The sequence below is a fragment of the Homarus americanus genome, unplaced genomic scaffold (assembly GCF_018991925.1).
Source record: "Homarus americanus isolate GMGI-L3 unplaced genomic scaffold, GMGI_Hamer_2.0 scaffold37032, whole genome shotgun sequence".
In the NCBI taxonomy this organism is placed as follows: domain Eukaryota; kingdom Metazoa; phylum Arthropoda; class Malacostraca; order Decapoda; family Nephropidae; genus Homarus; species Homarus americanus.
In genome coordinates this window covers 6,350,099-6,471,994 of record NW_024731852.1, presented here as the reverse complement: position 1 = coordinate 6,471,994, position 121,896 = coordinate 6,350,099, and the positions used below count along the sequence as shown (strand labels likewise).

Below are 121,896 nucleotides of genomic sequence, written 5' to 3'. Positions count from 1 at the left end.
ATAGGAAGGAATTATGTAAAGATTGGTTTGGAAATACTGCAGGTGCAGAGGAGTGAAAATTACCAATTATCATTAGCTCGAACTAGTTGGGATATTTCAATACAGTAGGTTGAACAGATATAGGAGTGATTAGTGATAAGGGTTGGGTGGGAACAGGGCTGCCTAATATATTCCATTTCTTTTCTTTTTTAACAAACTAACTAATCCCATTTTCATCATTGCTTTTGCACCATCAGTCATGATACAGAAACACTTCTGAAACCCTCTGTACTTATTAACAACAGACTCAGGTGCTGCATAAAGTAAAATCCTTTTGTGCTGTTATCTGAAGGTTTTACAGTACTTTATCTTAACCCCTTTAGAGGACATTGGCTCACTTGGGCATATTTTATTCAGTTTGAGAGAAATCCCCACCCTACATAGGGTTCAGAGTTCTTCACATACAGTATAGTACAGGTATTGAGAACTCTTTATCAGAAGTGCAAATGAAAGTCAGCATCTGGCATATGACGGATACCTATTGTAAACGCCTTGGTTAAAGACATTCAGGTGACGGGCAAGTCGAAGGGAAGGATTGAAACCCGCCTTTTGACGCATTCAATATTTATTGATGTGGTCAAAACCTGCAGAGATGATGTTCATAATATTACATGGTGATTCATCTGATACATAATTAGTTACTCACACAATTTTATCTTAATTACAATTTATTAAACAGTGACATAACACAAAGTTCATAACTCTATTAATCTTAGCTTCGCTTCATGCTGCATTGTCTTTTTACTCCAGGTTAGGCAGAAACGAGTAGGAGTAATTAGTCAACAATATTTCAGTACCGAGGGGTATGTCATCACTTAGGCTGTATTTACAAGTGCGGGTTAATGCAGATCAGTATGGTGTTCCAAGAGACAACAGTACAGTACTGCGTAAATTGTCTCCGCACAAATTCTCGGACAGGATTGCGAGTCGGTGTTCACCAGTGCGAGCAGAAGGCTGGTCTTCAAAGCATTACTAGAGGGCGATCTGTCTCATGGCAGGGCTGGCAGCACCGCCACCAGTCGAAGACAGTCCACTCAGCAGAACCAGGACTTGTCTGTAAACACTTCTACATCTGGCGAGGTCACAGGTCAAAAGATTTAATGGCATCACACGCCAGCACTGTAGCTGAAGCCAGTGGCAATAACACCTATGCTTTTGTCCAGTGCCATACAGTATTTACATGCCTGGGTTATAAATTTCAGTTTGTTAACATATTTATATTTTCATTCTGATGACAGTTAATATACTAGACCAGTACAGTACTTTCAGAATTTGACCATTTTATTATCTTCAAACACAAGTGCCATCTTCACAGTAGTGCTTGCAGTGTTTTTCATAATTTGCCTTGCATAGTAGTGTCAATATTAGCTTTTTATATTCCTTGAAGTACACAAGACAGCAGTTTTCAATGAAGATTCATTGCAATTGAAGTCCAATGCTTTGTTTCTCAAGGACCTTTCGTATTTTGTTAATTTTGAGGCTCCAATTTAAGTCACCAAGTAAGGTACATACATTTTTATCTGACCGAGATGCACATAAGTGCTATAACACCAGAATCATATGGCACCTCACCAGAGTTTAATGCAGTTTATTGTCAGTATACCGAGATACTCATACACGTTAAAGGTGTGAAGAAACCAAGTCACTGATCCTGAGAGCCTTGTTGCCCTCGGTGGCTACATGAACCAGTGTTATTACACAATAGATGGTTGATATAATCTTACTTTGCTTCTAAAGTGGTAGTGCACAAAGCTATGTTGCAAAGATGTTAGCCAAAATGACATCAAAATAACAATCTACCAAAGTTTGATGCAGCCTCTCAATACCAAGACTAGGGAGAAAATTTAATGTCTCAGATTCCAAACCCTTGTAACCTAAAGAAAGGGAATTGTTAACACTGTTGGCTTGAGAGTAGGATCTAAAACTTATGTAACTGTCAAAGGAAAAGGAAACAAGTCTGAAGTTATCACAAATTTTATATTTCCATATTTTTACAATTTTCTACTATGGCAAATGAAAAATAATCCTATAATACAAAGAATTTTACCAGCTAACTGACAAGAAAAAAAAACACTGCAGTACTTTAGCAACAAAACTGACTTAAAATGTGAAACTCCTCATGCCTTTTGAATGATCTTCATAAGCCTTTACAAAATAGCACAAGGAAGCATATTCAATATATAAGAAAACTTATAATTTCTAAATAAAACGACTTTACTCTTACAATCACGTGTTAAATATGGTTATTGATCCTTACCAAATGTTTCTCACTTGGGATGAAATAGACTATTTCCATAAGTTTTCAATTTATAATACTTCCACAAATTAGACACAAAATACCGGTACATAAAAATTTTGAACTTCTATATAATAATAATGAACATACTCCAATGTTTAATAATCACAATTGTACTGCGACAAATATCCCAGTTATAACATAAATTCCCATCAACAAGTATGGCATGAAGATCATTTTTATAAATATGGTGTTTCATGAAGTACTGTTGCCAACATACTCGAGTTAATAGTGATTCTGCGCCACCTGGTTAATAAAGCTGGACTTCTGAAGGACTAATAAGCATGTGGACTTTACCAATTTATATTAAACCTTTATACATTATTGTGTAGATACTGTTTCATGAGTGTATTTCACTTGCTAGTCAGTTCTGAATTGTGCTAACTTAATAGTCTGTTGCATCAAATTAAGTCATGCCTGGTAAGCATTCTGCCTCTAGTCTTCCCGAAAAAATAAAAATAAAAATAATACAATAAATAATAAAAAAAAAGAATTGAAATACTGAAAATATAAATATTTAAACAAGTATTATCCATTATCTATATTGATTTAAAAACATCAAATAATACAAATATTATAAATCTAAAAAAGTTAACATAACACTAACATTTATCCTGATTTGTTTTCACTGGTGAATGTGTTCGAGGTCAAAAGTTTTCACCATTCATTAAAGCTGCTATTCCTTACTCCCTCAATCTTGATATGAACTTACTCGCCTCAACAGCCCAAGTTCAAAGTAATTGCTAGACTTAATAGAATGATAGTTATTAGGAAGAAACTTACATGGGGAGATAATGATACTTAAAGGCAAGGACATATATATATATACAGTACATAACTTCATCATGAATAAGCTTTGGCATTTAGGTTAAACTGATGGACTAAAACTGGGATGTACCAGCAACCTGAAGTAACAGCATCCCTACATATCCAGCTTCAAGAAGCTTCTTCACATTATTTGGGTCTTACACAGTTGCACTGGGATATCACCCATGACGCTAAAAATAATTAGTTTCATTAGGTAGTTAATAACACTGCCAATAAATATATCAAGATCTGCTCTTCAATGCTGACAATCAAAGCTGGGCTGTATAATACAGTTTACCTAATGCTACATGACCACCAAACAACAGTTCTTATACTTTTTGCCTTTGGGTCTTCTTGGCCTTATAAGTCGGATAAATGACCTGCCAGAAATCAATGCTACAAGAGCAGAATTATGCAACATCTGAGAAGCTCCCTATCAGTATTGATCACAGATAAATACAGCTTAAACACCAGTCACATTTCCTAATAAAACAAATTAATAATGTTAATCATATGCACATTACTGAATTATGAAATTTAGTGACTTTAAACCCTAAATCAATTTCATCTACGTACTGTATACTTTGTATACATTCAATTCCTATTCAGTGAACAATAATGATAAGGAATCTCTCACCTGAAGCCTCTAACTTCTTAAATAGTGAACCCAAACATAGAATTTTTATATGAGACTGAACTCTTGTCCTTTGTTGATCTCATAACAAGTAATAAAAATAAAAAGTAATGAAAAATTAATATTCATATATCATAAAACAGTAATGAATAAAGAAAAGAATCACCGAGGCAAAAAGATGCATTGCCATAATGAAAGCATCTGGGCTGCCACTGTCAGAAATAATCTCATAAATACTCCTGAGTAGCAAATTTTAATGTGACTAATTCTTCTTGTATTTAATATACAATACATGGATCTTTTTCACTGGTGTTGCATTTACAGAGCATTAAGATGGTAACCCTGTGAGTGATCAGGTTCTGAGATATACACATAAGGGTCACAAGCATCATAGCCCAAGAATAACAGCATGGAAGCAAGTGTTTATAAAATTAACAAATAAATAAGAAAATATGATACAGGACACAACGCACACCCCACCAGTTTCCCCTACCCCACCCCCCTTCAAGGGTCACCACATTTCTTGCAAGTGGTTCCTAAACCCTCCCTGCACAGCCTGGGTGATGCAGTACCAGAAGGATCTGGCTCACAGATGCTATGCTAGGTTCACATACACACCACAATTTGACCACTACTGATAAACGGACGCTAAACTCCTGTGGATGTGACAAGCTCCGAGGCACACTGCTTCATTAAAGGTCACGTTATTACTAAGCAGAAATTGCTTTAGAAGTCTCTGAAAAGTTTTTATACAACACTTTAGCTGCTAATTAGTTGTATACTTTCAGGATGGTACCTTTGAAAGGCAAGAATAAAAGTATTTTATCATACAGGAATGAAAAGCTACCCATATTAAACCCCGAATATGAGGACTCGCATCCTAGTCCAGGACAAATCTGGTAGGTAACAACCAGACAGGCATCCAACTGCCTCATGCCTTGGATGCCTCATGCTGCGCTGCTTTTTGGCCACTACAGTGCACCTCATACAGTCAGGCTAGGGCACCAAAACATCATTCCTTAGCACAGCCAATAATGATACTAGATGAGAGTCAACATTCTGAGGAGTTGTTTGTTTCTGTAGAATTAGATGTTGGTTTCTTTGATCGTGTCAACCGGTCCAACTCTGCAGCAGCATCAGACCGCATAGCAGCTTTATCTGTAAAATGATATATTTAAAATTTTAAAGTACCAATAACTCCACCAGTACATTATAATATTCATTTTGTGGATAATACTTCAGATGTCTCTCATAAATGGGACATATCACTAGCCATACAAGCTAACTAAGCATATGGAATAAGACAACAGATACTGAAGCCCAAGCATGCCATGACATATTTCATTTTTGTTTATCATTATTCTGATTTTATGCTGAGGGTAACACAAAAATCCTCCTTTTTCCATAAATAATAATAATAAAAATGTCTCTGGTATCCTTTCCATCATTAAATATATTTAAGTTATGCTGTATTAGTCTCCCCTAAATGTCTGGTTTTAAACTAAACCTAAGGATGTATAGTATTCCCATATATGATGAGGTTTTCCATCAGTGTGATTAACTTTAAATTTTTCTTAACTTCCTTTGTTTCCCTAAACTTAGTTTGCCCCTATGTACACTCGCACCAAAAAGTATCAGTGCAGGGTGAGATCGACGACTTCTGAAACTATACGTATACACTGTGATATGTCGGGAAGGTTGGTAAGTGTATCCTCATAACACCCCCACCCTCCACTAGGTGTTGCCATATGGCTGACAATCAGTGTGTTTGTTTCCTATTTTCAGATTGTTGCTTTATGTCGACTGAATGATGAGCGAGGGTTCGGTCTCGGTGAACGTGGGTATAAAACAGAGGCAATATGAAGCAGTAGAGATCTACACATGCCAGACGACATGGAAACCTCAGAGGGAACACGAGGAGCTATTATTGCCCTTCATAATGAAGGGTTTGGAGTCACAGATATTAGCCGGCGGGTTGGTGTCCACAGGAGCACCGCTGCACGATGGATTCGGCGATACCTCGAAACTGGTGCTACAGACGACAGGTCTCGGAGCGGCCGTCCACGCTGCATCACCCCTCAGGATGACCAGGTTGAGTGGTTTATTTGGTAGCATAAATTAATGTGGCAATATTCACAAGTATCACAAATAATTTTGTTAACAGGGAGCTCCTCATATTTCATACTGTCTATTTATCACTTCCCGACCTTATTTATAATGGTTTGTTTCACTTGACCAAGGCTGCCAACATACGGCTGGAACAACTCGCCTTTCCCAATACCTATCATCACTGGTCTCAAATTGTTCACACTACAGTATGCACCGATACTTTTTGTTGCGAGTGTACAACAATCAAATATTTTGCCAATGAATGCCTTTCTTTTCTTTTCTTTTTCTTAACATTAAGTGTGGTGCTTTCTTAAGCAGACTTATCAAGACTGCAACTATGAGGTAACCTGAGATATTTGGGAGCGACACTTCTCACACTACCTTACTTGGAAAACACAAACAGCACATGTTATAAAATGAACCACATGATTAAATGCAGCTAAAAGTATTATAAAACAAATACATAATACTGTACACCTGTTGCCACAATTGATCTTTGCCCTCAAACCATAACCTTGACAATGGAAGCTAATTTAAAACAATATCAATAAATAAGTAATGCTTCTAACTTTTGTCCATATTGTCTGCATCCAAGTATAAATTTGAACCACATACTATTATGGTACATGAACGTTAAACCTGTCTTGTTAAAACTTAATACCATTAGCAAGGATCGAGACCAACAATTGTCCACTACTACCTTAACTAAATGGTGGTCAGAAGGATTAGCCAAGTTTGGGGGACACAATGATAATGAGTACCTCTATGGTGTTTCCCATACTGTGTGTCCCTAAGGTTTGAGCATAAAAGAAAGTTGTTAACATCACAATAATCACCGAATCAAATACTTGAACCAGCATAATACATAGAACTGAATACAACACAACTGGAAGCAATTGCTATCCCTTCCATCCATGTAGATACTGTATACAGTTTACTGCTAGTACCAAGGAGTATAGCTGTGCCCATGCCCATATTCCCAGATGACTAAAATTAATTGATTCATGCAATTTCTAGAATCAGATCTTAAGGAAATCTGGCACACTTTTATTGATATCACATCACATTAATAAAATTTGTGCAACGTGCATCAAGCACTGAGAAAAATATGAAAGAGTACAAATAACACTAGAAAGATAATGCAAGTATAATGTGAATGGAAAGGAAATATTCTAATTTATTTTGTAACAAACTTCAAGGGGATATTCTGTGCCAATTCTGTGAAAAACTAAGTAACAAAGATATGAATGCAAGTACAAAACATACATGAGTTACAAGGCTTATAAACTGGACTACCATACACACACACACACAGTAAAATAACAGAAATTAGTTAGTTTTGTAATAAGTGTATTTTGCTAAGGCCAGCATATGACCATAAAATAATCTGAAATCTAGGAGCTGTGAGAACTTTGTTCCGTGGACTCTCAAGACATTGCCCATAACCCAGCATGGGCCTCAGGTGGGGTATACCCATGGTACCACACCTAGGGTGTGGGGATACCCATGGTACCATAACTAGGTGCTACACTTTGTGTAAGGGGGACACTCGTGGTGCCACACCCAATGTATGGGGGATACTTCTGGTGCTACACCTGTGAAATGACACACATTTGATTTTCAAACATGTGTATTGTCTCAAGGTTACAATTCTCATACAGTATGTTGGCAAGTACAGGTATGAAATTTACTGGAGAGACACTGAGGGAAGGGGAGTAAACATGGTGCATAGATGCTTATTACATTGTGTGTGGATCATCACTGAAGGAAGAGGTTGAGCATCAAGGGGGACTAAACAGTTCTCTATGCATATTTAATAAATGATTTCCCACCTTTAAAGTAGGGTGGCCCATGCAGGATCTTCTCCCAACACTTCTGTCACATGCAAATGCAGGTAAGAGTTAAACAGACGCATAGTGAAACATTACATTGTGGACAAAAGGTGTGAAGAGAATTAAGTTTCAAATACTAAGTCAACACTAAGACTGATGATCTGACAGTCTGTACATAATAGAAAGTGTGTAAGGAATTAATGTAACATTCCTAAATGATATCAAGTTAAATGTAAAAGGTGAATGGAATAACTGATCCTTTGTGCTTGAGTGGGTAATTCATGTTAACATGTACATGTGTAGTAATTCCTGATATATTAATATAACATACTGTGTCCTGTTGATAAAAAGAGAAGCACATAGAGCCCAACATATATGCCCTTACAGGATGAATCAGAATCTGAGTAATCTACCATAACTATTATTTTCAACATTTACTAATTGCAATAATGAAATAGGGGAAAAAGAAAAAAGATGGGATTAACATTAATAAAACGATTACAATAAAAAAGATGACAAATTACAGCCACTCCTCGACTTACGACGGGGTTAGGGACCCAAATCCAGGTCGTAAGTCAAATTGGTCTAAGTCAAAAATGCGAAGATAATACATAGAAAATCTAAAATGGGTGTCTTTTTTTTTCTCAGCACCACAAAACTCTCACTTTTAAGCATGCCAGCCATTTTAAATGTAATTAAAAAAAAAAAATTTGTCAGTACACAGAGCAATCACTAATGTCGGGACTCGAAGATATGTAATTTGAAAAAAATTTGGTACGACTGGGGCGGTCGTATATCCGGGTGGTCGTAAGTCAAGGAGTAGCTACGTTAAAGGTTGCAAAATGAATCCCCTTTTTCTCTATCTACCTATCTATTAATTTATATCCATCTCTCTATCTATATATTTCTCAATCTGCACATCCTGCCATATGATACACAAGAAAACACCTACAAATACACTAAAATATTATAACAAGGAAATTATAACATTAATTTGTAAACAGATATTCAAACTTAAAGGACTGTATACAATAGTTAATTCCACAAGTGACAAAATATCTATTATATTGTTGGTATCCTATATTACACTTAACTTTCCTCTGATTTTTGTGGACATCCAATACTGTACCTCAGTAAGTTATCCTTAAATAATACACTATTTTCGGTCAAACATACAGCACGACAGTCAAAAATACGAATAAATCATCTACAGTACAACAAAACATTCCCACCCTCTCCTCTCTTTCTAAGAAGGAAAAAGAGAGGAGAGGAAGGTCTACAGTCTTTTCTCTTTACCACTTCACTGGGGGAATGATGTCATGGTGCTGTATCTTATGCTTCACCTCCCATTTTATTTTATTTTTCATCTTCCTGGAGGAAGAAAAATAAAATAAAAACAAAAAAAAATTTCTCTTGGGGGTGGGAAGTGCAGTGAAATGTTGTGCGAGTCACATAAAAGTAAACAACTTGGCAACTTAGCTAATCCTCCCAATAAGGTGTAGGTAAAAAAAAAATCTTGTCAGTATACTGTATTTGTGCGTGAATATTTTACAAGTTTACTCAACATATCCCCAAATTATAATTAATTTTAGGGATATAAATGAATACAGTAATTTGAAACTCAGAAAAATGCCTATTTTCCATAAGCACCATTAATTAAAAATTTTCTGTACATTCTCTATAATTCACTGTCAATCAGAACCTAGACCTATGGATTAGGCACAATTTACTGTGAATACGAACTACCTACTTTATTCCCATAGTGGATATACCCTGTAGTACAGTATTAAGAATTTAACTTGCAGGTAGCTCTTGCAGTCTTTCCTTGAGCATTTTTCTTTGTATAATTCGAAACAAGAACCCTTTTCACACTCGCTCTCTATCTTGTTCCCAGTCCTCCTTTTATCTTTCACCTTTTCATTTCTTCAGTAGGTGCTCCTCTACTTATGAACGAGTTACATTCCTGAGGCTTGTTTGTAAGTCCAACTTTACTCTTGTAGATACCAAACATATTGTAAAAAATTAAAAGATTGTGGATATTTAGTACAGCTATACCCTTTAATACAGCTTTAAAACCTGGCTCACTCTTCTCCTCTTAGGTAATGTTTGTTCTATCTGGAATTTTCTTCAAAATAATCCAGTCTCATCCACATTAAACACCTGTTCTGGCAGGTAATCCCCCTCAGTGATGATCTTTGTATCTCTGAAAGTTTGTAAGTTGAACATTCTTAAGTAGAGGGGCACCTGTACTGTACTTTCATTTTGCAAAACTCATTTCATACAATCATTCCAAATGTATATTATACAGCAAAAACAAAAAGAACAGAAAAAAGGGTCAAGAGAAACAATAAGAGACAGGTATAATGAAGATCTGAGATTGAAACCTAATACAGTACTGTACTGTATGCATGTAGAGAAGGGCTGTGATGGATTATACAAATAACTAAGAAAATGAGACCTGGTAATAAATTTATATAATAAGCATGAAGAAATGAACTTGAATCAATTTCTTATATCCAGTGTGACCCATAAAGTCTCGAGCAACTAAGTTATATAACGTAAAAAGTTGTACTTTATAGACGTATTGTACATAAATTGCTCTTTCGATATACTATACCCATCTCCTTCATCCTTCTTATAACTTAAGATAATATCTCCATTTGTTCAAGTCATATAAAAAACTTAATTCTTTATAAGCAAACATTTATTTCACTGCCCTCTCTTTATTCCAGTCACAAATCTCTAGTGCTTGTAATCTACTGGTAATTCTGTTAATGAACCATGTCTCACTCCAAATTATTTAAGTGCTGAGAATCACACCTAACAGTTTTTGTCAACCTGAAAAATTTTGATTCTGTAAAGGTGACAAATATTAGTTATCCATTAATTCCTTTCTTTCTCTCTCTCTCTCTTAGAGGTAGAAGCATTAAAAATAGAGTTGAAGAGTAGTTGAGACTACCCGAGGTTTCTTTTTCTTTTTAATGTCACACAGCTTGTACATCATGGTCATAAACATTGTTACTGTCGATGAAGATCTGTCCCAACTCGCTCAAATACTGATCTTGAAAACGAAAAAATTTCTACGGAATGCTGAACTCAGTACGGTGATTTATTTTCTTTTAATAGTAGGTACTAATTTTACTTACATGCTGTTTGTTGACAGTGCAAAGTGTATTCTGTGCTTACCCAACAATGAAAGCAATGTTTCCCACCACTTATTAATTAGTTACGAAAATGCACTTACCACGGATTTCCATTTTTCGGTTATCCGCAATATATGGGTATACGTACATTAGTTTCTAGTCGTGGGAGGGTGTTAGGATGGTTCAGTGTGCCAGAGACCAAGGTGTTTTAGAGGAGGTTATGCATGGCCAACCCACCCAGCTGTACACCAAGAAACATCATCATATAAGATATTGACAGAGTAGGAGAAAGAGAAACAAGACAGAATATGACAAGGTCAAGGTAATGTTCAAGAAGCTAGAAAGTATGAGGTTAGAAATCCTTCAAGCAGAAAGGAAGTTTGATAATAGGACAGATTGTTTCAAATGTGGCAGAAGATTGAGGGGCTGGCTTAGTACTGTCTGATCATGAACTCTAAAAAGATGGAAAAAGAGACTATTACTGTAATAAATAAAAGTGTATAAAACTATAATAAGAGTATAAGGAAGAATAGTCTGAGGCTACCGAATGCATGTTGAATAATAGACGGAATAACCTTTGTAAACAAGATGACAAATTAAAATTCACAAAACGTTTTAAATCATGGCCAAACGCCCGTAGTTTTAAAGTAAAATGGCATCCATTTATTCTCCTTTTACACTGTAACTTTTGTATTTGTGATTTTTTTATGGAAGAAAAGTTAATTGCTAACTTTCAATTAGTACAAATCTATTAGATAAATTTGAAAAATGGATACAGTATTTCATAATATAAAGAATTTAATTGAAGTCAAAGAATGATTCTTGACCATTGCCAGTGTTTTGTTCCAGCACTGTACAAATGTAATGCTTATTAGGTATTATGCCTTGTTGAAAAATTTAATGTACCACTTCTTTTAAAACTATGAAAACTAACCAACCAAAACAAACCTGAGGTTACTTTACTTTACTTGATTAATTATTAAATGCATTCACAGATCATTAGGTTTCTGTCGGAAAATTAGGTTAGGCTTGGGTGGTTCGTGCCTTAACTAATAAATTATAACATCTCAGTAGCTCAAACAAAACATAACAGATGGTTATTACCAGTTACTATCTGTTAAAAGTAAAATACAAAATATTGTCATTAATTTAGAAAGGTTGTAATAAATAGCAACTACAGTATATAAAAATTAATAAAATCCATTATTGTAGCATAAAACTAATAGTAAAGAAAAAAGATCTTACACCCAAAGGAAAAGATGTCAAACCTCTATCATCATACTTCTCTTAAATTACAATAACAAAACAAGGGCAAACTTTACTGACAGTTCCTCAACTTTATTTCAAATTTAGCATAATGTACCATTATTGTAAAATATACTTTTTGTAGTACTTTTACTGTACTCAACAACTGATTCTTACTTATTTTGTAATATACAATATTTTTATGTAATAAAAATTCACACAGTAGTCACAGTACAAGGGAAAATAATTTTACCAGTAATTTACAATTATAGTACTGTAATGTACTGTAATAGCACTGTTGACATGTGCTGCTGCTGGGTGATGCTGGGTTGTATGACGCAACTCAAGTAAACGAGTTGGAAAATTTTTAGGTTATGTTGTAGATGGGGATCATCAAGGAAAACACCTAAGTTAGGGCAGTTAGAATGAAAGGCAGCAAATGATGAGATTTTGTGTTGATAGAATAGAAAAGGCTCGCAAGAGCAAAGAAAAACTAAAAACCTTAAAAATCTTCAGCTGTATAGGAAATTGTGGAAAACAAACACAATGAAAATAAGCTTGAACTTTTAAAACTGCATTCACCCTTACTGGATGTCTAGTCCAAGGCACGAATTGCCTATGGTACCACTACAGTATTGTAGAATGGTCATACTTAAAATCACTTCCTGGTGTACAATATTGTTATAACTACTGCAGGTATTTTCAATTGTTACAACTCATAGGCTGTTCTTCATATTTTTCTGCTATTTGTATCTTAAAGTTTTATTGCAGCTTCCTCCTTTCTTATTTTGTCGAATGTGATTTTTGGAACGTTTATTTCTTCTACACTATTTTGTATTTTGGTGTACGCAAGTGATCCACTCATCAATTGCAAGATGTCATATAAATACTAAGTAAAATCCTTCAATTTTATGTCTTAATAGTCCAGTAATCTTTTCACACCCCAAAGGATGATGGATATGGTTAGTGGATCAGAGTTTGAGATAGGTTTTACAAGTGGCCACCACCTCCTAAAGGGAGGCAAGTTCCCTAAAGGATATAGGAAATCCTGTTCATGGAGTATCGCTTCTAAACATAAGCTAAAAACACACTGGATAAAGTTGGATAATCTATCTGAATATCTATCTGTATTGTACAAAAGAGGAAGCGAAAGTATGCTCCTAACTCAAGCACAATTCTACAAATTTCTCCAGAGACAACACTCTTAACCCACTAACTACGTCACTGTTGAACCACTTTACCTTTTGTCCCCCTTTATATTTACCATCTTTTCTTGTATAAGAGCAAAGCTCTAATTTAAAGTTTTATCAACCACCTTTTCAATTCTGAATGTTTTCCAACTCATATGTCAAGTACTACTGTACTGTACTGATAAATCTCTTCCTGGATTAAAGACACCATTTACAATATTCTGCATTAACTACTATTGTATGTGATGCAAATACAAGTTTATCTAAGAGAGCTAAACATGTGACAATTATTGTACCACAAAATCAATTACATACCATTTGTTTTTATTGCCCCAGGGGAAGGAGCATTTGTTCCTGTTTTCTTGCTAAGGAGAGAATTGAAGAAGTTTGCAAGAACACCTTCACTGGCTTGTGTAACTCCAGGCTTCGTCGACTCAATCTGCTAAAAATTTTAAACTAAGTTTTCCTCATCATAAGTTCTCATTAAGCTATGATAATTAGAATAAACGAACATTAAAACTGTTGAATAATTTATCTTTACTCCCTAAAACTAAAAAATATGTCATGATTTTATTTATATTTGTGTGGATCCCCTACAACAACAAAGCATGGAAAAGAAATTCTCTGGTGAATCTATTGAAAGAAAAAATAGTATTCTCTATTAGCTAATTTTATAAAGAGGCTTACACTTCAAGTATTTAGACTATACAGTATTCTAATACCAAATACACTATATTAACTTGCTTATCTCTCACAAAAGACCACAGACTAGGCTTAACTACTGTATTTGGTATCCGTTTCAGGCAATCTATTAATTACACAGTGCAAATCTATCTTAACCATAAATTTAGAGCAGTAAAAATTTGACAATAAAAATTAAATAAGTAAATAAATAAATAAACATTTGAAAGAGGTATACAAATGAAAAGCTTCTAACTCTCATTCACCAAGAAGACAGTTTATGCAGTACAGGTATTGCTAATATCTAGCCAAAATCGTGGTCAAATTTTTCCTCATGCAACCATGATGCTTTAAAAGACTGAATAAGGTGAGTGGAGAGGCTGGTCTGAAGGTACAAGCTCCACTCACTAAAGTCAAACACACAAACATGGAGTACTGTACTTTAATTTTTTTAAAGAGTTTGGATTAACTTGAATAATATATATATATATATATATATATATATATATATATATATATATATATATATATATATATATATATATATATATATATATATATATATATATATATATATATATATATATATATATATACATATATATACAGTATATATATATATATATCTGTATATATATATTTTTTTAAAGGGTTATAAGGGTAGTGCTTAGTTGAAGGGGATTACCAGATGACACTACAGAGTATGGGGTCATCTGGGTACAGTATTGTGATAGTAAGCTATGTAGCTTATACTTAGTGAAGAACAAGAATGGTATTAAATTAATCCAGTTGAGAGGGACATCAAGTGTATTCATAATGACAATCAAATGTATTAAGAGAATCCTGCAGTGAATCATCAGCACACTGTGTAAACTGCAAATAAAGAAAATAAATCAAAGTATTTCTATGAAAAAAAAATATGCTAATTAGCTTGTGAATATTACTTCTAGCATGATGGTCAGTAAGAAGCAGATGTTGGAATGAAAACCTTAGAAAAATATATAGAAAAAGCAATACTGTACTATATAACAAAAATGAGTACCCATTAGTTTTATTATATGAATTAAATTCAGTCAAGTGAGACAAATATTTTCATCTCTCAGATTAATACCATAATGTACCCGATATATTTCTCATAAACAAAAACATTCTCTCAATAATGTCCTCCTCCTCACTATTCAACAAAACTGCACAATTTGTATTTCACTTCACTTTTTTGTAACTCCACTCAATACTGTAGTAGTCCTGCTTTAATGCAACAATAGCATTTTCCTTTTTTGTACCAATTTATTCAACTAAACCCCAATACCCAGTAAATCTAAATTACAAATAACATTCTACCCTCATCTTAATAACAATAATACCCTAACAAAAATGTTAATTAAATCACCCAACTCAGTTACACTACCATTCACTCCATTACAAAAGCTCTTTTAACATCTTTCTCCATAATCTTTCAACTGAAAAGTCTTTAATGACACACACACGCAACTGGATACCACTTTCCAAACCTATAAAGGATTAAGTAATTAGCGTATCTTTCCAATATATATTTCACTCCAATAATAACAGGCTGCTTTAGGTTCTGTGAATACACCAACCCCATTAGTTTCAGGAATATTAACCCCAATTAGTTTAAAGCCCCAGGAGGGGTCTTTATGTAATTCATCAAGCACAGGCTCCAGCAACCCAATCACTTTAGTTAGCAGGTCAGTTTGTTTACAACACTAATTAGAGGAGAAATCACTTGACTTTAACTGTACTATATACCCTTGATTACACGATGACACCTAACCATAAACAGTCTGCTAGGTGGTGGTAAATTGAAGAAACCGTGTAAGATAATGACATTAGCCGAGCAAGAAGTGTTTTTAGACAAGCTACACGAGTCAAACTCCAGCATCCCTCAGTCACCATTAGCATAAGATAAATGATTCAACTACATGCACTATTCCTGTTTGTGAGAAAAGATTAGTACAGTACTGTACTAGTTTAAAGGCTTCCTAGTACTAAAAAGATGGAGAAGTTATTAAGTGTGTGGATCAGTGATCAAATGAAAATGAAAGGCTCTGTTGTTTATGGTGTAGCCATGCAGGAAAATATTAAATTTATAGGATCACATAATCGCCTGGGTTAAGATTTCATTGGTGAATGCAAGTTTCAGGACAGTTGTAATTTTATTTCAGTATATGCATACAAGTACACATTATAACTGCTTATATAGTTTATATTTATGAATATTACATGTACAGTAGTATATAGATGCAGTACAATACATTCACATTTGAGGTTAGGTTAGTGCTCTTTTTATAACCTTCCTCTAACCCTATTTTTCCTGTTAAAAGTATGGTATTAAGTTTGCCCAACATGGATTTGCCAAACATGATATTTTTCAAGAACATAACCTCCACATTGGACTGTATATATCATGCTAAACATGACTATCATGAATATTATCGTAATTGAACGGCATCACTACAAACCTAACACACACACACACACACCAGCCTTCTCAACTCTAATCAACACTGTGATACCATCGGTCAACTTGGAACTAGCTCCCGTATTATTAAACAACACCTTCCCTTAAAGAAGGTCGTCGTGTTTCAACCCTAGCTTTAAACTAAATGAGTCCTGAGACACCGCAGTACAGTACTTAACGGGGTGGTGTGGCAGTAAAATTAACTAATTCCAATAACAAATTCATTTTATTGGAATTAGTTAATTTTATCGCCACACCACCCCGTTAAGTACAGTACTGCGGTGTCCCTCAGGACTCATTTAGTTTAAAGCTCGGGTTGAAATACGACGACCCTCTTCCAGGGAAGATATTGTTTAATAATACGGGCATAAGCCACCACTGCCACATCTACATCAGCCCATACAACCTTGTACCGATTGCTACAGGTACAGCCCCATTCCAATTTCCAATCATTGTAAAAGTCATCAACAACTCCTTGATAACTTGTGTGTTCACTCATTGCTAATCATCATTTTGTGTTATAGCTACACTAAAGTTCTTTGTTAAATGACCTTCTCCCCCCCATGCTATTGCTATACTGTACAGTATATGTACCACCAATATCTTTTGTATATTTTCAGCTAACAGCTGTTGTATTGTTTTCTATAAACTGTTATCATTAAACACACAAGCACACAAAGACACAGACTCGCACACATTACTGCCGTACGATTGTTAGGACACATTCTGCAGACAAAGCCTTTATTTCAGATTTAAAATAATACAACCCATTAATTTTCAACATCACCCCATTCACTTCATTAACTACTGAACCCCTAAAAGTTTCAGAAAAAGTTAACCCAACTTATTTCAAGCAATAGTCTTTCTTTAACTTGTAAACTGCATTCAATTTAACCCAAATTCAATAAAAATTCTGATAATTTTTTCACAAAGCAAAGCTCTTCCTTAAACTTCTTTACCCTCTGGCAGCATAGACAATATTCCACATGAAATCTTAAACTGCACGCTTTTCAAAATATTTTACTAACTTGCTATTTTTATTCAACATTCACCAACCTTTTCACGTTTTTCCCTTTTGAAAGAAACATCATATATTTTGTACTCTGCTGTTCCTCAGATAGCTTAAAATTTGTAATAAAAATTTTCACACCAATGAATTTTTTACATCTCTATTCCATAACACTCCAGTCTTAAATTCCCACGTGTTGCCTTGAAGGCCATCTACATAAATGCAATAGTATTCACTTGTCTCAACACTGTTACAACCTCAGTGTGTCATTACATATGAGTCAGTATTACTAAATTTTACATAACCTTGTGTCACAACGTCCTTAACACTTAAGAGCAAAATGATGACCACAATCTCAGTATATTTAATGATCTTTCCCCGAGCCATCACGTTCTCTTCCAGTTACCTATCACCTCATATCTTCCAACCCTTCAAATGTCTCTCAAGTGTTTACTTCTGTAACAAACACCTAACTCTTAAGACTTTGTTCCCACCTTTCTCCTCACTATAGTTATATGATCAAGGTGCTGTGAAATTTATTAACTTCAATTCAGTATTACCAGTCCCAACTCTCAATCACACCCTCAAACCAATAAATCTTCCCTAACTTCAAATTTATTTTTAACTTCTTTCAAGTACAAAAAAGCTTTATTATTTGTATAATTTCTTACAAGCAACTGTAGATATACAGCATATCTAATGTAAGCTGCACCTTAATACTCAAATTCATGTGTACACTATATACTGTATGCATTTGCTAAAAAATGATGCATGCAACCCACCCACATAAGAGCACTTGTAAAGGATGAAAAAAAAAAGCATTTTTATGTGTCCGCTCAAGCAAAGGCGTAGGTTTCAGTTATAGAATAAGCTAAACAATAAAAATGTAGATTTTTGCAAAAAACAAAAACTAGCCACACAATAACTCAAGACAGTACATGTCTATGGCACACTTACAGAAGGCGGCCTCCACATCTAAAAGCATGAGTGGGAGATAAATTATATCTACAATAGATTTTTCAGAAATAAAATAAAACATATATGGAAGTACTGCAAGGTGCTTTGTTAATTGCAATGAGTTCCATGAGTTCCATAAATATTTCTGCACATATAATTTCCACAAAACAAGCTCAGGATATATATATATATATATATCTCGATAAAATCACACGAGGAAAAGGGAAACAACGGAGGCAACTCAGTTGCCTCTGAAGATGTCTTGAATAAAGACGAAAGCTAAGGTGCTCCGTTGTTTCCCTTTTCCCGTGTGATTTTATCAAGATTTATCTTATCCACGTTTTCATTGAGGAACTACATGGTATATATATATATATATATATATATATATATATATATATATATATATATATATATATATATATATATATATATATATATATATATATATATATATATATATATATATATATATACATATATATATATATATATATATATATATATATATATATATATATATATATATATATATATATATATATATATATATATATATATATATATATATATATATATATATACACACACACATACACACACAGTAAACCCCCCTAATACCAGACTAATTCATGCAACAAGCCCTATTCCTTATTGGGAGGATTACCTTAATAGGAGGGTCTGCCTTTTTACAGTGTTTACAGAACATAAAAGAATACAATAAAAAGCACTTTGTTCCCCTTTTGAACTACTGCAGTTTTTGCTACAAGATATTTTAAAAGCAGTAAACCTGGTTAATAGCGGACAATGCTCCCATTACCGGACCTTACCATTTGAGTCCACAATGTTAAAATTTCAGCTTCCAACACCCTTCAATCAAACAAACAAAATCCATCTTGAACAATCATTCTCCAGTACAATTCTACATTGTAAACAAAAACACATCCTCTTTATCACATTCATCCTGATGTACAACCAAAGAACAGGAGAAATAACAAGATTCCAAGTAATTTGCCACCAGAAACTATCACAAACAAATGACAATAGCCAACCTATCTTTGGGAAAAATCATCATCATCATCATCACCATTTTCTGGCCAATCTCCATGAGTACCTACTGGCAGTTCTCTATGCCATGTGATCTTTTGCAGCCTCGGTCATCAGGTTCTTGACTCTCTATGTCACATCTTACAACCTCTCCCGTGGTATTCTTGGCCTACCTCTAGCTCTCTGCCCCGCCACTTTTAGACTTCCCTACCTCTACACCAAACTGCCCACTTGGCTCTTCAGTGTCACATTATACATCCACCTTATCATTCTATGTAAATCATCCTCATTAACCGCCCATGTTTCACTACCACACAACATTACAGTTTTCACACCAGACGCAAAAACGTTCCTTACACACGAAGGAAAGGTCTTCTTGCCATCAAGCACGAGCTATTATAATATATACAGTATACAGGGACACAAGCTTGTCTACAGTAAATAATGGAGACCTGGAAATGATGTGAGGACCAATGGGTATGTCAACCAAAGACTACATTATTAAAAAATCCAAATATATAAGATATGAAATACAAAAACATACAAAGAATGATAGACTGAAAAGGTAATTATGACCTGAGAGCATCTCCATGACTTATGTCTTATCCTCCATAATACCCTCCCTATAAATCCATCTCAAATGTTGAAAAAATACTGGCCATTTTATTTTCAATTACTCAATAACAAACACCAATAGTATATAGTGTCATAGCCCCCCTGCACACCTCCAGGGAACATACACAAGACAGTAATTCTCATATCTGTTTTACAAATTTGTATCTCAAGTTGGTGTAGTCATCAAATACAGGGAAAAAGAATTCGGAAAATAAAAATGTACATATACAGTGATGGCAGCCTCACCCAAGGCACTCTCAAACACTTAGTGATTTAAATTGCTAATTGATCTCTTATTATGATGTCAACCTTAGAAACACCAAGCAAGCTTTATAGCTTATAATATATTAAATACATAACTGTTATCATGTTTAAATATACAGTAAACAAAATAAGAGCAGTGTGCACACAAAAAGTCTTAACTGTTCATGTAATTCAGACATGTCGAGCAAGCATAGAAAATTGGCCAACTGTGATGATATGCAACCATAAAAATGCAACCTCCCTCCTATGCACTTTGAAAGTGCCACTACTAATATGGCCTCTTTCATAAATAACTTTATATGAATCTGATAAAGACAAACAACAGAATATCTAAAAGCAAGTTTTTTCAATTATACCTCAACAACCTTACCCTGACACTTGGTCAAGCAAATACTTGATTGGTTCACTAATCTATATTGTCTCCAGAATAAAAAAAAATATACAATTTAATATGAAATGTACACAATGAGTCTTATCCTTAAACAATAATAACAGCAACCATGAGAATGATCAATATTTTAACGGACAGGCTAGACCAAAAAGGATACAACTGTATTGACTGTAATTTTACATCTCTACACCAAATTTTTTTTGTTATGACAAGCTAAACAGAATTTTTTATTTTAATATCAAATATTTATTTATGTTACTGTATATACAATAATGTCTAGAGACACTGACCTTCTTTGGTGAGCCAATTTGATTTGGAGGAACACCTGTTGATACCCGACGCTCACTGGTCTTCTGCACAGCTGGTGACTGTCTTAGTGGGGATTCCTGACGACCCTGGGGTGTGTTGGGGGCACCAGTGCCTCCTGCCTGAAGCTGGGATAGATGCCGTGCCAAAAAGGCTTGTTCATCTTCTGCTTGAACTTCTATCTCCCTCGCAACTGCCTGAGGATGATCATTGTATTTCAATGTTTAACTGCAGGAATTATGAATTCTCCAAACTTTCAATAGCCAAGTAAAACCCTACCCAAGTGCTTACTGTTAATATCTATTGTGTTAGAAATCTATTTTCCTTGAGGTCAAGTTATCCAGTGTGCAAATTTCACTTCATTCAGTGGTTTTGCAAGAGAAGCCAAAATTGAGTTATTACTTTTCCTCAATAACATGAATGCCAAACTGACCATCCAAAGAATATCTTTACAGAACTTGTCACAGGGAACACTCATACCTAACTGAATCAAAATTAGGTTTGTAATTCACAGGCATTGCTCATAAAAGAATAAAAATGACACCAACTCTTCTAACAAAGTCATTATACCAGGGAAAATTTCCCTGACATCAAACTTTCTGAGAAGAATCAAATCAACCCACTTTGTGAATCAACTCTCAACAGTACTGAAGTTCAAAACAAGCCCCCCAACTCTAGAATGGGTACATCAGTGAATATTCAACTCCTACCTTGCGTATCACTGGAGGTTTAACTACAACATCCGTGTAGTAGTCGTCTGGACTCATTGTGTGCATATTTTCATAAAGGATGGAAATTTTTTTGTCGTTGTCCCAACCAGCAGGTCTGCAAAGTAAAAGGGAAAGGAGTTTCAACCTTCACTCTTAAATCCTTATTCCATACAACAGCTTACTAATTAAAGGCAAGTACCTGTACAGCATCAGATTTGAAATAATACTGAGGACTTCACTGGGCAGTTCCTCCAGATTCAAAATTTTTGGATTGATTAATTCATTATGCATTTCCAGATTCGGAAATGTAAGAATTATCAGTAATGTTTTGACCTTGACTAATGATTTCTCTAAATGTTCAATAAAACTATTCCTCTAAATATCTGAAATATTAGAATAACTTCGTTTCAGAACAAATCTTTTTATTTTTATTTTGGCGGGGGCTGAAGTGCTATGGATTGTGATGATAGGATGATATATTAAGTAACATCGATAAACCTGACAGGAATCTTAGGACCTTCCTGTGGGAGAACACTCTGTTGAGATAATACTGCTACCCTTGTCAGAGCACTGTAGTCACAGCCCGACAGCAACTCATCATCACTAACGTACAATCTCAGCAAAAGTAATGAGTTTATTCTTGAGGTAACTAAACAAATGCACCCGTGTCTTACTAACACACACACACACACACACACACACAAAAGTGAATCCCACACTTAAGTATCCCAATCCTAATGGTTAGATTAAGTCAAGGTGGAGCACAGTTGCATTAACGCATATTAGGACTTGGGCCCATGTGATTGGCTACCACCCATGAGATGGTTCTAGATACTAGGCCATACCCCCACTTCACATAGTATCTAAAAATTATCAGAACTATGAGCACACACAACAAATAAATCATTACCTGTAGTCAATAAACACAGGAACAACTTACATAAACACAGCATCTTTTTCGACAACAAGTGCAGGAGTTCTAAAGGGGAAGTTGTAGATTCTATGGACTAGATACTTGTACAACAGGTCACAGTTCTTGTCCTCTTTTACCGAGGTGTAAAAAAGGGCCGCACCATATTGAAGGCAGAACTTTCGAATTGATTGTTGAATAAAGTCGAAGTGTTCTTCTTTATAGTCAAAATCCTTTTCTAACGTTGACATATAATCCGTCTGGAAAAAATTTACTAAGACTTAATTCAAAAGAAAAGTTTATTATGTACTTTCATTGCAAAAACAAGGCTAAGTACATCTTGCATGTACAAAATGCAGAAACAAAGAGCAATAAACTATTTCAATTATTTTAAAGCTACAGAGCATCCTGAAGAGAAAGAGCATAAAACAGGATGTGGGAAAACAGTGACAAGTGAAAAAGAATACAAAAAGGAAATTGAGTAAGAAATTAAAGTGTCTGAAGGCAGTAAAAGTCTGAGAGTCTGCAGCATATCACCAAGTGGGCAGCAATACAAATGCTGCTATAAAACACCAGTAACTCATTAATAACAACTCACCCAGTCCAGTCATAATGAGTTTTCTAGACTTATGTGAAAACAATATCTACCCTTATAAAATGGTGTCATGCATTATCAGATTATGCTATGAAGCAGTAATTACAATCCAGAATTAGGAAATTCTTTCATTATGGCACCAGCAAGCATTTAGTAAAGTAAATAATAATTTCACTATAAAGCATATACAGTATAAAAAAGCAATAACACTGAATAATGTACTGCAGATTATTCAATCTCTCAACCCTTGTAAAGAGACAAAGGATTCTCGATTCCTCCTTAGCTGTATGTAAATGTATCAAAATATAATGGAAATACACTCACAAAAAGTATAAATTATGATAATTTTCTTCAGAACCCTGGATATTTGGTATAAAATCTATGCCATTAGACCTAACAAAAGGAAGGGCAGTGAGCTCATGGGGTTGACACCCTGCCTCTTCATTCTAACTGATGCCATAAAAACTCTTTCTGTTTCCTCTGCCTTTATTTAGAGTTAGAAAAAACTATTGAAAGCTATGGGTTAATGTTATGGGATGGCCAGGGTGGTGCCCCCAAAGCCCTCACCAGCACTATACAATATGTCAAAGAAAACTCATCTGCCACAAAGGATAATTTAACACCGGGATGGAACAGCCTTGCAGAAGTATAGGAGAATGGTGTCAAGAACACCCATTAGTTACACATGAACTTATAACTCAAATAGAGAGCGAAAATCATGAAACTTCCGATAATGGCTGCTGTTTAAGGATTATAAATTATTCATGCTATTACTGTCCCTTAAATTTGCAATATTTTGAGTCTTAGCCATCATTGTGACATACTATGCTATTTTTCTTTAATCACCTAGACAGGAAATAAAGATTTTAAAGGAAAATACAGATGAAGTGACAAAAATGGTTAAGAGAAGAAAATATCAAAATAATGCTCACAAATTAAACCATGATCTGGAGACAAGTTCCAGTTACTTTCATCACAATCACAGTTCCTCTAGCCTTCATAATTATTTGGCTTTGTTTTTTTTTGCCCATTATACTATCCCTTAACCTATACAGTGGTCCCTCGATTAACAAAATTTCGGTGAACGAATTTACCTTCTTCCCCGATATCTTAAATCATGACCCTCTTCTCATCTCTTAAATAAACTGGCATACCTCAATCTGTTAAAGCATATACAGTACATACTTCACTCTTACGAGTTTCACATTAACGACTGATCACAAAAGCGACAGTAATGAAATGCGACACCTCAACACATTAACGATACATTTCAACACAATAATGATCAGTAGTGCAAGTTGATAGTCACTCTGGAAGGCCATCTTGATGACATCAGTGAGCGGGGTGGCTTGTTTTGATCAGTGTGTGTGAACAGGAGGTGTGGTGTAACCTACTCACTTTACTGTGACATGCTGCTGCTACTGTTTTAGCATGAGTCAACATTCAAGAGGGAGATGACGGCACTGCTGATGGTAAAGTTCAAGATTTACCTGTGTGTGATCTGTTAGATGATTTACCACCAGACTTCATTGGCTTTGAGACTGAAGGATCAGTTGGTGGTTGTGCTGGGGAAGCAGCAGTGTGAGTGAGGGGGGGCAGGGGGGCACTAACACCACTCCCCTGCCTTGGATAACAGCAAACAGTCTCACTTAGCATTTCAATGAGTGCCTAAATGCTGGTTATTATTAGTTATTAACTCTACATGCAGTATTAATGTGTGTGAATAAGTGGTTGTAGTTTTTTGTGGGGTTTATAGGGTGTGAAAGTATCTGAGGGCTGGTACCAATTTACCCGTTTAGCATGTAAACTATACTCACCACATTAACTATTTTAACTTTAACGACTGTTTTCGTGGTACCAATTAGTCGTTAAAGTGAAGTATGGACTGTACTATACACTGGCATTTCTAAAATCTTTAAAACAAGCACATTAGTACATCTCCATCTGTTAAACAAAACCCCTAACAATTCTCTCGTAACCCTAAAATTCACTGATATTTCACTATTTTTTAAACACACACACTGAGGCATATCTAAAATCTTTAAACTACGGTAATACTTTAACACACACACAATGTCACAGCTAACCTATGAAACAATGGAAATGTCCGCAAAATATTGATGATAATGACCGGCACATCTTTTAGGGTCTCTTAAACACAAAGGCATATCCATCTCCTAATTGATAAATACACCTGTTATGTAATCCCCTTCCTTAATAAAAAAAACTAGTCACTCATTCATTCACACATGCCAATTGTAATGTCTTATAGTAGTAACAAATCATTTTCCATATGTAAACCCCAAAGATGTAAAACACATTGTCTACTATTTTATACGGCTAAAAAATTTGCTTTAGTGGTTTTATGAAATGACTGTTAATATTAGATAATTTTGGTGCCACTAAGAAGGTACAATATACAGTAGTTAAATGGAATGGGCAGACAATTGATTTAAACAGTAATAGCTGAAAAGATTGCTGTTATATAATATGCAATGCACCTCTAAACAGCACTGAAGAGCAGAAGGAGCTAGCAAAGGCAAAAGACCATCAGGGGTTATTGAAGTCTATAAAAATCTCAATAAGCCAGCTGATCTAACAATAAAAAGATTCTTTCCAATAATATGTTGAAAGACATACGAGACTTGAATTAAAAATTATAAATTATGCAATATAGTCATTTCTAACAATCTAAAAGGGTAGTATCTAAACAATATAAATTGTCATTATCTTTGGTACTACAGTATCATTATATGGGCTTTAGTTTGCAATGATAAAAAGAATTCCTTACTGGTAATGAGGCAGTAAGTTAAAAAACAAATCCTCACTGAAAATGTAAATTAAGAATTAACAATAGTATGCACAGAAGGAACTTCACATTCACTATCAATCCTGTTGCTATGTATTCAGAGTCTAAGCCTGACTAGGGAGTACTATTATCAATTATAAACATCAATATACCTCCCTACACACCTTAGTAACTACAACTATGACATGAAGTCCAAGATTTCTGGTTAAAACATTCTCTGGGAGTGGCAAGACAGGCTCATCATCGTTCTCCAGGTTTCTTGATGATCGCTTCATGGGTGACCCAGCTTCTAGTTCATCTCCAGGCTCAACATAATCTTGCCATAACCGCGACACTGGTGCCACAAAAAAACTTTGTTACTCTATCTAATACTATAATATTAAGTAGCATCTACTTTTTATTACCAATTTTAATATAAAATACTTTGTTAGTAAGCAGTAACAAAGTAAAGAAAATTACTATCACATCTACTGTATATATAATACCATACTCATTGTGATAATTGATCAACATCATAACGGCCTTTCCTGCACTTAAATGAAGAGTAACACATACAGATTCTTCTCCAAACATTGTCTACTAATTATATTAAGAGTCACGAATGTCACACATTAAACATTACCACCTTAAAAGCAGTGAATGACCAATGTTACTAAGTTGGGTAATAATAATACCAACCAATCATGGATATATTGATGGAGCAAAGGGGGCATTACCGAACAAATTCCATGAACTTTTAAGTGCTCCATAAATGTTGCTGTTTTATAAGCAAAATATTTTAATTAACACTATTAATTTGGATGGTTTGGACACAATGACTGGTCAGTTTCAGTTCAATTTTTCCCCTTCCCCCAACAATCATCCAAGTCCTGGATCATTCACTGTACAATTATTACACCACTTGCAGGAACTTGATCAAGAATTAGGCATTATCCTGGATATCAAGTAAAGTGTAGTAGTCATTGTTGGCTTACTATGTGTATCAGAATTACAGGTACAGTAGTGTACAGTATATAAAAAGAACTATCAAGACAGACATGAGATCAGGTAAAATAAAAAATAATTACTGTAAAGTAAATAAAATAAAGAGTTAAAGAAATGCTATTAAAAAAATTAAATGAACAAGCAAAAATTTCCAAGTGTTTTTTCCAGTTATGATCCTAGCCACAGTGGTTTAAGTTCAAGTGACATGTTCAGTGTAATAATTATGGTAAAAACAAAAACAAAATTAACAAATGTTTCCGAGAAGAGAAAAAATGAAGCATTTCAAACCCCACACATATGTGCATGACACCATCACTTACTTCCTGAACCAGTAACCATGACTCATCACCACCTTTTTTGTAAGCTAATACACATACAAATAATATTCAACTGAAGCCATCACAGGAAAATATACAAGAATGACAAGAAGAGTACAGTGTGTACTGGAGCAACATAATGAACATAGACAGAAAACCAAGGTTTACATAAAAAAAAAAAAAATTAGATTTAAAATAAATGAGTGAAAACCTAGAGAATAACTCATATACAAGCACACACACATCATTGAAAAAATATAAAATAGTAATTTTCATGGTAAAAGAAATTATTAAGTTGATCATTTTACAATTGAGCAAAAGAGCTCAAACTTTTCATAAAATTCCTCATTGATCATTGCAATTTTAGAGCATTACTCTATTTAATGATGATCTATAGACAGAACAGTACAGTATATTATTTTCAAACAATTTCACCTTTCTGAGAAGGTTTATATTATTGTATGTTCGAGAAGACTTTTGTATATACAGCTCCTCCCCGACTTACGGCAGGGTAAGGGACCCAAATCCAGGTTGTAAGTCGAAATGGTCGTAAGTCGAAAATGCTTAAATAATACATAGAAAATCTAAAATGGGTGTCTCTTTTTCTTCTCAGCACCACAAAACTCTCACTTTTAAGCTTGCCAGCCATTTTAAATTGAATTACAAACGAAAATTTTGTCTGTGTACTGACGTTGGGACTCAAAAATACGTAATTTGACAAAATTTTGGTACGACTGAGGCAGGTCGTAAGTGCGGGTGGTTATAAGTTGAGTAGGTCGTAAGTCGGGGAGGAGCTGTAATACACTATTCACAAACCCAATTTTGAAGCATAAACTTCAGGAGGCTTACATTATGTTGCTGAAAAATTCCTTTAAGTTAAGCAACCCATTTCCATGCATTTCCTCAAGGAATTCTATAAGAGGGTTGGTTAAGGAAAAAAGTCAGTAGTTTCGTATTAAACTTAAATCAAAACAACACTTACTTCTATCTTGCTGTTCTTTAAACTTGTCTGGATCAAGATTGAGTTTGTCTATATGATCCTGGAGTGTCGATGCCCACGTGTGAAGCTGGTCCATGATGGCCCAAGGTGTTGTCATGGAAACAGAAAGCAAGACTAAAGTGTGTTCCAAGTTGTCTGCATTCACTGAAAACTCTAAAAGTTCTGCATGTTTAGGGTCTCCATCCAGTACCCAGACACTTAGCCTTGTGTGGTCTGTAAAGGACAGGGATCACATTAGTACAATACCTTTAGGTTGTAATATTGATTTTTGTTTTATTAATACTGTACCTGTATTATAACTCAGATTTCTGATTTTACTGTACGATGTTACAAAGAAATACCCAAAAGAATACTACACCCATAAGCAGTGTGTATGAGGTACAATCATAATGATTAAAGCCATTCAAATCCAGGAAGGTGCCTTTCTTTTACTAAATCAATAGGGAGTGTACTTTTCAATTATAGACAAAACCACTACAGATCCTTATATTTTTCAAATAACAATTGCATGACATTCAGCTTTCTGTGGACTGAAGGTTGAATGAATGAATAGATATCTACTAAAAGGAAACACTGAAGCAATGTTCCAAAAATTACTTTTCTTCATAAATACAAATCAACACCAAACTTACCATCTCTGTATTCATCCCTGACATCTATGTATGCGTACTCTAAACCAGAGCCTTTTTTGGGATCTTCATTTCCTTGTAGCTTAGCGATCAGTGTAGTTTTACCGGATTCATTTTCACCTGAAAGTAAAAGATCACACTGAAAATTTCAAACACGTGACCACAAATTTCTCATCAGCTAATTTGGCACAAGCTACTAAAAAAAAAAAAATGTCTACTGTGTGAAAGTAAATGTAAAGATACAGAAATTTTTGTACAGGTAGAATATCAATCATCCAGCAGCTTGGAACCAGAAACAAACCAGATTCAGGTATTTTCTATTTTTTTTTTAAACAAAAGGCCTTGAAAATGTATAACTGTACATATACTATACCTGTAATATTGATTTTCACCATTCATGGTAATGTTTATCTCACTTGAGAAAACTTCTTGTAAATTCCCCTTGCAAGGGGAAGGACACTAGCCCTGCATACCCCCTCTTGCTTTACCCAGACCACTGACTGATCAACATAGGGATGCTTCTAGATGCCTGTGTCAGCACCTCAGCATCAGATATGAAAAATTAAAATTTTTTCCTAACTTCAAGATTTTCATTTGTATAACTGAAAGGTGTGGTTGCTAGACATACAAAGCAGAACCTACCTATGATAGGCCCAGCTTTTACTCTGCACTTATACATATGATTCCATGTTTAAAAAAAAAAAAAAAAAAAAAAACCCTGTACAGTATATTGTTTATACACACCTTTGTGTAGGAAAACATTTTAAAGGTATAAAAACTTATTAAAGTTTTTGCATATGAAAACCCTGAGAGTTAAGTGAATCCTATTCATGGTTGATAAGCTTAAGATGGTGTTTGCAGAGGTGGATGGTAAAGAAGTAAAGTTGGTTCGTTCTTTAGCTCAAACAACTTTTTTTTTAATAAACAGTACTTGACAGTAATTTTTTTCTCAAAATTTTTACTTGGGTAACATTTCAGACAATTATCGGTACTCTTAACTCATTACCTATTTTTCAGGCCTCATGTTACCTCATTTCCTATTGTAACCCCACACCCCTTGTTTTTCCAAGCGGCACCGTCGCAGTAGTAGTATCACTGTTTATGAATGAATGGGTATTGGTCGTATAACACCGGACACGCGATTGGTGGATACGTTTACTATATAGGTCATAACAGATTAGCAAAAGATCAGTATGCTAGGTTTGGTTTTCTTTAATTTGCCTCTCGCATTCAATGGTATATGCCACAAGCCCCCCAACTCTAACTTTGGCTAATTGACACCAACACTTCATGTGCAGACTTCCACCCTTATTCTAACACTTTTCCACTCATGTTTTCCTTCCTCTGCTCAACATTTGCAATTTATACATTACTCTAAATATCTGTGTGAATCTGAGCCAACTGATTAAAGATTTTATACAATGTTAAGACTGTGGAGTTAAAAGGAGTTATACAGAACAGGTACTATTTTTTTCTTATACTTTTCCTTCATCTAGAATTTTTTCTTCTACTATCATTTAGTTTCCTCATTAAACATTCAATCTGTTTTGTAAAGGGTTCAGTATAGAGGTAATATGTACTGGAATCTGAGGAGCGGTTCAGTATGCAGTACAGTAGAGGTAATACTCTACTGTATTGGACGTATCAAACTCTGAAGTTGTGTGCCAGTTCCCTTAGCATAATAAAAGGATTATGCATATACAGAGGGGTCCCCGGGTTATGAACAGGTTTCTTTCATGAGGACGTTTTTAAGTCGAAAATGTACGTAAGTCGAAACACATGTTATGTGCATATCGTACTTACAGAACAATATTTAAAATCCCACTATATCATAGCCTAAGTCCTTATATACTTCTAAAATCACTTAATTTAAGAGAAAAGAAGAAATAGAATGACAAAATACAGCAAATGAGAGTAAAAAATGAGTCATCAGGTAAATAAAATATTGTAAATTTGAAGTTTAGCCCCGTTCATGTTGGCAGGCGTTCGTAAGTCAGACATTCATAAGTCAGGGACCCCCTGTACTGTACAGTACATACAGGAGGGGGAGACCTGTATATACTGTACACAAATTTGCACTTATGCGGGATCCCAAGGACGTAACCCTCAGGCAATCTGAGACCCGACCGTACATTACAGTAGTACAGTATTGTATACAGTACACTGAATGAATTAAAATATTTCTGATTTTAAGTACAATAAGTATATTTTTTTCCTATTCTGTTGAATCAGATTTTTTGAGACCATACTGTACTTTGGGTGGACATCAAAAAGGGAAATCTCTTTCCCTCCTCCTGCATGCACAAAACTCTTCTAGTGTACAGTACAGTACTTACCTAGCACAAGGACTGATTTCCATGATGGTAGTTTATTGCGTTCACTTGACTGCACTTCTCCCAAGATCTTTTTCCTGAAAATGAAAATGAATGTTTACTTACGCTTTCATGTTGTGTATGCATAAATCATAAAAACTTCTCAATACAATAATAATGAAAACTATACATAATTTCAATGATTTGTTAAATAAAAAATCATCAATTACAATGCATTTTCAGATATGAAAACAATTAAATACAATAGACATAATCTTCAAACACCTTCATTCATGAGTAAATGCTAAAAAAAATATTCCTACAAATGATATTCACAGTAACATGAAGCTTAGGTAAATTTGACAAAGTTTGCTTTAGTTAAGCAAGGTTAAATTAAGTTTTTATCTGATATTAAACCGGTCATATTTTGGTCACGGATATTCACAACTGATAAGAGTACCGTTCTGTAATACAGTATATTCCACACGAGCACAGAATTACAGAGCATATTCACAATGTACAGTACAAGGTGTTCAGAAATTTTAAATACATAAAGCTTTCACTTTATTTTTCAAAACTGCATGAATATGCAATGAAAAGTTTTGTTTGAAAAGCTGAAATTACTAAGAAAGTGAAGGTTGGTGCAGGGCAAAATAAAGAGCACAATATAGTATAGTTTTTTTTCTTTTTTAAGGGCCTCATTTTAAGTAAATACAATTTGGAGAAAAATATAAGACAGATCAATCAGTTTACCGTTGATTTAAGTTATTGGCCTGTGGACAGTTATATAATTATTTTGGTTACACCAATGTCCTTCTTATAGACTTCGCTAAAACAATTGATTCACTTATGAACCAGAGGCGAGTTGGAAACCTAGAGCCATGGGAATAGTGGATGAGGCCCCCAGCCAAACGAAAAACAAAAACAAAAATTAAAGTTAAAGTGTCAACTTTCAAAATGTTATAACCTTTGAACCAATAAGCATACTGTATATGAATGTTTTTTTGTTTTCAAATGTAGCTTAAGACATCTATTTTTATATGCAATGTCAAATTATTTTCATTAGGCATAATCTCCTATTGTCAGATAGCTATTCAGATTACGGTAGGTGAGGTACATGGTGGTACAGTATTGAAGTTTTTGGTGGGTTGAAAGTGACTATATTTTGGTCCTAAACACATTTTAGATAACTTTTTGACCATTGTTATTTATATCTGGGCTGTGGTGGTTGGCTGGTTACTCCTCTATCTAAGCAGATTTTGCTCACAGCTACCATGAGCAGTCCATTGTCCCCCTGTACTTGCAGGACTCTGAGCCTTACCTACATTTGCATTTTCAGCTCCAAAACTTGTCTCTCGATAGAGGAAGGTTTGTGGAAGACAAAGCTATAAATATCACAATTTCCACTACATACTGTATTGGCGGAAGGCAAGTTACTTGTATTTTCCATAGTAATTTCCATGCTTGGCAACTTCTAAATATTTACCCTGATTTGCTTTAATTTTGATGTAAGAAATACGATTTCTTCTTTAGATATCTTTCGTTAGGTGGATGGATAACTCAGACTATTGTCCTTAACCCTCTTGTGGTCTTTTGACACAAATTGCGTTGCTCCCATAAGCAGAAATGAAGGAACAGTGGACCAGCCCTATCAACCACCTAAGTTCCTCCCACTAGCCTCATGGGCTGGGAGATGCATCTCTAAGGGTGCAATTTAGGTCTGGATTGCTCTACCCAATGTATATTAAAATGGAAAAAACCTTTCCTGTTACAACATAAGAACATAAGAATGGAGGAAACTGCAGGGGGCCTATTGGCCCATACTGGGCAGTCCCATTTACACCCAACTCCTATTGCTCATATATCCATCCAACCTATGTTGTAACCTGCATTGAAATAATGTGAGGGAGTGAGATTTCTAACCATGACCTGAAGTACTGTATCAGAAGGTTAAAAATTAGACCAAAACTAATCGTACGGACCCATACGGCATTTCCCATGCTAGTTAGCTGTATAGATAGAGTATACTACTCATATACAATTAGCCACATTGTAAATAATACTGTACCCATTCATTCTATTTAGTAAGACAATAAATAAAGTGGTCCAGAGAAAGAATAAAGCTACCCATTCACTGTACCTTTGTTTTCCTTCTATTACACATACTGTCAAAGTTAGTCTACACAATCTGCAATTCCTATCCAACCAGGAGCGAACTCTTAACAATGGTTTTAAATTAGAGAAATTTAGATTTAGGCGCAAAATAGGTAAACATTGGTTTGGAAATAGAGTAGTGGAAGAGTGGAACAAGTTACCAAACATCATCATTAACTCAAATACGCTGGATAGCTTCAAACATAGGTTGGGTGGATTATGAGCGATAGGGGTTGGGTGTAAACGGGACTGCCCAGTGTGGGCCAATAGGCCTGCTGTAGTTCCTCCATTCTTATGTTCTTATGTTATGTAAAATGCATCATCCTTGTAAAGAACAGTTACCAAGGCCACATCTTACCTTCATGCTCTAGTTTTACTCTTGTTACTTCTCTCAAGAAAACTAAGTTGAAAAACCAATGCCATCACACATCCCTACCTCAGTCCCACTCATACCTCAAAGTTTTAAGTCCTTTACTTACACTTATAAAATATCATACATTTGTTGCACCAACTTTCTTTCTACTTAACAAGCCTTCAACATACAATAGCAAAAATGGAACCAACCCAATCCTACCCAAGTGCATATCAATTTGTCGGTTCTTCTTATTATAAAATCTTCATGACACACAATTTAGTTTGGCAGACAACACAATTCATCTCATTGAAAAGGCCTCATAATCCTAGGTCAATTAATATAGTCTGCTTTTGAAATACGACACTATGCACTCCAACCAGACCCACATTTCCTAATATCATCAGTTACTAAATGAAAAGTGATGCGGATTACAAAGGCATGAATTACTATAGGAACATAGACAAACTAGTGACCCAGGAAACACTGTATCCACTCAGCCGCCACACCCCATGAAAATTGGTCTACCGTTAATATGTTTACAAGGTGTTTTCGGGCACATACACTGTGTCAAAGGCATTAATGTAGGTGGGCAGGATTGAGTGTGTCCCTGTTTGGGTTAGCCTATAGTTGTCTGAATACTCCTACCTCACTTAACTGTCCTTCACCTCCCCAACACTCAGGCCTTATCAATAAATTATGACTATAAACGATAATGTTTTGGGAACAAATCTATTTTCACACAAGAAACTACTCTGATAACTCTAATGGACAAGGTTCTTCATGTGTAAATACATCAGATGTTCAAAACGGCTGGAATGTCATGTCAACAAGACCGCTCCCACCACCTTTGTTCATGCCTGATAAACTACCCTTAACTATGGGTGGCGCTCCTTTCTACTACCACAAGTAATCCCCAAGTACTAAATAACTTACCAGAGGTTCTCTTTTTCCTCTGCCTTTTCTTTTCGGAGGTCGGAAAGCCCAGAGAGGGCTGACCTTTCCCCATTGAGCGCCATGTTGTCATGACCAAAACTACGTTCCAATAATGTCAGATATACAACAGATACTATAAATGACTGAATCTGGTATGGAAAGACAAAAAGAAAACAAAAGCACTGAGCTAAATAAATATTTAGATTAGATATACTAATAAATACTATATATCTGATATCATTAAATTATTATACGCTGAAAACTTGAAAATCTATTGTTTGCAGAACACCCATAGTTCGCAACGTCACAAAATAGACTCTAGAATATCTTTGGTCTCGTGACATGAGTTTTGACTGCGCAACATGGCTTACTTAAATTCGTCTTGCAGCGAATATGATGGACATGAAGTATGACTGTTAACATTATTTTTCTTTACTCGTCTCATCCTTATGAGAGGAAGGATCAAGAATGACGTCATTTGGCCTGGGGTGAGTCACTCCCGGTTTGCCGTCACCTGTGCGATCCATTCATGAGGGGCGGCTTCCTGCTGTCTTCTTGCCATGCTAAGTCAAATACTTCGAGAATAAAGATATGTAAGTCAATAAAATGTTGCTAATACCGTCCAGTAATGTTTATATCATTCAATATTAACTGCATTTCTTTACTATAGACGTAAACAACATTATAACAACGAAATATAATGTAGAGCTGCTATATATATATATATATATATATATATATATATATATATATATATATATATATATATATATATATATATATATATTGTATTGTAATTTGTTCTTTATACTGATTGTTGACGAATGTTATATATAGATGTTTGATATATATATTTATTTAACCTGGCGATATTAATTAATTAATTGTATCTAATAAATGGTGACTGAATATAGTGACAGACTTGTTTCAGTTACTAGGAACTTGTATAAAACTTTGTGAACTTCAGATTTGTCCGGGAACATGAAGACTTGAGCTTTGGAGCCTTTCAGCATTATTGTCACGTGTTGGCTATTGCAGCTAGGGCAGTGTTCGTGTATGTGTGTGTGTACTTACATTTTTCACCTTTTTTACTTGCCCCTTCAAGCATACTGCTTTATTTTATACACATGACTACTGTGTGTGTGTGTGCTGCATAATTATGCATGTGTGTGCGTGTCTTGTTGTGTACTGTGTGTTTATCATACTATGTGCGTGCGTTTCACAATGCTCATGTGTACACCCGGTGGGAGTGGTTACTCGCCGACAGGTGTTCATGCGCATAAAAATACGTATCCCTAGTAACAAATGTCTCTTAATGTCCATCTCCTATATCATTAACCGACGAAACTTTCTAACGTTTCCTTAATAAATGGAATCTTAGGTTTTCATGATAATGAGATTGCCGCAAGTCATTCGCTCACCGGAATGTAATTTTTGTTTGTCCTCTGTCAGTGTTAAATCGCGTACAGTACGAACCACATAATTATACTATACACGTAGTACGATAGATAGGTATATTATAATATATCTATTATGAAAATTTCGGATCACTTAAAGATTAGCCCTAGCTTATTTCACCCTTAGATTTACTACCCTAAAGCTAACCTAACCTAACTTAACCAAACTTATTAGTAAATCTAACTAATCTAACTCCCCAGGTAGCGTTTGGGTGTTTAATCGTGAGGTGAAATACGGTGGGATTAATCTTTAGGTGACAGGTGATCCAAAGTTTCTGTCCACACAATTTGATAAAGTAAATCATTGATTACGTTAATTTATTTTCCTTACTCTCCGCTGGGTCCGAACACTAGTACACTGTATCTGAACCAGGCACAGTGTTGGTAAGTTTGTTCTTGGATGGGCTCATAGTTGGTGCCGTCATAACATTTTCTGGCAGGCTATTCCAAAAGTAATTGTTACGACCCGGTAACTACTTATCACAAATATTGTACTATGCTTTACTAATTACATTGCGCAGTATAAAACATGCAAACTTAAATTTTATTCCTTTGTCACTGAGGTTTTTAATGTAATATAGGTTGAATTGAACAAAACAGATATGAATTATGACTGCACTGAAAGTGGCAGGAGCTTAATTGATAACGTAATTAAATTGTCATAAGTTTGTTTAAAGAGTTGTGCATAGTACCTCTTCCCAAGTTTTTTCATATTCAAGATATATACTCTTATCTCCAAATATGTTCTGTATGCCGTAGCTCGTAGTTTCAATGAACCTGATATGGAAAACTTGCTGTCCAGCATCAAGTATACGAGTACAAAATCTTATAGTAAACCCGCGGTGTCATCCTGATCGTGGTCGGTATACACACTGTTCGTGTAGACCTGTTTTCTTGTAAAAAGTTTCCCATATAACGATACAGTACTTCCCAACAGCTTGGTGAGAAACATATCTGGCAATAAATTGAGTTGTGAACCAGTGGATGGTGAATGTGAGGATGATCGTACTTGCCTGCAGCAAGGCTTCGTCGACCTTGTGTTCTGTTTCATGGTGAGCTGCTGTACCCAATGAGTAAGTTAATCTGGCCACCTCACTTAACCTGACTTCGCACTGCTCGACCCAGATTTTTGATTCACAGGGAATCGTAAGATGAATATTTGTATTAAATGAATATACTGCATGAGTTAGTGGTCAAATTATTGAACAAAATCTGAAAAAAAAATATTTACGGTAGTTTGGCAGTGGTAAGCGAGCGTATTTAGTTATAAGGTACAGTTGTTCTCAGTGTTGTCTCTGCTATTTTTTTGTAAGGTGTATTTTAGTTTAGGCTTAAGTCAACCAGGAAAGTGCATTTTTACATCTTCAGTTACGAGGAATGTTCATCGTAAGAGCCTTTGTGAACTGGGATCTAGACTGCACCTACCGCCACACCTTCCTCTTGGTGATATCATGTCTGTTTATAACAGGTAAAGAACATTGTGACCTGTAAGTTGAGAGTTTTAAACATTCCTCTTAAATTGTGAAGTTATTTTGCTGAGGGCGTGAGTGTTGGTGATGCAGATGTGTTGGTGAGGTAGGTGTGTTGGTGAGGTAGGTGTGTTAGTGAAGTAGGTGCGTCGGAGATGTAGGTGTGTTGGTGAGGTAGGTGTGTTGGTGAGGTAGGTGTGTTGGTGAGGCAGGCGTGTTGGTGAGGTAGGTGTGTTGGTGAGGTAGGTGTGTTAGTGAAGTAGGTGCGTCGGAGATGTAGGTGTGTTGGTGAGGCAGGCGTGTTGGTGAGGTAGGTGTGTTGGAGATGTAAGTGTATTGGTGATGTAAACGTGTTGGTGATGTAGGTGTGTTGGTGGTGGTGATGCAGGTATGTTGGTGGTGGTGATGCAGGTAATGGTGGCGGTGGTGATGCAGGTAATGGTGGTGATGGTGGTTATGATAGTAAGAGCGGGTGTGGTACAAGTGGTGGTGGCTTTTGTTGGGGTGGTAGTTATAACTTTGGTGGTGGTAGTGTTGGTCATGGGAGTGGTACAGGTGGTGGCGGTGGTGATGCAGGTAATGGTGGCGGTGGTGATGCAGGAAATGGTGGCGGTGGTGATGCAGGTAATGGTGGCGGTGGTGATGCAGGTAATGGTGGCGGTGGTGATGCATGGTAATGGTGGTGGTGGTGATACAGGTAATGGTGGTGGTGGTGGTGATGCAGGTAATGGTGGCGGTGGTGATGCAGGTAATGGTGGTGGTGGTGATACAGGTAATGGTGGTGGTGGTGATGCAGGTAATGGTGGTGGTAGTGATGCAGGTAATGGTAGTGGTGATGAGAGCGGGTAAGGAACAGAAAGTAATGATCGCAACATTCTAAGCTTCATCGGCTTTCTACTTCGTGCCAGACATTCTCCTGACGCCCACCTCGTATACATCCCTATTATCATTCTACCTGAGACCCCCTACCTCCATCCCTCACCCGCCCTGCTACTTAAACTTCCCTTCCTATCCCCTCTTCTTCTTCTATCATCCTTTTCCTCTCTGCCACCTCTCACACACACACACACACACACACACACACACACACACCACACACTGTACATCTTGAACACTTCAGCTCTGAGTCAGCTGTACCACTTAGGTAATGACTCTGTGTGTGTGTGTGTGTGTGTGTGTCAGAGGAGGTGAGGGTATACATGTGTGTGTGAACAGGTATGTGCAGAAAGCGTGAGTATGTGTGGGATAGGATGTGTGAATGTGTGCGGGATGGGATGTGTGTGTGTGTGTGTGTGCGGGATGGGATGTGTGTGTGTGTGTGCGGGATGGGATGTGTGAAAGGGGGTGGGATGCGTGACTGTGAGGTGTCAGATGTGAGAGAGGTTGTGTGAATGTGTGAGAGGGCGTGTGGGAGGGAGGGGTGAGACCTGTGAGGCATGATTGTTTGGGAGGGGAAGGAGGAAATATGGGTGACTGTGTCTCACTGAATATACACTTGCTTGTTTGTGTGTGACAGTATTGACTCGCTTTTTTATTGACAAGTTGTGAGACAGTGGTTGCGTGTGGTGAGGGCTGGGTGCAGGGTGTCACTAGGTGTAGGAACAGTGTCCCACAAGTATACATTGCACTTTTGTTTACTTACAAGATTACACTCGCTCTGTCCTGTTAAAGAGACATTGTTTATCGTTGTTATTGAAAGGCTAGCTATCACTGTACATAAGTTAAGTATCACAATGTTAACGTCACTAGGAATAAGCTTGTTTTCATGTAAACTTTATTGATTCACTGTGTTGCTTCGGGCTAGGCCAACGGGGTCCTGTGGGTGGGGCCCTCACCGCCGTTTGTATCTAATTACGTAAGTATGTTTATATCTATGCATGGCTGTGTGTAAGGTATATCAGCTGATGTAAATGAGTTGGTTATGTCTGCAGCACAAAGGACAGAGGCATAGTTCACTGCAACAACTCTTGGAACCATCATGTTTTTTTATGGTCAAAATATCGAAGGCCAAGATCGTATTATATATATATATATATATATATATATATATATATATATATATATATATATATATATATATATATATATATATATATATATATATAGTGTAGTGAGTATACCGAGAGTGACTGGGCAAGTGAGTAACGAGAATGTCGGGTAGGTGTAGTGAGTGACGAGGCAGGTGTAGTGAGTATACCGAGAGTGACTGGACAAGTGAGTAACGAGAGTGTCGGGTAGGTGTAGTGAGTGACGAGGCAGGTGTAGTGAGTATACCGAGAGTGACTGTACAAGTGAGTAACGAGAGTGTCTGGTAGGTGTATGAGTGACGAGGCAGGTGTAGTGAGTATACCGAGAGTGACTGGGCAAGTGAGTAACGAGAATGTCGGGTAGGTGTAGTGAGTGACGAGGCAGGTGTAGTGAGTATACCGAGAGTGACTGGACAAGTGAGTAACGAGAATGTCGGGTAGGTGTAGTGAGTGACGAGGCAGGTGTAGTGAGTATACCGAGAGTGACTGGACAAGTGAGTAACGAGAGTGTCTGGTAGGTGTATTGAGTGACGAGGCAGGTGTAGTGAGTAACGAGGGTGACGGGGCAGGTGTAGTGAGTAACGAGGGTGACGGGGCAGGTGTAGTGAGTAACGAGGGTGACGGGGCAGGTGTAGTGAGTAACGAGGGTGACGGGGCAGTTGGTGACGCCCCCTGGATGGGTTGATAGTGGCAGCAGTAATCTAATGTTTATCTTTAATGTGTTGGGCAGCTGACGTTCCCCTGACCAACGACCCTCACTTGCTGGCGAATTTAGATAGAGTGAGATACAGAGAGGGAAAGATCGATAGCTAGACGGAGCAAGAGAGAGAGAGACTTACAGTGGTTCAGATGAGTGGTGTCTACGTCATCTGTTTCCGTGTCTACTCATAAACATTTCGAAAGTTGATGGGGAACATCGGATTCATGAGGCGGCCCCGAGGCTCTGTGTAAAAGCTGATGTTACGTTATGGCCACTGTGACTTCTGGGATGTTTACCTTGGGTATTAGGTTACGACAGCTTAGATGTGAAGGTTTAGCTCTAAGGAGGCTGGGTTATGACAACTTAGATACTAGATCCTTCAAGACTTCATGAGTTTCATATGCACTCGGCCTGTACAGATCGCTTTGTGACACTTCATAATACTAATCACCAAGTAACGGGTCAGGGTCATTAACATCAGATATACTGTACCTTAAGTTGATAAAGTCAGTACTGTATTCTTCTCGATTCTGAAATAATGACTAAACATCTCTTCTACAATTCCCTAACATAATTGAGTTACTACAGATGATTTTGCTTTTCATTTCTGAACTAGCAGAAACGCGCTCATTCGCTAGGCCACATTGTCTCACTGTTCAGTCCCCAAAACTTCTTCTTCCATCAATAGTTCATTAACGGTGTATGTAAGTTCCACCATGTTTTTCACTACAACGGTACAGCAAAGCATATTTTTTAGCATTAAACTGTTATTATTTTATTGTCTAATCATCACTCCATATAACACCACCCATCATCACTACAGTACATATAACATCATCTATCATCACTACATATAACACCATCCATCATCACTACATATAACACCATCCATCATCACTACATATAACACGATCCATCATCACTACAGATCGGTACGTAAAGTAGTTTCCGAGATTCTCGTGCGGACACAGACAGACAGACTTCTTTGTTTTATATAGATCTGAATTATACTGTTGATGTTATGGATAATTAATTTGCTGCGGTACGTAATTTATGTTGCCTTAATAATTTATTCATTTATTTTATAAAATATATATTAAATGAATAGCAGGGCAAAACTCACACGGACAAAGGAACAAATGAAGGGATAGCCAGAAGGACGTATGAATAGACGAATGGACAGACGAAGGTTTGAACACCAAGTAAACATACCGCCAATTTTCGCTGTAGACTAAATCGTGGATGATCGGGCTAATATTGACTTTTAATTTACTTTTACTATAAAAGTAAAAGGAAAAAAGGAAACACGCCGCCAATTTTCGCTGTAGACTAAATCGTGGATGATCGGGCTAATCGACGCTGCCCTTATAATACGAAAGCGGATGCACAGTCTTCAGGTATAGTGAAGGGAGGGTTTTCGGTAATGCCAGCCATGAGGGGAGGATTCCTCTCAAGGAAATCCCCCACTGGTTACGCTCTCTGGTTGGGAGGTACTCCGCAGATTGTGGTTTCGTCCAAGGACTATGAATCCTTGGTTTTGTCGAAGGTCTATGTCTGAGGAATTGCTGATGGGGACGAGGTCACATGAACAAAATAAAGTTTTCGTGAGTTGAGAGAGCAAATTGAAATAAACAGACACAAAAACAATATCATTATTAAAAAAATAGAGAGGAAAGAGGAAGAAACAGATGAAGAGACGGATAAGCAAATATTGAGAAGAGTAGTTGACTTTGTAGACCAGTTACCCATCACAAATGTGGAGACCCGAGAGCCGACTTATACGCACAGTACAGCTAGTGAGAATCGTCATCCCTAAACTCAAATATTTAAGGGATATCTTGAAGGCGCTAAACCTTGGGCAGTTAACCACTTAGAGGAAAAAGCATCCTTTAGATATTTTATTCTGACTAACTCCAGACGATTTTATTAAGCTGAGTGGAATCCCTGCCCCCTAAAGGGTTAAAGTACAGCAAAACCTGCATCACCTCCGACCGGACAATTTGGCAACATGAAACTACAAGGAGCTCAGGCATAAAATAAAAAGATTTACGCAGTTGCTCCCATTACAAGACTGTACAAGACTACTGAATATGCAAATGAATTAATAGTGAATAAACATGATATCATAGATGAATTAATGTGTGGATCACGTGAAGATTAGGCACCCTAGCTTATTTCAGCAGATGATTGAATACTTTACGTTAACCTAACCACTCTAGATAACGTTAGTGTTTAATCAGGCGAAATACTGTAAGTTGGAGTGCCTAATATTCACGTGATCCGAACATGTTTTGTAATAGCGAGATTCATTGGATGATAATAATAATAATAATAATAATAATAATAATAATAATAATAATAATAATAATAATAATAATAATAATAATAATAATAAATATTATTATTATTATTATTATTATTATTATTATTAATATTATTCAGTAAAACTGGCATACAGGTTTACATTTGGTTAGACATGTTTATGAACTTGCAGTTATACAGTTCGGCATGAATTAGATACTGTAGATATACAGTGCACGTAGGTCGTGGGAGTGTTGTGTACAACTTCCTCTGTGCCGAGACAGTGCTCAGGGGTGGATCCATGAATATCAAAAGGGGGGGGGGGTGAGGTCAAAAGAAGTTGTGGGTGGACGAACAAGCCGAACACAGTGAGCCCACCCAACTGGGGGGAATTTTGAAATCTGACCAATATTATTGGCATTATTAGGCCATTTTGAAGCCATGTAAACTTGATATAACGAGATATTCCGAGATCATTAGCAATTACTTTTTGCTATACAAAAAAAAGCCTGAGTACAATACTGCGTTAAAGAAAAAGTATTGGAATTTTCTGATGAAAAGATGGGTCCGGATATTCAAGTCCCTTGGATTTGCCCCTGGTGCAGGTAAATAACAATGGTAAACAGTAAGGTGATTTGACCAAGGTTGGCCAGCCGACTAAGCTGTCAGATGCTTATTTCCAGGACGATCCTTTAATATTTAAAGGTCATTAGCCTCCATCCCTTGAGATATCTACCTCTAATTGGATGGTCATTGGGTAAGTAAGGTAAAAATAAAAACATATTGAAGTTTTGTCCGTGAGAGTGTGAACATGATTAATTGTGCGACAATTTATATTAATTTGTATGACCCTTATGTGGTATTTGTATGAAATTCACTGTGCAATATATTTATGATTTTTATATATATTGATCAGACATTAGATAAATTCAAATGTGAATTAAAAAAAATCACTGAAATAGCGTCACTCTTAATGTTAATATCTTGAGTGGGATAGAAGGTTTGGGACACTGGACCTGGCGGTGATCTGTACCCACTAACCCGAACAAGTTGTAACATGGCCGCCACCACGCCAGTCTCATGCGAGGATATTACGGTAATTTATCACATTTCTCCACACTACTTATACATTGTTTCAATATTATTCTGCCAATAATAGATAGAAGGGTAGTTATACATTATGTTGGTGGTAATATACTTAGAGAACGGTAAAGTGGAGTTGGCGTTCACTTGAATAATGATTGAACAAGTTTTAAGTTGGCCTTAGCTGATAACCTTGAGCAGACGATATGGTTTGATCTTGTGAGGTAATATAACTACTTGAAGCGATTCAGTATTAGCATTGAGATATTCAGTGGATTAAGAAGTATCTGGAAATTTATCAAGGATCATTTTGTACTTATCCCTGCTGTAAGAAGGATGACGGAACAGGTTCAGGTTTTAGGTTAGCCAACAGGCCGGCTGAAAGGGGTCCGACTAATTACCCAAATGTAGCCAAATATAGCCGGAATGAAGTCAAATAAGGGTCCTAGATGAATAAATCGGACTGCTAATCACTTCTCGACTAGTATTTGGTGTCAGAAAGTCACAAAAAATTGGAAAACTTGATTTAATCTGAGTTAATAGATCAAGTGCATGTACCTAACCTAACCTAACCTAACCTAACACAACTCAGATTAAATTAAGTTTTCCAATTTTTTTTGACTATGACACCAAATAATAATTGAGAAGTGATTCACAGCCCGAATTACGCTTGTACGACCATCATTTGACTTCATTGCGGCTACATTTGGGTAATTCCTCGCTCTGTCGGTACATGCACGCGATCTATTAACTCAGATTAAAGTAAGTTTTCCAATTATTTGTGACTTTCTGACACCAAATACTAATCGAGAAGTGATTAGCAGTCCGTTTTATTCGTGTAGGACCATTATTTGACTTCATTGCGGCTATATTTGGCTACATTTGGGTAATTAGTCGGACCGCGGCTGAAAGTATAATGATCCGCACATACTGTGTGTCATTGAATAGAAACTCCACATTAATTTTTATGATAAATATTGCAGTCCCTTTTAATCAGGCGGCAATGATATATACACTCCTTTAACACTGGGCAAGATCAGCAAACTAAACCCAAACAATACTTAATTTAAAAAAATATTAATGGAAAAAGATATATTTCCCATTGAATTTCATGGGTGATCTTGCATAATTTTAGCAACATTCTGGGATGCATGTTCACCATTTTTATCCAATTATTATCAGGGCTTGTAGAATTAAAAGATTATTATCTCTTGAACAAGTAAAAAAAATCAACATTGTTATTGAATTTCCTTAATTTTTTCACAGGTTATTATTATTTTCAGGAGTGCTGTATTTTAAAAGCGGCAACTTTAATTAGAACCTTATAGAACCTGACCTAACCAACCAAATAGAGCCACTTAACTTAATTTCCTAGCTGCGGGCTCTGCACTGCAGATTCCCTGCCAAAGTAAACAAAGTATTTATTTTGACACCTGGTATCAATGAAAGTAATTTTGTTGAAGCGTCCTGGTGTAATTTTGCATTTTTTATGGACATGAGAGTATGCACTGACCGAGTGGGTTGGTTGTAAACAAACAGGGCAGACGACAACATGCGCTGACTTGGACGATTTTTCAGAGTAGTATTTACGATAAATATTTTCTTCGTCGTGTTTTACCCCCAAATTTCCGTCATCCCTTATGCCCTGCCCACTACAGGTGAATTATGATTGTAGATAGAGAAAAACTAAAAGAAAAATACTTATAATTAAAATAAAAAGTTGTCTCTTTTAAAATACTTACTATAATGATAAGAAGATCAGTGGAAAAAATGAACAAAATCTAACAACTTTTGGTGGTAGCTGTTTCCTCATAAATTACCTTGCCATTTACTGGGTTGATATTATACTGTATAATATTTGGTATTATTTTGCTTTCAGACAACACGGAATCTTAGGAATTTTATCTTTGCAATAGGTAATTTCAACAATTCTAAGACACTTTTCTTCTTTGACATTTCTCTCACAAATGATGATGGTAAATTACCTATTTTAGGTCATTTTCTTCTTCTGCATGATGTGACAATTTTGATTAATATAGAGCAGTTTCTGTAGCTGTGTTAGAGACTTAGTCTTTCCAGATTTATAGTTCATTGCTTAAGCTTTCAGAACACACAAGTTATTAATGTTGGTGGATTTTCAGTTTTGGTTCAGGTTGACATTTTCATGGAATGACCCCATTAGTTGATGCATAAAATCTTATTTTATTTTGGGTATATCCAGAAGCCCTTTACTTTTTTCTTGGTAGCAACACCGAAGAAGAAATCTCATGAAAAAATCCAGGTTTACTTTGAATGAAGCTTTTTGATAATTTGTTTTTTCAATTAAGCAATGAGAAATATGAACACTATGAAAATCTCTGATAAAGTGTTCAACATGAGCCTAGGTTTCAAGGGATATCCATAGCTTGCTTCCCATTCAAAATGCCAGAACAGATCCATTTTCTTATCTAATCTAATACTTCCTTTGTATATTTGTTTACTGTTTTAATTGTCTTAGCTTATACACTGTATTTCATCATTGAATCATTGTTGTAGGATAAATATTACACAAACCAAAGGTAGCACTTTTATAATAAACTATTCATTGTTTTTTAAGGTCATGAGAAGTTCCAAATTTTCATATATTTGCTTAAATAATGAAAAAAAATTATTAACGAATTGGCAACTCGACTACAACCACAGCTGCCACAAGATTCTCACACAAGATTTTCTTCATTACATAAGCAAATATATGAACACTTGGAAACTTCTCAGGATTTTAAATAAAGATGAATAGTTTATTATTATAAAAATGTTACCTTTGGTTTGTTTAATATGTATCCTGACAGTGATACAGCCAAAACTAGATCCACCAATCACCATTACATACAGCCTTACTTTACAAGTATTGCCAGGTAAAATTGCGAGTACGAGACCCAGTGTGGGGTCGGTGCATCTTTGGTTGACTGTACCTGCCTTTTTCAGAAACTCAACCTCTGGTATAAATAAGTCCAGCTTGTACGGTACTGTACCGTATAAGAAGATTTTATATTTACTTTTATGAGATCTTTCAACTACATGCAGTTTTTGTTGCTCTTGGGTAGCTAATATTAGACATTTATGCAATGGAAGTTAGTACAGTACAGGTATATGTACTTTTACAATACCTATTTTTCCCATTCTTTGGATAATTTAATATTTTGCAGATAATGATTTAATGTGGATTATAAACCTAATGCAGTATGTTATTTATAAACAGTAGGTTGCATTAAATTTTATATACAGTAGTCCTATACCATATTGACTAAGATAGTGTTAGTCAAATAAAAAAGTGACACATTTTTTCAGGTTTTTTCACCCTTTATTATCTGCTGTAGAGTTGAACCAAAATATATTTAGAAAAAAATTAAAATACTGTACATGTTTATGTATTTGCTTTATTTCTTGACAGGACACACTGCAAGCAATGCGGGCCATTGATGACAAAATAATATACGAGTTGAATTTGGCCACCCCAACACAGTCCTTTAGAAATGAAGTGAATCCAGAAAATCACTGCAGGACTTTACATGAACGAGTAAGTCTAAAATGTCATTGTTCACAATTTCAAAGCTTAATTACTGTACAGTATTTCAAATCCTTATAAAAGTATCTGAAGATTTTTTCTTAATTTTTTCTCACATACTGTATGAGCCTTTTCTTGCTATGGTGTAGGGTTGGCCTGGCAGGTGTGGATTCCCTAATACAGTAGTAGGAAGCAGCTTGTGGGCTACCCCAGCCCCATGTTAGGGTGTTCGTCCATTGAAGGATTCTTTTATTATTAGCAAATACACCAGATAATGTAAATGTATGAGGAAGGAACCCAGTCATCCACTTTGGCCAGGAACCAAACCTGGGACCCTTTGCTTGTGAAACAAATGTTCTTTACAATACTCTATAATGGAACCTCAAAAATAAGACACTTGTGAATGTGAAAAAATCAATTAATTTATGATTAATTACTTTTAACCTCTTACATTGTGGGGCCTCACATCTGGGCCTCCTGGTTATATTGTTGAGGTAGTCCGGTGCTTCATGTGTAAGTGCTGACAATTATACTCGTATATTCCATGGCATTACTAACCTGGGAAGTTTTATGTTTACATCAATTTTATGGCAGCAAATACAGGTAGTATGTTGATGCCTCTAAGCTTAGGTAATTCCTGTTGCTCAGTTGCAGACCAGGTGGTGAGAAGACTACTGTACATAGTCCCAATTAGCCAACTAGCTCAACTAAGGGTTTGGATATTTTCCCTTTTTAATTATATTTATAACTTTATTATAATTTTGAGCTGGACTAAATTCATATAAGCATAGATTTCAGAATCTCAACCCCCCCCACCACCAGACCTCTATGTACTGGGGATAGCAATTTATAAGAGTGCCTGGGTCTTAAGGAGAAAAATATTGACTAGCTAATGTGGATAACTCGTTAATCATTATTGCAAACATTTTTTCCACTCCTAAACATCAATAGTTTAAATAATCAGGACTGCAGACAGCTCTTGAGTTGTATATGTACTACTGTACTTACTAGGTCACATGTTGGTTTTAAGTAACAATGCAGCCCTTAGCTAGATGAGTGGTATATCAAAGTCAAGACTTGATTACTGCCATCACTGACTGGGACTATGACTACTGGATAGGGGGGGAGATAACAAATCTGCAGATGACTGAGGAAGTTTCAGAGTTAGCTAGTTTTGCCACTTGGCAGCTAGCTTATTGAGTACCATGTTTTATCATCTCGATGCTTTAGTCACTTCTGGTTATGTGTAGTAATATGGACTCCAGGTCAGCTGGGGTCAACCAAGGCAAGTACAGCCTTTGTCAGATAAAGTTGTATAGACAATATACTGGTAATCTTTGAGTTACCTCAGGGAGTAGCATCCTTGTTTTGTCAGCTAAGAGGACTATTGGAAGTCCCACATTGTAAAAGAGAGTTTCTGATAGGAAGGCCAAACAGCCATAAAGCTTGCTTCAATTATTCCTGATGGGAACCTGGACACTATGCCATCAGGTAATCATGGCTAACTCATGCAAGCATGGAAAATGGCATTAAACAGTGATTATGATGGTTCTGTCACCTGTAATGGGGGATTAACTGTCCTTCTTTCTGAGCTACTATCTGTAGGATAAAGTTTCTTAAGTGGAAGCGTATGTTTTTCAAACATTTATTGTTCACCCTTTCTCTTCTGCTGGCTTAAACCTACACACCTCTTTTGAGATGGATTTTATTTATTTTGAATTCTTTTATTGCCTGTGAATAGAGGACTTAAGGGTACATATCCTTCATTGTAAAAATCTATAACTCATTAGGAATGAATGATCTGTACACTGCTATGCAGTACTGTACTTGTGTGTGAAATCTCCTGGTTTAGCAAGATGGTACTACCAGGTGCATGAGTACACCATTACATTTTTTGTTTAATACATTTTCCTTGCTTCTATTACATCAGTACTTATACTGTATTAGTCTTTACATATCAGTGTTTGTGTTAATATATATCACTCAATTTATTGGAGTTGATACTATCGAGTAAACCCATGAAATAATCTAGATTTTTCCATTACTTCTGTAGCAACTTGAAGCTTTCATACAGAACTATTTAATATCTTAAGCTAGACTGATGCATAGAAGGTGAAAATAGTTGTCTTGCTGTATGACAATACATACAGCAGTATATACCGTAGTGGGATGTAAATAGATAAGATTACTGGCGAACGTTCGTCCCAAAAGGGGTCACAGCTCAAGATTGTAGAAGCCGCGGGTCCAGAAAACTGTGAGGGCAAACTTTTTCAGAGTGAGAGTTGTGAACTCTTGGAACAATGCCAAAAAGTGTTGTGGCGGCACCGAGTGTGACCAGCCTTGACCAACACTGGAGCAGGTTTAGGTACATTCAGGAGCCGGTGCATGCCCAGTACTTGCCAACAGTGCGTAACAGAGTCGTGACCAATCAGTGGTGAAGAGGATAAAAGTAAAAAAAAATATTTATGGTCCAATACCCTGTGTGGCAATTTTGAAAGTGAAAAAGTATATAGTTATCAGTTGTGGCTGAAGAGATAAAATGTTCTAGTATGTTTTTATGGTCATAAATTCCCTACGCTACAGGATTTATTCATCTATATTAACTAAAAATAACACCTTTGAAATAGATACTTATCCCGAGTCCCATAAATGTCCTGTTAACTGATTTTCCATTGTGTATGGTATAATATACTGAGCTACATTCTAAACAGAGTGGTAGATAAGTGATATTAATACAGTATTATATATTTAGAAGCATTTTGATGTACTGTACAGTTGTATTTGTAATCACATTTACCATATCATAAGAGAATATGAAATGTAAGCTGGTCTTGAGAGGTTCACAAGTTTAGATGGGGAACAGGTCAGGTTAGTTTCTTCCTATATTTCTGTTTCATGGAACCTCACATGTTTCTGTTTCTTCAGCTTCTTAGAACCTTATTTTTCTCCATCCCTGTAAAGTCGCAGTCACACACGAGCACTTTTATGAGCAATTTCAGGACAAAGTTATTTCAAAAAAATTTCCAGATATTCGATCATGTTTTTGGCGTGATTTATTTTACCATGTATATAAATTTTTTATTTCTAGCAAGATTCCCATGTCAAAACATGGCTAATGCTATATTTATTGACATGAATCTTATATATCAAGTATTTACATATACATGTACTGTATATAACATAGGTTAATGACACTACAGTACAAGTACTCCTCGACTTACGACCACCCGGACATACGACCGCCTCAGTCATACCCAAAATTTGTCTAATTACGTATTTTCGAGTCCCGACGTTCGTGATTGCGCTTTGTACTGAAAATTTTTTCGTTTGTAATTCCCTTTAAAATGGCTGGCAAGCTTAAAAGTGAGAGTTTTGTGGTGCTGAAAAGAAAAAGAGATACCCATTTTAGATTTTCTATGTACAGTACTGTATTATTTTCTCATTTTCGACTTACGACCAATTCAATTTACGACCTGGATTTGGGTCCCTAACGCCGTCGTAAGTCAGGGATTGCCTGTATTATGTATAATATGCACTAATAGTTTTATAAAAGACACATGTTTAGTTTATAATTTGGGTGCTGATTTGGTGTGTTTGTTTACAAAACACAAGCATGTGCAGCCGTTAACAATCCACACACATAGTATCTGGGTCCTCTTAGCTCAACTCTCTAACCAGTTTATCATAAGCATTTTCAGTCCTCCTCCTTGCCAGCCACACGAGTCCACAATAATTTTTTATTTTTATTTCTCTCGTTTCTTTTTAATAATAAAAAGATTACCAAGAATAGCTGCTGCATCGTCTCCATTCATCTTGCCTTGTTGTTGTGATGTTCTGTCTCCCATATATTTGCATGGTAACGTTCACTTGTTTTTTCTTGCTGCAGGTAATGGAGCAAAATCCACCTGATTGACCATATATTGACCATGTATTTTCTTGCTTCAAATTAATTTTATAAAAGCGCTCGTGTGACACCTGGCTTAAGACTACAGTGATATCTCCGTTAGCCGGAACAATTGGTGCAGAGCACTTCTGGGAATGAGAGATTTCCGGGTTCCGAGACGACTCTCTCAAAGCCGGAAAAAATCTCTCATCCCCGGAATATTCCGAGTAATACAAAAATGTTCTCAGAAGTTACAGAAATTGCTCATTACATCATCTTACGAACTCAGAAAAATATCCCCCATCCCAGGAATTTTCCGGTTACCGGAAAAATTTTCTCTGAGTTTCTGGAGAATGTGCATGATTTTCATTACTCAATCCCAGAACAAAATTCCCCCTTCCCTGGAATTTTTCGGAAAATGTGCCACTCGGAAAATCATTCCCAATGCCCTGAATGTTTCGGAAAATTACAGCTTTGGGAACTATTTTCCGAGAAAATTTAAATTTTGGCTATCAGAGAGTTCCGGGTTTGAGGGATTCCGGCTAACGGAGATATTATTACATGTACTGTACTGTATATTACAATTCCATTTGTATTGAAGTTTTAACTATCGCAATATTGTATTACAATTTGATTCTATTTTATGAAAAGCAGTTACCCAGAACCATTTAATTTGCTTGTTTTGTTAGGAACTTAGCACTATTATGAGTTTTGTAATATTTTGCAGTAAACTTTAACAAAAGTGAGGTACATTATCAGGAATGTACCCTTATATCTCATTTCTAATTTTGTCTGCATCCTCATACTTTGGTAAGAAAAGGGACTAAGTCTCGTACTTCACCTATTTTCAGTTATTGATTTCAAACAACCATAGACAGATACTACAGAGGGTTTTTAGGTGCTCCTGTAGGATTGGCATCATCTAAAAGTCAAATTCCTTTGCTTCCTGTGCTTGTAGGCATTGTGCCTCTTGAGAGCTAGCAGGTACTTTATGAGCCAATTAAAGCCTTTGGACATTAAAGAACAAAACAACAAAATAAAAAATGAGGGGGACATAAAATACAAATAGGAACTTATGATATGATTAAATTATTGAAAGGTAAGAAGTGTGTAAAGAGGTGAAAAGGTTGCAGGAGGAATATCGAGAAAATTTGAAGTTATGGTTACAGGTACATTTCTTTTTCAAATCATAATTTGTGTTAGATATACATATACAGTATATAGTACAATATATATATTTTTTTTTACTCGTTTACATGCACACACCATTCTATGTACGAAATGTAGAAAAAAAAGGAACTATATAAAGTAGTACTTACCTAAGGTCAAAAACATAAAAGGAATAAACATTTCTTCACATTCTAGTGTGCTGAGCAGGTGGGGTCAGCAGAGTGTGGGATCTCAACCGCTCTAAGCTGTCAGTGGAAAGGATGATGAATATTTCATCCACAAGCGAGAAGGTTAATGCTGAATATACTAATGGACTTTGCAGTAATTCAGGCTTATGCACCAAAATAGTGTAATATGATAGCGAGGATTTGGATTTTAGAAAATTTTGTAAAAATTAAAGAAGGCAGAAGAACAGTAAAGTTTGGTAAATATTTGATTGCATAGTTGTATGTTGCATTACTGGGCTAATTGATGCTTTGGACTGTCCTGAGCAGCAGTTTCTGTTTTCATAACTGATACACTACTTCCAGTATAGTAGTACACAAATTATGAATCAGATACTAAGAGGATAGGGAAAATTAGCATAAATGCTGTTTATATGCTTTTATTACTGTATATACTGTACCGGATACATTTATGGTATTTTACTCTAAAGTGAATATTATAAGGCTCTGGACTTGTCTCTGTGAGGTCTAGTAACCTAACCCCTTATTTACTATATGGTCAAGCTCTTTTTAACCATTGGGTTTTCAAGAACCCTAACAGAAAGTTGTTCAAGTAAACAGAATTTTTCCGATATTTAAAGTGAATCTCCGGTTATCTGGGGTGTCTGAGTAAGCATAAAATTTAGTATTTAGGATTTAGTATAATTCTGCACTAAATAGGAATTGAAAAAAAGATGAAACTAATATCAGATAGATTTGATGGGAGAATATCTAAAAAGGCAATACAGTACTGTACAGTACTGCCACAGATCCTTGGCAGGAAATTATTTTGGTCTTAAATCCTGCTGGCAGGAAGGAAAATATGACTAATTCGTGTTCATCAGCCACAATATCTGTTTTGGTTTTATTCTAAGGACAGGCTGACTGTGTAGGCTTTGGTTTTATGCCACCTCCACTAGTTTCCTTGACTCATCCAGTGCTTCCTTCAAGGCTGCAGCAAATGTCTGAGGCTGTGACACAGAACCCTGAGAGAGTTCCCCCCAATTAAATTATATTATCTTCTAAGGTCTTGAGCTTCTCAGAAAGATCCAGCTGAAAGCTCTCTTGGGTACTCATCATAAAGGTTACCTCATTTTTCATGATCATCTTCACATCAGTTGAGCATCTATCCAGTCTGAGGAGTCTCCTGCCTTGTGATCACAGTAATTATAGAACCAGTGAAAATCATGTTTTCTCTGGCAGATGATGCTTCAGTTCCTGTCTTCTAAATCAGCAGAGAGCAAATATCTCAGGGCTTGTGCTGACTTGACCACTGCCTTCCATTGTCTTGGGCATTTTTTTTTATTTAGTTATTTTCCTGACTTGCTTCCAAAAGGAATAAAACACATGAACCAAAAACATCTACCTAAGTAAAAATACAAAATCGAAAAAGATCTTGATTTAGTTGAAGGAAGTAAAATTCTTGGAAGTGGTGCTATAAATATTGGCAACATACAGTAGGACACCTCTATGTTGCCCTAGCCTTTCTGAATGGTGGATGAAACCCTGCTGAAAAAAAGTTTCACCAAATCTCGGTGAAATTTGAATGTTCTGTACAGTACATATTCACATATTCAGCCAACACATTGTCTTATTATCAAGGCTTCTGGTATGTCTTGTCATCATCTAAGGAGGCTGAGAGCCTTAGGGTTAAGTAATACAGTGGTACAGTATTACTGTACAGTACTTAAAGATAGAGCATGTTCATCATTTACAGGTCGGTCACCTCTTGCCCTGACTACTTGACTACTTCTTATCTGTAATGAGCATTCTCACACTGGCTAGCTGAGTAACTGTGTGTTGGTTGGGAAAGATAAAAGCATTGTTGTATTCTGCTTCTTGTTAAAGGTTTGGTGCCCTCCTTAAGATTACCCATTTGTGCTCAGCTTTGAGGATGGTGGCTTCAGTTGTTCTTGTAGTGTATCTTGTCCTTCCATACTTATCATGCTTAACTCGTTCCCAATTTTAACCATTTTTCTCAGCATACAGCTTGGGTATCTTTAACTGATGGCTAAGCTGATTCTTCCTCCTTCCTTTCCAGATTCTTTATAAGTGTATCTTTGCATTTGACAACTTCCAGTTGTTCTTTCAATTTCTCTTAAAGATTTTGATTTACATTTTGTCTCTGAGGATAAACATTCAGTCTGGACTACAATATTGTACAGTACTGGGGTTTTTGCTTTAACCACAATATTCTCAGCATTCTTGAAGGCTTCCTTCATTCATGGCTGGAGTTATGGATATAATAATGTGTAGGAGGGCCAGGGGAAGGTGGAAATTGGAATGGTTGAATGAAATTAGGAACGAAGTTTTTAGAGAAACAAAATCTGAAACTTCAGACCACTTGGAGTGGAGCCATGAATGTCAACCCTCAGACCTGGGGATGGCATCATGACCGATTCATTCTTAGCTCTGCATGCCAAGTAATTGTGAAAAATGGGGAATTTTACTTATTTTGGGAGATGTATAATTTTAATTTTTCTTATTTGATTTTTGAGGATGCCTTTGTTTTTTAGTAGGAGACTCGTTTTACCATGGAGCTTGGCAGGCAATATGTGCCATGGTATTCAATAGTAGTTATTCAACAATCAATCAGAATAAAAAAAAAAGTCTGGATATTTTATAGTTCTTGTTTGATGTGAGAAAGTTTTGGAAATTATGACAGCCATGGGCAACTGTTTGTTTTCCTGAAGAATTAAGTGTAAATGTCTGGTTTTAAGAAAACCAGAATCACTGAACTAATTAAAAAGAAGGTTAAGACCCAGTCATAAGTATGGAAATGTTTGAATTAAAATATTTTATAAATATAATACAGTATAGTCTGCATTTACGCGGCTTTTGTTTACGCTTTTGGTCATTTACGCTGTGCCTTGCCAGAGTGAATGCTTTAATTACGCGGTAAATTTGGTCATTTACGCGGGAAGCTGTGCGGGCAGGGTGCGCACAAGGTCGCCCAGTCATCAAAACATTTCCGAGTTCTTCACCCGCCACCCACCACAGCCGGCCCAAGTCAGTGATAGAGAGGGGTTTGACAAAGAGGCCCTGCAAGCCTCTGTGGTGGATAGTGATACAAGTGATACAAGTGAGGGCCAATAATCTGCCCTCTGCCTCGGAACCAACCTCCCATCCCCGTGTGCCCAGCCATCTTTTCGACTAACGTAAGTGTTAAAAACCTAATATTATTGACATTTCTCTTAATTATTAATTGTGTGTGCATACCATCATAAAATTTAGATGATATTTTGACTACAAGGTATGTATTGTGTCGGAAGAAGTGGAGTTTGGGGGTCGGCCCAGTCTCTATTTCAATTAATCCCATATGTTCTGTTATTTCATTTCCGCGTTTCTCGTTTTACGCGGGCCTCCACAGGTTCAATTGACCGCGTAAATGCAGACTATACTGTACTGTACTGTAACTGTGGCATAATTAGAATTGAATACTTTACAACATTTGTTAAATAACTTGTCATTTTCTGATTCAGTGAACAGCATCATTTGATATACTTTACCACACCACTTTGACTTTGTTTCTCAATTTATATACATCCAAGAGGTAATACAAATCCATTTTTTTTTACTTTGTCATGCACCTGAAGTATTTTAGCTTCTACTGTACTTACCATAGGTTTTCTCACATGATCTGCCATTTTCAGTGTTCCTGCATAACAAGCTTGTTTGATAATACATTGTGTAATGATGCCTACAGAACTGTCCCATGTTTTCAACTTTTGGAATGAAATCAGTATGATGCAACACATCCCTTTCCTCTCTCTCAAAACATAATCATGATATCTTATGCTTACTACTGAAAAGGAAGCTTCCCATACATGGTCTGTGAATGGCTGCCACTCACATCTTTATAATAAATAACTTTTATGTACAGTACTTCTGAGATAAAAACAAAGCTAAAAAGTACAGTAGTCCCTCTATTAACGAGCACAATTGGTTCCACAGAGTCACTCGTTAATTGAAAATCTCGTTAACTGAATCTATTATTTCAATGGGATATTGGGTAATTGGTTCCAACTTACAGAATTGCATTTAAATTAAATAATAAGTATGCACAAAGTACTGTATATTAGTAATAGAATGATCCAAGCATTAAATATAAACAAAATACAGTACTGGATAGTATACTGTACAATAATGAAAAAATATATATACTTACAGTATATTTTATCACTTACTTTGAGGTGTGTATGTAGAATTCCCGGCGGCTTTGTTTACATAGCGGCAGTGAAAACAGCTGATTGTAGACACAGTCGATAACGACATGCCATATTTTTTACAGAGTGCATTGGTTCTAATGCCTTCTTCATATTTCTTAATAATTTCTCGTTTCACTTGAATTGAAATCGCCTTCCAAGATTTCTTCAGACCCACACTTGATAATTTCACCAATAAAATTTTTAAGTTCACAACAATTTATTTAACTAATTCCAGATTTTTTTATTTAAACCAACACTGCACTCTATATTATTAATATGTTAACTAAATTTCAGAATGACCAATAATTTTAATGTAAACATGCAAAATATTCACGAGCACAACTTTCTCGATGTTTACTCCACTGGAAACAAAGGTAAACAAAAAACCTATTATTGGTGGATGAGTCGATCAGCTGATGCGCACACCAAAACGTGTTTCTCGTAAGGCTGTCGTTAATAGAATTTGTACTCGTTAATAGAACAAAGTACTTACGGGAGGTAACTCGTAAATTGAAATCTCGTAAATTGAACCGCCCGTTAATGGGGGGTCCACTATATTTTATTGTTTATTCTCTGATGTAAAAATTGTATTTACACCTGAAAATCACTAGAATTGCTTCCTTGGATATTTCATTTGTTGAATTATTATGTGTGTAAAGGCTCTTTGGTCTTGATTTGAGGGAAGAAAATGTATGACCTACTGAAAAATATAAGGGAAGGGAAATAATATCTGCCATTCACTGATTTTCTATTTATTTTTGTTGTGGCACCACTCAGTAAAGCCTCACTCTGATGCATTGAAAAAAGTATATTCCTGATTTTTTCTTGATAAGCAGTTTAAGATTATGCAAATGCTTTGCAATAAAACTTATTGTATAGATCATTTTTAAGCCATTAGATTATCCCTGGTGATCGTAATGCAGTATCCCTTTCTCCTCTATTTTAGATTGTGAGTGAACTTCTGATGTGGTATAGACGAGGAGCGCTAACAGTAAGGTCTTGGTCAGAAGATTAATGGAACAACTGATGATTGGTCATAAAGCAAAGTTGTCAATGATATATATTTTGACATTCTTGAGGCAGCATTTGAATCTTGGATCATATCACGTGCACCATATTATTCTTGATTGGTCAGGATACAAAGCTGCCAGTTATTGTGACTGATGTTCATGAAATAGCATTTATATTGTAGACCATCACTTACACTCTTGTCATTTTTGTATTTCCTCATTACTCAAATTTTTTTATTCACATGTACTGTAGCTGAGCTGAACCATTGATCTTGAACCCTGACCTTTTATACATAGTTTGTCTTGTCACATTTTTTCCCTTTTCTTTATATAATTAAGGGAGGTGATGAAAGGTATCACAATCCATTTTCTTGTTGTGTTTGGGATTGGATAAAAATCATGATAGAATGAGAAGGTAAAGTGAGTGAGAACAAAGCTGACTGGTTTTTGAAGCAACATTGGTGTGTGATGACTAGGAAAAGAAGTTTGTGGTAGAGAGAGAAAGTATTTAAAATGTTTTCCTGGTGGATGATGATGTAAGAAGTGTGGGGTAAATGCATTTGGAATGGAGGTGAAGGAAGAGTTGAATAAGTATGGAGATGATGTAATGGAAGACACAGAGAATAGGGTAGTAATGTCGGTAGTGTTAATGTAGAGTGCATACTTGGATTGGTAGTTATGGCTGCAAAATGTTAGATATTGAGCAAAGTTAGATTGGTAGCTTTGTCAAAAAATTATTAATTGGGGAGTAAAGTTGAATTGGTTAGTGAGTTGAAACAGAGTGAGAGGTGAAAGAACAGTGGAGTAAAACAGAGTTAGATGAGAGGATAGAATGCCCTTTTGAATAAATGTGAAGGGAGTACAGTATCAGTAAATGCAAGACTCAAAGGGATATTTGTTTCTAAGTACAGTACGTGTATACTGTATTTGGAATGGAATATGACAGAGTTTTGATGGCTTGTTTAAGAAGGACTACAGAACTTGAGATAAATTAGGAAAACTAATGCGTGTCATAGGGAAGGCATGAAAGGACCTCAACAAAATTTGGCTGTTTAAAGTGTGGATGAAAGTCTTTTGAATGAGTTATGTTTGGTCTCTGGAGAAAACTTGCAATGGAAAGAATACCAGCACATACAAAAGTGATTAGTAGTGTTGATCTGAATGAATAGTGAGTTGAGTGAATACATTAAGTAGACAGTTTAGATTGGTGTTAGAAGAGAAAATATAATGAATAAAGAGTATAAAATGAGGATTCATCATTCATGTGTTACCAGTGTGCTGTACAGTATCAGTTATCACTTCAGAGATTGTGGAGGAAAAAATAGAATACAAGGTGAGGGAATAATTGTTTGTATGATATTATTTTGGTTATTGATATCCTTAATGCAGGTATACCTCAATTTACAGTAACTATACAAAAAACATTATTATAGTAAATAATTTACATCACTACAGATTTAGAAAAACAAACAAAAACAATAGAGAAATTTTCAAATTAGTTTTGTAGGGAAAATGACCAACAAGTGTAATGAACAAGAGCAATACCCCTAGTGGTAGGCAATCCCGCAAAGCTACCTGTATCACTTTAGATATTAAATTGGAGGTGTTAAGGCACATTGAAGCTGGTCATAATATTACATGGAGAATTTTTTGTTCACTAGAAACTTACTGTAGTACTGTATCTTCCAATTTATAATGGGAATCAATGGACAGATATGATTCAGTTTATGACTACTGTAAAATGATTTACAATACAGTAGGGGTTTCAGGAATAAAATCATAAATTGGGGTACAGTATACTGGTACTGTACCAGTATTATCACATGCTAGATGTGCTACTGTGGTGAAAAAGAGAATGATAAAGATTTAATCTTGACAAAATTAATATTATACTGTACAGTCATTAAGAAAAGTATCGACCACCCTGTCATGCGAAACAATATGAACTATCGTGCAAAATCTGTAAATGTATACAGTACAGGTACTTGTACCCGTGGTAACTGGCGTCAGTTGGTTATCACTCATTTTCTATTCCATCAACTTTGGGGTGCTCGATACTTATTTTACTGGCTGTACACGGGATGAGATGTGGAGCCATTTATAGATACTACAGATACGAATATGTTTAAAAGTGTGAGGATCAGGTTTTGAAAGTCTGCAACCATCTGATGACATGAAGAGGTAAAACATGAGATAAGTGGATAGTGATAACGTTGTCAGTAGATAAGTAAATGTGATGCAGAATACAAAACAAAAGTACTGTACTCTGTATGTAAACAGATAAGGGAAGGACATTTCTGGGAAGAGTACTGATATGATAGGTAAGGACAGTGGGATGTCAGCAGGAGTATGAAGTTTGAAATTGGAGAGAATGTTTTGTTTGAGGAATTGTTGAGATATAGAGTTCAGTTGAGAATGGTTAAAACTAGTTCCCTGTGACACTCAAATTGCACAATTTCCTAAGGTTAAAGATATATGCTCTCTCAACTTCTTGATTATTATGAGTGTGGCTTTGAGAAACCTTTGCATGGAATACTTTGTAATGTACAGTAGCTAAAACAACTATCTGTGCAGGTGGGGGTCGATATGCTTTGAAATTTTATGTGTGACTAGTGACAGTCCTCATTTACCAAAATTTATCGCCCGTGGTCTCATATTACAGCTCCTCCCCGACTTACGACCACCCGGACACATGACTGCCTCAGTTGTACCAAAATTTTGTCAAATTACGTATTTTCGAGTCCCAACGTCAGTGATTGCGCTGTGTACTGACAAAATGTTCGTTTATAATTTACTTTAAAATGGCTGGCAAGCTTAAAAGTGAGAGTTTTGTGGTGCTGAGAAGAAAAAGAGACCCATTTTAGATGTTCTATGTATTATTTAAGCATTTTCGACTTAAGACCATTTCGACTTACGACCTGAATTTGGGTCCCTAACCCCATTGTAAGCCGGGGAGGAGTCATATTTCCCACAAAGTATGCACAGATAGTTGTTATAGCTACTGTACCTGTTTACAATAGTTCCAAATTTTAGAAATGTTGCTTTTTGTAGTACCTGTTGCCTGTTTATATGGCTGCCCGAGTTTGTGAGAAGTTAGAACTTACTGTATACATAATACTGTACTACGGTATGCGACATACAAACTTCCTTGGAACATCTAGACATACTTACAGTAACTTGTGAGTATATGAGCACTTTTTCCTATTCCTCGCTTACATTCTCTTGTTCCACCCATTCTCATTCATTCTCTTCTCTTTCTTGTCATTCTAACCCTATCCTCTGCCCCAGAATTTTCAGGGTGGCCCCACCCCCACAATCCCCTGCACCAGGGGTGGTCCTGCCTTGGACTTTAATTAGCCTAGGGCCAATGGTCCTTAGTTATTGCTTCAGCTCCCTTGGTGGTATCTTGTTATGTTTCTTTTTAAGAACCTTGAGTACTGTAGTTAATATTGTTCTCATTTATGGTTGCGTAGGAGAAGGTATAATGAATGTGATGTAGTCTGTTTTTCTATTAGGGTAAGCATGAAGTATTTATATTAAATTGATGTAATAATTGTCATTATTTTGAATGTATGGTAAATGTGGTACTGTGCATGTAAATTTTACCCAGTGGATGTGAACAAAACTACAGCTTCTCCCTGACTTATGACCTACTCGACTTACGACCACCCGCACTTACGACCTGCCTCAGTCGTACCAAAATTTTGTCAAATTACGTATTTTCAAGTCCCAACGTCAGTACCTACACAGAAATTTTTTTCGTTTGTAATTCACTTTAAAATGGCTGGCAAGCTTAAAAGTGAGAGTTTTGTGGTGCTGAGAAGAAAAAGACACACCCATTTTAGATTTTCTATGTTTTAAAGCATTTTCAATTTCCGACCATTTCGACTTACGACCTGGATTTGGTTTCCTAACCCCGTCGTAAGTCGGGGAGGAGCTGTATATTATATTTCAGGGTTGGCATGATTTAAAACAGCAATTTTTGACTCATTAAAGTGTCATAAATTTCATAAATTAATATTTACATGTTACATACATTTTTAACTGCTCTTCAACCTTCATAATAACAAATCAGTGACTAAATATAGCAGCTGCGACTCGAAAATAAGAAATTTTTATGAATTAAGACAAATTTTGCAGTTCAATGATTTGATTGTTTCCTGTTCAGTCAAATTATTGGGAGTACAGTATAACTGAGTCCACTATTAATTTCATTTATCTCTGTAAGAGCAGGCTTCAAAATATTTGGAGAGCAGAACTCCTGCCAACATGTAAATTTTGGCAAATTCAAGTGTAATAGCTTTATTGTATTTTAGTTTTTTATTTCTCTACATCTGACCTAAATATAATGCTGCTTAAGAATTTAACTTGAAACACGTTTATTCATTGGTATTTTCTATATTTCTTTACATGTAGTATTTGATTTCTGTACACGTGTTATTTCATTATGACATTTATGACATTGAAGACATGATTTAAATCAATTTTGTCATAAATCATTTATAACATGCATTTTTCTTTTTGCCTATCATGGTATATTTCTTGTGTTAAGAAAAAACTAATCAATATTGGACCCTGCTGAGGTATGATGCCTCACTTCAGGTGTTCGTGTTAAGTCATTATTTTGAATTAGGGCAAATGTGGTATAAAATTAACTAAGTGCACTTTTTAGTGCTTTATGCCTCATGTAATAATATGACAGTGGTTGTGATCAATATTAGCACAGTATTTTGTTTTTAGAAGTAGTGAGGTACATGTACTGAATTCTGATACTCAGCATTTTCTTCTCATAATAATGGCACACTTACACTAAAGATGGTGAATTCATAGTTTTTGACAATGCCTTTGTTGTGAAATTGTAGGAAATATGGAGAACTAGCAGTGAAGATAAGCATTTTCTTAGAACGTAGTGACTGTACAGTGCTCTGTATATAGTAGTCGGTAAATCGGAAGCTTGTGACGAATCTAGAAATTGAAGTTTTCAGAAATTAGAATATCCTTCACCTTCACACTGGATTCTAATAAAGGAAACATTTGGTACAAAAGTACCCTGGATCAGCACCAAATTTCTGGTCACATGAGCTACTGGTTAGATGTGTTTCTGTCATATCTCCTGTTTGAAGCTATGTGCTACCCCTAGATTTAGATAAGTTTATAATGTTGTAGTTACTGTGTTGAGTTATAGGTGTGTTAACATTTGTTAACAACCCAGTTAGTGATATTGCTGGTGTAATTAGTTTGCAGAGCTTTCAAATCCCAGCAACACATCTTACACTCACATTACATTAGCTCAGCCTATAGATAGATATATCTAGATTTGGATTTTTGGCTCATGTCTTTTAACAAGATACAATACTGTGGTGTCATTTCAGGTTAACTCCCTTACAGCATTGAGTTTATGAAATCTACATGCAACATTTTCTGAGGATGATATTACCATTGGGGGTCCCCATGTGGCAATTAAAAGGATTTAGGAGGAGGATTCTGAAAACTAGCCAACTCTGAATTAAGATGTTCAGTGACAGTTGGATCATTGACCCATTTTCCCACCAAGTCTTAGCTAACTTCTCAAACCACAGTACAAATTCTCAATGTAGACTTGTCTAAAGCGTAGATTACAAAAAAAAAAAAATCTAGGACGGATTAAAAAAAAGCCAGTTTTGTAATTATTCTTGTTGGCTTCATGCTCTTGTAATGAGTAGAAATGTTGATATAACTTTATTAAATAGCATTTGCTCTTAAGACAAAGCAAAGGAATTTCATTATTACAAATGAACAAGTAAGGCATTTCTTTCTACCTCCCTATGTCATTCGTGGCCTACCCCTACTTTACCTCCCCACATCAAATTTCTTCTTCCATCCAACAAGTCACACCATTCACTCCTAGATAATATACACTTTTAGCTAGTATATTCCTGAGCTTAATGAGAGGCCTTTATTACTGACTTCTAGTCAGAGTTGTATAAAATTTCTGTTAGAAGAGATACTTGGAAAGTCTGGAAGTGATATGGTTTTATCATCAGTATTATTTCAGTAGGAAATATTTTGGCTGAGGGTTTAGAACTAGTCATCATGGAAGTAATTTTCCTTCTCACTCTTGCTGCTGGGAGATGAGTCCCTAAACTTCATGCTATTAGAGAGGGGTGATGGTTTAATCTCATGAAGGCTAAGACTAATTTTAAAGTTTTTTAAAAGAATAAGGTGTCAGAATTTTAGTCTGAGGTTACTCCTTTCTAAACTTACGATTGTATGTATTATTTGTAATAATGAAAATTCACACTTATTTAATGGAAATATGTCACTTTGATGAACACTTTTTAGTACCAAGTCATAATTGCATGGTGAAAGCAAACTGTGCCTTAATTTCCAATACAGTACAGTTACTCTGGTTAAGGGTGTTAATATTTCCCAATCTGACAATATTCTTCAGGCACAATATCAGAGGTATTATGTTATTCTTAGCCTTTATATGCAGTATGTCCTTCAGATCTCAGCAGAGGGTATTGTGAATCATTGTTTGGCACTCATAGCTAGTTCTAAGTGTACTATATTATGATATATGTTTTGATGCCTCCCATTTAAGCTGATCTTGATTACAAATGGCCTTAGATTACAAATGAAAGATTAATCATGAAATCTTGTTGCTAACCAAACTGGGACAGGGCAACTTTGGTCCACCTCTTTCTTCCCATTTGGTTAGCTGAGTGCACTGAAAACTGTTGCCGATCCATCTGTCTTGGTTTTCTTAACCAGACAAGAAAGGTTAAAAAGAAACACACACATACATATACAGTATACTGTACAATATGGCAGACCTGTTGCACTTACAGAGGGCATTAAGCACAGGCATTAGGCTCATTACACTATACTATATCGGTCAAAGGAAATCTGCCTGCGTTTGCAACTTATCACAGATGTTTTATGCTAATTAATAATATTATTAATACATACCTGTATTGCTGATATCAGAAGTACAGTATACAGTACAGTATTTAGTGTATTGAAATTGTTATTGAATGTAATATTTTCTTAATTTGTTACCGTACTTTTCTTTTTCTTTTCAGTTAAGTAAAACGTATGAACATAGAGGAGCCATGATTGAGACGTGTTTGAATGAATCACGGGTGAAGGTTCGCAGTTTACAGGCAGAAGCTCTTCACAAAAAAGAAAATCCACAGATCTTGAGGAAGATTCGTAGTGAACAGAGCAGAGTATGTTTCTAGTACACTTGGTAGTTTTTGTGGTACAGTATAATTATGATGAAATGCTACTGTAGAATTTCCGCCGATGCTATAACATTTGCTTAATCTTTTAAAATTTCTAGAACTCATGTAGAATTTTCACTGATGTGGAATTTTCAGAACAGAATTTACATTCTCTTAGAAATTATGGAAGTACGTAATGTAAAAAAAAAATTAAGTAAAGGCAAGGCCTAATACAGTAATTATATTAATGTTATGGTTACCTAGTATGCATCATATACTGTACACTGAAATGTGCTACAGTACAGTCTATTTTTTTTAGATTTTAGCATTCCTAATCTGTGTAAACATCGACCTCTAATATTTGAAAAGTTTTCCCACCTTGGCTCATATTCATTAGAATGAGATCGTATATCTCCTTAAGACACGAAAACTTAACTCTTACTTGTACTGTACTAACTTTCAATATTTGCATCCAAAACACTGCTTCTAAATAGTGTACTGTACCATTCAACCTCACTTGGCAATTAAGATTCTTGTACTTTCATTCTGTATCAATATAAATTATGCAAACACTAGTAACCCAGTTCAGCTCATTTCATGCATCACCTTATACATAATACATTAAACAGTTAAGGTGATGCTACAAAGCCCAGGCTAACTGCAGATTTTGATAATTTGTATATCTTACTTTACCTTATAAATTTTTCCCCCTTCAGTTTTTGTCTTTTTTTTTTCCAGATTCGTGAATTACAGAATGAAGTAACTATCGAAGAGATTATTCGAGAGCGCAGCTTAAGAGTGTTTGAGGAACGGTGCCGTCAGTTTTTTAAACCTCCCAAAGCTGAATGACCAATTAGCCAGTAGGATGAGTCCATAGAGCAGTACAATGATGTCACATTTCTTTCTTCAGGTCCAATAGGAAACAATGCAAATGGGAATAAAGCTTAACATGTAACCAATTTGCATTATTAAAATGTAAGTACAGTACTGTATATTTCTTGGTCAGATTTGATTATCACTGCTTGTCTAGCAAAACTGTTTGTTGTGATGCAGTGGTTGAGTTAGGGTCCTCCTGTATTTTGTGTCTTCTTCGTAGAGGGTTAAGGAATAGTGCTGCATAAAGAGAGCATGATCATACCAGCTTTCATCTCTTCACTGTTTATTCCATAAGCTCATATTCATTACAGTCATACAAATTTTTATTAATCATCTGCAGCTCCCCTTTGTATTTACTTTTTATGGGATAAGTGTATATAGTAAACTTGTTCTAGAATAAAGGCCTTTCACTTGTGGATCCTAATATCCTAGTCAAGTGTGTGGATGTTTTAACCCTTTCAGACCTACACTTGTACCTCATCTACTTAGGACCAGAGTCTTACGCATTTACAAGATATGAACGAATGTTTCTCGTCTCGTTTCAAATATCCTGGAATAGCCGTGAGCCGTTTAATGATGCCATATGTAACCAACAGTTATAATTCACCCTCAGAAATTTCAAAGCTGCTCATTACCCTACAAACACCTTGGAGGACGGATGTTTATCAGAACTCATATCTGGCAACCTTGAGTGATACAAATGCTTCTGGTAGATGCAAACGTAAATACTGTATAAACATAAATGTGTCTCAGTACGGTAGATGCAATATTGATGGGAAGTAGTCGATGAGCACAGGGAGATGTTAGAAAGACATAGTGGTCCAAACTATAATATCATTAAGGAAGCAGGAAGCATAAGGAAACCAGCTGCTAACACTAAGGTTAACTTTTTAAAATTATTGTTTAAAAATTTCTTTCCCCCATAAAAAATTGAGGCTGGAAGGACATACCCACCGAACTTAGGACTGAAAGGGTTAAATAAGCAAAAATCCAAAATTGTAATAATTTCCTGCATAAATTGTTTTTTGTTCTAAATATGCATATACGTACAGTGTTCAAAGTTTTCTTTACAAAGACACACTGTACTTGGGGAATAAGCAATTCTCATTATAGGTAATAGGCATTTCTGTTGAAGATGTACAGGTAAATGTGTTATGAATTACAAGTAACTCAGGCACAACCTTTGGAATAAACTGCATTATAACACAACCATTTTATTCTCGCCTTTATCTTCTCAGAATGATGATAATGACTTGAAACTGTCCACAATACTGTATTTTTGTGTATAGTAATATATTAATACAGTACTTTTATCTGTTCTGCTGAGGAAATTAAACAAGTCCATCTTAAACTACACTTAGACAACACACTCAGTGCATTGGTCATTCATTTATACTAACTTACTGTCGGGGGCAAGTTGATTTGCACCTGTCCAACCCCTAATCTTTGGGAATGGATGTGAGGAGGAAGACTGTAAGCAGTCTTATAAAATTTCCTAGCAGAATTCTGTCAAATATATTCTTTAATCCCTATGCCCCAGCCGGACCCCCCACATGGGCATATTTCAGCAAATAAACATTTTGTTAAAATCCAGTTGAAAGCTGGTATTTCAGGCATAAAATTAGTGTTATCACTCCAAGTATACTGTTGTGGCTGGTATGCACGTGGTCCCCCATGTCCACCAAGGTACCCATGACCTTGCTGAGTGGGGGTGGCTGGTGGAGTGGGGAGGGAGTACCATTGTGTCTTATATCACTGTCCTCACCTCTGGCTGCCTCATCAAACTCTACATCATCTGGGTCTATTTCCTCCCCATCACTGTTTTTGTCACCAGATAGTTTATCAAAGCCACTCAGATCAAGCAACTTTTGATGAAATAGCACTACTGTTGAGGGTGTGGAAGAGCAAGGCAGGTCACTGGTGGGTAACTGGACCACAAGTCTTGAGACAAAGAATATGTGCGAGTTCAATTGCCAAATAAATAAATATCCTATACAAAGTACAGTTAAAACTCGATAAATCGGATTTGAGATGCTCTGGTCACCAGAAAAAAAAAAGTTTATGAAATGGGGAAGATTAAATAAAAATCTTATGAAATGAACAACACTTAACTGATTACTGTACAGTGATCCAATCAGATTTGCTATAGGCCTACTGAGACTAAGAGACATGAGTATGTAAGCAGGCTGGGGCTGATCAGGTGTTGCCACATTCGTCAGGTTTATTTATTGATTCAGTATTATATTCTCATGATTGGCCTCTTATGGTTTATCGTTCATCAAGATTAATATAACATCTTCAGTAATAGAGAAAAAAATACAATACTGTATGTAATTTGTAATATGACTTGAAAATAAAAGGATAAGCTGTATCAGAAGGCTGTTTACTCAAGATGCGTTCATGTGAGCTTTCAGTGGACCAGCTTACAACAGGGGTCACTATAACATACTGTATAGTATTTGATATGAAGATACCTTCTTAAAAACGTTATTTACTACCTTTAAGTATTATATGATGACTCAGTTTGGCTACTTGTACACTTAGACAAATAATTAATGAATAAACCAGGGTTTATGCAGATACATAATGCTTTACAATATTACTTATTGTGATAATAAATACACTACAATAGTATTTATTAAGTGGTGATAATACACAACTGTACTATACTGATTTACAAAGTGTTGAGGACAGATAGTGTGGTAAGCCGATCAGCTGTTTGCTCTTTGTAAACAAATGAGTATGAAATAATTCAAGTTCAGTGTGGGATTATTTTTTTATCAACCTGGCACCAAATGAACCTAAATTATATGAGAATTGTGGTGGAATTGCATAAAGAAGTGTTATTATTGAAATTATTTAATTTCTTCTATGAGCCTAGTTTAATTATTATGAATGTTTTATTGTTTGTTTTTCTAGTTATTTTTGTCGTGAAGAAATATTTTGTGGCATCTTACATGCCGTAGAATATGGTATCTCATTTTTTCTAGGTATGTTGCTCTTGTATCCTGTATGCACACATCCATGATGCCCAAGCCTGGTACCACCGGATGTAGTTTTGACAGTTTGAGATCAGAAGACGACTTCCTTCCCCTCCTGATCACATCTGATTCTTGTTGCATGACAATGAATTATCACTTGCAATAACCCGACACCAGTAGACGTCATTTCCGGCCATGGCTACCTTACAATGGACTTACTGTACAATATATCGTAGAAGATGGCTCAGGCAAGTGTGTTCACTCTCAACACCTGTACGTAAACCATGTAACAGTAGAGGCCTATTTTTATTTTATTAGTCTATTTAATTTCCCTCTCAAACACATATGAGGAAAAGGAACTAACAGTAACTTACATATGACCTGCATCTGTCTACCAGAATGCATTTGACCATTGAGGATTTCTACACACAAATTACATGAAGACCCATGCAGGAGTGTGGTGTTACCCAAGAGGCCTAATCTTCAGGTAATGGTGGACCTCGGTAATCTCGTGAAGATTGACCTCCAGCTAATCCCACCCGAAGTTTAATTACCTGAGGCTAATCTTAAGGTACAAGGTCTTGGGTTTATTGGTCTCGGCTACATAAATACTTTATATATTACTATCACAGATTGCATGAACTCTACAGCATGAATTTTTCCCTTCATTGTACTTGACACTAGTCCAACCATGTCTACATATAAAAAAAATCTCAATCTCTCTAAAAAGGCTTCAGAGATTAAAAATGTCTTAAAACATCGAGTGAAAACTCTACACTCGACTCCTTGGGTATAGTTGGTTTAGATTTAATGTCGTTAGATCAATAACAACAGTACAAGCCATCAATAATGCAAGTTATAAAAAAATAATGAATAAAAGAGTAAGAAAGAATTGACTATCTTAGTTAGTATAAGTTTATACAGTATTAGAATAGAATTAAAAAATTATCCTACATGTCTACTGGGCAATGGAACTTAAAAAATGAAAATAAATCTAATAGTGGCCAGTTCATTGTAAAATTTCAAGTTTTTCAATTTGTATTATTTTAGCTACCAATCCATTTATGGAAATTTAATTTAAAAAATACGGAGAACTGACAGTACTTACAAGTGCAATCTACACATTGTGATATAACTACAGAGATGCCAAAGTTGCAATTAGATATGAAATGATACAAAAGAACTAAGTCTCTAACACCTGGTTACACTTCTTGATACTAATTACATTACATTCATGAAATGGAGGATAAATTATCAAGAGGAAGTACTGTATTTACAATAATATTTATTAAGTTACAATTCTACAAATATATATATGCATTAAATTATCAATAATTGTAACTTAATATACACATTTACATATGATAGGATCTCCTGAGATCATTTAATGTGTGCTTTTTTGAAGGCATAAACATTTGGTCAATTGCTCAAATACAGTCCGTAGTTAACTTACAAAATTAAAATCGGCCCAATTTTACTTTTTTTTACTCCATTTAAATTACCAAAATAACCATGAAATACCAATGCCATTCCTGTTCGGACACTTCTCTCATCAAAATATATCCAGGAGAAAAAGCTATATACAAAGGTCTTCACAAAATATCTTCCAAGATGGTTCATGCCCTAGTTTGGCTTGAAAAAATTAAAAAATTTTAAAACCTGTAAAATATCTTCATTGTTCATATCATCTCTGTTTAAACACTAAACAATGTAAATGCTTCAAATTTATAATTGTACAGTTGCAGAAATATTTTCTATCCTCTCACTGAATTCATTTACTACAGCAAGGACAACTATTTGTTTCATATTAAGACTTAATTGGCACCCATTGGGTTTAGTCCTGGCTCTCCTTTCTTAGCTATTCCAGACAGGAGCTTCTTCACTTCAGCAATTGCACGTCCAGGATTGAGTCCCTGTTAAGAGAAAGACAAATAATATTTGTACTACATTACTGGTATCTCAAGCTGGCTTTGTCTTAAAAAAACATCGAAGTCATAGAAATGCTTCCTCTTAAAGGTGGTTGTATGCAAAACATTCCATAACTGTTACTGTATTCTATAGTTTACTTTTACTGGTGGTTCTTTGTAAGCTTTTAGTTTACAGGAATGCATTCATGACTAAAAGGTTTCAGACCATAGGAACTTTTCGATCATGTTTTACAGTACAGGGTATAATTTAAGACAATCACATATTCCAGTATATAAAACACTAAATAAACCTAAAATTAAGAGCATAACTACAGTATGGTGGGAATGCATTTAAAGGTATGGGACCATTTATCTGACTTCCTGGCATCCAGACCACTCCAAAAACTGGTTATGTTTCCGAATGAATTATTTAAAACGAGCACTACCGGGTAAATAATTCCAGGACTGAGCTGGGAAAATTTCTACCATTCCCCACTTGTGAACTACTGTATATGTTATATAAGTTATTTTTCAACTTGCAATTTTGGGTGACATCTCACCTCCCTTAGACAAACAATCTCCCATTATGTTTAGACTGCAGGAACCAGTAAAAATATTTACAGCTAGTGAAAAAGTGTACTATAAACTTTTATTCACATCTGTTCTAATAGTGATAAGAGGTGAATTTGGTACCATAATGATCTTGAATAAATTGGAGTTCTGAGATAGGGTATTCTGGCTAACATGGAGACTACTGTACCTCATAAAAACATTCAAAATCTTGAAAAGTATTGAAAATGTGAACACAGTCCCCCTTTTTTTTGTCGGACACTATCAACACAAAGGGACAACTTTTTTTTTTTTTTTTTTTACAAAAATAGCCAATTTGAGATACGTACTCCTATCAATAATTAGCCGATGATGTGGATGATAATTTTCATATAATTTGTAAAAAAATTCTATTAGTACAGTTACATTAATTTATTCACAAATAGCTATATAATTTTCTTACAACACCATGTATTCTACAGTAACATGGACTGTATCGTACGTCTGGAAGTGCTGTTTGTGGCTTGTATATTGTTACACGTAATTAAACTATAAAAGTTGTCGAAAAATCATTACAATACTCTAATCCAGCTTAGAAATAAAGAAAATACAGGTATGAAATAATACAGGTAAAAAATAATAAAAATGAAGAGTGTGGAGTCAGTAGGCTATAACTGCGTGACCGCGCTCCCTCCCTATGTGACGTCATGGCATACATGCAACCCCCCCCCCTTCCTGTCACTTCGCTGGTTAAATGTGTATGGCGAGGTGGGGGTTACACAGTACCCAACTAATTCCTGTCTGGGTTATTTACTCTCAAAATAAAAAGCACTGTACATAAAAAATGCACTAAATGTAGGCTCCCTGAACAGTACAGTACAACACTCTTATTGATGTACTGTAATGATATTTTTTCACATGACTAGCATACCTCTTCTGCCTCTGTAGATGAAAATGTGAATTAAGGTGGAGATAATGCTTGATTTAATACTAGATCAATGCTTACACAGATGAGGTCCACCAGTCCTTGACTCAATACAGAACAAATTAAACAATTAAATCTGAATAAGCTAATCAGTGGTATAAAAAATTTCAACCATATAAAGAAAGGAACATCATGTGCAATGCTTGCTATATGAAACAATCCAAATACAGTATCATCAAAATTATCGTCTTACTTTAAACAACTATTAATACTGACCTTGGGACAGGTCTTCGTACAGTTCATGATGGTATGACAGCGGTAAACGGAGAAGGGGTCACGTAGTCTTTTCAGTCGGTCTTCTGATTTGTCATCACGGGAATCAATTATCCAGCGGTAAGCCTGCATAAGGACAGCGGGTCCCAAGTACTTGTCTCCATTCCACCAGTAAGAGGGACAAGATGTAGAGCAACAGGCACAGAGGATGCACTCATACAGACCATCCTAAGGAGAGGAAAAAAAAAGCAAACATTATACAATAATCCCTTTTACTAAACCAAAAAAGGGTGAAAACCTCAGTCTCTGCACAACACAATTCAATTTAAAAATGAATTAATGGTCAGTAACAAAAGGTTAAACAGCGATTAAGCCATTACTCACTAGTTTCTTACGATCATCAACAGACTGTAAGTACTGCTTGTCACCAGGTTTGAGGCCATCATCTCGTTGCAACCATGGTTGGATGGAACGATATTGCTCATAAAAGTTATTCATGTCAGGGACCAGATCCTTAATCACATACATATGAGGTAAAGGATAGACCTTTGTCACTTTGTTCAGGTTTGTGTCAATCTTGCTGAAAACAAAAAATTATATCATGACAAGTAGTAAAAATGCAATAAATTTTATCTCATTTCTTAAGTATAGCTTTTCATTTTAAGTAAACTAATATCTGCAGAATCTCAAGTCTTGGATGACTTAAGAAAGATTCACATTAATAAAAATGATGATATGCTGAAAGTCATGTTAATATAATGTACTATACAGTATATACAGTATGCCCTCCCTTCAAATGCAGAATTTCCAGGTCAGACTGAACATGGAGGTGAAGAGCACACATCCACTCTGCAGCTTCTGAGGTAGAACTGACTGGTGAGCCAACTGGCAAAGTAGATGTTACACCATTAACCCTTAAAGTCTGGGCCAAAAAAGACGCAATTAAAAAAAAAAAAAAACTTCACTATATAAACTGCATTTATTGTTACTTGTAATGAAACTATAAAAGTTGTCAAAAAATCATTACTGTAATAAAGTACTCTAATGTGGCTTAGAAATATGTAAAATATAATTTAAAACTATAAAATAAGAAAAATGAAGAGCAAATGTGGGAAGTGAGTGTGCGTTGAGGTGGTGGGTTACTGGGCTATAACTGTGGGACTGTGGTCCCTCCCGACCACACGTCTTCGGGTCAGCTGGTTGACTGCCTGAACTGTGTCCGTCACCCAGAGGAGGGTTTGAGAGTGGAAGGAGCTATTTTATGTACATAAAATATGTGCTATTGTATTTTATGATATGCCATGTATGGATTTTATAGTTAATTGTAGCAATAAATATGGCAGCTATAAATTACACTGAACAGAAGTCGAAGGTGCATTCCTCACGATAGTTGGCGGGTAACTGACCACGAGGCACGATTCTCGAAACAAAGATTACACGTGAGTTGCGTTGCCAATTAAACAAATATCCAATACAAAGTATTACATCTTGACTGGATATTCAAAATACGCAGCGAAAATTAAGAACGTTGAGGAACGTCACCCGGGGTCGTCGAAGTGAATGTTGAGGAATGTAATCCAGGCTTTAAGGGTTAAATAGTTGCCACACTTTGTGATAAGTCTAATGTCAATATATTTTAACCCCTTGATGTCACTTTTAATAATTTATTTGAATAATGCCAGACAATTTTATTCAGCAAACACACTCCTCGTACCCAACAGCATGTTGAAAAACAAAACACATCCCATGATGAACATTCTAGGCACCTTACAGACATTAACTTATGATGCCCACAGAGGAAGATTGGAAAAGTAGATTTATAATTCCCAGTCCATAGAGACAGCTGCAGTGATCCAATAAAGGGTAAGTAGACATTGAGTCTCCACAGTAATCTCTGGGATCGAATGTTGTTGTTTGAGCATCGAGTCTGTTGTCGTACAGTATGGGGAGCTGTGATAGATACATCCATATGAGTCGGCAAACTTATATGCTTTGGCCCACTTGCAGTCATAGCAGGTATCATCCTCTCACTTCTTCTGAAGGAAAATGACAACTCTGTGCTTGTTGTGATGCATGGATGATATGCGGTTTTTAGCCTAGAGAACATTACACTAAGGCTTTACTTGAGAAGATGGCTGCTCATGTTGAGACATGATGAAGTCAAATGCAAGAAGAGTATTACAAAAGAGTGGAGAAATAATGACACTAAGATGATGTATGGCAGTGGCTCCCAAACTGTGGCCTGCAGACTGGTGCTGGTCCGTTTGATTTTTTACCCCTTGTTTTGTCACTATAGTATTTTTTTACAGAGGATAATGTTAAACTTTGTGATCATTAATAAATATACTGTGCTCAATTAATTGGTATTATATTTAATCTGTGGCAACTGTTAGCCGACTCCTAGGAGCCATTGGTTTGGCAGATGACGATGAAGTCTTTAATCAGTTTGTGAAGTAGAATGTCTTGGGTTTCTCTCTGCTTTATTTCAGTTTATTAATATTTTTAAACTGTAATCTTTTATGATGGTGCATGTAAAGCTATTCCATACCAGTCTCCAGTGCCTACTTGGAAAAATCTATTTTTTTTTCAATATAACAAATTAGGTCAAAAGTTGCCTCACATTTGTGGGTCACAGCTCCCCCATGCCTGTACCAGTCTTTTGTTAAGTGATGACCTATATAAAATATTGAGGCTCACATTGGTGCATGTAAGTGGTAATGGTGCAAGGCCAAAACGTGTGCGTAGCATAATAGCACTACTGATACACAAACCAACTGCCACTTTACTTGCTACACCTCAGTCTTGGGGATGTAAACAGGTACAGTATTCTTGCAATGACCATAAATGCTTTTGTTTCTTGCCGAGGATCACCACTTGGAAATCCAGACCCACCTTCCCCCCAAACTAATCAAGTTTAAGGGAGGTTCCCTGAATTTCACAATGTCATAATATCATTACTCCACACTGCACCTTTTGATTTTTTACTGTATTATACTTATCCAACACTTAATTGCATCAACTTTTCACTCTTACTATGGCTAAAACTATTTTTTTTCCACTTTCAGTAGAGACCTTTGGTAATCTGCCTGTTTTTCCACATTCCTGATATAGCAACCTGGTAATCCACAATGTGCAACGCTAAATGTTGAAAGCTTGGTAAGACAGCATAGAATTACACAAATAAAACAATATACAGTAATAAAATGTTGCCAGAACCCCAAATTAGGTAAAACCAAATTTTCTGAGAATTATAATTTAACTTTAATCCAAATACTGTACAAGGTAAAAATTTATTTTTCAGAACTGGACACCTTGATTCTCTTACCTGATGCATGCCAGAGTATTGACTCCACCAATGTTCATGGAGCATGACCCACAGATACCTTCTCGGCATGACCTTCTGAAGGTCAGGGAAGGATCAATTTCATTCTTGACTTTCAGTAAAGCATCAAGAACCATAGGACCACACCTGAAAATTAAAGAATACAGTCAGAAGTTATATTAAAAGAATAAATATGAACTGAAATATTCTATGTACTGTACAGTGTAATGTTCCACACTACTGTACAAGCTGGGAGAGGCACTCACGTATTCAGGTCCACCTCATATGTTTGCATATGGGGTTTGTCTCCCTGCTTCTCAGGATCCCAGCGATAGACAGAAAATTTCTTTAACCTCTTCTCTGGCACTTGTTGTGGTTCAGCAGCAGCTGCTGTGCTCTGGGAGCGCACCTGTCATAAGAACAATAACATGAAGGATACCATATACTGTTATTATTCAAATATTTACTTTATAATATTACCATTGTATGAATGATACAATGGAAGAAATGTATGAATATACACAATGTTGTATTAAATTTTCAACATGAAGACAGGCAGGTGCCAGGGTTGGCTGACTGGTCAGCTGTTTGCCTATGTAAACAAAGCACTATTAATTTAATATGACTCGATAACTCATCTGGGGTTGAGTGTGGGATTATTTTTATGATAATGTTTATTAACCGAACATCAAATAAACCTAAATAATACGGGAATTATGGTGAAATTGCACACTGTCGTTATAAAGAGGTCAAAAGTATCGGGGGAGGCTGTTGTAGCACTTTGAGAGGAGAGGGAGAAAAATTTTCCATTCCAGCCATTTTACACTTTTCTAAGTTTATAGTTTATATTACATTTGCTCGGCTGCGAATTTGGAATATTTCACCGAAAAACTTAAAGAGGTAGTAAAGAGGTATTGTACCTGTGAATTTAAGGACGTGAATTTTAATTTCAAGAATTACTGGGACCCCTGTATTGTATTTTGTAATTTTAATCTTCTAAAATCAAAACATTAATCCTTTCTAAAAGTTTGAACAAGAAACCAACATGGCAAACACGGAGAAACTTGTCGCCCTTGACTCCAGGATGTAAATACTCATAAATGTTACATAAAGCAAATATTATTTCTTTTTCACTTTTTGTCATTTTCATGAGGTAAGAAAGCCTCAGCTAATAGTCCACAAACACACGCAAATGAGCCTAAACCGTGTGCCATTGTTTGCTAAATAATTACCCAGTGGGTGAATACGATAACCAGATTAGGTTAGGTTCTTTTAGTTATGTTTCCTCTGCTTCAAAGCTCTGGTGAGATCGAAAGTGATGTGGCAGGAGGGATCATAACTCAATAATTATGCATTTCCCCAAACTTACATTATCACCACTGCATGCAACATGAAAAACTTCATTTAAACAATTGTTTTCCATGCATCAATCATTTGCTAGTGTTTGCAGAGTAATTACCTTTTCCTGAGCAGAAATTTCCTCGATTAGGTGTTAAGGGTGCAGTTATCAATCATTGCCTATTTTATGGTAATGTCTGAGAACAGCACTATCATCAAAAGGTGTTTGATTTAATTATTTTTTCCACATATTCTTATCATTATATTGTAGTAAGTATTTTAAAAGAGGCAACATTTATTAGAAGCTAATAGAATGTGACCTAACCAACCAAAGAAACCGACCTAACCTAACTTCCTATCCAGGGGGGCAGGGCCCCCCTATTATATTAATCAGAAAGTACTATTTTGATACCTGGTACCAATGAAAACAACTTTGTTGAAGTGTCATGGCGTAATTTTAATTTTTTTTGGGACGTGAGAGTACGTTTGGATTGAGCAGGTCAGTTGTAAACAAACTTGGCAGATGTACTGACTCAGCAGATTTTCAGAGGAGTATTTACAGTAAATAATTATTTTTTTTCACGTACAAAGCACGTAGACATCATTTTAGTCGTATGATCGGTTTATGACCATGAGTTACCCTGCAATTTCCCTCCTCCTTTATGCCCTGCTCACTATAAGTGATCTAAGATCGTAGATAAATGAAAAAAATAAATAAAATACTTTAAATAAATAAGAACGGTAAAATTATAATTTTGTAACCTAACCTAAATTCGCTGCAGGACCGAAACAATAATACCATATGAACATCTGTGGAACAAATGAACAAAATCAAACAACTTCTGGTGGTAGTGCTGTTCTCAGACATTACCTAAATATATTGTCGAATGTAAGCAAAGGAGCCAGGATTTTACTCCCGTTATAAAAAGATTGACTTTCCTTTTAATTGGTTTTTCGTCAGGAAGCTGATTAACCCAGACCACTGTTGTTAGTGTAACTCATTATACAATTTATCAGTCAAGATACCATTAAAAATAGCTAATAACCAAGGCAATCCTCTCACTTCTCAAGGCCATTAATAAAAATACTCCTCAGTCATTGTGGTATTTTTACAAAATGGGTGTTCTCTTTCTTACTATACAGTAGCAAATCCCTATAGTTACTACTGGTACTTGATATTATGTTTTAATATTACTTATGTTGCGTCAGTCCCACAAACAGCTGATCGCAAACTCACCTCTCACCAACACTAAATACGACGTTTCTTTGCTTCTGTTCCTAATAAACTATTATTGATAAATGCACTGCTATCATACAAAAGGTACTCACAGCAAGTACGCGGCAAACATTGCCGAAAGTGCCCGAAGAAAGCACTTTGGCACCCACAACACTAGCCATGTTTACGAGAGGTTGGCCTGGAGTGATGAGCGAGTCAAGCGAGAGGTGATACAGGCGCAGCCGGTTATATAAACCTCAAATAATTATGTAACTTGTTGAATACATCCCCTCATTATATAAAAAGGAATATGAGTAAAAAATCTATAAAATTACAAAATACATTTCTAAAAAGAGTTTCGTACCATAAATCTTAATATAGTTGAAGTCAAACCAAGGTTAGGTACAGTTGTGTAAATTGTTAAAACAATTTCAAATTATGAAACTTGTTGATAGAAGACGATCGATATTTATGCAGTAAAAATCGTCTTTAAATTTCGAATTGATTCAGCATTTACATAAACATTAGTTGATTCAACCAAAGATAGCTCAAGAAAGCTGTTATGATGTTGAATAATTATCAATTGTAAAAATTTGAATAATTAGGATATATAATGTATGCGTATGGATTCTTTCCTCTATCCTGACCCCTACAGGTGCATAGTTTTAAGTTGTTGATGGCTTGTGTGTTTACTATCCAAGAATACGCGCGTAGACTATACTGTATAGTTGCTGAAACCCAGTATTGGCAGTGAACAGTGACATCACCCACATGTCTTTTTGTATGAAGTATGAACCTCTGTCCTGCGTGGCAGTGAGAAGTGACACCACTCTCAGTGTCAAGACCTGACTGAATTACTCAGAATAGGCAAACTGTACTCCAAACTTTTTGTCAACAAATTTGTTAAACTAAAAAACAGTATTGTTTTACATCAACACAAATGTCCGCAGGGATATATCAGCTAAATCTGTCATTCTATTCAATTTCAATTCAATTTCAATTATTTATTCCTTGATAGAGGAAGCGGGATCCTAGTGCTGTCACTAGGTACCCCTGTACAATGACACCAGAAGCATCTGGCAAGTGTGACAAGTATATACAGTATAAATATTATAAAGGGGCTTACTAAAGCCTAAGGAAGGAAGGATATTCCTTTAACACATAATCAATGTTATTTACATAATATCTGGCCAGTATGGGGAGGATCATCGTGTCTCCTTCAGGGGGTCGTGGAGTGGTGGTCCAGCAGGCGTCACGGAAGCGTTGTGTGTGGGGACATCTTAGGGGGTAGTGGATAAGGGTGCTGCTGTCGGGTCTTCTGCATAATGCACGAGAGCGTTGCTCAGGGGATGCGGGGATACCAATCTCCCAAGCAAAGTCATACCCAATGATGATACGGGCAGCAATCACGTCCCCTTTCCGCGACCCTTTCCCATAGACGTACGAGAGGTCAGGAAGTTTACGGAGGACGTCGTACCAGGTGGGCGGGGAGTCCAGGGGGACGGCTGCTTCCCGAGCTTCTCTCTGTTTGCGGCGAATTTGGGTCCTAAGCTGTAAAAGTGTTCGAGGAACAACGTAGTCAGGTGTGGCCTTGTTGCAGCCAGTCTTGGCAAGGCCATCTGCTGCCTCATTCCCCAAGATACCGACATGACTGGGTATCCATAGGAATGTCACAGGACGGCCTGCATCCTGAAGTGTGGATGTTAACCTTCGTAATGTCATTTTATGTTGTTTTATCCTCTTCGCCACTGATCGGCTCGTTAGCCGCTTGGGCGATCGGTCACGTCTCTGATTACTTTTCCTTTTCATTTATCTTCTTCACCAAAAGATCGGCTCGCAAGCCGCCCGGGCGATCGGTCACGTCTCTGTCACGCACTGTTGGCAAATACTGGGCATGCACTGGCTCCTGAATGTACTTGAACCCACTCCTGTGTTGGTCAAGTCTTGTCTTGAAAGAGCTCACACTCGGTGCCGTCACAACACTCTCTGGTAGATTGTTCCAAGAGTTTACAACCCTCACTCCGAAAAAGTTTGTTCTCACAGATTTCTGGACTTGCGGCTTCTTCAATCTTGAGCTGTGACCCCTTGTGGGGCGAGCGTCCGCCAGCTCCAAGTAAGGACACTCGACTGAGTAGTGCCCCCTGAGATGCTTATACACCTCAACTAGATCCCCCCTTGCCCGTCTGTAGTATAAGCTAGGCAAGTTCAGGCACTCCAATCTCTCAGGGTTGCTGAGGTGCCGAAGTGCAGGCACCAGTCTGGTGGCCCTCCTTTGAACATTTTCAACCAACTGACAGTCCCTAGCATATCTCGGGGACCAGACGGGGTGACAGTACTCCAGATGGGGAAGCACTTCACTTCACTTCACTCGCAATGGCCCGAGAACTTCAGCTCATTGTCAACATACACACCTAGGTCCTTCTCACATTCAGTCTCAACTAATGCAGTTCCTTCATCCCGTTGGGACATGATACGCCTCCTTACCGTTGGTACGCCCCAGGTGCATCATCTTACACTTCGTGATATTGAATCTCAGCAGCCATTTCTTCGACCATTCCTGGAGCCCACAGAGGTCCTTCTGCAGCTCTTCAAAGTCCGCTTGGTTCTTAATTTCCCGAAATAACTTGGCGTCATCGACAAACATTTGTATGGAGGAGTGTACAACGTCAGGCATGTCATTTATGAAACAAACAAAAAACAGCGGGCCCAATACACTGCCCTGTGGTGCCCCACTTGTGACAGGTACGAATGACGATTTCGCGCCATTAATCACCACACACTGCTTGCGGTCATGTAGAAAGTCTTCTATCCACGCTAGGACATTTCCCCGAATTCCGTACCCTTCCAGTTTGATTTTCAGCCTTTCATGGGGTACACTGTCAAAAGCCTTGGGAAAATCCAGGGAAATATTGTCGATATTACCACCCCGTTCCAGAATATGGGTCCAAATATCCAATACCTTGTTAAGCAGGAGCGCCCCGGCATAAAACCGTGTTGGCAATCCTTTACAAGGTTGTTTCGTATTAGATGTTCCATTGCGGCATCTCTGATAATACTCTCAAGTACTTTGCATATTATGCTGGTCAGGCTCACCGGTGTTTTCTTCACTACCAGTCATGATTTTAAAATAAGTTTTCAAAATATGTACACAGTGAACTTCAGTTCACTGTATGTCGACAATGAACTTAAGTTCTCGGGCTATTGTGCGAAGGTGAATCAGGCAACGAAACAGCTGAGAAAAAATGGCACACCCCTCCTCAAGAGTTACAGCTGATTGGCTGTTGCAAACCTGTCCGATTTTGTCCTGAGTAATGATGTATTTCTAAATGAGTTTAATCATAATCGTTGGGATGACCGTTTCTGACGAGGTCCAGAAAACTGTGAGGGCAAACTTTTTCGGAGTGAGAGTTGTGAACTCTTGGAACGGTATGGGATGATTGGGTCAAGCCTTATGAGTCTGGGGCGTGCTCTGAAGGTCGCCCCACACACACACACACACACACACACACACTTGATCACGGGTCGTACAGTAAATCCTTAAAGGTCATGACGAATGAAGTAAAAAATAAAAAGTAAGGTTAGAGCACAAAATATAAGAGGAGGTTAATATTAAGGCAAGTTTGAACCAAGACGTGAGTTTCGACAGGAGGAGAAAGTGGTGTGGGGTGATGTGACACTCGATGTGGAGGCTCAGTTCAGTCCCTTCTGAGCACGCTAACGGTGAGCACTCCTCTTACCCTCCCTGCACGCATACACTCGAGGCTCTATTCACATTGTATTCCTAGTTTGTTTACTGTGTGAACGGGAGAAGTGGTGTAATTTGTGTGATTCGTGTAGTAGATACTATGGTGTTTAAATTCTCAAAGGTTACGCTGGAAGCGCTTGTGAAAGGGACAGTGTTAGTTATCTGATAACCCAGTAAGTTAATTTCCCACATGGCTCGGTGTCAATGTGACCAAAATTCACAGAAGGCAGAGGGAAGGCGGTAAACGTGTGTTAACGAGGACTTAAGCAGTGCTCCCGGGTCGGAGGGCAAAGGCGACCCTTACCACTCCTGGCTAACACGCCCCCTGGCCTCCCCCCCCCCTCCACACACGTCCACGGGAGGTGAGGGAGGGAGGCGTTGCCGCCACGGTCACGATTTCCAAGTGAAATTTATCTCTTTAAAAAGGAAATAGAAAATACAGTGACGCTAGTTGCAAACAAAATTTCTTGAACATATTCGTAAGGCAGATATGAGTGTCTGTGCGTTAACGCAAATGTTGAACATTTTCCCCAAGTGAAACCTTATCGATTTAAGATGGAAATGTCAAGTATCTTCACTATTACGCCGCTATGAGTTAGCTTTACTAATATCTGCAGGCACATTCACAACTACTACACTGTGCTGTGTTGGCTAGTGAGTGTAATACAAGACTTGGTTGTCATCCGCAACAATAGAATCGGTGCAAGATAAACTTTTACCTAATACAGATAAATTTATATCTTTGTCAGGAGTAAGTACAGGTAAGTTATATGACTGGACGACTTGAGAAAAGAGAAACTTGTGGGCTTAGGCTACCTGCAAGAGATGAAAGTTGCCATTCCAGCAGAGCTACACCCCTGCCTGCCTAGCACTAAACATACAACTAGGATGACAATCAGTATTAACAAGGACACCCATCTACATCACCAAAAATTCTGTATTTCTTGGCTGTTACTTTGTTTACTGTTTGTGATTATACTCTTGGCCAAAGCGATTTTTTTAACTCTAAATGTCTATGTTCAGATGTATGGTGCGTATTTTGGGTTAAAAGATGTATTAAGCTCAGTGTAGTTAATTTGCTTTTCTATTTTCATCTTATTTTATGAAAATATAAGAATTGAGAATAATCGTCCGATTAATCCTTAAAGCGTAACTGACGTTTTTGCCATATAGGAATACATATGTTTTTATTTCTATATATTGAACAAAATTCGTCTTTCCAGGGGTCTCTTCCCATGCACCTCCAACCTCACCTCGGTACCCTGCTGGTGCTGGGGCCTCTAATATCACGCATTTAAGTCAAACCTTCCTTTTTTGTTCACCGACTGACTGCATGGTCGCTGTCTAAGTTTGTTCCTTATATCTTAATTTATTATTAAAGTCGCGTCTCAGTTGATGTCCACCATTCTTGCTGTTAATATGAACGTTTAGAGCGGAGGACTGTGGTCGCCAACCCTCAGTTATGACACTACTCCGATTGATTGATACCAAACATCAATATTGTTGCTCAATATAGCAGAACCGGCAACGTCACCTCACCTGAATTCTTAGTCATTGTTGTGCAACTTGTCCTTGTACTTTCCTAATATAGTGCATCACATCACAACCCCTACTCTATTCCTCTCGAATATCTTCCAGCCTGTCTCATGATAGACCAAGACACACCGGTATGAATTTTTCTTCATATATAAAGAAAAAACAGCCCGGTAAATGAAAGTATTCACACAAGGATGACCGGTTGTATTATACATGACCATTTTTTCTTCCCATTATTCTTGACGTTATCAGAACGCCATCTCACGGTTTTGCGAACGTCAATACTGTACATAAGTGTAACCAGATGATAAGGAAAACGCTCCAGCGCACTGGATTTTGGCGTAATTTTGACAGATTTTTATTTTCAACAGAATTTACAGTAAATCTGTCCGAGGCCATGAGTCTGTTATCTCGCCTCCTCTCAATAAGCGGAGCTGATGTCTCAACACGTGAGATAAATATCTAACGGATGATAAGTGAACACAAGTATGATATATATATATATATATATATATATATATATATATATATATATATATATATATATATATATATATATAATAATAATAATAATAATAACAGGACAAAGTCTAACAATAACAAAAGAGCAGAAGAACAACGGAATCAGAGTCTGAGCGGTAGGTGGTGGGGAAGGGGGCGTGGAAAAGGTCGGGGAGAGAGACCACGTGTACCGGATGTTGATTTCGTTGTTGACACACTCATGGGGAAACTTATAACAGAAACATGGGACTAGTACCCCACCCTCCCCTTTTGAGTAAAAATGAATGTCTTAGTGTGCAAGAATATCATTAGAAAGATCTGAAAACAGTGTTTGGAGTTCGGAAAATTGAAGAGGTCCTGGATATCCTGACATTAAGCGAAAAAAAAGTTGGGGACATGTAAGGGGCTTCAAGCCAAGGGGATTTGAGGAGGTTAGATGCAAAAGAGGGTGTAACGTTGCTGGTGATTGATGAAGTGTAGGGACGTAAGTTAGAAAATAAAGGGATCAGCTCCAGAATATTGTGGATCACTGAAAATGGATATAAGAGTTGGGTTAATATTGAGTGCATAAAGGAATGAAATATGGAGCAAGAGAGGAAATTGTTTTGAAAGATCTGAATAACTACACAAGAACCTTTCATTCCGACAGATTGTCATAGTAACGGGAGATTTAAACGCGTGACAAGGACGTGAGTGGTAATTAATAAATGTGAGAGAGGATGAATAAGAACTACACTACATGGTTTACAGAGGTAGGAATGGATAAGCATAGATGATAACAAAGGCAGTGAAGGACATAACGGGTTCTCAGATCGTGCTGGTGGGTGGATATAAAAAGCTAGGTAGGTAAAGACAAGAGTGATGTGAACCAGCTGAGAGAATTTATATTTTGCAATGTCCGACCAGAATATAATGCTAGTAAGAATAATAGTAAACAGAATGATCAAGGCTAAAGTGAATGAGGAAATTATATTATAAAAGTTGTCGAGCTGAGGAAAGTGAATGTTATTTTAAAAGCCGTCTAGTTGAAGAAAGTGAATGAGAATGAAAATTTTAAAGGAAAATGATTAAAAGACAAGAAACAGATGAAAGTTGGAGAGAAAAACTGACACAAAGTTTTAAAGAGGTCAAGGAGGTGTAGTGGAATGAAGGGGATAGGATGAGAGAGTCGAAAGAACAAATGGAAATAATTTTAAAATGAAAGCGAGGTCAGGTTAGGTTAGGTTACGAAGCGAGGGAAGAAGAATGTTTAAAAAAAGTTAGTGAATGTAAAAACGAGAAGGGTGGAGTTGACTTATCCTGTGTGGTAATGAGAAGGAGGAAAAGTGCAAAGAGGATAAACAAAATAGGAATAAAAGAAATAAGAGAATAAAGAAGCATAGAAAATGTTAAGGGATCAAGTGAGTATATGGAATCACCTTAATGATGTCAAGGGTGGAAGGAGAGAGTAAGGGAACGGGTGGGGGAGAGTAGAGGTGAAAAATGGCAAAGGTAAGAGAAAGTATCAGAGGGAAGGCAGTGTGTGTGTGTGTGTGTGTGTGTGGAGTCATAAATGAATGCACTGTGATCCATATAATGTACAGTATACGAGTATGTTTTATGAGAAGAAGAGGTTCATGGGTTTACAAAGAGAGGATAATTAAATATATAAAAACAAATAACACAAGGAGAAGGTAGAGAACAATGCGGGATTTTTTTTTATTTCATTTCATTTATTTTTTAGACAAACAGGAAAACGTTGAAGCAGGTGTCAAGGGTGTTTTGTGTCGGAGATGAGGAAACTGGTCCCTAGTAAAAGTGAGAAGACAACTAGTGTGTTTACTGTCACTTTGCTTGTTCAGTTTTTATGGCTGGGGTAGTAGGAGAGATAAAAACAATATTGATGGAGAACAAATTGATTGATGGTTATGTGACGTAAACACCTGGATTTAGAAGACAGTGGAGAAGGAGAAAGTTAATAGTGAATGTAAGTTAAGTGACGTAAATAAGGGAAATATGGTGATTAATTATCAACGCTAGTGTGAAAGGAAACACAGAAGGTATCGAGTAAGATGCTTCAGGGAGTGGATGTGTCACCGACTGGAAGAACACTTACGTACAAAATTAAATCAAGAGTAGCCGAGGTTTAGTATGTAAGACGCACACTGAGAGAACTGCTTTAAAAGGCCCTGGAAGGGATAAACAGGGGAATAGCTTAACCAACAATTCTGCACGGATGTGATGTGAGTTATTTACATCGCCTCTAACTTCTTCCTTTATAAAGAGGAAAACAATAAGCGTTGAAGCGACGGTACTGTTGTGGTGGAGAGTAAAAGCTGGGATGAAGACGATGCAAAAAAATATGAAAGTGGAAGTGAAAGGAGTTGGTCAGGGGTCGATCACTGTTTACTAACATGGTCTGGGCAACACTGGGAGAATGAGGGACGACAAGTTTAAAAGAGCGTTTAATTCAGGAGTGGATGATAAGAGAAGTGAGCTGCAGAAGGATCTCTGTGAGCTCCAAGAATGGTCGAAGAAATGGCTGCTGAGATTCATGTCACGAAGTGTAAGAGGATGCACCTGGGGCGTACCAACGGTAAGGAGGCGTATCATATGTCCCAACTGGATGAAGAAACTGAATGTGAAAAGGACCTAGGTGTGTATGTTGACAATGAGCTGAAGTTCTCGGGCCATTGCTAGAAGAAGGTAAATCAAGCAAATAAAATATTGGGTAGCGCTAGGATGTTTAATAATAATGAGATAAAATAAATTGGGGGCGTCGAATCCTCACGTCATCCGGATTATTCTTCCTGCATTAAAAGTGTGAAGTATTGTGCAACTGGACTTTAATCGAGCGTCAACATTTTTTAGGGGAATTCGTTTAACATCACAATTGTTTTACTGGGTACAGGCTGACACCCGACCTTTATACTGTGGTGTCCAACAGGACTTTGCAGGGCGAGTGAATACTGAAAGAAAAATGTTGAAAAGGTGAAGGTTATTTCAGAGAGATTACTGGAGTAAATAATTGACCTTCCCATGCAAATACAGAACTTTATTATTATTATTTTCTCTATCTAGTATATTGATGTAAACACTATACTGTATGACACTAAAAAGAGGTAATTGCCGATTAGCATTAACGTCAATATTTTTTTGTGGTTTGCTTTTTGAGACTTCTGACTGACCATAAGAGATCACGTATAATCATATTGCATATAAATTAATAAATTCATGCATATCCTAACTTAACCTGTATTAAATATGCAGTAATCCAGTAATTTAGCCACCCGGTTGCTAGACATCTACTGTACAGTACTCACTAATCATCGGGCAACTTCTTAACTATGTATTAATTTATTTTACATAAGCCATATCATCAATACTGTATTTGTTGTTCTCTTTCCAGACAACACCATGTTTCCAGGAGGGATGCTGAGACTGAGGTGGGTGATGCTTCTTCCCTGCCTCCTACTGGTCTCTGTTCCCTTCAGCGCCACTTTCAGGTACGACAAAACCCCGACTACTGTCACCTGACCCTCAGATTCTCGATGACTAATGCTTGGTTCACTTCCGCCATAACAAAATAAAAATCGTGACTTACATGATGTCGAAAGTGCAAGAAATTTCTACTATAAAATAATTTTGCTTTATCTCATAATTAAAGGTAAAACACCGATGTACAGTACAAACCTTTCAATGTAATCTTGGTATTACAAACATAGACTATCTAACATAAACCATACTTTTTGGGGGGGGAATTACTGTGTTGTGTGGTAATGGGGATATAAATATTGTGTGGTATATGATAATGATACGTAGTACTGGGCGTGACTTCCTCCTCCAGCTAAGCATTTTGACCAAACCAGGGTAGCGAGTCCGTGGGGGTGGCGGTGCGTGAACGAGACGTGTGTGAAGGAGGAGAATGACGGCCTCCAGACCCTGCCTCACCTTAGTACCTGCAAACTTACCTGTGCCCGGGACGGCGTCTTGTGGCCACGACCTACAGGCATCTTGCAACTCGGGGACCAGGTCAGTACTTGGTGGAGGCGAGGTTGAAGTGTGTGTTTGGTGGCGAGGGTTCTTGATGGAGGAATGGTTGTTAGTGGGGTTGTTGGTGATGGCAGTTGTGGTCAATGTTTTTGGGAGTTCGGGCACGTCACCTGTTCGCATTATTGAACAAACACTTTTCAATGTCTGTAATCTTAATGCGAGTATATTCAGTGTGAATTAATATTTTCTATTGCAATGTAAAACACAACCATCCCCAAGGGACTTCAATAATTTACTTCCCTACACGTAAAGATACGGGATGATGGGTCAGTTATATTAGGTATTTCAACCATGTCCGAGTCTATACACTCCCCCCCATTTTTTTTCCTAGTCTATTTATTTTTGTCAATATTTGTTCTAACGGGTCTTGACTAAATCTCTATATACCCTTAGACGGTACACTTCCTGCTGGAGTCGCTGACGCTGCAAGGAGTGACAGCTCCTAACGACGAGATTAAGCAGCTGATCAAGAAGGCTTTTCATATCTTTAAAGACCACGTGGCTAAGAACCTACCAGAAGAAGGAGGCCGACCTCTTCTCATGGGACCATTTAGAAAGAAGGTACTGGCTGAATGATTTTTGAAACAAAATAAAAAATTATAAATAACAAATTTCAAAGATAAATAAATCAATAAAAATTAAAGTAGACAAAATACAAATTGCAGATAACTGTGTTCTATACTAATGAAATGACACGTTTTTGCGAAACCTTTAGTTAAAATAAAAGAATGATTAAACGTGTATGAAATAATTATTTTATGATTATTTCGCCAGTAACCTAACACTTATGTCAATCCTTGATGACACTGAAGTGGTTAGCTTTATGTGGGTTAAATTCGATACACATCTATGATATAAACAAAATACGAAGGAAATTCTTCGTTTGTAAACACACATCGCCCACATAGTGATCCCACTGGGAGTCCCATATAACATATAAAGCTATATAATTAATTGTGACAAGCAAGTGAGAGATTCTTGGTTGAATTAACTTATTTCACTTACTGTGCAAAAATATGACCTAACTGGACACACCAACGACAGACGAGGATTCATCGGGTGATGGTGGAGGTGACGGTGACTGAGAGAGCCACCAGACTCTCCCTGGAAACCTCCGAGGCTTACACCCTAGGCGTCACCACCCTTGGCCCTCACACCAACGCCACTATCCTGGCCTCTAACTTCTTCGGCGCTCGCCACGCCCTCGAGACCCTCTCTCAGCTGATCGAGTACGACGAAGCCACAGGCGCCCTCCAAGTGGGTACCAAGACTCCAGTTCTAAAAAATTCATGTCATCGTTTTTTCCAGTGTACTGTTACCGAATATAAAGGGCAGTAGATGCATTATAAGTTCAGTGCAATTTCAAAGAAATTTTGGCCGCCATCCCTGTATTGTAGTTTAAGTAAGTCGGCGAGATATATTCTTATGGCTCCAAGTAGAAGGCTTTTGAACCCGGCCCTGCATGGTACAGGTAGACTTCTCATTGTCGGTAAGATACGTTCATAAGTAGTGTCCGCTAAGCAATTTATCTGTCATAAGAGGTGATTATAACATAATATGGTGCCTATATACAGGTATATATGTATTGTGACTTTTTATATACGTTTTAATAAAGTAGGAAGCTGAAAAAACTCAAGTACAGATTTTGAATTTTATGTAATCTGCATTCATAGTAATTACCTCTTCTTTATGACAGTTGATCTTATTATGTGTAAACAGATATTGTCGACGGCGGCCATCAGCGACTCCCCTGTGTTCAAGTACCGCGGGATACTACTAGACACGTCCCGCAACTTCTTCCCGGTGAAAGCTATCGAGAGGACACTAGACACCATGGCAGCCAACAAACTCAACACATTCCACTGGCACATCACCGACACCCAGACCTTCCCTCTCTACCTGGAGAGTCTACCCAACATGGCCTACTACGGCGCCTACTCCTCCCGTAAGGTGTACTACCCAGCCGACATCAGGCACCTGGTAGAGTACGGTCGGGTGCGGGGCGTCCGTGTGCTGCCGGAGTTTGACGCTCCAGCTCATGTTGGCAACGGGTGGCAGTGGACCAAGAAATATGGACTAGGTGAACTAGTCCTCTGTCTCGACAAGGTTCTTAACTTAATATTGTTAGCATCGTATTCAGCAAGCTTACACTTACCTGACAAAACTCACGCTACCAAGTTCAGTACTAGAAAAACATAGTAATGATACAGCCAACACACGAGAACAGCCCGATCAGCTAGGAAACTGACCAGGGACAAACAGTATAAGATATAATATGGATGAGCCTTACTGAGAACATACACCTATCTTCTCCCTCTTCATGCTAAGCTAATGCACTTAACATTAGATATGGTAGCGAATGCTTATTCCTCGTACGTAAAAATCTTAAGAGGACATGTAGTGTTTGCAACAACCTGGACAAAGATAAATTACTAATTATAAAGTAGAAAATTTTCCCGCCGCCGTCGAGTATCTCATAACTGGTGTGTCTTTACAGCAACCATGGAAACTGTACTGCTGGGGACGACCTTGTGGCCAGCTCAATATCGTCAACAACAACACATACTTAGTCTTGGGGCAGATCTACAAGGAAATGGTCGACCTCTTCAGTCCTCTCGACATGTTCCACTTCGGAGGAGACGAAGTAAGTCACATCAAACTCAAACCTAACGCTTCTTGCCAGCATCGCTTCCTACCATTGCCAACTTGCCGCGATGCTTGCAGAATGGTGTATGCTATCATGCATTAAATTATCACACTCAAGGTAAAATTGTCACATTCGACTGGGAAATATGTTCTGTCTAACTATTTAACTACTTTTCAGTACTCAAGGGGTCAGATTGTCTCTCAATTTTTTGCTCAATAATATCCAATTGTTATCAATTTGATACAGACCTCACTTGATATTTCAAGGGTCGCTGGTTAGCGCCCCGGGCACCTCCCCAGTGTTTGGTAACTTGTTCCGCTCATCCACTACTCTGTTTCCAAACCAGTGTTTACCTCTCTCACGCTTAAATCTAAATTTGTCTGATTTAAAACCATCGCTACGAGTTAGCTCCTAATTAGATAGTTTAAGTACCTGTGTTATATCAGTTTGTTTAACCCTGACTACCATTTATACACCTCGATGCTGCTTTTGTGTTGCGACGTGTTGTTTGTCTTGAGTAAAGAACTGTCTTTTCCTGTAGTTTGCTGCACCCTTTTTTAGGATGCTTGAACTTTGTTTTAATTGTTAGACACTCTTAATAGTAATACCTTCCTTTGGGAACGTGACGCACTGTACATTATTACACCCTATGTTTTCTGCCTCATATCACTCCCATTTCTGTTCACCGCCTTGATAGATACTTCTCCCCAGGTTAAAATCAACTGCTGGAACACGACAGAGGAGTTCGTGGCCTACATGGAGGAGAATGGCCTTTCGCGAGACCTCCAAACCTTCCATGATATGTGGGCTGACTTCCAGAGAAAAGCGTTAAAGCTTCTGACTTCGGCCAACGGGGGTAAGAACATCCCAGGCATCGTGTGGACTTCTTCCCTTACAGATGAAAATATTCTCAAGTACCTGGACCCTCAGCAATACATCATCCAAGTCTGGACCACAGCTGATGACCCGACGATCGGTAACCTCCTGAATAAAGGCTACCGAATCATATTAAGCAACTACGACTCCCTTTATTTGGATTGTGGAAATGCGGACACGTATCGCAGTGGTGAGAGCTGGTGTGGCCCGTATAATCCCTGGCAAACAGTGTATGACAACAGTCCTGATAAAATAGCGACACACTTTACGGGATCGCCGCAGAGGAACCTTGTCCTAGGAGCCGAGGCACCTCTTTGGAGTGAGTCAGTCGACGTAGGATCTCTAGATGCGAAGGTAAGAATACGATTACTACTACTAATAATAATAGTAATTATAATATTAATAATTATATATATATTCAGTAAAATCGTCATTCAGGTTTACAAATGGTTTCATATCAAGAATAAATCTCACCATCTTGTTTAAAGTAATTTGGAGCTTGATTTTAGATTTTGTGTTAAGGCAGGTGAGTTATTTTGGAACAAATTAAAGAAATAGTTAGGTGATATTAAATACATAAGAGTTAAAGTTTCATTGCAGGTACGGTATGCGTTCACTCCAATATCTATTTCAGCTGTGGCCTCGCGGGTCGGCACTGGCTGAGCGCCTGTGGACCAATCCTCTTACAAACTGGGAATCCGCAGAGATCCGCCTAATCCACCATCGCCAGCGAATGGTCACGAGAGGCGTCAGGGCCGATCGAATCCAACCCCAATGGTGCCACCAGAACGAGGGTCTATGTTATTTAAAATAGGCAACAGTGATGCCGTTAAAACGAAGATCTGTTACGTGTAAATAGTGTGCACTGATGCTACCAGAAGGGTCCTTATTCTTTTACCAGATAGAAAATATCTCTTAAAGAGGATTAACGAGTTCGCCAATAGCAATTACCATCAGTTTTACATGACAGTATTTATGGGTGACCTAGGTTACTAAAGCAGGGGCCCTCAGCGTTTCTAACAGCTTAAGGCACCAAATTATAAAACTTCTTTACGTCTTGGTTCCAATGATTCAATTCTCATCTTAAGGACTTGGTGACAGAGTGCGGTAATCCATCAGACACTGAAAACTAGGAACCTCTGGAGTTAACTGTGTAATTTATTTGTTCTGATCTAATTGCCTACAGTGCAAGGTCATAACTTTGTGTACCATAGATTCTGTATCTTCAGTGTCAGCTAGGTGCTGGGTATATGTGAATGGGGTGTGGGAGTAGTGAATATAGCTCTCCTATCTTGAGGGTTGCTGGGCGGCGTCCAGGACACCCCTAAGTTCACCTGTGTAAGAGTAGGTACCTGAGTGTAGTACTGGCCATGCTGCCTTCTTGTGTACTGAAAGATTGAATATACACTGTACTGTAAACTCACTGCCCTCACGGGATCCACTTTCAGTTTTCATATAATGAGAATTTACTCTGATGCTATCAGCTCTCTGACTAAAAATTATTTGCTCCACTTATACAATTACTAAGATTGGCTGACTTTGTCTTAAATACTGTATGCACTATCTAGTTAATTTGCTTTTAAGCCTATATTGATTACACACACACACACACACACACTATAATATATATATATATATATATATATATATATATATATATATATATATATATATATATATATATATATATATATATATATATATATATATATATATATATATATATATATATATATATATATCCACCACATTAAACATTAAAACACAACTATATTTTTTTCAGTCATTATAATAGTCATTATAATATACTGTCATTGTTTTGTTGTCAGTCTGATTTACCTGTTTGTGTTTCTGTGTTTATTTGTATTTGGCAGTTTACAATTATTGCCTTTGCAGTTAAGGTCATGTATGGAAGTCTAGTAATATTAGTATGATGGAGACTGGCCTTGTCACAAGGTCAGGAAAGCACTTTATGGAAACCACACGAAGATTTACTGTTTGTGCCAAAGTGTTCCATGCATCAACATGGAAAGTTTTTCTTGGTTTTACACCTACGGTTCTTTCTTTTTTATTGAGCTAGTATATTTGTTCAATCAAGTCAAAATATCCTTATGGTGTGTGTAAGACTGCCGCCCGCAATTGCGCTTTGGAATTTCCCTATAAGATTCCCTGTAAAACTCGTCATTACCACCATAAGGATTACTATTTTTGTTACTATGACCTCAAGATTTATGCTATGCAACATTATCAATAGAATAGCAGATATCATTAACCCATTTCAAACTTCAGTGCCAACATTAGATGATAAATAGACGATATTAAGTTTAATAAAATTAAGTTACTCGTTGTTAAAATCATTTCCTTGGTCACTAGCAATTAACTCTAATTTTCCGATAAAAAAGACAATAGATATTTAGCGACATTAATTATGTACCACGATTATTGTTACAGTTCTTAACAAACGAATTACCTACACCACATTGTATACTTTGAAATAAAAAATCTAAAAGCAGTGGTCATTAAAAGTCAATGTGCCATAATATTAACTTCTTGTAATTTTAACTTATTTGCTGTACAAGACAAGCGTTTGCGTGACTGCATAATTTAGTCTCAACTTATCTATATGGCTTAGGCCCAAGCCTAATGGGTCAAACGTCTAATGTGTTCCAGTCATTATAACCCCCACACTTAAGTCTCCACTCCTAGTAAGGTTGGAGTACATGTACTGTATATTATAAGCACAAATGACCTGCAGCCATATTATTTGATATGCCTTTGCAATTTTCCTACTAGCTGTAGTGTATATTGCTATATCGCGAAAATCCTGTAAATTTTATTGCCATGAAGAGATGCAACTTCATTTGCCTACTTTACAAAATCAATAAAAAGGTGATTAAAATGTGTAATTTTAATGTTTATCCTTCATATAACTACGCTGAATAAGCTTACAGTGCTTATTTATGGTTATTGTAATGTAGCGTAAAGCAGTATTAAAAATAAAACATTGAGGTAAATGGAAGCATTAGGTGAAAATAGATGTAAACTTGTACCTTAATCACTTAACAATCCCAATCATACCTTTGTGACTTGATATGTACTTGCTGATATAACGCCCACAGGTCAGTGAGGTTATTTCACCTGCAAAATAGTTATTTATATAGCTGCTATAATTGCTCTTACTCGGGCGTCATCTGCAGGGTATCTTAACAGGCTGGTATCCATTGGTGGATGGCTTTAACAGGTGTAAATTCAACTGAACTGACATGAGCAGTTAGGGTCAGGTAGGCACGTGTTTACTGCCCAGCCAGAGAAGTCACAACCAAAGTCTAATTATACCAAGTAAACCAACTTCGAGTCGAAAAATCGTTCTTTACAGTGCATGACGTCATCTGGCCGACGGCCGGGGGTCCGTAGTCCAGGGTGGTACCTCAGTTAGCAGCTGGCTGTAGTGGTGTAAAGTCCTATGGCAATGCCTGATAAATGCTCTGTATCTGGATGCATATCAAATTACAGACTACATGATAAAAGTTTGATATTTTCATCGATTTCCAAAGGATGAAAAACAGAGAAAAGAGTGGATTTTATTGTGCATGCAGTTAATATATAGAGTGCAACAGGAAGAAGGCCAATACCTGAGATCCGTTGGCAGGTTTAAATTTAAATTCCATAAACTCTAACGTTCAGCTTGGAAACCAGATGTGTAGAGACAAGTACCTATTTGTTGTTTGAAACTGTTGTATAGCCTAGTTATCTGTGATATATCCAGTGGCCATATTGATAAAATGAAAACCTCTACACATACATACTTGTATTCACTGATCTACTGTAATATCTTAGTGAGAGAGAATGTTGATAATTATAATCATTCACAATTTTTATTATTTTCTTTAACTATTTTATTTAATTCTTGTATTCCTTCTGCCCCCCATCCAGTAAATAGCTGGCCCATATGCCTATGATTACTTAATTGCTTTTACACTGATATTGGCAGCAAAATCATAAACGTATATATTGGCAGCAAAATCATAAACGTATAAAAAATAATAAAGGGAGGAATAAGAGGATTATTGATAATAATTATAATACAATTTTAATAATACGAATAGGAATACCATAAAAATAATGATTACATGAGAAGTTCATGTGGCTAACTGAAAGATAGTGTACTAGGGGATGAGAAAATCAGGATATATGGCAAGAATATCTTCTAATAAAGTGGGGTGGTCTCGCCCTTGATAATATACGTTTCCTTCTTTACTACCGTTTTCTTCCACTGCAGGCCAATGACATCACATAATTAGCTCCACCTCCTGTGAGTGGGTTGACTTGGTTTGATTAGAGTAATAAACTTCAGACGTCGCCTTTGCTTTGGATCAAACAATAATTCAAGGGTTTGGCTAACAATAGGTTAAAGCGAGAGATCAATCAGCTGAGCTCACGAATTCCAAACCAAACCTATACCTAAATAAGGTGGGCAACTGACTACAATAAACCAATTTACAAAAAAAAAGATAACTACAAATATCCCTTTATACTGATACCATGGTACTGCACTGCGATTAAATACACATCATATAAATTTGATTCACAAAAAATCAAGTTTAATCTGACAATCTGAAATAAAAAAGACTCGTGATTTATATTGCGGGCAAATTAGTGTGGTGCCAGTGTATGGATTTTTATTTTTGTTTTTGTAATATGAACGTTGTAATTCTTTTCAATTATTCCATGTTTGTTACTAAAAATATAATAACACTTTAATATTTGGAATTTTGTATATAAGAAAAAAAACTGCAATGATGTGATTTTTAAGGATATCAGTTGACTGAACCGCTGTTATGGCACACCTTTACCTGGGAAAATATTCCCTGTACAGTACAGTGCGTACATCATCCGCCGTTATGTTCATATTTTGCTGACTTACGATGGCTTTCTGACTGCTTTGTTAATGAACAGTTATCAAGTAATTTTCTTGTGGATATTTGGAATGCACAAAGTAATGCCATTGTAATTTTGCAAGATAGAATCATCTGGTAGGACAAATGTTTGAAAGGAGTTCAACATGTGTAACGGTGTCGTCCATTTGCAAAGTTTGGTCGTTTTTTGAAGTAATCTAGTTGTCTCACATTTATGAAAAGGACAGCGAAATGAATATGGCGTGAAATTAAGGTAGAATAGGTGAGGCATATATATTTGTTTCAGGCTCACATTCAAATAATTTATTTTTCGTAATTATTTTCACTACAACTCCTACATATCGGTCGGTGTCTCGTATTTAACAAACGTACAGTACAGCAGCTGAGTTAAGAGACGTAGTGGGCTCTGGGAGCGGACCTCCTTAACTGTCACAAGTGAGGTTCGCTTTAATCTACTCTCTTTGTTTTACTCTTTTCACTTTTCGTGGTCTCTATTGTCCATCTCTGAACTGTTGCTTATGATGTGCTGCATGAGCTAAATCTTTGGCCTCTACCTCTAGCCCCTGCGCTTGCCAAAAAATGCTTTTATGTAACAGTACAAAGACTCCGGGATTTAATTTTTTATTTTAACAATTTAGCTTTACGTATCAACCTTGTATTATATGAGTTTACTTATAAACATATGCATAGACTGAATTAGATTTGTTTATTTATAATTTTTTATATGCATATACTGTATTATATAATCACATTGTTACCTAGATACGTGTCTGAATTGGTGTAATAACAATGATACAATAATACATTAAACCTGAAGTTAGGCTTATCACTGGTGGGAATACCTGCCTCTGTGGGCGTATCATTTGTGAGAATAGTTACCTGTGACAGCCTGGGGGTCCCACCTCCCACTGACGTCTCTCTCACACACACACACACAAACACACACACACACACAAGTCACCTCTACCTCCCTCACTAGCGCCTCACCAGTCACCTCTATGGTCTCTACCTCCCTCACCAACACCTCACAGATCACCTCTACCTCCCTCACCAGCCCGGCGCCTCACAGGTCAACGCCTTACCTGGCAGCAGTAGGCGCCGATCACCCCACTTGATGCTTAACCTTGAGATTATTGACCCCAAACCTCCTAAGCGACTCCCTCACTTGACGAGTTAAACGAAAGTTAGTGATAATGATCATTGGACTACACTTTTGAGGTGTATAAAAACATACTCTAACTGGAAGAAAAAAGTCATTATATCCAGTTAGATGGCTGTTGCTAGCCCACTGACTGTTGACCTACGTATATTTTCTGCCTTATCATGGTACAGTCGCACCCAGAAAGCACTTACGTAAATATTGGGTTTTCTTTTGTCTCAAGTGTAATGAGATTTTCACGGTTGAGGTTACTCATCGCTTGGTCGGGTGAGTGAGTGCTGAGTACATAGTGACCAAGTCCTCACTCGCTGGTTCATGAGTTCAACGAGCCTCGTAAGTTAAGACGTAACAACACAACTGGCACATTTACTCAAATTTAAGTCCAAAACTAATATTAAAGAATAACAATAGATAGAAGACATTTTCGCCAAGAATCTTCGGAATAGGCTACTCTACTGTATTTTACACACTAGTTTTGTCTAGTGTTAAGTGAACGTATCTCTGTAATTTCATGAGTGAGGAATGTAATTATTATTTTTTTTTCACATCAACATTAAATTTTAGTTTCATAACCCAACCAAACCTAATCTAACCTCATCCTCCCAAATAGTGTTAAGGTGGTTAATCTTTAGGTGAAATAAGTTGGGGTGGAGATTCTTCAGGTGATCTTCTTCATCTGTTAGTCTGGGGTTTACAGTACTTGTATTTTCAATTATTTCCTCTTATCTTTCACCACCTGGGTACAGACTCATACTCATATAGTCACCACAGCAATAGGGTAGTAGAGTACAAGAAAGAGGGTAAAAATGAGGGGGGGGAGAAGATAAGGGAGGGAAGAGAGGCAAGAGAGGGGGTAAAATGAGTGGGTGGAGGAGATAAGAGAGGGGAGTGAGAATAAGGGGGAAGAGGAGACTTGAGAGGGGGGGACAAGGAGGAAATATGAAAGGGGGTGAGAATAAAGGGGGAGAGGAGACAATAGGGGTGATAATAAGGGGGGGAGGAAAAGACAAGAGAGGGGAAGGAAACAAAAGAAGGGGACGAGAGTAAGAGATAGGATGAGATAAGAGGGGAGTGATAATAACAAGGAAGAGGAGATAAAGAGAGGGAAGGAGACAAAAGAGGATGGGGGTAAGGGAGAGGAGGAGATGAGAGAGGGGAGGATGAATTGAAGTGAAGGAGGATTGGGGAGGAGCGTTTGAGGTGTTTGGGGAGGGGATGAGAGTTTTTGAGGGTCAGGATGGTTGGGGAAGTCTTCTTTAGGGGGAAGAAGGTAGGGAAGGGCGTCTTAAAGGGAAGGATGGTGTTTCTTGAGGGTGTCTTAAGGGGGATTCGAGGGTTGAAGGAGGGGGCGGGAAGAATGGTGGGGGAGAGTAAGGTGTGTCACCTTCTGAGCCGCCACTACCTAGCAACGACATCACCTGACGAAGGCCAAGGACAGTGGTAGGGCATTCACGTGTACCCTTGGCATGTGATCTTCACCACCCGACCTGTGAGAACGCTTACAGCTTTGGCAGTGAAGAAGGTGACCCTTGAGAACATGCAGTGAAGAAGGTGACCTTTGAGGACATGAAAGCTTTGACAGTGAAGAAGGTGACTTTTGAGGACGTGTTAAGCTTTGACAGTGAAGAAGGTGACGTTTGAGGACGTGTAAAGCTTTGACAGTGAAGAAGGTGACCTTGGAGGACGTGTTAAGCTTTGACAGTGAAGAAGGTGACGTTTGAGGACGTGTAAAGCTTTGACAGTGAAGAAGGTGACTTTTGAGGACGTGTAAAGCTTTGACAGTGATGAAGTTGACAAGTGAGGCCGCTTACAGTTGTGATGGTGTTGAAAGTGATTGTGAGGACTGTTTAACTGTGACCTTGGCAAGAGTAGCTCTGTGGGGACACTTGCACTCAACTGGATCTTACACTAAGTCCTACTGACAAAACCTCAGGAGCTGTGTGCTCATTAAAAATTCTATATATTTCCTTGGCGACTTCCTTCCAAACTCGTGCCTCAAGGTTTTCGTGAGCGCGACAGTGAAGTGTTTGGCTGCTGTGTCACAAGGGCGTGTGCTGGCTCCTATTATGGGTGTCTGCTTCAACGAACCTTCCAAACATCATGTCTGAAACCTTAGCGTTTGTTGACGACTCTACTCTCATATTTTTGCTTATTTTTATTATTCACCGAGAAAACGCACATGGAGACTCAGTTTGACTCAGCTGGCAGTGGAGGATAACGTAAGTCAGGCAACATGGAAACTACCAGCCTTCGGACACATCTCGTACATACTGCAAATCACAAGCAGTAAAACTTTATAAAGCAACAGCTGTCTTGTATCGTGGATGTTATCGCTCTCCTGGAGGCCTTTCCCGATTATATCTTCGACTACCGGACAAGGGAGTGTGGCGGTAAGTGAGCCGGCAGGACCTGGTTCATCAAGGGAGTATGGCAGTAAGTGAGCCGGCAGGACCTGGTTCATCAACAGAATTACCAAATGTAGTATCATGGATGTTAGTCATATTCCTTAAGTCGTCAAAAAATAATTATTCATCCATCAGTCTTTTTGTAAATCTCTCTCTCTCTCTCTCTCTCTCTCTCTCTCTCTCTCTCTCTCTCTCTCAGCTCACGGTACACCATACTTCAATGTTGTGAACTTACTTTGACCCAATGACATACACATACCCCTCACACGCTTCTTCCATATCCTGTTTTCCCTCCTTTCCTTTCTTTATCTCCCGTCCGTTCTTCATGTCTCTCCCTGTCTCCTTCCTTCCCTTCTTCCTTCTATTACCTTCCTCCTCCTCCTTCTCCCAACTTACCTTCCTTCCTCTCTTTTCCGTTCGTCCCACCCTTATCCTCTCCTCTCTTTGTTACCTCTTTCCACTTTCCCTTCCACAACCCCCTCTTCTCCCTCCTCATCCCCCCCCACCCCGGACACATTTACCCCTTCTAAATCCTGGCACCTTTGTTGTAATATAATAATAACAACTGTGTGTGTGTGTCTCCATATATATATTTCATTAGCCCAATAAAACACGCGACTTTACATACAATATATATATATATATATATATATATATATATATATATATATATATATATATATATATATATATATATAAGAAAAAACAGAAGTTCTCAAAGTGTAATTCAATGTTCAGTGGCTTTAAGATGTAATTACAGCACCTACAGTGATTTATTTGCATATATATATATATATATATATATATATATATATATATATATATATATATATATATATATATATATATATATATATGTGTGTGTGTGTGTGTGTGTGTGTGTGTGTAAGTGCCTAATCACGAAATATTTTAAGTGCTTTTATATTCAAATTGCCTAAAAGTATTTTTATAAGACAAGCTAATTTTCATATTGTTATTTTTCAGTTAATTATTATTATTATTATTATTATTATTATTATTATTATTATTATTATTATTATTATTATTATTATTATTATTATTATTATTATTATTATTATTATTATTATTATTATTATTATTATTATAGTAGTATTAGTAGTAATTGCTTTTATTATATCAAAATTTGAAGTTAAATACAGAATATTTACCTCCGTCGACATATGAGTTAACAGACACCATTATTACCTGTCTTGTTATATTACCTGGAGGTGGGATAATTGTCTTACCTTGTGTTATCTTATCTACCGGTGGTAAGGTGTTGGTTATCTTGGGGGGGGGAGGGTGAATATTACTTTGGGATTACCAATGGTGGAGTAAAGAACTGAAAGATCACGTGGTTTAGGGAATTAACCAAGATATAGAAGTGGTCCGTAGTGCGATAGAAGTGTATAGAAGTGGTCCGTAGTGCGATAGAAGTGCATAGAAGTGGTCCGTAGTGTGGCAGAAGTGTATAGAAGTGGTCCGTAGTGTGGCAGAAGTGTATAGAAGTGGTCCGTAGTGTGGCAGAAGTGTATAGAAGTGGTCCGTAGTGTGATAGAAGTGCATAGAAGTGGTCCGTAGTGTGGCAGAAGTGTATAGAAGTGGTCCGTATAGCATAGGGGCGATCAAAAACCATGTGACTTGCAGTAGAAAAAAAATATGTGATTTTCAGAGACATTTGTGCAGCTTTTTCCTCAATGTTCTTAATTTTTTTTGATTCGTTTCCAGTTGTCTAGTGACCACATAAATGTCGGCCGTGCCCAGTGTCCAAGAAATGTGACCTCATAATAAAGGGTCTGTTCAGCGTTGTTTTTCCTAGTATTAATAACTGTATTTAAGAGTTAGATGAAGAAAGAAGAGGTACAGTCTAATGACAGTTAAAAGGATTATTATTTGAGGTGTCCTGATACCCCAATTGACTCTCAAATGGTTCCTGCTGCACTGGGATCACAGCTCATATAAAATAAAACAAAACAGGACTCTGGGTAAGGGAACAGGGAGTTTGTGTTGCCACTCGTAAATTAGGGAGAACAAGAGTGTGATGAGCTTGTCTTTTTGTAACACTCAGCTTTACACTGTAGATCACCATAATACATAAAAATGAATAATTTCATAGAAAACCTAACCTAACCTAACCTAACCTTACTCAACCTTACTCCTCCTAACTTAACCTTACCTTACCTTACCTTACCTTACCTTACCTTACCTTACCTTACCTTACCTTATCTTACCTTACCTTACCTTACCTTACCTTTTGGAGGAGGGAGCTAATTTGCAATTCATAGCGTGGTGGTAGTGGAAGTAATTGACCTTGCCGGTGCTAGTGCAATTTTGGTGATGTGGTAGGGGAGAGGGAAAGGGGCGGAAGGGGGAGTTAGTATGGGGTGATGGAGGGGGGTATATGTAAGGGTCAAGGAACTGAGAGGCGCGGAATAACCAGTTTTTATCCGTACAATATCTGCTGATGAAACCATGACTACTGAGGCTTCTGCTACACGCAAAATCAATCCACTTTATCATTCGTAATTCTGGTTAGTTTTATCTTGTTGAAGATGAAGGTAGCGGCGTCACAGAATCTCTTTCCTTCATATAACACTTCGATATAAAAATGTGTACTGAGGATAAATGGGAACTTGGAGAGGTAGAAGTAATATTAAGTGGTTATTTTTTTACAAAGAGTAACATCGTCTCTACCCACAGGTGTAAAACGTGTGTGTGTGTGTGTGTGTGCGTGTGTGTGTGTGTGTGTGTGTGTATGTGTGAAAGTTGTTGGGACTCTTGGTTTATGGTGGCATAGCGAGGTGGAACTGAGGAGAAGAGGGTGGTGGTGGACACAAAGGAAATGTGGAGAAGGCTTGGGACATCTATTGAGAGAGAGAGAGAGAGAGAGAGAGAGAGAGAGAGAGAGAGAGGTGGGCGAGGAAACTTGAAGCGTCTGCAGGTAGTGGGGGCGAGGAGGTGGGGCGGAGAAGAGGGGGTGATGTTGTTTGTGGTGGGCAGGAGGAGGAGGGGGCACTTGTAGCGTCTGATGGTAGGGGAGGTGATGGATGAGGAGAGAGAGACAAAAGCGGCGAAGGTGGGAGGGGGAGATGGTGTGGGGGAACTTGGAGTGTCTGGTGGTAGAGAGAGAGAGAGAGAGAGAGAGAGAGAGAGAGAGAGAGAGAGAGAGAGCAATAACAAAAGGCAGAGAAAGAGGTGAGTGGAATATCAAGAATAAAGAGAGAGAGTTGAGGTTGTAGGTGGTGGAGAGATGAGGGAGAGACGCAGAGGTAGAGGAGAGATGGAGGAATTAGAAAGGGGGTGTTTTGAGCACCTGTTGATAGAGAGAAGAAAGGGGGTTCGAATAGGTGAGGAAAACTTGAGAGGATGAGATGTTGAGGGCAATGGACAAGAAAAGGGAGGAGGAGGAGGAGGAACTAAGAGCACCTGATAGTGAGGAGGAAGATGAGGGGGGGGGGGGAAGCAAAGTGTGTGTGTGTGTGTGTGTGTGTGTGTGTGCAGCGTTGAGGTGGTAGGGCCGGCTGCACTAGTATCGAGGACACACCTCAACCGAGCCCAGTCACTTGCCGGACGCCCCAGCAGACTGTGTTGCTGTTGTGGTCGGAGACGTCAACGTACTGTAAGGTAAGTAGTGTCTGTTCACACCAACTCTCTCTCTTTCTTTACCCAAAGTTGTCACCTCGTTATCACAAATATTCCAAGAGGAGTTTAGTTATCAATTATATTGTGTATGGTTTTTTTATACTACATTAAAGCAAAAGTTTATGGTTCATGAAAGGTAAAAGAGGCATTTTCGCAATAGGTAATTTATAAAAGGGATATTGCTGCGAATGTCTTAAACTGTTTATTTTGTAGCTTTAATTCTTTCTTTTTTCCTCTCTTATTATTCTATCCCGTTCTCTGTATCTCCCGCTCTCGTCTCATTCTCTCTCTGTTTCATCCTCTGTTATATATCATGCTGTCTATTTATCACACTTTCTCTGTTTCTACCTGTTTTTCACTCCCTTCCCTCTCTATATCTCTCTCTCTTTGTCTACCTATCTCACTTTTTTTTTGCCTCTTGCCCCTTCTCTCGTTCGTGTTGCATGATTACGAGAATGTGCTTGCTGTCATGAAAAGTGAAAATAGATGATCTCAGCTCAAGGTCTCACACCGGGGGAATTTATACGTTAATTCTCGTTGTTCTGCTTCTAACTTCTTGTGGACAATATTGACGTGTTTGTGGTAATGTTTTTGAAGGATTTTATTTTATATTTTTTACAGTTAATTATTTTTCATTCTCTAAACTGTTACGTTAACGGGATATAATGGAATCCCCACCACAACAGTAATTACCGTGGCATATTGTACAGTATTTTCCTCCTGTGTCTGTCTGTTTGTCACATGTTTGTTTCTGTATGATTATCGTCTGTTTTAGTCGATGCATTTCTACCGAATTTGTTACTCAAGTTTGTCAGGTCAGCGTTTGTTTTCGTCACACTTTTATCTGCGTCGAACATGAAAATCAACTCCTGAGTTAGTTTTTTTTTTCATAGAGTTTATCATGTATGTCCGTGTGCCAGTCCGCCTGATAGTCATACTTTCACTTCCGTAATAATTTTAAAGTTGACTGCCGCTGTCGTCACAAATTCCATGGTTTCCTTTAAGTACCGTAAGCTAGAGAGAGATAAAACTGTATATAAACTGTTGAGAGTCTTTGTTCGGGAGTCTGTAAGTTGTCTTTCTTAATGTTAAAAGTGGTCGGTGGAGAGTGTCATGTTGACCTTCATCGTTAGGCGTTGTTCACAGGTACGAACTGTACACAAGTCATGCACGAATACACTGGTCCCCGTCGCTACTAAAGCAACAGGTATGGTTTACCTTGTCAGGACGACGGTGCTCGACATGCTAACTAGACACGCACAAAATAAATATCTTTGGAGAGAATGATTTATTATTAATATCAATCAAAACTCATCTTTTTATTTGTAAATGGTTAATGATAGCATAGCTTATAATGCTCTGTAGTTCTTGACACACTATGCAGGTTATACTCACCATCCTGTAATTAATCCTGCATTGGCTATATCACCCTTTTTGAACAGGACTCAGATATGCTAATTCCCAGTCTTATAGGATCTGGGGTCTTCTGCTCGTCCATACTTCCACAAAACAAGATATTAAAGGATTCTGAAAGCTCTCACCCATAACACACTGGGATGGGTCAGGGATCTATGAACCTTGAGTGTAGATGATATAGTCTTCATACACTTTAGATACCGAACTGCCTTACCTTAAAAGTATTTGGGTTATTTCCATCTTTGTTTGTATATGCTGAGGCGAAGGATTCACTTAATGCCTCCGTTTTGCCGTGGTTTGAGTCCGCATAACTACCTTCTTCAATTTCTTAATTTTTATTTTGCGAAACGATAGATAGCTTTAGGGATCAACTGGGACTCGGTTCCTCCTGGAGAGTAAACATTGCTAACTTGTCTTATCAGTCTGTTTATGGCTTCCTAGATCAGCCATAAGTAATTTTTTTCAAGGAGCGATAATCCCCGATACGGCTTATCTCTGTGAGCCGTTGTGGATTTACACTTTATAGTCAGTTTATTAGTGTCAGATGGATTAAATACTGAAGAACTGTAGTGATTCGTCAGGTGTCCGTCTGCCAACCAATCAGCTGCTTTGTTACAAACTGACCCCAGGCCTCAGTTGCAAGCTTCGAGTGAACAAACTATAGGCAAGGTATCCTCTCTTTCTCTCTCTCTCTCTCTCTCTCTGTCTCTCTCTGTCTCTCTCTCTCTCCGATTCACTTTTGTTTTTGCCTTTTTGTCTCTTTCTTTACGATTATATTTAATTTGGTTTTCGTCTATCTCTCCCCATCTCCTTATTTAACTGTCTTTTGCGTACTATGTATCGTTATTTCTCTGTCTCATAATCTTATTTTTTTTGTCTCATTCTCCCTGTCTCCCCATTTCACTGTTTGATTTTTATCTCTTAATCTGTTCCTCCATTCCACTGTTTTAGTTCCCTTTCTCCATTACTGTCTTTGTTTATTTGTTTTATCTGTATCTCTTTTATCTCTCGGTTTCACTGTCTTTTGTTTTTGTCTATTTATTGTCTTATTACTCTGTGCTTTCGTTTCATGTATTTTTTCTTTATTATTGCTTTTTTTCATCTTTATACATTAATCTCACTGTAACTCGGTTTATATACGTCGAGTCTTATATACTTGCATTATCTATGTATACATTGGAAACTGTATACCTCTACGGTCTATATACAGTATACCGAATACTTGCGTTGTCTATACACCTGCTAAAATAATTATAAAATTATGCAATAGTTTTACTGAATAAGGACGGAAGGATGAAGGAAAAACTGAAAAGAGAGAATAAGAGAAGTGGGGAGGGAGGAGAGAGAAGAGAGAGGAGGAATGAAGGAAGAGAGGAGAGGAATGGGGGATGAGGAGTATGAAGAGGACTGAGGAAGAGGTAGGAGTAAGAAAAGGAGGAGGGGAAGAGTGAGGGAATAAGGGGAGGGGAAGAGGGAGGGAATAAGGAGAGATACAGAATGAGTGAGTGAAAGGTAAGGAGTAAGTAAGAGGAGGGGAAAAGTGGGGGAATAAGAGGAGAGGAAGAATGAGTGAGAGGGATGGGGAAGGAGGGGAAGAACAAGTCAGTGAGGGAAAGTAGGTAGCAACTGTTGAACCCTGACTCCCTAGGTTGCACCCTGAGCTTGAGAAACGACTGACCTTTAGCGAAGTGGGCGTGGTACTAGTGTCATGGTCAAGCTTGTGTAGTTAGTTCGTTCAACACTTAATTATTCATATTGTGCTACAGCGCCCACAAAACATGTGAACCGTTTGAGTCACCCAGTAGAGATGTCCGTTCTCTATCCATTTCAGGATGTCGTAGTTCTTCCATTTTCTCTCGTATACTCGCTCAGGGACTCGGGTATTTTTAAATAACTCAGGATGCTCAGGGAATTTGAAATTGTGAGAGAATAAATTTATTATACAGTCAATTATGTACACCCACCGTGAGATAAATGACTCTTGATGTATTGAGTATATGTTGAAGGTATCTTGTATTTTATGGGTAGAGTATTTTGTGTTAAGAGATTATGTGTTGGTTCCACGGCGGCTGTTCGAGGCTGAAGTCATTTTTTTTATATATATGAACATCAGAGAATCCGATGGAAACATAGAAAGTGTTGTCAGTCTTGTATTATAGAAGTTAGATAATTGTCTGAAATGTAAACACAAAACGTACTTATCGCTCGAGTTTAACAGAAAAGCTCAGCTATCTGCTTCGACCCCCGGTACTGCCATTCTAAGTATTTGTCGTCAGTGTTTTTTCTTCTTGTCTTTGAGAGCTCAGTCACTGCCTAGTTTGTAAAGTAAAAATTAGAAGATTAGAATGAGTTTGCAACCTAATTTTCATAAGCCAATGTGTAGAATGAGGGAAGTAGTTGACTTATCTGTAAGTTGCGGCTTGGTGGTGTGAGGGTGTGAGACGTTGGCTGGAGACCGCCTTTCCAAGCCACGATCTGACCTCAAGCTGAATGAATAAAGGCTAGTGACAGGAAGGAAGGAGGTTCAGTTGAAGTCTAAAGGGGAGGATGGAAGGGAATTTTAGTGAGAGAAAAAAGGTGCCGTGGCTTAACACAGCTTGCGTGTGGGCGATGAGGCAGTGCCGTGATTGGTGGAAGGAGCTACACCACGCTCGGACTCGGTGACAGGGGGTGGGGACCAGGGGGTAGGCGGCTCCAGGCATCGGTCATGTCGGGCAACGGACTGTATCACTGTTTGGAAGACCGTCACCGCCGCGAGTGCAGCGAGAACCCCAAAAACGAACATGGGGGCGAACACAACCAAAAGAATACTACACATAAAGCTAGGAAAAACGAAAGGTAAGTTAGTTGTAGGGTTGTTTTGGGGAAAGGTGAAGGTAAAGTCTTTAAGCTTTTGTCAAAGATGAACGGAGCGAGTTGGAGGAAGAGTTTTGAGTCTTTGATCTTGAAATGTCAGAGTATTCATAGCATTAAAGGATGAGCGTATCGTAGGAGAGGTTTTTGGTGAGAGCAGGAGAAAAATTTTGAGCTTTTTTTGTCAAATTTTGAGTGGAGCTTGAGAGGAGAGTTAGGATTTTATTTTTTATTTATTTACTTATTTATTTCTTTTTCTTTTTTGAGCTGTTGGGTTGAGTTGGGTTGGATTTGGTCGTGTATGTTGGGTTTTGTTTGGGGAGAATGTTAGATGTGTCATGTAATTCTTATCGTGTCATGTCATTACAGGTCGAGTGGAGAGTGTGACGTCACGATGAGAGGCTCCTTTGCGTGTGGTGTAGCCCCCTTGCTGCTGACTCTTATCCTGGCTCCCGCTGCTACAACTACCTTTTTCTCGTGAGTCTTATTACTTCCCTGATACCACATGGGAGTCTTATTACCTCCCTGACATCACATGGGAGTCTTATTATTTCCCTGACATCACATGGGAGTCTTATTATTTCCCTGACATCACTTGGAGTCTTATTACTTTCCTGACACCACATAGGAGTCTTATTACTTCTCTGACATCGCATGGGAGTCTTATTACTTCGCTGACATCACATGGGAGTCTTATTACTTCCCTGACATCACATGGGAGTCTTATTACTTCCCTCACATCACATGGGAGTCTTATTATTTCCCTAACACCAAATGGGAGTCTTATTATTTCCCTAACACCACATGGGAGTCTAATTTCTTCCCTGACACCACATGAGAGTCTTATTGCTTCCTTGACACCACATGGAAGTTTTTTTTACTCCCTGTTATCACATTGAAGTCTTAATACCTTACTGACACCACACGAGAGATTTATTACCTTACTGACACCAAATTAAAAGTCTAATTACCTTTATGACGCCCCAAGAAGTGCCTAATTACTTTCCTGACATTACACTGAGATCTAATACACGATGACGTCATTATTGAGTCTCGCACATACCACAACACACAGAACCTAAATAGAATCCTATGCTCGATAAAACATCTTAAGTAAATTTTATGAAAAAATAGAAAAATAGGATTATGTGACGATTAAACACCCCAGCTTATTTTACCTGATTCTTAAGTACCCTAACTCTACCTGGGGGTAATTGTGTGCTTTTGTCCAGGTTTTATACGAGTCCCTAACATAGTTTTAATGATATATTAAGACGCACCTGAACAATGTGCTAACCAGGCAAGAGAGAGAGACGGAAGGGCAGGGGAGACTCCTGTGGTGACTATTACTGAGCTGCTCAAGTCACGTTATCTGGGTAATGTTATTGTAGTCGTGTGTGTGTGTGTGTTCCTCTGCCACTTGCGTCTTAAATTAAAGGTTATCTCCTCCACACAGGTTACCGTCACCCTGGGGGTACAGGTGTGATGTTGGCAGATGTATTAAAGAAGATAACACAGGTGTGGAGGACCTGGTGACTCTTAACACGTGTAAACTGACTTGCGGCCCCTTCGGCGTACTGTGGCCCCAACCTAAATCAGCCACTGTAGGTAAAGAAGTGGTTCAGTTCCTCCCCAGCAATATCACTCACAAGACTAGCTGCGCACCGGCTGTGTGTGAACTGTTGGAGCAGGCGGTAGTGATCTTCAAGGATAATTTGCAGCGGTACCATCCAGACTATGCTGCAGGGTTGACGCCATGGAAGGGCCCATGGGGCCCGGCCACGGTGGGTCACACTCTCAATCTCGACGTGACGGTGAACACCGATGCGACACGTCTTTCTCTGGAAACAGATGAGTCCTACAGTTTGTCTGTATCCACTACTGGACAAACTACTACAGCGATCATCATCACAGCGACCTACTTCGGTGCCCGTCATGCCCTCGAGACCTTGTCGCAGCTTGTGGAGTACCAGGAGTACCAAGACTCACTCATGATCGTCAGTACTGCTGAAGTCAGTGACTCCCCGGTCTTCAAATATCGTGGCTTAATTCTTGACACTTCCCGCAACTTCATTGGTGTGGAAGCCATTGAACGGACACTAGACACCATGGCGGCCAACAAACTCAACAGTTTCCATTGGCACATCACCGACAGCCATTCCTTCCCGCTCTACCTGGAGAGTCTACCCAAGATGTCCTACTATGGCGCCTACTCCTCTCGTCACGTTTACTACCCAGCCGACATCAGGCACCTGGTAGAGTACGGTCGGGTGCGAGGCGTTCGTGTGCTGCCGGAATTTGATGCTCCTGCTCATGTTGGCAACGGGTGGCAGTGGACCGAGAAGGAGGAGGGCTTGGGCAAGCTTGCCGTCTGCGTCAATAGGGTAATTATTATTAATTATTATTTTTTATCTTTATATCTGTTATGACATCTTATTTCATCTTTTTGCTGGTAACAATGCTCGTTATCCGTATGAATGATGATGTTGATGAATGTAAACCTTTCAGTCCTTTCCTTTGAGGCGTCAAGAGGGTTCCTAGACATCATATTATTAGTTTCACATCCTCTTTGTTGGTTGTGTCACTTGTCCACAACAAATGACTCGGCTTCTGTGGTGCCTTAAAGAGAAATACAGAAGAGTTCTCCTTGGGTTATGTTAATTTATATAGTTGAGAGTTCTCACCAGAAACCTCTCTGGGATAGACTTTTATGCAACATGTTTTGTTCTATAAATGTTATAGCGTTTATTACATCACTCTTGGTGTTCAGGAGCCATGGCAGTCGTATTGTGTGGAGCCTCCCTGTGGACAACTTAACCTGGCTAACCCCAACATGTACAAGCTTCTGGGCCAGATTTACGACGAGATGGTTCAACTCTTTAGTCCACTCGATTTGTTTCACTACGGAGGAGATGAGGTTGGTACTTATTGTTGGCAAATTATCGTAATTTGTATGTAAATTAAAAAAATCATTAACACTTATGGACAACGTATATTTGGCCGGTATATAATCCTTAGCCTGTATATTATAGGTGAATCTGAACTGCTGGAACACTACAGCCGAGATCGTCGCCTGGATGACGGAGAACAACAACGGTCTGGACGCGGACGCTTACTACGTACAGTGGGGCACCTTCCAGGAGAGGGCGCGTCAGCTGCTTACCACTGCTAATGGCGAAAAAGAGGTTACGGGCATCTTGTGGACGTCCCATCTGACTGAGGCAGGGCATGTTGACCGGTTCCTGAACAACTCCCAATACATCATCCAAATCTGGACTACAGGCGACGACCCTGTTATCGGAGAACTTCTGAAAAAGAATTACCGAGTTATATTCAGCACTTACGACTCATGGTACTTGGACTGCGGCATGGGAGCATGGGTGGGTGAGGGCAACAACTGGTGCAGCCCCTATAAGGGTTGGCAGAAAGTTTACGACTTCAGCCCATATGAAATCGCCATTAATCAGACGGGCGCAGATCAGCGTGACCTCATCATGGGTGGGGAAGCCGCCCTCTGGACCGAGCAAGTGGACGATACTGCAGTAGACTCGAAGGTAAGAGTTGTTATAATGAGCAGGTAACTAGGCAATAGAAGTAACAAGTTTCATTATGAGGAGGTACGAAAGGAACTAAATCTGGCCGTTTTGCCGAGAGACCCTTTACAACCTTGACTCTGACAAGAATACAGAAATGCATGGTATCATTACTGTACTACATTCGGGAGTATGGATAATGAAAAGGCAATACAAACTTTACGCATGTCCTCTTCTTATGGGTGAGGGAAGGGTTAAGTTTATTTGTTTTGTTTTTTATGCAGAAAATAGCATACAACAGTAACAGTACTTGGCTAAATTTAATAGTGATAGTAGAAACAGACAGTATTATGGTAGTCGGTGGAAAGCCTAGAATGCCGACCTAAAATAATGAATGCATTAGTAACAGCCAGAGCTCAAACACACGTACTTCGGGCCTCAGCACTCATCAGACAACTGCCCCATTCATTACCAACTCTATCGACAATACTGCCACTATTGTATCGCAGATTGTCTCTGGCATTTCAACATTCTGGGGGCCGGGACAACGATACATCTAGATCCCTCCAATGCTCGGGCCCTGGTAACAGTATGCTTGTTAACCTGTGGTAGACACACGCATATAAATTAAGTTTGATATACTGTAGTAGTATGAGGACTTTGTAATATTGGTCTGTACATCATTTATGATTTGATAAAACTAAAGTATCGGCGGAGTTTTAGAATATTTTGTGGCCGGGAAGGATAATATTTTAAGTTCACACTATGTTTCCATTTACTTACTGTTTTTAATTTGTTTTCCTAAAGAGCTCAATGTAACCAGCTTTCGACAAATATTCCATGGGTTGAAAATGGATTATATTAGAATTATCAATTATTTGTGCTTCCTTAAAATCATGTTTTCGTTCCTCGTTTTTTAACAGAACAGATTAATTCGTCTTTAAATCGTGTAGATGGAATATTAATTAATTGAAGGTTTTTCGATTAGCTTTGGTTATTTATCTGTATGTCTTTATTTCAGCTGTGGCCTCGCGGGGCGGCCCTGGCTGAGCGGCTGTGGACCAACCCCAGTGCTAACTGGAAACCCGCTGAGACCCGCTTCATCCACAATCGTCAACGCCTGGTGAAAAGAGGAGTAATGGCCGAGCGGATCCAACCCGAATGGTGCCACCAGAACGAAGGCCTCTGTTACTTGTAAAGAGTCGACAGCTACCATGATTGAGTCCCCATCATTGGTAACCATCAACAGAAAATTCATAATCAATTTTACTCAATAAGGTAAACAAGCTGTCATCAGGGAAAAGGAGTTTATTCTGCTGGAAAATACATGGAATGCATTGATTTATACTCCTATGGTTTACTGATAACTGAGTGTAGCAATATTTATTACTAAAAACTGGAATCAATGAAAAATATAAGAAAATTTACCGTTATGGTTGCTCCTTTTAATTCTGTGTTCCATCACGTGAAATTTTTAATCCAAGAATGGACATCACCATTTGCAAATTTATTGCCTTAGTGTTTTACAGTTATTACAGTGACACTTGCCTTACTCTTGTCAACGTAAATGTAAGATGTTGTTTGTTAAACGTGAACAATAATATTATATGTGGTAAGTTTCTTTATATTGATAGTTACGTAAGCTTTTAGTAAAATACATCTGCTGTGATATCATTAAAATTGTTATGATTATCAATAAATATGTGAAAATATACACAATGCATCTGAAGACTCCCCAACATGGTGATTGAAAGGATAAACTAATTCAAACTGAATAGGCAAAATTAAAAAAAAAACCCTCAGCTATAACTTCTTAAACAGAGATATAATTTTCATTAGAATTATGACTCAAACTAGTAGGAATATGTCACAGTGTACACGTCCTCAATATGTCCCAGTCAACACACCCCCGGTTGACGCGGTTGACGCAGCTGCGAGTGGAAACTAGTCTCTAGTTGGGGAAGTGAAAGCAGTTGAGTTCAGTGACAGCCACATTACTTCCTTGAGATTCTCGGTTACCTCGTACAATATCGCTGTAAATCTCCGTGTATATTATAAATATGGAAAACAATACTTCGTAGAGGCCCCGAAGCAGCTGCTTAATATGCCTCATGGTAAAATCTACAGGCATATTATATAATCCGGGATTCCAAATACTGTAGTTAGGATCTGTCAACCAAACCCAAAGCGACCAGTGTTATGGGATTCATCATCATGAGAAAGTGGGCCTGTTACCTAACGCGCGACAGCAAAAATGTTCGAGTGAAAACATGAGCTTTTTGCGCAGCAAACGCTCGTATATTTAATCGCGCGACTTAACTTAAGGCGGCGGAACACTGGGCACTTTCCTCCCAACATATTGCCCGTTTTGTTGGCCGCTGGCCTGACGGCCCAGCAAGCAGCAGAATTTCGTTTATTGCGAGAAATGGACAACGGTTTGGTGGCGAGCTTTGCTGGCCGGATAAGTGCTCAAATTAGCTTCACATTAGGTGTTGAATATTCAAGTAAAAATTTGAATAAATAAAAACAATAATAATTAAAATATAATACCTAAAACGATGACATGTTTCTTCTATTCATTCGTCATTTTCAAACTTCTTTAGCATTATTAAATCCTTATTCAGGGTCTTCTTTGACCAGCCAGCTGCAGCTGTAGCAGTATAATATTTCTGGCTTCACTGCATTTTCACTTCCAACAACTCAATTAATTAATTGAATTATTATGCATCCAAACGCATGGAAGTCGAATATGATGCTATCAGTCGCCACTCACCAGCTCTGCTCACCACGGAATCTCAGAGCGTTCTGCCGGGAGTGCCGTACGATATGTTGGCCAAACACTTCATTTTTACCTAGACTTCACTTTTAACTGAACACATTCTGTCTTTTCTTTGGGTTTTGCAGACGCCTCACTTGCTTCAGCAATTTGAGAACTATAGCACAGTCCTGCTCCTGGATTATTAGTTGTTTGGATTATTGTGTATGCAGGTATCGTAACTACTAATCTAGTATGTTGAATAGCAGAACGATAGAAATAATTTAAGACATTTAGTTAGGGAGTTATTTATATGTTGCATTTAATTTAAGATATATTTAGTTAAAGTAATATTTAATAATCACCTGAATTGTAAATAATTACGCCTGATATAAATAACAGTCTTACGCTAGTCTACATTCCTTTGTGTGCGCGCCCATCCTACCAACTACCGTTGAATGTCAAATTACCTGCCAACGTCAGTACTCAGTTCCTTAACGAAGTTAACGATCGTGACCAGAGAAACACAACACTCACTACCGTCAGTAATGGCCACGATCAGAGAGGGGCTCACCAACCAAGCTCCACCAGTAATTCCTGACCTCGATCCACATCTGCAAACCTTGAGTATCAATTCATATTGTAGGATATCCTAAGTTTATACTTTGTACGTAGTTTGAAGTAATGTAATCTAAACTCCAACAATGTCACTGAAGATAATCTTCACCAATTTCGAGTGTTTATGTAATTCGTATAACGTAATGTAAATGTCAACCAATTCTGGACAAAATGGTGCCGTCACCAGGAGCTTAAGCCTAAGTGTAACTTTATTATTTAACGGGAGTAATTATAACTGTAACGTACCGTTAGGCTAGCCTGATTGTTTATGGCTTACGTTACGCGGAGCTGTTAATGAAACCCAGCATGGCTGGGGGCACAGGGGGGGTCGAATATCGTACTAATTCACGGGGTATGACCGCCTCCGAGTATAATCAGGCTAAAATTGGGGTTAACCGAAGTCTTAGACGGAACACCGATTTATTCTTTTGGTAATGAGTAAGCCGGAATTCGACCTATGGAACGGTGTTCATTTGGATATATCAGGGAGCCAGCGTTTATTAGATTTAATTTTAGAGAAAGCTAGATCTTTTTGCTTATGCTAATGATAGTTAAAGTGCTAACACTAATTAATTGACTTCCCGGGTGTAGTACAACCGGAAGTTATACGTAATCGATGCTTCTTTTTCTGTGCTATTCCCTAGAAGTGTTTTCTTTTTAATTTTATTAATTCATAATAAATTTCATAATTAGCCATAAATTTAGTAATTTAACTTAATAATTTATCAATTTATTATGAGTCAAATTTAGTGCTTAAAATTTTATAATTTGTCAAGCCTGCTGTTTCCTAGGTGACACTTTCTTGTCATATTTCCACTATAATTGTTAATTGTATTCTATAAGTAAAATTAGGTTTATTGGCTCGTTGTAACAGTCGCTTATCCCTTAGCAAACATGGCTGAAGCTGAAATTAAAAAAAAAAAATCAAGAAGGTGAGAGAAGGTTACAAAGAAAGTTTTATCAGGTTAGTAATGGATTTTGATGATTCTCTGTCAACTGCTACATCAAGTGATTTATTGGCAATCAGACAGACTATTCAAGGTACACTTGATTCCATATCTAAACATGATGAATTATTGTATGAACTAATAGATGATGAAGATGAGTTTGCTGGAGAACTGATTGATAGTGTACAATATAAACAAAGAATCTAATATACTATAGGACTAGGCGTGCGTCTGTTTGTCTGTTTGTGTGTCTGCTCTGGGCAGCCGAAACGGCACAATCGTTTTTCATAAAACTTGGTGGAAAAATCGCAAAAAATTCGTAGAGTGGAACAAACCGGGTCCCTTGTCGATGGTTTCTTTAGGAAGGCATTAGTTAACAATTTTATTTACGATGGAAAACAATGCAAGTCTATGGACTTGGCGCACCCTAATTAACCATGCAAGTCTACGGACTTGGCACACCCCCATTCGCTGTACGCTGTCACGAGCGTTCAAACTCTCACAAGGGCACGAACGTGCCGGCGATCACTTGTTATTGCTTTATCGCTCGAATAAATGGACAGGTAACACCCAGTTCACCGGGAATGAATCTACAAAAGCCAATGGGTGTTAAGTTACCTCCGTTAACCTTGCCAACCTTCGATGGTGACTTAGCTAAGTGGCTAAGCTTCTGACAATTTAAAGTGTTCAGTACATAATCGTAGAGATTTAACCAGCATCCTGAAATTTACATATTTAAAGGGACAATTATTTGGAGGGGCGTTGTTAATAATTAGTGGTTTCAGTGTGGTTGAAGCTAGTTATCTTTCTGCAAACAAATTATTAACTGATACATATGGACAGGAAGATTTAATCAAAGCAGCTCATGTTACCAACTTATGTAATATCGCGCGACCAACTTATTGTGTTAGTGAAATGAAAGAAATTTTTCGCGAATGTAGTGTTCCTTGAACACCACAATGGATGAGTTATGTGCTGTGATCATAAACAATAAGTTACCCTTCGCTTTATCTGAAATAGTTAAGCGAATTGAAAGATAAATGGTTGGATTTAGATGAATTTGTGCGCGTATTGAAAGTTGAAATAGCTAACATGGAACTAGATCATCACCAGTAAAGCTTGTCCAGTCTTCTTGAAGTTTAGCACAACTACATATTTCAGTATATGTGAAGTAGTTACGGACGCTTGACAGTGCAGTATTTGCCATCTACCTACGTTATGCTCGTAAGGGAGAATGGAATTTAGCAACTATGCATGTAGATTTTCTTTGTATTATCGTGTTTTCGTTCAGGTTATTCAAGTGTAAGCTATAACGAAAGGCAGCGTTCACCAATTACCGATACATATAGGATCCACAAGTAGATGCCGGATATTGCCGTGTCGAGGGAAAATAAATTTGGTCGTGAACTACCTTATCGGAGCTCTGTTGACAGTGGTGACGGGATGACCCACCACTACCACTTTCCCCTCCCAGGCCAGCTAGCATCACCTACCTACTTTCTCTTACTGGTTTCCTTGTGGACCCCGCACTAGACCACCTCCATGATCCCCGACCTCTTCCCTTCCACTACGTCACGCGTGATATCAACTGCATTTTCCTGCCAGGTATTTAGATTGATATACCTTGTAGGGGCGAGATATCAGCAAGGTGCATTAAAGTAACAATAGTTATTTAGGGGTAATGTGAGCGATTTTCTAAATGAAGTACATAATTTCTTAAATGTTCTCTTATTAAATGCCGTTGATGACACTGAAAAGGCACAGTCAGTAAATGTTGAATTATGCAAATTTGATATGACCACCACATTTGATAGTACAAGGAAAAAATTCAGTGGATATATCTTCGTTGGATTTAGTTGCCAGCATTTAAGCGAATGTGTGAGTAGGTGGAGGGGTGTGGGCGAGGAAGGGCAAGCGGGTCTCATGACTTGTTAAGATTGTGAACCAACGAGATGACCACGATACTGAAGTTATCAAAGTAAAACTAATATAGCCGTAAAATATCAATAATTGTTTGTCAAAGCTACTGTGTATGTCATTATCATCACTGTAACACACATTATCATTAATAAGGAAGGTTAGAGTAGGTACTACACCAACTGGTATACGGAAACTTTCAACCCTTCATTAGAGTGAATTATGAGAACTAAGCCTACTACGGGATGGTGTAAAAGAAGATAGTGACTATAATTAGTGTGTGCGTGTGTGTGTGTGCCATGTTTGTGAGTAATGTGTGAGTATGTGACCTACTTGTGAGTAATTAATGAACATATGGCAAGTTCCTACTCGTGAGGTGATTTGGACACGTAATATAGTCACCTACTCAGTCTAGTCTCATTTGTGAGAAGGTCGGGGTGAGGAGAGAGGGAAGGGAAAGGTTTAACAGAAAAAAGTGGGGTGAGATAGAGCGAGGGAATAAGTGAAGGGTTGAGAGGGAGGGAGGGTAAATGTGTGAGAAAGGGAGGATAGAAGGGAGAGGGTTGAGAGGAAGGGAGGGAAGAAGTGAGTGAGTTGAAAGGAAGGAAGAGAGATAAGGGTAAGTGAGGGCTGAGAGGAAAAGAGGGGTTAAGACGAAGGTAATGAAGAAGGGTGGGAGAAAGAGGGGAAGAGAATGGGTTGAGAGGGATGGAGTTAAGAGGCTCAGCAGCATTTTATATTGAGCCTTCCTCACTCCAGAACTTATAACAAAGCCAATTAGATCCTAGCTCTTGTTACCGAATCTATAGGTTTTCTTTTTCACATACAGAATGATTAGTGCCGAGTCTGTTTTAAACTTACTACCACACATAAGGCAGAGACCAACGAAAGGTGTATTGTTAAATCTATTCTTGTTGGTAGACTGATAATTCTACTTAACAGTCACAGTGAATTGGTGGGAAACGTTACGAGTCGGCGTGGAAATAAACGATTACTTTTATATGCTGTACAGTATTGTATGTACGTGAGAAAATTTTGATATTCAGATTTGCGTTTATATGTCCTCATTGTTTGAAATAATAACCCATCTATATTTATACACCTCCATTATAGATATACAGTATATTGTTTAGGTTAGGCCGGTGCTATATACAGGCCATTACATGTCAAGTCCTTATAGCTTTTTTTAATTAGCTACAGGACGGTCCTGTATGTAGCCATTTCCTGGGTACTGTATAAATATTGAAGGAATACAAATGGATCATAACTAAAAACGAAGCATTTCCACCAGAAACTGTTATCACTCGTGCATAAAGCATAAAAAAAACGCTTCGAGAAAAAATATGGTAAAATTGCAGATTGCAGCAACCAAAGAATCTGATACCCTAACCTAACCTAACCTAATGTAATATAAGAAAATTATCATAGAAAAAAAGTTCTATCGATTGAGTGTAGTGAATTTCCGGAATTCTGTGGTTGCTGCTTACTGCTATATTATCAAAATTTTGTTTCGTTGATGGATCAAGGAACCGGTGTTTTGTATATGTTTACCCTGATAAATGGCGAAGAGATAAATTCAATTCAATTATTTTGTCTTTTGTAATGGTTTAATTTAGTTAGCCCACAGCTACACATTTTCTATTAAATAAAAATAGAATGTATATTTCTCTGGATAACTATATTAAAACACTTTACTTCTCTATATACGAGTACATTATACGTTTACCATTCCAAGCCATTGTCAATTAATTAGCAGTTCGGTCGGTCAGTTCTTATTTACGGCTTTCATTGTCCTGTGGTAGTACAGGAGGAAACCGGAGTACTGCATCCTGAGGAAACCTGCGATATTGGGTAGGGTCACCGAGGGTACAGGGAGAGGATGTTTTTGAAGAGTCCAAGTGGTGTAAAATTAAATTAAAGGGAGGGGACTTACTCATTGTCGGGTGTATCTACAGTTCTCCAAACTGTAGCGTACCAAATCAAAGGAACTTCAGAACCTTAATAGACAACGCAGCGATGCTCAACCCTAGCCACCTCCTTATCATGGGGGACTTTAATTATGGCGACATCGACTGAAGAAACGAGTGTTTCTTCTTTCCTTGTGGTTATCAGCATATATATATATATATATATATATATATATATATATATATATATATATATATATATATATATATATATATATATATATATATATATATATATATATATATATATATATATATATATATATCTTTTAAATGTATAATTCTGTGCTTACAAATTTAAGTATTAAGTGCGTTTCATTTGAAGTTCAGGTCGTTATACTGTAGGCCTACTGGGAGTTGTGTTCCTCGAAAAGGTTTGTAATATTGTATTTACTCCGCCGGTAAAGTTTCCAACTTTGTATTTGAATGAAAGGGATTGCCTGCTATTATAAAAACAGTTGCCAGAAAAAAATATATTATGAATAAAGTTCCTTGAAAAAATAAATACAATTATTAATAAGATATGCATTATTACATTTAACTATAATAAAGTTTAAATTCGTATTTCAGTGAACACTTTAAAAATAACTCGCTTTTCATTTCCTGTGTAGATTGAAAAGAACACGAGTCTGTCTTACATTTCAGAGAAAGTTTTGATGGGATTTGTTCCTGTCTTGCATATTTACTGAATAGTTGGGAAATTTTGAGGAAATTGTTTGCACCAGACTTGTGAGGTAACGATGAGCTCCAACACTAGAATGAGAGTTGAGACCAGGTATCCTATGCCAAGCACATAAAAGACTCCCTGAAGATGTGCCAGGTTGAGGGGTCTGCTGCGTGAGTTTCCTGAGGTACGGGGCCGCCTGCTGGCGTACTGGGACCTGAAGTAATCTACCACTTCGCCCTGCCACTTGTGCACCACACCGGACTCAAACAGTTGTAAGATTAGACTGTTTAGGTGAAGTTTTAATGGAGAGTTCTTCTGGAAGGCGAGGCCGATACTATAGATTTGGAGACACTCTGGGACAATGCGTATGGACGCGTGGCTGCCGTAAGTGTAGCGAGCTCCAATTTGTAATTCTAAATACTGCTTGTTTTCAATCAAGGCAAATTCTCCTGTTTCAACATCGTTAAAAAGAGAATGAAGGTTCACATCAGTCTCCAAAACGTCATTAAATCCTCTAACAGTTGAGTCAATGGAGGCAGCAAATTGCGTCATCCAAAATGCGTGGCCACCGAGCCTCAGGCTACTCTTCGACAGTTGATCCATGGTGTTAATGGGTGCCGACATTTGGGTCACAGATAAAAAGGCCACCAGATTGGCAGAATAAGCCGTGGCTAAGATGAGACTAAAGAGCCAAACGCAGCCCACGTATACACGCACTGGCTGGTAAGACGGCTTGATATTGAGTGAGCGCATTGTCAAGGCCCCCAGGACGTACAGGTAATCATATGAAACACTTCTGAACTCTGATGACTCTGGTCTGATACTCAGAGCCACCACCAGGTGTAGCAGAACTCCTCCAACTCCTAGACCAATGCCAATGGAGGTCCAAGTGGTCCAGGTGAAGGGCATTGTTGGAGATTTCCAGTTCGACAGTGGCTCGGGTGAGGGGGCCACAAAACAGCCGCGCTCAAAATTATAAGGAGCTGAGTAATCAACCTGTTTCCATCGATGTAGCTCCAGGAACATGTTACAAGCGCCAATATCTGCAAGCTCATAAAAGACTTTCCCAACTAGCCCGACCCAAGTGCCGTTAGGTAGCTCGAATCCCCACAGCTCATCGTGACTGACCTCAATGAACTCTATAGAAAAATTTCTCGCCTCTGCGAGTATCTGTACAATCTGCATATCGACTCCTAATCGACTGTCAATGTTGTGTTGTTGATCATAAACATAAACAACACTCGGGGGGTGATCAAAGGTGGCAACACGAATCACAGTTCCCTGTAAGTCGGTCAGTTTATCGGGGAAGAGATTCTTGCCTCGACGAAACTTTCCGTTTCTCCAGGTGTCGAGGAGCGTAAG

General features: G+C 37.5%; 6 protein-coding genes across 17 annotated transcripts in view; 3 read left to right on the top strand and 3 right to left on the bottom strand.

Annotated features, from left to right (window-relative positions):
• Nucleotides 1-1,997: 1,997 nt before the first annotated feature.
• LOC121867984 (cytoplasmic dynein 1 light intermediate chain 2-like) lies at nt 1,998-34,870 on the bottom strand. Of its 7 annotated transcripts, XR_006089279.1 has the most exons (13): nt 34,756-34,870; nt 31,338-31,411; nt 29,005-29,121; nt 28,355-28,585; nt 26,236-26,405; nt 22,698-22,927; nt 21,758-21,872; nt 21,032-21,244; nt 18,425-18,442; nt 13,611-13,737; nt 11,009-11,101; nt 7,718-7,760; nt 4,835-4,934 (listed from the first exon to the last, which is right to left on the bottom strand). XR_006089279.1 is itself a non-coding variant. In XM_042368171.1 (12 exons), exons 1-11 carry the CDS (start codon nt 34,836-34,838, stop codon nt 7,720-7,722), a joined length of 1,419 nt encoding a protein of 472 aa, XP_042224105.1. In that variant the 5' UTR covers nt 34,839-34,870; the 3' UTR covers nt 1,998-4,934; nt 7,718-7,719. The 7 variants fall into 7 exon arrangements, 5 of the variants coding, with proteins under 5 accessions (XP_042224105.1, XP_042224101.1, XP_042224102.1 ...); XR_006089278.1 differs by lacking the exon at nt 7,718-7,760 and having other exon boundaries at nt 1,998-4,934; XM_042368171.1 differs by lacking the exon at nt 11,009-11,101 and having other exon boundaries at nt 1,998-4,934.
• Nucleotides 34,871-35,283: 413 nt separating this feature from the next.
• On the top strand, nt 35,284-67,095 carry LOC121867983 (protein MIX23-like). Of its 5 annotated transcripts, none has more exons than XM_042368165.1 (5): nt 35,284-35,348; nt 47,223-47,348; nt 57,747-57,791; nt 64,875-65,021; nt 65,754-67,095. In XM_042368165.1, the coding sequence occupies exons 2-5, from the start codon at nt 47,238-47,240 to the stop codon at nt 65,862-65,864; spliced, it is 414 nt and encodes a 137-aa protein (XP_042224099.1). In that variant the 5' UTR covers nt 35,284-35,348; nt 47,223-47,237; the 3' UTR covers nt 65,865-67,095. The 5 variants fall into 5 exon arrangements, with proteins under 5 accessions (XP_042224099.1, XP_042224096.1, XP_042224098.1 ...); XM_042368162.1 differs by lacking the exon at nt 35,284-35,348 and adding an exon at nt 43,712-43,805; XM_042368163.1 differs by lacking the exons at nt 35,284-35,348; nt 57,747-57,791 and adding exons at nt 43,752-43,805; nt 49,563-49,565.
• A 3,042-nt stretch (nt 67,096-70,137) lies between these two features.
• On the bottom strand, nt 70,138-78,635 carry LOC121867982 (succinate dehydrogenase [ubiquinone] iron-sulfur subunit, mitochondrial-like). Its single transcript, XM_042368161.1, has 6 exons — nt 78,516-78,635; nt 76,115-76,257; nt 75,852-75,995; nt 72,911-73,106; nt 72,530-72,754; nt 70,138-70,785 (listed from the first exon to the last, which is right to left on the bottom strand). The coding sequence occupies exons 1-6, from the start codon at nt 78,582-78,584 to the stop codon at nt 70,687-70,689; spliced, it is 876 nt and encodes a 291-aa protein (XP_042224095.1). The 5' UTR covers nt 78,585-78,635; the 3' UTR covers nt 70,138-70,686.
• Nucleotides 78,636-82,034: 3,399 nt separating this feature from the next.
• Nucleotides 82,035-93,366, top strand: LOC121867981 (chitooligosaccharidolytic beta-N-acetylglucosaminidase-like). Of its 2 annotated transcripts, none has more exons than XM_042368159.1 (9): nt 82,035-82,122; nt 87,573-87,669; nt 88,033-88,195; nt 88,610-88,777; nt 89,261-89,473; nt 89,936-90,322; nt 90,714-90,860; nt 91,575-92,093; nt 92,374-93,366. In XM_042368159.1, exons 1-9 carry the CDS (start codon nt 82,083-82,085, stop codon nt 92,551-92,553), a joined length of 1,914 nt encoding a protein of 637 aa, XP_042224093.1. In that variant the 5' UTR covers nt 82,035-82,082; the 3' UTR covers nt 92,554-93,366. The 2 variants fall into 2 exon arrangements, with proteins under 2 accessions (XP_042224093.1, XP_042224094.1); XM_042368160.1 differs by lacking the exon at nt 82,035-82,122 and adding an exon at nt 82,153-82,908.
• Nucleotides 93,367-103,734: 10,368 nt separating this feature from the next.
• LOC121867980 (chitooligosaccharidolytic beta-N-acetylglucosaminidase-like) lies at nt 103,735-113,377 on the top strand. The gene is made up of 6 exons (XM_042368158.1): nt 103,735-103,843; nt 108,500-108,607; nt 109,587-110,514; nt 110,901-111,047; nt 111,163-111,684; nt 112,685-113,377. Exons 2-6 carry the CDS (start codon nt 108,525-108,527, stop codon nt 112,859-112,861), a joined length of 1,857 nt encoding a protein of 618 aa, XP_042224092.1. The 5' UTR covers nt 103,735-103,843; nt 108,500-108,524; the 3' UTR covers nt 112,862-113,377.
• Nucleotides 113,378-120,331: 6,954 nt separating this feature from the next.
• The window catches only part of LOC121867895 (glutamate receptor ionotropic, delta-1-like), a 1,891-nt gene continuing 326 nt past the window's right edge, over nt 120,332-121,896 (bottom strand). The window contains exon 1 of the mRNA XM_042368018.1: nt 120,332-121,896. This exon is cut by the window's right edge and continues 326 nt beyond it. Coding sequence (XP_042223952.1) covers nt 120,550-121,896 — 1,347 coding nt within the window. The 3' untranslated portion in view covers nt 120,332-120,549.

Coding starts and splice junctions, on each gene's coding strand:
- LOC121867984 (XM_042368167.1), bottom strand. CDS start 34,838: ATGGCGCTCAATGGGGAAAGGTCAGCCCTCTCTGGGCTTTCCGACCTC. Junction 21,245..21,757: donor AACCTCCAGTGATACGCAAG/GTAGGAGTTGAA, acceptor GATCATCCTCAG/GCAGTTGCGAGGGAGATAGA. Junction 4,935..13,610: donor TGGGGCAATAAAAACAAATG/GTATGTAATTGA, acceptor ATCATTTTACAG/ATAAAGCTGCTATGCGGTCT.
- LOC121867983 (XM_042368162.1), top strand. CDS start 43,767: ATGGCCGCCACCACGCCAGTCTCATGCGAGGATATTACG. Junction 57,792..64,874: donor ATAGACGAGGAGCGCTAACA/GTAAGGTCTTGG, acceptor TTTTCTTTTCAG/TTAAGTAAAACGTATGAACA. Junction 65,022..65,753: donor TTCGTAGTGAACAGAGCAGA/GTATGTTTCTAG, acceptor TTTTTTTTCCAG/ATTCGTGAATTACAGAATGA.
- LOC121867982 (XM_042368161.1), bottom strand. CDS start 78,584: ATGGCTAGTGTTGTGGGTGCCAAAGTGCTTTCTTCGGGCACTTTCGGC. Junction 76,258..78,515: donor ATGTTTGCCGCGTACTTGCT/GTGAGTACCTTT, acceptor TTCTTATGACAG/GTGCGCTCCCAGAGCACAGC. Junction 70,786..72,529: donor GTACGAAGACCTGTCCCAAG/GTCAGTATTAAT, acceptor TTCTCTTAACAG/GGACTCAATCCTGGACGTGC.
- LOC121867981 (XM_042368159.1), top strand. CDS start 82,083: ATGTGGAGGCTCAGTTCAGTCCCTTCTGAGCACGCTAACG. Junction 88,778..89,260: donor TGGGACCATTTAGAAAGAAG/GTACTGGCTGAA, acceptor CACCAACGACAG/ACGAGGATTCATCGGGTGAT. Junction 92,094..92,373: donor TAGGATCTCTAGATGCGAAG/GTAAGAATACGA, acceptor TATCTATTTCAG/CTGTGGCCTCGCGGGTCGGC.
- LOC121867980 (XM_042368158.1), top strand. CDS start 108,525: ATGAGAGGCTCCTTTGCGTGTGGTGTAGCCCCCTTGCTGCTGACTCTT. Junction 108,608..109,586: donor GCTACAACTACCTTTTTCTC/GTGAGTCTTATT, acceptor TCCTCCACACAG/GTTACCGTCACCCTGGGGGT. Junction 110,515..110,900: donor TTGCCGTCTGCGTCAATAGG/GTAATTATTATT, acceptor CTTGGTGTTCAG/GAGCCATGGCAGTCGTATTG.